Consider the following 144179-nt stretch of genomic DNA (forward strand, 5'->3'; position numbering starts at 1 on the left):
TCTTTCCTTTTCTTCCTTTCTTTTTTTTTTTTTTTTTTTTTTTGGAACTCTTTATCTAAGATGTCAGCCCCTGCCTTCCCCACCAGCTTTTATCTCCATCTAACATTCCATACATTTTACTTACTGTCTTATCTTATTTTCTATTTTCCCCAGTGGACGTCCAGTCAGGCAGGAATTCCCCGAGGGCAGGGATTATTGTCTGTTTGGGTTTTTTGTTTTTGTTTTTGTTTTTGTTTTTTACTGTTGAATTCCCAGAGTTTAAAACATTGTATCATGCACCAGTAGGAACCTGTATTCGTCAAGGTTCTCCAGAGAAATTGAATATATAGAATCTACATATTTATGGGGCACCTGGGTGGCTCAGTCGGTTAGGCGTCTGCCTTCGGCTCAGGTCATGATCTCAGGGTCCTGGGATCAAGCCCCGCATCGGGCTCCCTGCTCAGTGGGGAGCCTGCTTCTCCCTCTCCCTCTGCTGCTCTCCCCTACCCATGCTCGCTCTCTCTCTCTCTCTCTCTCTCTGTCTCTCGCAAAAATAAACAAAAATACTTTAAAAAAAGAATCTATATATTCGCACCTATATCCATATCCAAACCTATACCTTTATCTGCATCTGTATCTTAGTCCATTGAGGCTGCTGCTAAAACAGACTACTTAGACTGGGTGTCTTATAAACAACAGAAATTCATTTCTCACAGTTCTAGAGGCTGAGAAGTCCAAGATCAACGTGCTGGCAGATTCAGTGTCTGGTGAGAGCCCCCTTCCTGGTTCATAGGCAGCTGTCTTCTTACTGTGTCCCAATATGGCACAAGGGGCAAGAGAGCTTCCTAGGGCTCTCTTTTATAAGGACACTAATCTTGGGGCACCTGGGTGGCTCAGTCAGCTAGGCGTCTGCCTTCAGCTCAGGTCGTGATCCCAGGGTCCTGAGATCGAGCCCCGCATTGGGCTCCCTGCTCAGCAGGGAGTCTGCTGCTTCTCCCTCTGCCTGCTTCTTCCCCTGCTTGTGTGCTCTCTCTCTGACAAATAAATAAATAAAATAAAATAAAATAAAATAAAATAAAATAAAAAATTTATTAAAAAGAATACACTAATCCTATTTGCAAAGCTTCTACCCTCATGACCTACTCAACTCCTTATCTCCTAAAACCATCATTTTGAGGGTTAGGATTTCAGCATATGACTTTTAGGGGGATGCAAAGATTCAGTCCATAAAGAGATTTATCATAAGAAATTGGCTCATGTGATTATGGAGGCTGAGACATCCTAAGATCTGCAGTTGGCAAACCAGAGACAAGAGAGCTAATGGTATAGTTCTGGTCTGAAACCAAAGGCCTGAACACCAGGAGATCCAATCGTATAAGTTCCAGTCCAAGTAGGAGTCCAAAAGCAGGAGAAGACAAATGTCCCTGCTCAAATACAATTAGGCAGATAGAACAAATTCTCCTTACTCACCTTTTTGTTCTATTCAGGTCTTCCAAAGACTGCATGAGGCCCACCCTCATGAAGACTTTCCTCAGTCCCCCAACACAAATATTAGTCCCATCCTAAGCATCCTCACAGACACACTCAGAATAATGTTTAACTAAATATGGGGGCATCCCGTGACTCAGTCAAGTTGACATAAAACTAACCATTACAGTGCCCAAGAAATATTTGCTTATTAAATGGATAAACTCCCATCTTCAGGTTCTTCTGCAGATTCCTAATTTGGGCAGCCAGGATCAAGATGTTGGTCTCCCCTTCTTGCAAACCCAACCATTTTCTTTAACTGATTACCTTGGAGCCTCCCCAGTTATTTGATTGAAGGAGAAATGAAAGGCAACCTTAATTCACTCCACTCCTCACTAAACCAGTTACCTCCAACACCACTCCCTAATATTCTCCCATGTAGATCAAGAAGTGGGGGAGAAGTGAAGAGGTGGGAGTGTGGCTGACAGGAGCCTGAGAAGGAAGCATCCAGCCCCCCAGGTTGGAAGACCTCTTTAGAATGTGAGGTGTTTGTGTTTGTTGTTGTCAACAGTGCAACCTAGTGCTCCCAGGGAAGCAACGTGGAAAGTCCCTCTTAATATCTCATTGCACAAGAGTTTCACGTATGGCAGGTTGTGAAAAATGGCCACAAATTCCTCCAATCCATGCATTGCCTTCTCCTTCCCAGTGTGGCTTTTCATCTCTTCCCATCAAGGGGTAGAAACGATTTCTCTACCCCTTTGAATTTGGACAGACCTTCTAAGTTGCAGGAATGACATCGTGGGGGAGTTCTGAGCAATATTTCAAGGACCCTTGCAGCTCTGTTCACACCTGCTTGGAGCCCTGAGGGTGCCAGGTAAAGTAGCCCAGGCTCGCATCCTTGAGCGTGAGAGATCATGTGGACAGAGTGGTTCAGTGGACAGCTGGCACCAACCACCAGACAGGCAGATGGGGCTTTCAGGTCCCCCAGACCCAGTCATGCCTGATTGCAGCAACATGGGTGACTCTATTGGCTTTCTATTGCTGTATAACAAATCACCACAATCTTAGCAGCTTAAACAGCACAGGTTTACCATCTCACAGTTCTCTGTATCCAATACGGGTTCGCCAGGCTAACATCAAGCTGTCAGCAGGGCTGTGTTCCTTTCTGGAGGCTCTCGGAGAAAATCTGTTTCTTTGCTCATTCAGATGGCAGGTGGTGTTCAGTCCCTTGCGGTTGTAGGGATGAAGGTCCTATCCCCGTGTTGGCTGTTAGTGAGGGCTATTCCCTGCTTCTGGAGATCTCCTGCATTCTCAGACTCATGGCCCCTTTCCTCTAGATTCAAAGCCAGCAGTGATGAGCCAAGTTTCTTTCATATTCAAATTTCTCATGTCTCTCTTCCATAGCATCTCTTTGCCCTACTCTTCTGCCTTCCTTTTCCACTTTTAAGGGCCCATGTGACTCCTCAGACAATCCAGGATACTATCCTTATCCAGAAGGACCTTATCCAAAGGTCCATAAATTTAATCCCATCTACAATGCCCCTTTTACTGTATAATGTAACATACACAGCCCTAATGCCAGGGATTAGGGCATAGACATCTTTGGAGGAGGACGTTATTTTATTTGCCATAGTGACCCCAGATGAGAGCATCAGAAGAACCACCCAGCTGAGCCAAATTCAAAAGCTGACCTACAGAATTATCAGCAAATAAAATGGGTAGTTTGTTTATGCAGCAATAATGAACTGATACATCCTACATACAATAACATCCGATCACTAAAAGCAAAAAAAAAAAAAAAAAGTGCCTTTGGAATAGACACCCAAAATTCTTGTGCTCTTGGATTCCAAAGGGGTTCCTCAAGCCTTGAAAACCCTCAAAGTTCTTCAGGCTCAGAGTCCTAACCCAATCTTATTGCTGCTAAACCCTCCTTGAAAATGGGAAATGGGTGATAAATCTTGAGAACCCAATGGATTCTTGAAGTATGCTATCAGTAAAATGTAGAAGTTGGACCCCAAGTGATCATGAAATATCTACCCATGCTCCATGCTCTTCTGGTTAAGTCACTTCCGGCTGCATGCTGAAAATCAGCTGTGGTGCCAGATGGGTCCCTTCAGGGCCGCCACTTGTCCTGCAAAGAGTTGGGCACATTTCACTACTTTGTACAGCATCAGTTGAAGAGAAGGCTTTACTGTGCAAAGGCAAAAATCCACAAGTCCAGGGTGAGCAAGACAGACTCACACATAGTCTTCAATTTCACATTAAATCAAAGAGTGATCTGCCAGAGTCAGATTGCTACTGGATCCAACTTTGGTTCATTTCAGTGAAGGGACAGTACCCAAACTTGTGACCTGTTGGACTGGGATGTTTGGCTATTTGGCTAGCAGGGCAAATGCAACAGCTCTTGGACTGCAAGGCCCCCAAATGTCCCAGATGCAAAGCACTTGGCATCCCCAGACAATTTCACTCAACAGCTGACATCCCACATCCAGACCACTTGGCACCAATCTATGCCATAGGAGGGAGGCGAGTTTCTTCACTTGAATAGAACCTATGGCATGTCCACAAATGCCCTGGACCTGGCATTCCTTCCTTGAGACATGAAAGGAGGTAGGACTGCCTGCCTTTTTGTTTGCTAGTTTTTCCTTTCCCTAATAAGGCAGATTCCTTAACCCATTCTGTATGACATTGTAGAATTGGTTCCTACCCTTGTATGACAGATGTCAACCCTGCAGGATCCCACCCTGGCATGAGAGTAGCTTTGTAAAAATAGACAGACACTGGTATCACCCGAGATCAACTAAATTGGCCCACACACTAGAATTTTTTATATGCCATGGACCTTTTCGCATTAGGGGAAACATATGGACTCCTTCTCAGAATAGCATTTTTATAAAGCATAAAATGAAAAGCACACATTTACAAAGTAACTCTTTTATAGTGGAAGAGAGAAATCAAAATACTAAGAAAACAAGTTTTATAGTGGAAGAGAGAAATCAAAATACTAAGAAAACAAGTTTCTTGATTCTGAAAACTGATAAGGAAGATCTGCAGAGATAGGGCCTTTATGTAGGATGGCTACAAGTATACAAAGGGTTTGGGATCTTAGGTGCTACTCAGGGACCTTGGCAAAGAGCCCCCACCCAAATGAAGAGAGGGGCTCAGTTGGTTAAGCGACTGCCTTCAGCTCAGGTCATGATCCTGGAGTCCTGGGATCAAGTCCTGGGATTGAATCCCACATCAGGCTCCCTGCTCAGCAGGGAGTCTGCTTCTCCCTCTGACCCTCCCCCACTCTCATGCTCTCTCTCTCAAATAAATAAATAAAATCTTAAAAAAAAAAAGAAAACAAGTTTGTAACATATTTGCTTCCATGTTAACACATTCAACAAGATGTAGTGATGGATCTAATAACCACAGTAATTCCAAAAGAGTAACAAGAGTAAATCCTTTCCTCCAGATTTTGCTCTCTACCAGTTCTCACCTTTATGATCTCTAATGGTTTTCCCAGAAAAAAATCCGTTTACATGGTTTCCCATGTTCAAAAAGAGTCTGTCTTCTCTAGTACGGGCAATAATTCATTTTCCCATTTCTGGAATGCAAATAGTTTAAGAACCATTGTTATGGCCTTTAGGAAGTCACTGAATCCCAAGGGCCTTATACGGGAATGACTATATGAGCAAATACTAGCTAAGATGTTAGGTGGTAGCACCTTAAATTATATTCTTCTCAGAGGCATTGACATTGCAATTAGTTATTTCTATGTATATTTAGAATGGAGATTTATTTTTAAATTTTATTTAATACATGCCCATTAGAATAGCTAAGATTACAAAGGCTGACAAAACCAATTTTTGGCAGGGATGTAAAGCAATTGGAACTCTCATACATTGCTGGTAGGAATGCAAAATGGAACAGCCACTTTAGAAAATAGTTGGGCAGCTTTTTATACAGTTGAATGAAAACTTACCATGGTGAACCATACTTACACTATGATTTATATTCCTATTCCTAAGTGACAACTCAAGAGAAAGAAAGACATGTGTTCACACAAAAACCTACGTGGGAATGTTTCTAGCAGCACAGTTCATAAGAGCTAAAAACTAGAAACAACCCAAATGTCAATGAACTAGTGAATGGGTAGGATGGTATATCCTTATTATGGAGCAATATTGAGCAATATAAAGGAATGAACTGCTAATACAACACAGATGAATCTCATAAGCATTATGCTAAATGAATAAACCCAGACATAAAAGAGCATACACAGTATGAGTCCATTTATTAGAAATTCTAGAAAAGGCAAAACTGTAGAGACAGAAAGCTAACTGGTGGTCGATGAAGGGCTGTGGTCAGGGAAGGGGAAATGTCAGAATGTTTTGGGGAGTGGAAATGTTTTTGTAGTGGAAATGTTCTATATCTTGATTGTGGTGGCAGGTAAACTCTTTGTCTGATGGGGCGCCTGGGTGGCTCAGTCAGTTAAGTGTCTGACTCTTGATTTCAGCTCAGGTCATGATCTCGGGGTTGTGAGATGGAGCCCCAGGTTCGGCTCCACATTCAGCAGACAGTCTGTTTGGGATTCTCTCTCTCTCCCTCTGCCCCTTGCTACCATGGGCTCTCTCTCTTTCTCTCTCTCTCAAATAAATAAATAAATCTTTAAATTAAAAAAAAAACTCTTTGTTAGAGAGTTGAACTACATTGCACAAGGATGAGGGGTAGGGTCGGAGTGGAGATGTTGATTCTGAAAACTGATAAGGAAGATCTGCAGAGATAGGGCCTTTATGTAGGATGGCTACAAGTATACAAAGGGTTTGGGATCCTAGGTGCTACTCAGGGACCTTGGCAAAGAGCCCCCACCCAAATGAAGAGAGGGGACAATAGAGGGATTAAGTGGAACTCCATTTCTTCCAACACATCAGATGGCAAGATATCTGTTCTGAGTAAACCCTGGGTGTTGTTACAATCCTAAGGGAGTGGGGAGGGAACTGTTCACCAAAAGTCTGGGGCTGGGTTTCTCCACTGCTAAAGCCAATAAAGGTTGAGTCCGATTTAGTTTCACTTAGGAGTGTAAAGGAAGGTGACAGTTCATGAGTTTGATTCTCATGGAACAAATTCATACAGATTCATACATATGACCATAAAATCATATTAATAGAGGGCTATTAGGGAAAATGGAATATCCAAAGAAAAGGACAACTAAAGGTGGTTTTGGCACTGAGAGAGGTGGTAGGAAAACGCTTGGCAGCAACAGTGCTCCTAGCTCCCCTGGGATCTTACTAGAGGCTGGTGTTTCTCACCCTGCTTTCTTAAAAAGACTCGTTTACTTGGGCTTAGAGACTTTTCAGGGAAGCATACTTGGGTGGTCTGCCATGTAAGGAAATGGAAAGTCATCTTGAGCATCATGTCTAAACTTGCAAAGACCATCATTTGCCAGACAATTTGTTTGGAAGAGTTGCCTTGTCTATGAAAGGCAGCCAGCAGAAGTTAACACTGTATTACATCAATATAAATAAAGGCTCTCCTCTTATAAATACATGCCCCAAATACTAGGGGCAGCTCGCTCAACCTTGGGAGTTAGCAATTGCATGCTAACGGGATGATCAAGAGTTTTCAATTAGGAAAGAACCCTACCAACCAAAGGTGTCTTTTCAAGGTAAACCAGAGAGATAGATGGTTATGTTAACATCAGCTTATTGTACATATTTATGACTTCAGGAGAACCATCTCCTTACATAATAGCTTGGCTTCATGACAGTCGAGAAAGGCACTTGCATAGATAAATATGGAACTGTGAGTATAATGAGAGTATAACGTTGAGGATCTTTAATGATTGATTAAGATAGTGGATTAAGAGTTTTTGAAATGTCTAAGGTTTGTCCCAGCCCAGGACAATCTATGTGGATGGAGGGGGACTTGGAAGAACATCTTAGTCCGCTTGGGCTGCCATAACAAAAGACCATAGACTGGGTGGCTTCCACAACAGAAGTATGTTTTCTCACAGTTCTTGAGTCTGGAAGTCTGAGATCAGGACACCAACATGGTCAGGTTCTGGTGAGAGGTCTCCTCCTGTCTTGCAGATGGCTGCCTTCTCGCTGGGTCCTGCCAGTGCCTTTCCTTGCATGTGGACAGAGAGTCATCCCTCTCTTTCTTCCTCTTCTTATAATTCTATCACATCAGGACAAATTCTATGAGCTCAGAAACCCCCCCCCCTTATGACCTCATTTAAATTTAATTACCTCCTAACACCCCATCTCTAAATACAGTCATAATAGGAGTTAGGACTTCAACTTCTGCATTTGTGGGAGACACAATTCACTCATAGCAAAGAATACACAGTCTATCCCTCCCCTCAGCTTGGATTTTCAACTTAACCACCATAGAACCTGTAATGCGTGAAGCAGTGGTAACTGGTAAGGAGGGTGGGCTCTACAGCTCAGAAAGAGGAGGGCTAGAGTACTCCAAATAGACTTTCTAAAGCTGGGACTCTCTTGGGACCATCAAGCCTAACTAACAGCAGATTTCCTAAACCCCCGAATCCAATCTGGCACTTCCTTAGTCAATGGCTTCCAACTGCTCTGAAGAAAATGTCCAGAAAGCAGACCCCTCATTGCACTTCCAAGCCTCTTCTCTTGCCACACTGTGATGCAGTCCTCTTGAACTCCTTTTCAGGAGATTTCTCCTTCACCTTCAAGGCTGTGCCCATGCAGTTCCCTCTACCTGAAAGATTTACCGATCTAATACCTCATTCTCATCCCCTTACCTTCAGTTTCTGCCTGCTAGCTCCTCCCTTCCTTGAGATCTCAGTTTAGAAGACACTTCCTCCAGAAAACCTCAGATTACCCTCCCCTGGGCTGGTTATGTGGTTTTCATGTTTACTGTACACCATGGTAGAGAGAACAATACCATGAACTCCCTCTCAGCCATCACTCAACCTCATTGGATGATGGAATATCATCAAATATTCCCTCAGTGTTCAAATTCCCTCATAAATAATTTAAATCGTTTGTTTGAATCAAGATCCTGAGTTCACACTTTGCAAGATAATACTTAATTTTTTTCACTGAATTAAGATCTATAATATATATGCATTGAGTGCTCATCCCTTATGACATTGGTTGAACCACACAGTATTGTCTGTGCTTGCATACACCCTGGGCCACACACCTGAGATGCAAACTCACGGTTCACATTCATATTTGCAGAGCTAACCCCAACCACAAACTACTGCTGACTTTGTCCCCTCAAAACAACTCACCCAAATGCACTGACAGACAGCCCGGATGTACCACCAATATGGTCACGGTCAGCACAAATTGACCTCATCACAGGGCTCTTCAAGAGTTAGAAAACAATGTGCTTTTTTTTTTTAAAAGATTTCATTTATTTATTTGACAGAGAGATAGAGAGAGAACACAAGTAGGCAGAGCAGCAGACAGGGGGAGAGGGAAAAGCAGGCTCCCCGGTGAGCAGGGAGCCCAATGCGGGGCTCGATCCCAGGACCCTGGGACCATGACCTGAGCCGAAGGCAGACGCTTAACCAACTGAGCCACCCAGGTGCCCCAACAGCGTGCTTTAAAGGAAAAGAAGGGAAAGACTGTGTGATGCTGCATTGGGCAGCTCCAGGCTCACCTGGCACATCCTTCAAGGGCATGTCAGGCAGTTCATAATAAACCGGATGAAATGTACAAGTGCTCCCTGTGAGACATACCGTACCATAGGCTGGAGCTAAGTTTAGGTGGATCCCAAGATCTTCCCCCTCCTAAGATCCTCTAAAAATAGCTTCTCTGTTATTTAGGAAATCTGTCTTGCTCCTGAGCACAAATATGCTTTGATTTGATTCCAACAGAAAAAGGCATTACTGCCTGAGAGAAAAAAACACACACACACACACAAACAGGCTCTTAGTGAGGGACATGGATGGGTAATGTACTATCTAGAATTACTTTCCTTGCCTTTTAGAATACATGTAATGCTCCGCTACCCCCATTTCTGTGTTCCGTGCTGAAAACACAGAGCATGGGGGCTTTCACCATTGCCAATTGGTGCGTGTTGGGAGGAGAGAGACACAGGCCGTGTTCCCAGTGCTCTTTGTAACACAGAACGTGCCCCAGAGAGAAATGCTGGGAAACAGAGAGGAAATAGGGGAGGATTTATATTTCCATGTTGGCAGTTGATCACATTCAGTCTTATTTAGCGAGGCTGCCTCAGTGCCTGTTGCCATGGGAACGAGACATGATTAAGTAGTTTATTGAATGCAGTTTCCATGGACCAACATTCTAAAGCTGGGTCAGGTTTTCATCCTCACGCCAGGTGTTGTAAAGCTACCAGGCTGTTTTCTTCTGATTGGTGTGTTTTTAATTTCACTGCCCATGAACACCCAAAACATTTGAAATAAAATGGCCAAGCACGAGGGGCGCCTGGGTGGCTCAGTCGTTAAGCATCTGCCTTCAGCTCAGGTCATGATCCCAGGGTCCTGGGATCGAGCCCCACATCGGGCTCCCTGCTCCGCGGGAAGCCTGCTTCTCCCTCTCCCACTCCCTCTGCTTGTGTTCCCTCTCTCGCTGTGTCTCTCTCTGTCAAAAATAGATAAAATCTTTAAAAAAATAAAATAAAATAAAATGGCCAAGTGCACGAACCTAATATTTGTAGCGTTTTGATGAGCTTGTCAGGAATGACATGACTTGGCACATTTGCCAGGAGACGGCTGTCATCGTAAAATTTTAGATGCGTCCACGCTGCATTTTTGCATCCCAATGTAAAGAACTCTGCGAGATCACCAAAGCCATCCCTGACTCGCAGTCTTCTCTTCCCTGACTCGCGGTCTTCTCTTCCCTGACTCGCAGTCTTCTCTTCCCTGACTTCGCTGCTTCAGAAAAACATTCATTATTGTAGTGGCTTCTTTGTAACCTTTCCAAATGCTTCACATTCCTCATTTGTTCAAACCGGACAGTTCTCTGGTGCAAGTCTGGCCAGACATCTTGTCTCCCTAACCACCCAATGAGGTGTAGCAACCCTGGTTTCCTCCTCACATCCTGCCCTCTTAGTTACTCATATGACACACGTGGATAGGCAGCTGACACTTAGATACTGTGTATCTGGGATTCTTTCCAGAAACACTCTGCAGCAGGTCCGTGTGTAGAAATCAGCACACAGCGGACAGTCAGCAACAAGGTGAGAGCGGGGGCAAGGCCACCTCAAAGGCCTGCGTGCAAATCTAGGCCTTGCTTCTAGAAGTTGGGTGACTTGCTTCCTTTCCCACAACTGCTTCATGATTACTGGAATGCACTGCCCGGATTCCTTTTTGGGCCGGAAGGATTTATTCTCCCAGCTTCTGGAAGTGTTGTCAGCTGACAGCAGAATCTCTCTCCAGGAATTGCCTTCTCCTAAAAAGAGCCGGCTCCCACAGGGCCCTGCTTCCTTCCTGGACATCCCACAAAAAATATCTGGTTTACAGGGGGTGAAGGTGGGGGTGGTATGAGGGCCCGGCCCCCTCATTGCCACTCACCTTACTCCGACTCAAGATCCCTCTGAAGGGTCATCCCAGCAACAGAGCCCCCTGCAGAGCTGGCTGAAGTCCTTGTTGGGATGTCTTTGCAGTCCAGCTTTTCCCTCTGCTCAACCCTACCTCTTTCCCTTCCCATCGAAGAGTACTGCTCACAAGGAGACACCCTCATAAATGGGTACATGAATGTCCATCTCAGAATCTGCTTCTGGGATAAAAATCTGCAACAAACCTAAACTTCCTTTGAGAAGTTCCCTCTCTTACTTTTGCAGTGCAGGTTTGGAGTGATTTGCTCCATACTCAGCTTTGGGTTTAAGGCATTTGGAAAAGCCCATCTGTTCCTCCATTCCGAGGCCACAACAATGTCTGAATTAGGGTAATGAAACCATGAGAAGAAGTCTGATGAGGACTCCTGAAAACAAAGCTTTCCTAATTTTCCGGTCTACCAGAGGACATGTTCTCTGTCATTGGATGTGAACAAGGCAGCATGTGGCCTTCGGAGTTGCTGACAGGCATCTAAAGATGATGAGGGACCCTTGCTGAGATTACAGCCAACACGGGAAAGTGGAGGTGAGAATTAATCACAAGATTCAAACCACTGGCTCAAACCATATCTCCACCAGTCACATCTGAAGTCAGCCTACCTGTGCATTTCTCAACCTGTGAACCAATTAGTTCACTCTATTGTCTAAGTCAGTTTCAACTTCCCCAACTGTAAAATGGCACTGATGACTCTAGAACCTTCCTCATGTGGAGGTTTTGGAGAATAAATTATCAATGGACCCAGTACATCGGAAGTATCCCATGGGTGTTAGTGATTCCTGTGGATTTCAAAACCCATAGCTGATCTGCCTAATGGAAGCATGGGTTCCTCAAAGGTACAAAATTGCTCTTTACTGAACAATGTCTGGGCTTCCCTTCAACCTGTAGTTCAAAGCTTAATCCAGAGCTAAGATTTTCAATTTTTACATAGTGGCATTTTTAAAAACTGAAATCTCATGTGGAAACCATAGATACATATATATGTGATAATCTCCAAAATGTGAGGGCATTTGCTGTGTGCCAGGTTCCATGCCCAGCACCTTACTTTTAGGTCATATGTGTGTACTTGTATTATGTGTGAATTCACTGACCCCTCCCAACAACCCTATTATTGTTGCTTGTACTTCCTGGAAAACTTCTTGAATGCCTTCACAATAGTACAGAGAATGGTGGAATTTGATGAGTATTACTATTTACTCTGAATAATGGACACTGTGAATGCAGTTTTGGGGTCACAAGACTTTTTTTTTTAAAAGCAGGAAACAGAATATATGTAGCAGAAATAGCCTAAAGTAATAGCTACATGTCCGTGCGCGCGCACACACACACACACACACACACACACACTTATTTCAGAGCTTTAACTGGGTCTCTGTGGGCCTGAGAGCAGTTGTTGAGAAAAGTAGCAGCTCAGTCACGGACCTCTTTCATATTCCAAACAGGCCTGAGAAAACAATCTGAAAGGGGGAAGGAGAAAGGAAGGCAGATTAAGGATAGGAAGGAATATAACCTTATACAGAAATGTGAAATTTTATATTCACTGGGGAGAGGAAATATGCCAGTTATAGGGTATGTGGGAAATACTTCATTTCCTCCTTTTGGGTTTAGACTAAGAATTTATGTCTGTCATTGGGAGACTGTGTGTGTTGGTGCGTGTATGAGCCTTCAGCTCCCTGTTGGGCAATTAGGGAATAAAGTGTTTTATCTGCAACTACACTGGTAGGGAGATTTAGAGTTCAGGGTTAGGATTTAAGGACCCCTGTCCCTGCTGGACCCTTGGAAGGGACTGGGAATACCAATACCTTTAAGAAATATCCTGACAAACTGGAGGGTGTTATGCTGAGCGAAATAAGTCAATCAGAGAAAGACATGTATCATGTGACCTCACTGATATGAGGAATTCTTAATCTCAGGAAACAAACTGAGGGTTGCTGGAGTGGGGGGTGGGGTGGGAGTGATGGGGTGGCTGGGTGATGGACATTGGGGAGGGTATGTGCTATGGTGAGCACTGTGAATTGTGCAAGACTGTTGAATCACAGACCTGTACCTCTGAAACAAATAATGCAATATATGTTAAGAAAAAAAAAAAAAAAGAAGATAGCAGGAGGGAAAGAATGAAGGGGGGGAATCAGAGGGGGAGACGAACCATGAGAGACAATGGACTTTGAAAAACAAACTGAGGATTCTAGAGGGGAGGGGGTGGGGGGATGGGCTAGCCAAGTGATGGGTATTAAAGAGGGCACGTTCTGCATCAGCACTGGGTGTTATCTGCAAACAATGAATCATGGAACACTACATCAAAAACTAATGATGTAATGTATGGTGATTAACATAACAATAAAAACATTTTAAAAAAAGAACTATCCTGACACCCATGCCCCCAAGGTGTTGACCCAGACCAAATAAATCAGCCTCGGGGTGTATGGTGATTAACATAACATAATAAAAAAAAATCAGCCTCGGGGCCATGAACTGCTCAAGGGGGACAGACTAAGTCAGGTTTGAATGAGCAGAAGAGCTAGAGAGCCTTTCACAGAGTGGAAGATGAGTTGGGGGCAGATTTCAGAACTGTGGTGTGCCAACAAGAAGTCTCAGTGAACAACTGAACTGTTGGGAAAGTTTTCCCTTAAACTAGAGGAAAATTCTTACAAAGCCTCATCTGAAACCACATCTTTCCTATCATATGTGATCTGAGTTTTCCTCAACAGTATGGTGAAATTTGACACCCCCTCATAGGTTGTGAGCCGTGGCAATCAGGGGCCATGGGACCCGGGGAGACCTGTACAAAGGCGTTCATCTCCATCCAAAGCAGAGAAAGGAGGGAAGGGCCCCTCAAGACTGGGGGGTGAGTGGGGTCCATGATGGATGTCAGGAACCTTTTGTGTCCTACAAGAATGTGCAGTTTCTTAAGGGCCCAGAAAACTGACTCTTGAGTTACAAGTGGGGTCAAATAAGCTTTTTTCCTTAGCAGAGAGTAATCACAATCCATTCCAAACATTTCTCTAAAGAATTGAAAATATTTGTTCAATATTTCCTGTGGTGGAAATGTGCGATCATGTTAATGATTGATCAAAGAAGTTGTGGGGACTGTGCATTTCTTAAAGAGAGGAATTCAGTACCAGCGGACCTCAGATCACTCTCTGTGGAGGATTCCTTATGCGAGGGCCCCAGGTCCACGAAATACAGGCACGTTTTCTGGTAGATGGTGCTGCACGGCCGGACATCTGGGTAGCAAGAAAAGAGAGTGGCATGGGATGGGAAGCCAAGATCTCCAGCTAGCCGCTAGCCAGCAAGGTGACCTCTGGCCCATCTCGTTGGCCTCTTAGAGCCTCAGATTTCTCTTCCTTAAAATGAGAGTTTGCAAATTCCACAATTAGAGATTCATTCCTTTGACCTCAAGTGTTTCCTCCTGCTAAAATACACATACGCCTATGAGTGTTGTGGGAAACCATAACCAGGTATTTATGCTAACGTGGATTTATTCAAGAACAGGCTTTGACGGACAAGAAGGGAGTATTGGAGGAGGTCACTGAGTTGAAGAAAGAGAGCCAAAAGGGGAGGCCAGAGAGGCCAGCAGACAGTTTTGATGAGAGCTAAGAGAAGAAAAATGAAGTTTGGATAGTGTCACCTTGTCAAAGTGGGAGGGAGGTAGACTGTCTACACATGTCACCACAGTAAGAGTTGGGTTTTACGAAATATTTGTTCCACTGCTAACCAGCTCTGGCTATGCTGGTTAAAACCCCTAAGTGCCAAATCATCATCCTTGGGTTTCTTCTGAGATTGTGGTATGACTACCAGGTAGCTATCCTTCGGAGTAAGAGAATGAATTCCTTTCTTTCAGTTTCCCCTATAAATGTACGTCTGGTGATCATTTTCTAATGAAATCATTTATTGAGAGTGTAAGAAACTTCTCTGTTTTATTGACTCCCAAATAAAAGATTAATCAATGATTTAAAAAAAAAAAAAGGTGGCGTCAGAGGAGGTAAATTTCCCTTCGGTTCCTGCCGTCTCTGAAATATTTTGGTTGTGTGTCTTTCCTTGCATCCAGAAAGTGGAGGTATTTGAAAGAGACCCATCCCCACAGGAACCAATAAAGGAGAAGGAATGCACCGTGCTCAGGGCTGACCAATTTGGCTGACTCATTGAGAGCAGAAAATGCACTCTGTCAGTATTTGTTGAGCAATAAAAGGAGAGCTGTAAAATAAATAAACAAATGCATAAATAAAAATAAATTTAAAAAAGAGCTGTGTCTTGTGGCTTCTCATAATTTCTTCCAGAAGAAGTTTAGCAGACACTGTGAAGTAGAGATGAAACTGTGATTTTCTACAGACAAGTTCAGCTGGTCAGCTCAGTGCAGGGCTCAGTATAAACAGCTCCCTTTAGAAGCAGCCAAGAAAATGGTCTTAACAAATACAGCATGCTTGGATAGTTTAGGACAATCTCTTCATCCGATCGTCTGATCCTTACAGTTCAGACAACAAAACAAAAATGCTTCTTTTGATATCACTGAATATTTCTAATTGGGTCTTGGGGTGCCTGGGTGGCTCTGTCAGTTAAGCATCTGACTCTTGATTTCAGCTCAGGTCATGATCTCGGCATCGTGGACTCGAGCCCCCCATCGGGCTCCGTGCTCAGCACAGAGTCTGCTTGAGATTCTCTCTCTCCCTCTCCCTCTGCCCCTCCCCCTCCCTGTGCTCACACTTGCGTGCTTGTGCTCTCTCTCTCTCAAATAAATAAATAAATAAATCTTTAAAAAAAATCTTTTTTTAAAATTGGGTCCTGAATAATATAGGGACTGTAATAAAGTGGCAGGAGAAAATACAAAAGTGACGTTTTTGTCCTGAAATAAGCTTTCTTCCTCAAAGAAACAAATATGAACTGGGCATATTTCCTCCTCAGGGTTTCCTCAAGGACAGATGGATCTGGGACCTTTGACCCTTGTGTGTCTCGTGACTCACTCTCTCTGTATGTAAAAAACTTTTTAGTTGTCAGAAGAAGATTAGACAATACAGCCCTATTCTCTGCAAAATAGATTTCTTCCCAGAGAATTCTATCCATCCACTCACTTTTCTATGATTTATTTTGAAGCACTTGAAACATTTTTTGGTTCCTTGGGGAGATGATCTGAATCACTTAACAGAGTATAGGCTAGATTTTCCAAATCTGTAACTTGACAAAGGGGATTTATGGCTTTTACGAATGCTGGAAAGTAAGAGCTTCCGTGGGTTAAATTCCACTGATAACTTGCTGGTGATTTGTAGCCAACATTTAGTGATTTATTAACAAAACAGAAGAGGAGCTGTTTAAAGTATTAGAACAGAATTCAAATCCTGAGTCAGTTGTAGCCAAGTGAATGACAATTCCCAGTTGCATAATTATTAGGAGACCTGATGTCAGCCCAGTGCATGTAACACAAAGTTTTGCCCATAGACATCAAAGTGAGACGTTATGCTCTAGAAAGGGTCTATTTCCTTAACATCAGTGTTTTCTACAAATGTAAGAATGTTTAAGTACCAGAAGTTCACCTGGAGTTTCACTCATGCTCTCATCCAGAAGAGTTTAAGCTGGGCTGAAACCTTCTTCTCGTACCCCATCTCACAAAACCTGGGTCTCAGAGGAGGAGAAAAGAGAACAGCAAACTCCAACAAGAAACACAGGAAATGAGATGTGTGAGAAAATTCTCCCAGTCTCTGCATGTTAAGCTGAATGCAGCTGTGTCAGAGGGCCAAGACCACAGCAAAACAGGAACTGCTTGGCTAAACACTTTCCACTCAAGTGGTCTCAAGAATGTCCTTATTTTTGGTTTCAGATTGATTCACGTTATCAGTTTTAGATATGGATTCTATTGGGTGTGACTGGCCACATCTAGCAGGATCCCCAGTTAGGACAGAAGTAGTTCATTGTTTATGTTGCTTTTGATTTGTTTCAAATCTAACAAGGCTCCGGGGTGCCTGGGTGGCTTAGTCTGCCTGTGGCTCAGGTCATAATCCCCCGGTCCTGAGATCAAGCCCCCTCCTGCCCTTCCCCGCCCCCCGCCACCCAGTGGGGAGTCTGCTTCTCCCTCTGTCCCTCCCCCCACTTGTGCTCTCTCTCTCCCAAATAAATAAATAAAATCTTTAAAAAAAAAATCTAACAGTTTTCCTTAAAAGTTTTCCCAATGTTGTCATTTGTGGAAAAATTGACAGTATAACCATGGGAATAACTGTGATGATGGGGGTGTGGGGGACGGAGCTAAGAAGGAGAATAAGAGGAACAAAGAGGTTTATTTCATTTAGGATGGTTGGGGAGGCTTCTCTGAGTGGACAATAATTAAGCTAAGATCCAAAGGAAGAAAAGAAAGAGCCAGCATAAGAAACGTATGGGAAGAGCTTGCTGAAGAAGGAACAGCATGTGCAAAGGCACTGAGGCTGGACAGGGTCAGTGTAATGAACCCAAGGGAGAGTGGTATGAAATGAGTTTGGGGAGGTGGGTAGGTACTATAGCAGCTTAGAGGGCCCAACAAGTTTATATTTAATACTAAGTGTGGTAGAAATCTATTGAAGGATGTTAAATAGATCATGGTATAATCTGCTTTGTAAAATCAACCTATTTTCTATGTAGAGAATGGGTTGGATAAGGCAAGGAGATTTGGGTGGCAAGGGAGGTGGAGAGGTTTGAAATGGGCTTTGGAGATAAAATCAACAGCCCTTCTGATGAATTGGATACAGAGAGGGAGGGAAAGGATGAATCAAGATATATTGAAGTTTCTCACCGGGGAGACTAAAGCAGGGTGGTACCATTTACAAAACAGGTAAGACTTGGTGGGGCAACAGGTTTGGGAGGTGAGGAACCAAGAGCTGCAGGAGACACATTGTGATATCTGTGAAATTCTCTAGTGGGTATATCAAGAAGGCAGTTGGATAAAGGAGTCTTGAGTTCCAGGAAGAGATCAAGGCTGGAGGTATTAAAATTGACATTGTTGGCATCCACATCATATCAGAGCCATGGGATTGGATAGTTATATGGAAAGACAAGAGAGAAAATTACCACATTTAGAGGTTGGGTGGTGGAAAAAGAACTTGCATAGATGGCAAACAAGGAGAAATCAATCTCCCAGGGACCAGGAGGAGAGTACTTCCAGAAACAGTGGGGTGGTCAACTGGGTCAGTGATGCTTAGAGATCGGTGAATACAAAAACAGAAAAATGTCCATCAGATTGGGCAACAAGGAGGTTGTTGTTAACCATGATGAAAGCAGGTTCAATGAAATGATGGGGGCAAAAGCCAGGCCAGAGGGAATAGGGGAGGGGAAGAGGTTGAGACCGCATGTGGAGGGCATTCTTCCAAGAAATTTGGCTCTGATGAAAGTAGTTAAAAAGATCTTTGCTTCCATACATGTTGTGCAAAAACAAAGCTCTAAGATTCTTTTCATATTAGTCTGGTTTTCCCTTCCTGTTTTGATTGCAAAGCCCTCTTTGCTTCAATTTTCAATTAGCACTAACTGGAAAATCACCTCTTTTCATCCCAGCACGAAACCTGGACATTATTGTCCTGTAAAGTAACTACTAATTACATTGGCAAAAGTAAACTTCCTGAAAGACTGTGTCCTTGCCGAATAAAGATATCATTTAGGCAGCCCTGATTTCTTGTTAGAAGCTGAAAATATTTATCTTCATAGAACCAAATAATTATTCAGGAGAAATAATCCCCTTTATAGTTTAGCCAAGAAATTGAAAATGACCTTTAAGGGCAGGGACAGCTTGTCTCCTATTGTTAGTGCAATAATAACTTTGGAAGAGGAGAAATTGGTCTGTCGTGCTCACTTCTATTTCACCTCTTTTTTTTGGCAAGATGTGTCAGGGACTACCAGCCCTCAAGACTCTCTACCCCTTTCCCAGCTCCTGAACAAAAATTTTTGCTTGCGTTTTCCTTAAAATGCTCCTGGCTTCAACATTACATACATCCTTTGGTCTTCTTTTCTTCTCTCAACTATCTTTTCCTTAGTTTAACTGAGCTCAGTTTCTAAGATGGCTCCCAATGATGCTGCCTCCTAATATTCATGCCCTTATGTAGTCCCCTCTCTCACTGAAAAGGGCTGGTGTCTGATGTAGGAAAAGACGTTAGGGTTTGAAGCCAATGGCCAAGAAAGAATTCTTGAGACGTCTTTGGTGCAAAAACTTGGTTTTATTAAAGCACAAAGACAGGACCCGTGGGCAGAAAGAGCTGCACGTGGGGTTGTGAGGAGCAATTGATTATATACTACGTGGTTTCAGGGAGGTAAGGAGAAAGGGAGGTGTCCAAAAGGACTTTCATCTGCTAAAGAAGACCCTCAGGATACTGGAGCCCTACTATTATCAAGCTATGTTTGTTTTTCCCTCTAGCAAAGCATTAATATTAAGATAGTTAGAAGTCTCCTGCAAGAATGTCACACACAGCCCACCCAGGGGTCGGTGAGTTGTGGGGTGTCAGCACAAGCTGTCCGCAGCTTGCCTTCTGCTTCCTCATCAATGTCTGTGACCAATAAGATAGTACAGAAATGACAGAGGACGACTTCTGAGGCTAGGTCACAAAAAATATTATGGCCTCCACCTTGCTCTCTCTTGGACTGCTTACCCTGGGAAAAGGCAGCCACCGGGTCATGAGAACAGTAAAGCAATTCACTGAGAGGTCCTCATGGAGAGGATCTGAAGGTTCCTGTCTATAACCAGGGCTATGTAAGTGTGCCATCTTGGAAATGGATCTTCTAGCCCAAGTCAAGCCTTCAGGTGACTACAGCCCCAGCCAACACCTTGCTCCTGTAAGAGTCTAGAGCTAGAAACACTCAGCTAAGCTGCTACTGAATCCCTGACCCATGGAAACTATCATATAAAATGCTTATTGTTTTACAACACTAAATTTGGGCATTATAGAACAATAGATAACAGTACATCACTGAGATTGATATTGGGAACAGCTCTATGGCTTTCCACAAGAGTTTACCTATTCTAAAGAAGATTGTTTTAAACTCAAATCTGGAACTGATAAATTTCAGAAAACAGAAAAAATGCAGTGAAAGATTCAAGGCAGGGATAAGGAGACGAGGTCATTTTTCTGTACATATGTGTATTTTAGAAAGTAGGGGAGGGCAGAAGATGCTAATATACAGTTAAGTAGGTCCTACATAACCCGTCTTCAGATCAAACCTCTTCGTGTCAGAGCTTCTTTAAAAAAAATATTCACTGAAGCAGACTATCATGTTAGATTAAAAATAGCCATTTCTCGGGGGACCCAGCTAGACCATAGACCACAAGGCGGGGAGGAAGCCCAAGCTAGCCATCTGGAGAGGTACTGGAAAAGAGAGAGATGGCTGACCAGTCCCTAGCTGATCCAGCCATCCCAGCTGCAGTGCTGGACATGCAAGTAGAGAAGCCATTTTGGACATCTGGTCCAGTCAGTCTTTCAGCCAAATCCAGCCCCAGCTGCCATCTCACTGCAACTATATAAGAAACCTGAGCAAGATCCTCCCAGCTGAGCTCAGCCAGCCAACACAACAAAGAAAGATAATAAAATGGTTGTTCTAAGCCACTAAGTCATGGAATGGTTTGTTCTGCAGCAAAATAATTGGAACAATGAAAGAAGGAATTGATCAGAGAACACTAGGTTGTGTTAATGCAGGTGATCATTAGTTTGCAATGGAACCATTGTCTGGTGGTGTGACTTTCTCCAGCTCAGCTTCTCAGGTTCAGGAGGAGGGGAATAAATAGTAGGGCTGGGAAAGATTATTATTTTGCCACATGGCATGAAGAGACAGCAAACCAAGGGGTGATAAATGGGCATGTAATGAAACTGAATTTGATTTAAAAAGGAGGAAAGGAATCCAGAAAATGGAGATATGGCTCCCAAAGTTTTGTTGTCTAGGGCCAGTGTTGCCCCTAAAATTAAGCTGTTAAAAAACCCCAAAGCTAATGGTTGACCATTAGCATTTTCTCTTGTGAACTCTTGGCCACCTCATTTCATCCACACTTTTCTGTCTTCCACTGTAATAACTTAGGCACTGAGTTATTCCCAGCTATAACATGGTGACATTTCATAGGGCAATGGCCATCTTGTTCTTTTGAACATCCTGGTAGCCCCCTGCCTTATGCTTCAAACAGGCCTTCAATGAAAGTTTGCAGTGCTGCTAGTTAGTTGTTTGTTTGTTTGTTTTTTAAGATTTTGTTTATTTATTTGACAGAGAGAGACACAGTGAGAGAGGGAACACAAGCAGGGGGAGTGGGAGAGGGAGCAGCAGGCTTCCCACCGAGCAGGGAGCCCAATGTGGGCTCGACCCCAGGACCCTGGGATCAGGACCTGAGCCGAAGGCAGACGCTTAACGACTGAGCCACCCAAGTGCCCCTAGTTATTTAGTTTTTAAGAAGAAACATCAACATCCTCTTATTGTTAACATTTTTCTTGATCATGAAGCAGAGTGCTGGAAGCTTATGGTACTGGCACCAAAACGGACACATAGATCAATGGAACAGAATAGAGAGCCCAGAAATGGACCCTCAACTCTGTGGTCAACTCATCTTCGACAAAGTAGGAAAGAATATCCAATGGAAAAAGGACAGTCTCTTCAACAACTGGTGCTGGAAAAATTGGACAGCCACATATAGAAGAATGAAACTGGACCATTTTCTTACACCACACACAAAGATAAACTCAAAATGGACGAAAGACCTGAATGTGAGACAGGAGTCCATCAAAATCCTAAAGGAGAACACAGGCAGCAACCTCTTCGACCTCAGCCGCAGCAACTTCTTCCTAGAAACATCGCCAAAGGCAAGGGAAGCAAGGGCAAAAAGGAACTAATTGGACTTCATCAAGATAAAAAGCTTCTGCACAGTAAAGGAAACAGTCAACAAAACTAAAAGGCAACTGACAGAATGGGAGAAGATATTTGCAAATGACATATCAGATAAAGGGCTAGTATCCAAGATCTATAAAGAACTTATCAAACTCAACACCCAAAAAACAAATAATCCAGTCAAGGAATGGGCAGAAGATATGAACAGACATTTCTCCAAAGAAGACGTACAAATAGCCAACACACATGAAAAAATGCTCCACATCGCTTGGCATCAGGGAAATACAAATCAAAACCACAATGAGATACCACCTCATACCAGTCAGAATGGCTACAATTAACAAGTCAGGAAACGACAGATGTTGGCAAGGATGCGGAGAAAGGGGAACCCTCTTACACTGTTGGTGGGAATGCAAGCTGGTACAGCCACTCTGGAAAACAGTATGGAGGTTCCTGAAGAAGTTAAAAATAGAGCTACCCTACAACCCAGCAATTGCACTACTAGGTATTTACCCCCAAAGATATAAATGTAATGATCCGAAGAGGCACCAGCACCCCAATGTTTATAGCAGCGATGTCCACAATAGCCAAACTATGGAAAGAGCAGAGATGTCCATTGACAGATAAATGGATAAATATATATACAATGGAATATTATGCAGCCATCAGAAAGGATGAATACCTACCATTTACATAGACATGGATGGAACTGGAAGGTATTATGCTTAGCTAAATAAATCAATCAGATAAACAATTATCATATGGTTTCACTCATATGTGGAATATAAGAAATGGCACAGAGGATCATAGGGGAAGGGGGGGAAACGGAAAGAAATCAGAGAGGGAGACAAACCATGAGAGACTCTTAACTATAGGAAACAAACTGAGGGTTGCTGGAGGGGAGGTGGGGGGGATGGGGTAATTGGGTGATGGGCATTAAGGAGGGCACGTGATGTGATGAAGACTGGGTGTTATATGCAACTGATGAATTATTGAACTTGACATCTGAAACTAATGATGTACTATATGCTGGCTAATTGAATTTAAAATAAAAAAAACCCACTAGAAGGGAGCCTGGGTGGCTCAGTCGGTGGAGCCCGTGACTCTTGATCTCAGGGTTGTGAGTTTGAACCCCATGTTGGGCGTGGAGTCTACTTAAAAGAAACAAACAAACAAAACACTGAAAATATACTTCCTATCACTGTCTTTGGTCACTTTGATAACTTCTCTTGGTCAGGTCAACCTCCCCATTCTTGGGTAGCTCTTGACTTTGGTGAGGCTTCCAACAGAAAATACTTCAGACTCAGATATTAGGTACTGACCATTTAATAATGAAAATGCTTATTCTTCAGGGAGGTAGGATAAGAGATGTTTGTTTTTGTTTTCTTTTTTTTTTCTTTCTTTCCAATATGAGCCTTTGGCAGGGCAACAAAATCATATTTGAGACATTAGAGAAAAGACTTAGGAACTGAGTGTTCCTAGGCTTATCAAGTGGATGGTTTGTAGTAGACAGTCAAGAAAGAAGGATTTATTTTCAGAAAGGAAGTACATGCTATTAAGACAGTTAATGGAAAAAAAGTTTATTCTCTTGCCTTGTACCACCTGCTATTCCGAGGCTATTCTACTTGAAGAACGTATTGTGAGAATCATTGTCTGCAGTTTCCATAGAAGCAGTCTCAGTGTTTGCTGATAAGTTACAACAACCACTCCCAAACCATTAAAACGGGTCTGAACCCATCCTGTTTGGTAAGTAGCTGATATTTCACAAAACAAAAGTGAGAAAAGTAAATGCAAATGGAGCCCAAGATTTCAACCCATGACTGTGTTGACTGGGCATAGAATAGGAAATACAGGGGCACCTGAGTGGCTCAGTCAGTTAAGCGTCTGCCTTCAGCTCAGGTCATGATTCCAGGGTCCTGGGATCAAGCCCGCATCAAGTTCCCTGCTCAGCGGGGAGTCTGCTTCTCCTTCGGCTCCTCTCCCCCTATTTGTGCTCTCTCTCTCTCGCTCTATCTCAAATAAAATCTTAAAAAAAAAAAAAAAAAGAACAGGAAATACACCGGTGTCTACAGAGTTGGGTTTTTAATCTCAATATCCAGAAACGCTCAAAATCTTTTGAGTGGAGAAAATCAAATGTGAATACACCCTACTCTGTCTACCAAAGCCCAAGAATTCAGGGATAAGAAACACTGGCTTTCATTTCCCTAAAAAGGTAAAAGACAAAGGTTATTTACTATATACCTTGAAAAAATTTTTAGATGACTTAATATTTTGACAACCAAAGCAGCTATAATTCTATAATCTCACTGTATCAAATAAATATGTAGGATATTTTATGAATTTATCATTTAACTTAGAAGGCTTTTTTTTTTTTTTTGGCATTTAAAGAACACTTTAGGGGGCGCCTGGGTGGCTCAGGTAGTTAAGCGTCTGCCTTCGGCTCAGGTCATGATCTCCAGGTCCTGGGATCGAGCCCCTCATCAGGCTCCCAGCTCAGCAAGGAGTCTGCCTTTCCCTCTCCCTCTGCCTCTCGCCCTGCTTGTGCTCTCTCTTTCTCTTAAATGAATAAATAAAAAATCTTTAAAAAAAAAGAGGAGGAGGGGGGAAAGATGGCGGAGGAGTAGGGGACCCTATTTCAACTGGTGCCCGGAATTGAGCTGGATAACTACCAGACCACTCTGAGCACCCACGAAACCAGCCTGAGATGTAAGAAGATCTGGATCTCTACAAACAGAATATCGCAGGCGGTTGGTTTTGAGGTACGAAGTGGAGAGCCGTGATCCTGCGGGCAGATATCGGAGGATAAACGGCGGCGGGAGGGTGCCTGGACGTGGGGATCCTACACCGCCGGTGAGCGACAGCCTCGCGCGCTGCAGACGGGGCACAGACTCGCAGACCAGTAGTGTAGGGAAAGGACTTTGGGGCAGCCCCCGGGGTGGAAAACCAGACAGGCGGGGTCGCGTACACGCGAACCGCAGCCCCCCGGGACAGAAACCGGAGCAACGGTCGCGCGCACGCAAACTGCAGCCTCCGAGACGGAAACCCGGTGCGCTGGGGTCGCGCTGGTGAACTGCAACCCCCGGGGTGGAAACCCGGAGCGGCGGAGTCGCGTGCACGCGAACTGCAGTCCCCGGGACAGAACCCCAAGCGGCAGAGTCGCGCGCGCGCGCAAACTGGGAGCGGCTGGCGGTTTTAGAAGCACAAAGGGCAGAGCCGCACCCCGACCTGGAGGCAGGACTGGGAGCGCTGCAGAGGGGCGCACAACCCAGGCCGCTGCAGTTTATAGCAGCACGGACAGAAACGGAGACGGTGTGGCCTGGAGAGCTCACTGAAGAACAGACTGCGGTCTCTCTGCTCTGAGGCAGAGGGTTGGAAACGGTCTCTTCTGCTCTGACTCGCGGAAGAGGCGCGGAAAGCTGCCAGGGAAAGGCGCCAGAGAACAAAAGCCCCAAAGACTGATTCCCGCTGAGCCCATCCCCCGCCACAGGGGCGCAGGGCAACTCCGCCCAAACAGGGTTGCCTGAGTAACAGCGCGGCAGGCCCCTCCCCCAGAAGACAGGCTGGGAAAACAAGAGGCCAGGAACCCTAAGGTCCCAAGAAAACAGGTGCATCTTGCTTGGGTTCTGGTCAATAATTTGGACTCTATACATTCCCTCAAACACCCATCAACAGAATGACTAGGAGGAGGAGCCCCCAAAACAGAAAAGACTCAGAGATTATGACTTCTGCTGCAGATTTACAAATGGATGCAGATATAACCAAGATGTCGGAGATGGAATTCAGGCTAGCAATTGAGAAGACAATGGCTAGAATGGAGAAATCAATTAATGGCAACATAGAGTCTCTAAGGGCAGAAATGAAAGGTGAATTGGCAGAACTTAAAAATGCTATCAATGAGATCTAATCCAATCTAGATAATCTAACAGCTAGGGTAACTGAGACAGAAGAGAGAATAAGCGATCTGGAAGACAGTATAATAGATAAAAAGGGAAAAGAGGAGGCCAGGGAAAAACAACTCAGAATCCATGAAAACAGAATCAGAGAAATAAGTGACACCATGAGGCATTCCAATGTCAGAATAATTGGAATCCCGGAGGGAGTGGAGAGAGAGAGAGGGCTAGAAGATGTATTTGAGCAAATCGTAGCTGAGAACTTCCCTAATCTGGGGAATGAAACAAACATTCATGTCCTAGAAGCAGAGAGGACCCCTCCCAAGATCAAGGAAAACAAGCCAACAACCCCGGCATGTAACAGTAAAACTTGCAAATCTTAGAACCAAGGAAACCATCTTAAGGGCAGTTAGGGGGAAGAGATTCCTTACGTATAGAGGGAGGAATATCAGAATAACGTCGGACCTATCCACAGAGACCTGGCAAGCCAGAAAGGCCTGGCAAGACATATTCAGGGTACTAAATGAGAAGAACATGCAGCCAAGAATACTTTATCCGGCAAGGCTTTCATTTAGAATGGATGGAGAGATGCAGAGCTTCCACGACCGGCAGAAGCTGAAAGAATATGTGACCACTAAGCCGGCCCTGCAAGAAATATTAAGGGGGGTTCTATAAAAGGAGAAAGACCCCAAGAGTGATCTGCAACAGAAATTTACAGGGACAATCTATAAAAACAACGTCTTCACAGGCAACATGATGACAATTCATTCATATCTTTCAATAATCACTCTCAACGTGAATGGCCTAAATGCTCCCGTAAAACGGCACAGGGTTGCAGATTGGATAAAAAGACAGGACCCATCCATATGCTGTCTACAAGAGACTCATTTTGAACCTAAAGATACATCCAGACTGAAAGTGAAGGGATGAACATCCATCTTCCATGCCAGCGGACCTCAAAAGAAAGCTGGGGTAGCAATTCTTATATCAGACAAATTAGATTTTAAACTAAAGTCTGTAATAAGAGACACAGAAGGACACTATATCATTCTTAAAGGGTCTATCCAACAAGAAGATCTAACAATTGTAAATATCTATGCCCCCAACATGGGAGCAGCCATCTACATAAGCCAACTGTTAACCAAAATAAAGAGTCATATTGATAACAATACGTTAATTGTAGGAGACCTCAATACTCCACTCTCAGCAATGGACAGATCATCTAAGCAGAAAATCAACAAGGAAACAAGAGCTTTGAATGATACATTGGACCAGATGGACCTCATAGATATATACAGAACATTCCACCCTAAAACAACAGAATACTCATTCTTCTCGAGCGCACATGGAACTTTCTCCAGAATAGACCATATACTGGGTCACAAATCAGGTCTCAACCGATACCAAAAGATTGAGATTATTCCCTGCATATTCTCAGACCACAATGCTCTAAAACTGGAACTCAATCACAAGAAAAAATTTGGCAGAAATTCAAACACTTGGAAGCTAAAGACCACTCTGCTCAAGAATGTTTGGGTCAACCAAAAAATCAAAGAAGAACTTAAACAATTCATGGAAATCAATGAGAACAAAAACACATCAGTCCAAAACCTATGGGATACTGCAAAGGCGGTCCTAAGGGGGAAATACATAGCCATCCAAGCCTCACTCAAAAAAATAGAAAAATCCCGAATTCACCAACTAACTCTACACTGTAAAGAACTAGAGAAAAAGCAACAAACGACGCCTAAGCCACGAATTAGAAGAGAAATAATTAAAATTAGAGCAGAAATCAATGAATTAGAAACCAGAAACACAGTAGATCAGATCAATGAAACTAGAAGTTGGTTCTTTGAAAGAATTAATAAGATTGATAAACCACTGGCCAGACTTATCCAAAAGAAGAGAGAAAGGACCCAAATTAATAAAATTATGAATGAAAGGGGAGAGATCACGACTAACACCAAGGAAATAGAAACAATTATTAGAAATTATTATCAACAACTATATGCCAATAAACTGAGCAATCTGGATGAAATGGAGGCCTTCCTGGAAACCTATAAGCTGCCAAGACTGAAACAGGAAGAAATTGACAACCTGAATAGGCCAATAACCAGTAACGAGATTGAAGCAGTGATCCAAAACCTCCCAAAAAACAAGAGTCCAGGGCCTGATGGATTCCCTGGGGAATTCTACCAAACATTCAAAGAAGAAATAATACCTATTCTACTGAAGCTGTTTCAAAAAATAGAAACAGAAGGAAAACTTCCAAACTCATTCTATAGGGCCAGCATTACCTTAATCCCCAAACCAGGCAAAGACCCCATCAAAAAGGAGAATTTCAGACCGATATCCTTGATGAATATGGATTCCAAAATCCTCAACAAAATCCTAGCTAATAGGATCCAACAATACATTAAAAGGATCATCCACCACGACCAAGTGGGATTTATCCCCGGGATGCAAGGGTGGTTCAACATTCGCAAATCAATCAATGTGATAGAACACATTAATAAGAGGAGGGAGAAGAACCATATGGTCCTCTCAATTGATGCAGAAAAAGCATTTGACAAAATACAACATCCTTTCCTGATTAAAACTCTCCAGAGTATAGGGATAGAGGGAACATTTCTCAAGCTCATAAAATGCATCTATGAAAAACCCACAGCGAATATCACCCTCAATGGGGAAAAGCTGAGAGCCTTTCCCTTAAGATCAGGAACACGTCAAGGGTGCCCACTCTCACCACTGTTGTTCAACATAGTACTAGAAGTCCTAGCAACAGCAATCAGACAACAAAAAGAAATAAAAGGTATTCAAATTGGCAAAGAAGAAGTCAAACTCTCTCTTTTTGCAGACAACATGATACTTTATGTGGAAAACCCAAAAGACTCCACCCCCAAATTACTAGAACTCATCCAGTAATTCAGTAATGTGGCAGGATACAAAATCAATGCACAGAAATCAGTTGCTTTCTTATACACTAACAACGCAACTGTAGAAAGAGAAATTAAAGAAACGATTCCATTTACAATAGCACCAAAAACCATAAGATACCTCGGAATAAACCTAACCAAAGAGGTAAAGGATCTATACTCTAGGAACTACAAAACACTCATGAAAGAAATTGAAGAAGGCACAAAAAGATGGAAAAATATTCCATGCTCATGGATCGGAAGAATAAACATTGTTAAAATGTATGTGCTACCCAGAGCAATCTATACCTTCAATGCCATCCCGATCAAAATTCCAATGACATTTTTCAAAGTGCTGGAACAAACAATCCTAAAATTTGTATGGAATCAGAAAAGACCCCGAATCGCCAAGGAGATGTTGAAAAAGAAAAACAAAGCTGGGGCACCACGTTGCCCGATTTCAAGCTATATTACAAAGCTGTGATCACCAAGACAGCATGGTACTGGCACAAAAACAGACATACAGACCAATGGAACAGAATAGAGAACCCAGATATGGACCCTCAACTCTATGGTCAAATAATCTTTGACAAAGCAGGAAAAAACATGCAATGGAAAAAAGACAGTCTCTTCAATAAATGGTGCTGGGAAAATTGGACAGCCACATGCAGAAGAATGAAACTCGACCATTCTCTAACACCATTCACAAAGATAAACTCAAAGTGGATGAAAGACCTCAGTGTGAGACAGGAATCCATCAAAATCCTAGAGGAGAACATAGGCAGTAACCTCTTTGACATCACCCACAGCAACTTCTTTCAAGATACATCTCCAAAAGCTAGCGAAACAAAAGCAAAAATGAACTTTTGGGACTTCATCAAGATAAAAAGCTTCTGCACAGCAAAGGAAACAGTCAACAAAACAAAGAGGCAACCCACAGAATGGGAGAAGATATTTGCAAATGACACTACAGATAAAGGGCTGACATCCAAGATCTATAAAGAACTTCTCAAACTCAACACCCAAAAAACAAATAATCAAGTCAAAAAGTGGGCAGAAGATATGAAAAGACACTTCTCTGAAGAAGACATACAAATGGCTAATAGACACATGAAAAAATGTTCATCATCATTAGCCATCAGGGAAATCCAAATCAAAACCACACTGAGATACCACCTTACACCAGTTAGAATGGCAAAAATGGACAGGGAAAGAAACAACAAGTGTTGGAGAGGTTGTGGAGAAAGGGGAACCCTGTTACACTTGGTGGGAATGCAAGTTGGTACAGTCACTTTGGAAAACAGTGTGGAGGTTCCTCAAAAATTTAAAAATAGAGCTACCCTATGACCCAGCAATTGCACTACTGGGTATTTACCCCAAAGACACAGATGTAGTGAAAAGAAGGGCCATATGCACCCCAATGTTCATAGCAGCAATGTCCGCAATAGCCAAACTGTGGAAAGAGCCAAGATGCCCTTCAACAGATGAATGGATAAAGAAGATGTGGTCCATATATACAATGGAATATTACTCAGCCATCAGAAAAGATGAACACCCAACTTTTACATCAACATGGATGGGACTGGAGGAGATTATACTAAGTGAAATAAGTCAAGCAGAGAAAGTCAATTATCATATGGTTTCACTTATTTGTGGAGCATAAGGAATAGCATGGAGGACATTAGGAGAAGGAAGGGAAAAATGGGGGAGGGGAAATTGGAGGGAGAGATGAACCATGAGAGACTATGGACCTGAGAAACAAACAGGGTTTTAGAGGGGAGGGGGGAGGGGGGATTGGTTAGCCCGGTGATGGGTATTAAGGAGGGCACGTACTGCATGAAGCACTGGGTGCTATATGAAAACAATGGATCGTGGATCACTACATCAAAAACTAATGATGTAATGTATGGTGACTAACATAACATAATAAAATTTAAAAAATAAATAAAATAAAATAAAATTTGTTAATCATAAAAAAAATAAAAATAAAAATGAAGAACACTTTAGGGGTGGTTGGTTGGCTCAGTGGGTAGAGCATGAAACGCTTGATCATGAAGTCGTGAGTTCAAGCCCCACATTGGGCATGGAGCCTACTTAAGAAAGAAAGAAAGAAAAAAGAAAGAAAGAAAGAAAGAAAGAAAGAAAGAACGAACGAACACCTTAAAGAGGGACCATATATCTCTTCCATATTCATCTCGTGAATAGCTTTTAATCCTTTTGTTATGGAAAAAAGTGGCATTGTGAAATTAAAATGGGTAGTTTTTATAGCAATAAACACAATACAGATAAATGTCTTTGGAAGGTAAAAATCTTTATTAAGTTAAATGAATTTTAAAAGTTATGAATTAAGTGTAGCGGCACCTGCATGTCTCAGTCAGTTGAGCATCCGACTCTTGATTTCAGCTTAGGTCTTGATCTCAGGGTCATGAGTTCAAGCCCTGTATTGGGCTCCACACTGGGCATGGAGACAACTCAAAAAAAAAAGTTATGGACTAAGTGTTCAAATAAACTTTTACCTAATTATCTTTCCATTTATCTGATCGATAGCATTTTTTTAAAGATTTTATTTATTTGTCATAGAGAGAGAGAGAGAGAGCACAAGCAGGGGTAGCGGCAGGCAGAGGGAGAAGCGTGCTCCCCACTGAGCAAGGAGCCCGATGCAGGACTCAATCCCAGGATCCCGGGATCATGACCTGAGCGGAAGGCAGATACTTAACCGACCGAGCCACCCAGGTGTTCCTCAATAGCATTTTTAGTACATCATGTTGCCATTGTTTAAATTCTAAGCTATGATTCACGTTTAATACAAATAGCTCTCCTTCAAGCAGCTGAGACTGGAAATGGAAGGACATTTTCCCCAAACAATCAAGTCGTATAGAATCTTTAAGCCCAAAAGAAAGATTTCTGTAGGTGAAAAGGGCATGGTATCATTTAGTTCAGCATAACTTCTACTTGACTTGGGAAATTTATAGAGTTTATCTCTGTATTTGTGATTTCTGCATCCAGCTTTTACAGAAAAAAAAATTTTTTTTTTTTTTAGAAAGATCACCAAACCCACGTTTTCACAACATCCCTGGTGCGTTGTAAATATTACTGTCACTGCTTACTAGCTGTGGAAATAGCCTAAGAAGTTCAGGGATTTATCAAAGGTCTTGGCAAATGTGTTGTGGGAAAAGGTAAATGAAATTGGAACCAAAGATAATGGATATAGTCTTGATGTTCGTTATTTACCTTCTATGTAAATATTTTCCCCACTTGTGGTTTGCTTTCGTGAGTCATTATGTAAAAGCAACCACACAAGGGCCGGGTATGGATTATCAGCTGGTCTCTTGTGGGTGGGGGCTGTGGGACGACCAGATTGGGAGGGGGAGACCAGTGGTACAGCTGTGAAAGAATTCACCCAAAGCAGAACAAAGGAGAAAAGATAGAAGTTTATTGAATACACTGCAAGGGGGGGCGGGGCAGGACAGCCAAGGAGAGCCCAGAAGGCGGGGTGGGGGTGGGGGGCTGTAGTTAAGGGTTAAGGTGAGGAGATATGGGAACATATGTAAGTTTCCTTTTTTGGTACCTGTGCCCAGTTGTAAGTAGCCCATTGGTCAGCTAGGGCGTATGGGTGTTTTGAGGTGGGTCGCCTAATGGGCCTGTTGTATTCTGTCTGGTGGCCACTGTGGAACCTTCTACCTCACTCAGGTCTCCATTGCTCAAGCTTGTTGCCTAAAAGTGGCCTCTACAGGGGAAGCAAATTAAACCCAGGATTGCAGCACCAGGTCATATGTTGTGAAGAGTGCTTTTGTTCAAGAGGCAACCCTATGATTTTAGGTGTCCATGTCATGTTTTGATGACTCATATTGGCATCACCTTGAAGCCCCACCAGCTGGAGCTCCTGAAAATACATGATGTAACCCAAGAACATCAGGTGAGAGATGAATCACAGACACGAAAGGCCTACGAAATGACATATTCCTGGAGTATTATTCCACTGTGGCTAGACTGCAGTGAGCCTCACTACTCAAAGCCTTGCAACTCAGAGTACTTGCTTACTCAAAGAGATTGATAGCATCAGCCACCCCCATCCTACCCTCCCAGTTTGTTAGAAATTCAGACAGGCCCCAGACCGCTGAATCAGAATCTGCACTTTAACAAGATCCTTGGTGATTCAAGGGTAAGTTAGAGTTTGAGAGGCACTGATCTAGGTCCTAGATTCTAGGGCATCCCATTATTATATTTGAGTTCCACGAATTATCCAAAAGACCCAAGACACCTCTCTCCCTCTTCCTTCTACCCATTTCTCTTCTGTTCCTTTCTCTCTTCCTCCTCCTTCTCCTTCTTAGCCTCTTTCTCTCTCTCTCCCTCTTCCTCCCTGCCTCCCTCTCTCCTTTTTCTCCTCTCTCCCCCTCTAGAATATATGCTAGGAAAATAGAGACCTTTAACTCACGAATTTTTACGTGTATTTGCAAAGCCAAATAACTCTGCCTACATGGAGCATAAATCTGTAAAGGAGCTGAAAGGGGGGCATGGAAAGGTGGTAGTGATCGTTCTCTCCGCCAAGTTGGAGCAGAGTGAGGAGGAGAGATGCAGGTGAACATGGGAAGGTGTGAGTTTTGCCTCCCTCCTCTGTTAGCCTGAAGTCAGTCACTGAAATCTCATCACTTACTGAAGTTACTGAACAAGGGGCATCAGGACTCTGCCCCTTGCTTTCTTTTGTTACTATTTTATTTTGAAGTAATTTCAAACATAAAGAAGATTGCAAAAATAATGCCACGGACTTCTGTATATCCTTTATCCAGATTTGCCTCTTTTTTTTTTTTAAGTGCTACTCCTCTCCTCAACATGGGGCTTGAACTCACAACCCCAAGATTTAAGAGTCGCATGCTCTACTGACTGAGCCAGCCAGGTACCCCCAGATTCACCATTTTTAACATTTTACAATATTTGCTAGCTCTCTCTCTTTCTCTTTGTACACACACACACACACACCCACATGGATTACTTCGGGAGGCTGTATCTATTATGCCCCTTACCCCCATCCCCCCCCCTTTTTTTGTAGGGTCGGTAAGGATCATACCATATTTTCTCAAACTTGTGATTTGATTATGATTTTGGAGATTATTTATACTGATTGCTTAACAAGAAAAAAGAAATTCGAAGTTCGCAATATTAAAAAGCTTGCCTTGTCCATGGATTCCACTCTTAGAGTTAATTAGGGTTTTGTTTAGTTTTTCCTCTATGCCTGCTTAAATTCTCCACCATCCTTGAGAACAAATAGGCACATTTAAGCTATCTTTCCAATCATTCAAAATCATGTAATTTTTTTTTTTTTTTTTTTTTGATATGTCTATAGGGAGAACTGACAAGGGCTAACCACCTTTTGGGTTTGAGTATGTGTGGAGATTTTTTTTTTCGAGCTTTATTGAGATAACTGACACACAACCTTGTGTACATTTAAGGTGTACAACTTGTTGGTTTGATATATTTCTATATTAAAAAATGATTGTCGCCATAGCATTAGCGATCACATCTCCATCCTATCACGTAATTAACATTTCCGTGGTAAGATCTACTCTCTTAGCCACTTTCAAATACACAATACAGTATTGTTCGCTTTAATCACCTTGCTGTACATTAGGTCCCCATGTACATTAGATCTTATAACTGGAAGTTTGCTCCCTTTGACTAATACCTCCCCATTTCCCACATCCCCCAGCCCCTGGGAACCACCACTCTATTCTGTTTCTCTACTCCTAATACGTTAGTGTATATTTCCTAAAAACAAGAATATTCTCTTATGAAATCACAGAAGTTTAACATTGATAGAATACTATTACCTAATCTACAGTCCATATTCCAGTTTTATCAATTGTCCCCAAATGTCCTGTACAGGAAATTTTTTTCTGAAACAGGATCCAGCCCAGGCACTTGTTATATTTGATGGTCGTATCTCTGTAATTTCCTTTAATTTGGAACATTTCCTCAGCTTTTGTCTGCCAAAGACAAAGAAAGATGAGGTGACATTCTGGAACAGTAGAGACCAATCATGAGACTTTTTCATTATTAGGTTCAGATTATACATTTTAGGCTTGAATACACCACGGGCTATTATGCCCTTCTGCCTGTGGTTTTTTTCTAAACTACAATCGGTGAGTTTCAGCAAGCTCACGCAAGAAATGTTTTTACAGGATTGAGACCAAGGACTTGGTATAAAAATTTCAGATTCTCCATCCCAGTACTCCTTCCCCTGTAGGCTAAAATGTTTTCCATACCCTGGTTGGAACAGCCAAAAAGTTCTGTGCGGTAGTGGAAATAGTCTGCCTTTTAGGTGAGGGCGTGGACTTGGGAAATGCGGGAAACGTGGGGGGCCAGGCTCTCAACAGACATGACTCAGCAGGAGTCATGGCTTGGCACTGGCCTCTTAGGTGGTGTCTTGGGGAAAGGAATATGAAAATTCATCAGAAAGCGTAGGCCCCGGTATTAGGTAATATTCTTGGGGCTACTAATAACAAAAAACTGATTCTCCTTACGTTGTAAGAAAGCGAATATATTGGAATATACTAGTTGGAATATACTAGAGTCTCACTACTCAAAAGTATGGTCCCTGGACCAATAGCATTAGCATCACCCAGGAGCTTGTCAGAACCATGGAGTCTCGGAGCGCCTGGCTGGCTCAGTCGGTAGGGCATGTGACTCTTGATCTCAGGGTTGTGAGTTCAAGCCCCACATTGAGTGTGGAGCCTACTTAAAAAAAAAAATAAATAAATAAAAAGTGCAGAACCTCAAGCCCCACCTTGGAACTATTAAATGGCAGTCTGCAGTTTAACAAGATATCCAGGTGATTCACCTACGTGTTAAAGTGAGAAGCACTGACGTGGAGTGGGGCAGGAAACTCAAGATGCTGGCAATAGGTGCAAAGCAAGCCTTAAGATGCAAGAACCAGGGCAACTCTGGAGCTGTAGGAGCACATGACACTTCCTGTTAGAGTCCTCTGCTAAGAAGACTTAGCGCAAAGTCATGGAGATGAAAAGTACAGCATAGGGAATATAGTCAATAACACTGTAATAGTGTTGTATGGTGACAGATGGGGACTACACTTATTATGGTGAGCAGTAATATATAGAACTGTCAAATCATTATGTTTACACCTGAAACTAATATAACACTCTAGGTCAACTATACTTCAATAATAATTTTTTTAAGATTTTTTTTTATTCATTTGAGAGAGAGAGAGAGAGTGAGCAAGTGCACGAGCAGCGGGGAGGGCCGGACGGAGAGGGAGAAAGAGCAGACTCCCCGCTAAGCAAGGAGCCTGATGCAGGACTCGATCCCGGGACCCTGGGACCATGACCTGAGCTGAAGCAGACGCTTAACCAACTGAGCCACCCAGGTGCCCCAATAATTTTTTTTAATTAAAAAAAATGAAAGAAGATTCAGTACAAGTGCTCCCCACCTCTAGTCTCCGAATTCAAAATTCCCAGTTCCTGGTGAAGTAGTTTCTGTTGGTGCCCTAACCGTGGCCCTCAGCCTGCCCCGAAGATCACGTGTGCACCATTCTCCTATGTGTTTATGGCTTCCCACACCTTCTCTTTGTCCAGAGCTGTTCTCTGGCCACTGTCTCAAGCGAGGCGAGCCAGCAGGTATACAAAGTTCATGCCCCCAGAAGTAGCCCTCGTAGAATAAGAGATGGACTTGGCAGAAACGTGCCTCAGCCTCCTCACCCCTCAGCAGGATAGCGTGGTGTTTACACAGCCTCTCAAGCGTCCCAAGAGGACTGAGACCCGGTTGCCCACAGCGGTCACTCCCTCTTGTGCAGCATGCTGGAGTCCTGTTGTACTGGCCAAGAGCCATTTGTTAAATTTTCAGAACCTGTGCAAGCTCAGAGCCATTATTAAAATAAATTATATTAAAAACAAAGGTAAGTGGCACCTGCATGGCTCAGTCGGTTAAGAGTCTGCCTTCGGCTCAGGTCATGATCTCAGGGTCCTGGGATCGAGCTCTGCCTTGGCTCCCCGCTCAGTGGGGAGTCTGCTTCTCCCTCTCCCTCTGCCCCTTCCCTCACTCATGCTCTCTGTCTCTCTCAAGTGAATAAATAAAATCTTAAAAATAAAAATTATTTAAAACATTAAAAAAAAAACAAAAACAAAGATAATACATACTCAAACTTGCTTCCTAATTGCTCTTAAGGCTATTTACACTTATTATATTTGCATGGTGGAAATGTTGTATAGTGAGGTACAATTGTGCATTTCATCATGGCTCAGCATTTAGTGATGTTATGTTGGTAGCTGAAGCATGGCCATGGTGGGAGTATTGATAACCATGGAAATTGGCAAATGCAATTTTTTTTTTTTCCTGGAGAGTGAATTATTAAACATTTACCATCACACCATGGACTTACACATTCTTTAGTGCCTCTTCTCTGTTCCTTGTCCCCTTCTTCACCTCATAATACTTTCTGAGATCACCATGCAAATAAGTTACTTGCATACATATCTTTGTCTTCGAGTTTGCTTTTGGAGAAATGCATACTAAAACGACAGGAGAGAAAAATCTGATTTTTCCAAGCAGATACTGCTGCTCACTTCTGGATCAATTAGCGACAGCCAGGGAGGTTGGACCTCTTAGCACAAAGCTACCACCACGTATCTACCCTTCGAGAGTGCAGTTTCCAAGCAATGAGGAATTGCTGTGAGCCCTGTAGGCGCTGAAGGGAGGCCTGACAGAACTCTCAGCATGGTGAAAATTTATTTCTAAGGAGACATTAGGGGGAAAAGAAGCTGGTGTGGAATTCATTAGAGAAAGGAATTGAATCTCCTACTTAGAGGAGCTGGTGGGCGTTAGGTGTGTGAAATTCCTGGGTTTCAGCATAGGTCAGTGGTTATCAGACTTTAGAAATTTTAATCCAACAAAGTCAATTTTTTAAAAATTCTGGATCTAGACAAAGGATTGCCAACTTTTAGTATTGACAAATAGAACATACAAAACATATAAAATATATATAAAAACATACAAAATATCTGCCATTTACTAGCCGTGTGAACTTGACCTCGCTATGCCTCAGTTTCCACAGTACTAAATGGTAGTAACAATCTACCTGTGGTATAAGAAAAAGAAAACTATTATAAAACAAAACAAGCAACGGTCATTTCAATTTTAATGGCTATTTTTAACCTTTAAAAAGTAGAATAAATAGTATTTATTACAGGATATCTTTTTGTGTGATAAATTTGGCCTCATGGAGAATTTATGACATTTCCTTTGTATATCTCATTTCTCTTCTGGCTAGTGAACGTGTCTCCAAGGAATCATTACTCGTCCACACTGATTTTGGGGAAATCACTCTTCTGGGCAGAGCTCTAATGGTTTTACAGTATACAAAGAGATAGTCTCTGAAGTGAACAAAAATAAAGAAAGAAATGAGTGTTTTCATGGCAGGGATGCAGTGGAAATCACACCATCCATCTTTCAGAGACTCTTCTTTCTGCTTCCCTCTGTACATCTATTCTGCCTCTCTCTTCCTCTTCCTACTGCCTTCCCCTGTTGACTCATCTTGGACTTGCCCTGATTATTTACAACCTCCTGGCCTAAATACATGGCACTTACGGAGGACTTCCTTCTCAGTGTCTGTTATGGGATGAACTGTGACCCACAGAAAGACAAGCTCAAGTCCAACCCCCATCTCTGTGAATGTGACCTTACTTGGAAATAAGAGTCTTTGCAGACATAATCAAGTTAGGATGAGGTCATTAAGGTTGGCATGAATCCAATATGACTGGTGTCCTTAGAAAAAGAGAAGAAGAAACACAGAGACAGACACACAGAGGAAAGATGACATGAAGACAGACACACAAGGAGAATGCCGTGTGAGGATGGAGGCAGAGACTGGAGTGAGCGATCCATCTACAAGTCAAGGAATGTTGAGGATTGCTGGCAACACCAGAAGCTAAGAGAAAAACATGGAACAGATTCTCCTAGTGCCTTCAGAGACAGCAGGTTTCTGCTGGCACCTTGATTTTGCTCTTCTGGCATTCAGAACTGTGACAATAAGTCTCTGATGCTTTTAGCCACTGACATTGTGGTACTTTGTTACAGGAGTCCTAGGAAACTATCACAGTATCTCAGCTAAAGTTGCTGAGAGAAGCTGCTCGGGGTGTCTAACCCTGGTCCAATCAGAGGCCAGCTTTGCTTCCCAGCCTGAGCAACGACGAGTGGGGCAGTTTGACCTACATGTCTCATATAGGAAGGCTGGCAGTCTAGGACCCACTTGGAGAAAGGCCGCTGAGTGGGGCCAGTGGCTTGAAGACACAGACGGGGAAGCAGGACTCTTTTTTTTTTTTTTTTTAAAGATTTTATTTATTTATTTGAGACAGACAGAATGAGAGAGAGAGAGCACATGAGAGGGGGGAGGGTCAGAGGGAGAAGCAGGCTCCCCGCTGAGCAGGGAGCCCGATGTGGGACTCGATCCAGGGACTCCAGGATCATGACCTGAGCCGAAGGCAGTCGCTTAACCAACTGAGCCACCCAGGCGCCCGAAGCAGGGCTCTTACTCTCTGTCCCCATTGGCTTGTAACTTGGCTTTTAGGAGGGGAAAATGAACCCCAAAGTTTCTCGTGTCTGCAGCCATACTGAGAAACTCTCCATCTTTTATCATGGAGGAAACGGAAGCTTTCCAGGGTTTGAATACCAATCGCTAAAATAATGTTGACCAATACTGCCTTATTTTGATAAAATATCTTAATTTCTCCATGCCAGGCATTCTTGCAAGCTATGGTTCCATGGGAGAAGAAACGTGGTCTGATTAATGAACTTACTTATTCCAAGGCACAAGTATGACAAACAAAATGGGCTATTCATAAAAATATTAATCTGGGCCCTTTACGGGAGCAACAAGCAGGAGAGAGATTCCAAAGAAAAAAAAAAAGCCCACATCAGCACCCAAAGATACTGTATGTGGTGTATTGTTTCTCTAATCAGATTGAAATAGCTGAAATGGGAAAAATCTTTTTCTGAGGCTTTTTTACCATTCTTGAAATTCCTTCGACATTGCACTGGGAAAATAGACCTCACGACATGCAGAGCCAAGTGATGAATCATTCTCCCTAAATAAAGAAATAAAACCTGAATTTGAGCCAAACCAGTAAATCTATTATCTTCCAATCTAGGAGTTGTGATGTGCTGGTAAATATCCAACAACCAGCTCTCCGGAGGGAAAGGCTCTGATTTGCAGTGCTTTCTGGTTTCTGACTCCCACCCTGGCTAATTTCAAGTCACCAACCTAAAGAGAGTGAACTTGAGGTTGGGAAGAGGTGTGCACAACCCATTCACGAGCTAGCTCCTCCCTGCTATTGCTTGGGAGTTTGTTTTAATAGGTTGTACTTGACATCTGTAGAGAAATTTTAAAAAGATGTTTTCTTTAGACTGTTTCACATAAGAACTCCTTCACAGCCAACGTTCTTTTTTAATCTTTACACTTGATGAGGTTGAAGCAATCTTAGGTTTATAGGCTGTAAAATTGAGGGCCTAAAAGGATGAGGTGTTTGTGTAAAGCCAGGTAGCGGAGCTGAACTCAGCAAGTTATTTCAACTCGACGGACTTCATTTCCTTTGCTGCAGAATGGGTTAATAAAAGTATCCTAAGATGGTTGGGAGGGTTTAATAAAATAGCGCATGTAAAATTCTTAGCACGTTGTCTGATATGCAGTTCTTCCCTATTTCAAATGCAATAAATACTCATTGTAGAACATTAGAAAGTACCAAAAGGCAAAAAAAGAAGAAAATGTATTATTATTTTTTTTTTAAGATTTTTATTTATTTATTTGACAGAGAGAGAGACAGCGAGAGAGGGAACACAAGCAGGGGGGAGTGGGAGAAGGAGAGCAGGCTTCCCGCTGAGCAGGGAGCCCGATGTGGGGCTCGATCCCAAGACTCTGAGATCATGACCTGAGGGGAAGGCAGATGCTTAATGACTGAGCCACCCAGGCGCCCCGAAAGAAGAAAACTTAAAATATTAACTGCTAACAATGTTGGTGCAAAATTCTGGTTCTGGCTTAGTATGACTTAGTAAGGGCAGGCTGAGCATATGAAAAACTTTTTCAGTGATGAAGCATTTGAACAATTGTTGAGTTCAATTCTGTTTGGATCATGATGGGAGCTTAGGTTGCATACTGATGTATGCAAATGACTTTTTAAAAAAATTAGAGCAGGAATAATAATGTCATTGTCACTCGATGGGGCTATGATGTTCTCTCTGGAGTGGGAGTCTTAAGAAAGGAGATGTAGCCAAGGCCCAGGGTCGGGACGCCCATGGGGACACATGGTGGCTGTAAACTATACCCCCCATGAATGTTGCAAGAGAGATGGGGAGAGAAAGGAGTCAGACAAATTCATAGTTAGGGAAAGCTAATGTGTTTCTTCCAAGGCCCATCATTGGTAAGTGTTCCCTACGCTGTATGCTGTGTTGCAAAGGACAGCAGTGCCTCTCCTCTGAGGGGGACAGCAGGGCTATGTGTGCATCGGGCTTACTACGGTGGACGAGGAGGGGGAGCTGCTGTTGGCATGCCAAGTATATGCTATTTTCTGTAGATGGCATTTCTCTACCTGATTTGACTGAGGATTTTCAGTGGAAACAAGAAGTGATACTTTTCTTTTGTTCCCCAAGTTTTACATTCTCTTGTTTTATTTTTGTTTCCTTTGTTACCATAATTCAGTATGGAGAAGATGCGCTTGTAGTTTAGAGCGCTTGTATATGAAAAATCTTTGCTATCATTCTCAGGCACAATAAAAAAATTAATAGTTATTCACATCAAATCTTTAAAAAACTGAGAAAAATGCAAAAAAGCCACAATATCACATAGCCCCACTACCTTTTTGTGTATTTCTTCACCTTTTAAAAAGTATTATAAAAACATCCATCGCTATAAATATATACATAGATCAACATGTACTTTTTTTTTTTTTTAAGATTTTATTTATTTATTTGAGAGAAAGAGAATGAGAGACAGAGAGCATGAGAGGGAGGAGGGTCAGAGGGAGAAGCAGACTCCCTGCCGAGCAGGGAGCCTGATGCGGGACTCGATCCCGGGACTCCAGGATCATGACCTGAGCCGAAGGCAGTCGCTTAACCAACTGAGCCACCCAGGCGTCCCTACATGTACTTTTTTTAAAAGTGGGATCATATTATGCACTCTACCATTTGCTTTTTTTTTTTTAACTTAAAAATAGACTGTGAACATCTTTCCAAGTGGGTACATGAGGAGTATTCACATTTTCAGTGGCTGTGTATTTCATATGTAAATAAATGAGCATCACTTACGTATCTGTTGCCACACTTCCCATTGTGGGGTGTTTACCTTGCTTTACTTTTTACTTCTGTTTTTGTTTGTTTGTTTGTTTCTGTTTTTTGGGGGGGATTGTTTTAGGCAATTTCAAGCTACGCTACATGAATATTCTTGGTATATATTTATGTGCCTGTATTAGTATTTCTGTAAATATACATTTCCAGAGGTATAATTTCCGGGTTGAAAGCTATGCACACTTAAATTTTTCATGGCTGCGATTCAAATATTCTCCAAAAAAGTGTTATCAATGAATTCAATAAGGATTAACATGCCAGAGTACTCATTTCCTCATATCCTTCCAACAATGGGTGCTACAAAACCCTTATCACAGAAACAGATTATGTTTCCATGATTGCCTCCTTATCAAGGATTCTTGGAAACTGAAGTGGTTGAAGACCACAGAACTAGAGATGGGGTGTAATTGTTCCATGGGCTGCTAGGAGAAGTTTTTGGACCCAGAGTCAAAGGGGACTATCTTGGGGCCTGGGAGGAAGAGAGTGGTGTTTGCCCTCAAGCCTCAAAGACCAAAGTACCACACACAGTGTAAGCCTCTGATGGCAATAGGGTGGCATAGTAAGATGACAGATCCCTTCATTTTGGCTCAGGGCATCTCTTGTACGGGAAACAGGATGGGGAGCTAATTTGTACCAGAAACAGGATGGAGAATAGTTTAGTGCTCAACCCTGTGCCAAATTTAAATAGTCCTGTGAGATTCAAGATTTGTGATTCTGAAATCCCTTTAAACTCTACTAAGGATTAGATGATCTTTTAAGTGTCTGAGTCTAATTACAAGATATGGTGGGCTTTAAAAGTCAATCCTTTATTTCCTCAGGCAACAGAATTCAACAAGGCCATCTTAATAGGCATTGTTCTTGGCACTGGGACTTCAAAATAGAAATAAGATAAGGTTCATGACTTCAAGGAGTTTACAGTCTCGTTGGGGAGGGCAGAGGAGATTGAAAACCAGAAACCAATACCTTTCATAGAGTTCAATCTGGGTGAGGGACATTTGCTTATACAAATTTACCCACAGAAAGTTTTGTCACACCCACGAAGGAAGAACTAAGAAGAAGGGAGGAGGTTGTTTACAAGGAAATGCTTCCTGGATGAGCGGCAGATCACTTGATTGCTTCTTGGAGCTAATTTTACATTGGTTCAAGTGAGTGGGTTGGTGCACGGCCAGTGAAGAAGGGTCTTCTAAGAGATCTTCTCAAACTTTGTGCTCGTGTGAATCCCCAGAGTTCTTGTTAAAATGCAGGTTTTGAATCATCAGGTCTGGGGTAAGGCCCGAGATTCAGCATTTCTAACAAGCTCCCAGGGAATGTCAGTGCTGCTGGCTCAAGAACCACACCTTGAACCTTGAATGCCAAAGTTCTAGATTGAAGAGACCCTGAATCCTTTAGAATGACTGGGAAGGAAAGAAGTGGCTTGGGTCAGAAATAAAGCTTGAAAGGTAGGTGGGAGCTAGCTAAAGAATAACTATCTAATGGTGGAGAGCCATTGGGATAATAAAAAGAGGAGGGATAAATTGGGGGAGGTGGTGGAATCTAATTCAGAGAAGCAGACTATGGAGAATAAATCTCCTACCTCCTCCCTTTCTCCTTCTTAGTCATTTTCTTTTCTTTTTTTTTTTATTAGTCATTTTCTTCTAAGAATTCTTCTTCCTCTCCTTGTCCTCTTTCTCCTCCTCCTCCTTACCATCATCATCATCATCATCATCATCATCTTACATTTAGGCCATATAACTAGAGAATTACTTGACGCAAGCAAAGGGAAAGACTTCTTTTTTTTTTTTTTTTAAGATTTTATTTATTTATTTGACAGAGAGAGACACAGGGAGAGAGGGAACACAAGCAGGGGGAGTGGGAGAGGGAGAAGCAGGCTTCCCGCTGAGCAGGGAGCCCAATGTGGGGCTCGATCCCAGGACCCTGGGATCATGACCTGAGCCAAAGGCAGACGCTTAACGACTGAGTCACCCAGGCGCCCCAAAGGGGAAGACTTCGAAAACTATAGATTCATAATAATAAAGTTTATGACACAAACTTGGCCTATAGGACACAGACAACATATGCCAACAATATTTAAATAGAGGTGAATAGATATCCTGGAGGAAATCTTGGTTTGGCTGAGTTTGGCACACAGTGAAATTAGCACTATTTTGAGGACAAAAAGAGATTTTTGACTATTACAGGATTCTTAGGTCTCTGAATTCCTTAATATTTCCGAGATGAGTTTTTATCTACAAAACAATTTTGGGTCATTTGCTTTACACAATGGGTGCCTGCTTTGGCCATAATTCTCTGATTTGAATGGTGAATGGGTGGTTTGGCAGGGGCTTCTCTGGACTGCGATCTGATACCTAAGGAAATAACCACTGATTTTAATGACAAGTTTTCTCAGGCTCAGAGGCCATTTTCCTACAGAACTTTTCTGTCATAAACTCCCTACTGGGAACTTCTCTCCCCAGACTCAGTAAAATAAACATTTCTAAAGCCAAACAGTTGAATTTATCAATGCTCATTTCTGTTGTTAGCTGGGTAAGAAAATAATTCCGGAGACAATTTCCATTTCTGATGGACTTTGGTTGACTACACACACTAGAATTTAGTCCTCTAATCATGAATCATAGATATAATGTCTGTATTAAATGAAGGAAGGCCACTTAATCAGATTTTAAAAACCCAGCCTAGTAGTTAGTTAGATCTTCAGAAAAAAAGATGCCCCCAAAATTCTAACTGCCATCACTTTTCATAGGTCCTTGGTGTTTTCTTCCTCTTCTTTAGGAAACTATTTTGATTATTTTAATTTTTGATGGCTTAGCATTTTTACGTATAGTCACATTAATTGATTGCATGGTAAGGTGGATGAATCCCAAGCGGTTTGGATGATACTCACCCTCTCTCCATACTCTTTGGGTTGGGACTTACAATTGCTTTTTTAGGAGGAAAATGTAATAAGGAACATAGCCACAGCATACATTTATTTTCATGAAAGGAAGACGAGGTTCTCTTTAGCCTGGCTGGACTAGGATAATCAGTTTGTTCTGTTGCCTTGGAATCCAAACTCAGAGGCCTATCTGGGCCAGGTAGGACTTGTGAAATGTACGATTAGGACAATGGATGAGTAACAGGGAGTGGTGGGGTCTTTGTTGGATTAGGGTGTGTATTCAAAATTAAATTTAAAACATCACCACTACGTGAGCCATATGTCCATGGCTGTGGGTCAGAATGTCATCTAACTCAATGTCAGTGTTGATAGCCACAGCACTACTCTTGTAAGATGAGGTGATGTGAGTGCAAGGGGAGGCCATACAATGGAACCCATAGCAGCTGAATCCCTGCTTCTCCAGGGGGTAGACACAACATGGCTTAGTATTTAATGTTAACATCTAGAATTGACAAACTTGCTTTAATACTTTTTCCTGAAATTTTCAATGATTTCTATAAGCATGTTTATATCCGCTCTGTGCCAAGCACTGTGCTGGGATGTGAAGATCAATAATACGTAGTCCTTGCCCTTGAGAGCCCAATTACAGGAGGGCAAAGTAGAGATCTAACAGATAAAAGCAATCAAGTGTTAGTTCTCACTCTCATTTTTGTTTTATAGGAAAAATAACAATGGTATAGTGTAAGCCAACAAGTTGGGAGTACAACAAAGAGCAGAATCATTGCCTCTATCTCCCCCATCTAAATCATTCACATAATAAATGCACCACTATTGCCAAGAACCTCTGCCTTCCTGACTTCAATCCGGGCTCTCTGGCGTGCTGCCAGCCAGGAGAGAGCAGCTGGGATTTTGAGGCTGCTGTGTGGTAGTGGAGCTGTTAGAGTCCTTTTGTTCAGAGGAAGGATATGCCCAGAAAACAACAGCTCCTTCTGTGGACAGTCATCAATATTTTCACTAAAATGATAAAATGGTAGCCAGTCAACTGTTGAACAATTTGAGCAGTAAAGGGAATTCCCTTGGGGAATCCATTTTAACGCAGAATGCACGAGACTGAGAGGCATTTGGAAAGACAAAAAATAATAAGTGGAAAAGGCTAACAACAAAATGGCTTAGCTCAGCATTTTCTGATATAACTTGTACTTCTTAATTTTATTTTTTTTAAATTTTTTTTATATGTTTTTTGAGTTTATTTTTATTTTTATTTATTTTTTTTTTTTAAAGATTTTATTTATTTATTTGACAGAGAGAGAGAGACAGCGAGAGCAGGAACACAAGCAGGGGGAGTGGGAGAGGGAGAAGCAGGCTTCCCGCCGAGCAGGGAGCCCGATGTGGGACTCGATCCCAGGACCCTGGGATCATGACCTGAGCCGAAGGCAGACGCTTAACAACTGAGCCACCCAGGCGCCCTGTACTTCTTAATTTTACAACGTCTTGATTCCTAGAGTCCATAAGGCAGATGCCTTCCAGAGTTGTAATTATGTTTACGTTACACATGGTAATTTTTCTTTAGAGACTGTTTCCTGATATCCAGTTTTACCAATGTATTGGTCATTTACAGATGGTATCCTACTACCCTAAATATGAAAATTTGAGCTAACACCCATATGGGGCTGGCTAGTGACCCACAATGGAGCCCACAGATGACTTATAGATGAAAAGTTACTTTAGTCAAAATCAAATTGAAGATGTCCCCAGTTACAAAAAATGGTTATTTATACTCAAAATGTCAGAGATGGTGAAGGGTGGGATTGAAGTCTAGGTCTGGCCCCTAAATCTAGAGCTTTTCCATCAATATCATTACTGTAACCAAGCCAGGGTTTGTTCCTTGGTGGGTCACAGAAATTACACCAGGTGAGTTGCTGCACAAAGAAAAAAAACTTTATTTGCAGCAAATAAGGAGATGATACAGGACAGCTTCCAAAGTCATGACTCCCTGAGGATGGGTGAATACGTACCTTACTTTTAGGGTTAGGATGAATATTTAGATAGGGAAGACTTGTCAGCGTGTATAGGGGCAGACATAAGGTAGCGAATGCGCTTTAAAGAAACATGCCTATACGTACATTGTATGTCCTGTAAATGAGGCTGAGACTCCTCCTTGGGCAGAGATTTTAGTATTATAATGAGGTAAAAGTAATGGAAGGTCATTCCAGAGGTCACTCCATGGCCCCTCTGCACAAGCTAAAGCAGGGGTTTAGCTCAAAGGGTCTGGATAGTCTGGGCCAGGAGGTCTTGTTAAGGCAGTTGCTATCACCTGAGGGGTGGTTTCAGGTTTCATTTGCCTGAGTTAAGAGGAAACTACAGTGAGTACAAGCAGGTAGGCAGTAAACGTCAGATCTTGGAGCCCGGCTGGTGATATTACCACCTTTAAAAAAATTAAGGTATAAAGTGAGATCATGCAGTGTTGATTTTAGACAAATGAGATAACATATTTCATTATGTAATCAAATAAGATGTTAATCTTTTGTAAAATTCAATACATATGGAGTCCTGGAAATGAGTAAATTAACCTCATTAACCATGTTTTTGAAAAATTATAACATTCCACAGAAGTGGCGGGAGGAAAGAATATGTTCTCTATATTCTATTTCAATATCTCAATCAGAATGGGAAATATATGATGTAATCTTAAATATATTGCACTATTAAAGAATTTCTAAGGAAGGTTTTGTAAAATGGCATCTCTAGGAGTACCTTCTTTCCCTGTGTGGGTCCAAGTTTCTCTGTTCTTATTATTCTTCCAATCATCTAAGGCTACTAGTTTGTTTTAGATCTTGAAGAAGTGCCTCAACTTCCAGCCCACTGATGGCATCTTTGAAATATGTATAATTCTTCTATAATTTCAATAGGACTTAGGGAAGGAACATGGATTGGGTCCATCAACTCGAACTATGAACATCAGACAAATAAAGCTTGACTAAGTGGTGATCACAGGAAAATAAAGATCTATTATAAATATTTAAAGGAAGCAAACTTGAAGGGAAGAAATCCATCACTCAAGTATGACTAACAACAGAGAAATGAAACTCCAAGCTATTAGGAAATGTACAACAGCAGACTTGAGCAGATAATGGTACATAATTGGGAGGAAATTTTAATTCTTTAAGAAATTTGGTATTAAAAGTGCCATCAAAAAACCATTGCATTCTGTGCCTAACACAAAGCATGCACTTAATAATTGTTTGGTAACTGAATGGGTGACATTGTCAGAAATGCCCTGGGGTTAAATCCAAGCTGAAATATCAAGTGTGGTTGTGAGCACTTTGATTTATAAAACTAGAAACTCTTTCTAAAGCTAGAGTTTATCTAATACAAATGCTTTTTTTAGTAGGCCCATTCCAACCAATTTGCAACACTGAGCTATCTCTTACTGCAAGAGTTCTTCAACACCCACTAAAAAGGTGGTTCTTTAATTTTCAGTATCTCACTTGATTTAAATGAAATACTGATAATGTAACTTTATATTAGAGGTTAACCAGAAGTTAACTTTGACGCTGGGAAGGTAAAAATTTAAGTTAGGTAAGTAGCAAATGCTGATTAATTTTTCTGTGACCTTCAAAAGAGAGAAAACTTTGCTTTTTTTGTTTTTGGTAGGGCTGATTTTTCACAAAATAAGAAATTTGCAGAGAGGGTCTGTCTTGCTTTGGGAAAAGTTCCTTCAAACTTTAATTTGCATACAAATAACCTGGGGATCTTGTTAAACGCAAATTAGATTAGGCAGATCCGAAAAGGTCCAGGGAGTGCAATTTTGACAGCTCCCAGGTGATGCTGCTGGCCTTGTAAGATTTTGTGTAGCAAAGGTATAAACGCTCAAACATCTTAGGTCACTCAATTCTCGTTTTCAACTTTAAAGATTTGGTCCAAATGTGCTTGCTGTTTTGTAACGAAAGAGTTTCCAGAAAACACTAGGCCTGCTAATTTCCTTCACTTTTGAATGGCAAAAAATGCATTTCAGAACTGCAGCTCCGGCCTCCACGACTGGTCGTCCTAAGGCGGCTTTGGGGAGCAAGGAATGCGTCTAAGACCCCAGTCCGGATGTCGGCGCTGCACCTAGCTGGGTTCCGAGTCTGCGGAAAACACGCACGGGATAGGGGGACCCCGGGGATGCCCCGACGCCCCCGGTCGCCGACGCTAGCCCTTTCCAGGAACGCGCGGGCCCGCCCCCCGCGCGCGGCCGCCGATTGGCCAGGACGGCGCCGGCGTGACGTCAAGTCCCGCCCCATCGCCCCTCAGGCCCCGCCCCGCGGGGTGGCCTGGCGGTTTGGTCTGGAGCAGCTGAAACCGGTTTGAGCGGAGCCGCTTCCTGCCGCTCGGCGCCGCCGCGGGCTGCCTGGGGGAGCGCTGGCGAGGCGCTGACGGCGGGCGCCCGGCTTCTCGGCCCGCGGCCCTCGCTCTCGAGCGCAGCGGCGGCGACGGCGGTGACGGCGCGGACCCGCGGAGCAGGCAGGTGAGAAGGGCCGCCAGGCCTGGCCCGGCGCTCGGTGCGGGGAGGCCGCGGCGGCAGCTCACGTGGCAACCGAGCTGTCAGGGCGGCCCGGCTGGGGATGCGGCGGGGCGAGGGGTGGGCAGGGTGCCCCGGCCCCGGCCCTGCGGGCACTGTCCCCTGGGGAACACTGGCCTGGACGTTCGCGCCGGTACGTCGGTGGGCACCCTCTGTCTATTTCGACTTTTATTGTTTGCTGCCACGATTCCGCTGGGCTGCCTGGTGCTTAGTTCCTCTCTGAAAAATTTGTACAGTATTTTCCCTGCCAGAATTCATAGAGCCTAAGACCACCACGAGTATACGAACTTAAGGAACGAAGAAACAAAAATTGCCGCTGAAATCCGTTTGTGCACCCCTAACCCGCAGCATGGCCCTCGCTCACCACTACTCGATCCGTCTATGCGTAATTCTTAGTGTTTTGGCAACTGCTTATTTTCTGAAATTGCCTAACCACATAGTCGAAGGCATGCTTGTATAATCCAGTTATTCCAAAAAACCGAAGTGCCTTCTTATCCTAAGGAGAGGTCCCAGGAATAGACATCTTTGCTCTCCATGCAATTTTGGGAAAGCTGCACCTTCTCTCCAAAACTGCTCTTGGCCCAAAGCTCTTCAGATTGCCTTGATGCCCTCTGGGGGAACTCCTCGATCAGTTAGGGGCTTCATCAGCCCCCTCTCACCCCACTGCCCCGTCATAAAGGAAATCGCTCATGAATTCAGTCATGAATTGCAGAGAATTCTTTTATTTTGAGGCAGCTGTGGAGTCCGATACAGTGCCGACATAGAAAAAGATTGAACCGAGCAGGATGTTTAGACCTGATGATGTTTTCTTCATACTCTTCTGTGGCCCTCTCTGTTCGCGCCTAGTAACTACCCCCTTCTCTACCCCTTCATGTTTCTCCCTCTTGCTACATTTCTGACAGTTGTGACTTAGCTAAGAAGTAAATACAAGCTATCTGTCCTTTTTTCAACTCCTGATGGTCTGGATACAAATGATTCAGGATAAAGCAAACAGGTAAAACTGCACATGGCCTAATCTGTTCTGGACTTAAGAACTAGGGAGAACCAATATTCTACACAAAATAAGACTTAGGAAAGTTCTGTTCGGAAAAATAATGACCACAAAAGAAATCTCACAGTGGCAGAGTAAAATTTGATACCTACAAAAAGTAGGTTGATGAATCAAATCCTTGTATGTAATCTAACCAGGGAAAGCATATGGACTATACATGACATAATATCAAGACAAAGTGAAATGGAAAACATTTGGAAAACTTTTACTGCGTTGCTTAGAAAGTTGAACCAGGAATAAACCTGGCTTAGTGAAATCTCCAGAAATGCTTTCTTTATGAAAATCCATTCATGTCTGCATGGCTCAAGTATACTGGGGTCAGAATAGTGGGGTCATAATGATCCTCCAAAAGGATTAACAGAAATTAACTTAGGAAAACATAGGTATTTCATATATTCTTTATAGCCAGTTATGAGGACCAAAGCTGCTGGAGTCTAGGAAAGAGTAAGACTTGGAAATGGCTTTTTTCTTTGAAAAAATTTGAAGGAAGACAGAGATGTTCTTTTCGGCCAGAAAAACACATTTTAACTAAAAATATCTGTGATCTCAATATAGCTGTAAACTAAATGTTCCTGTACCTTGGTTTGCTTAAATATCCCTTTTGGAGTGCGTGGGTGGCTCAGTTGGTTAAGCGACTGCCTTCAGCTCAGGTCATGGTCCCGGAATCCTGGGATCGAGTCCCACATCGGGCTCCTGGCTCAGCGGGGAGCCTGCTTCTCCCACTGACCCTCTCCCCTCTCATGCTATTTCTCTTTCTCTCTCTCTCTCTCTCTCTCAAATAAATAAATAAATAAAATCTTTGAAAAAAAAAAAAAATAAATACCCCTTTTGTTCCCCAAGCTGGTAGACCAGTAAGGTCATGTGTTGGGATAGTTTCTTTGACCAAAAAAATAGAGTAAAATTTATTTTGGCAGGTAGTGTAAACTCTGAAATATTTCTTGAATGTAAATTACAATGTCATACTTTACTAATTGCTTAAGTCTTTAAAAAAGTGTTAAAATACTGTTAGATGCTACTCAAAATCTCAGATGAGAATACTGTTTGATATTTATCTTCAAAAAGCACAAAATGGAAGTTTTATATAAAACAAATTGCGTTGGTTAAATTATATTTACAGTCAGCTCATGTACATGAAAATGACTAGATTTTTTCACCTTACTCTTGTTTTGTGTATGTCTGGAAGACCTCCCCTGTCCAAGTTGGGATTTTTTTTTTTTTCTTTTTGCTTGTTTGGAAGAGGAAGTGTTGGTGGGTGTGTAAATTTTGCATTCTGCAACAGTACAGTATTTTACTTTGTCACTACTGTTTTGGTGGTAGCTGGGTGCCAAAATTGTGCACGCCAATCCTGCACCAGAATTTTGGCCTCTGTCCACCATCAAGTAAACTGATGTAGGAGCAGCTCCCCAGGCTTTTATTTGGTATGGTATTAAATTGTGGAGGGGGAAGAGAGGAAATTAAACCACACTATAGGACTTTTGGCAATCCAAACGAAAAATGATGCTTTGTTGACATCCAGGGAGGTTTTGGGGGTGGGGGTATTTTTGTGCTTGTGTATGTGGTTTTGTACAGTACATTTACTGCAGCTATTACAATAGCTGTTACCAAGTTACTATAGGCACTTTTACAAGCAACCTTAAGAATGAAAGTCAATTTTAATAATCAATTGAATTTATGTAAGTTTCCCATTTAATGCAGTAGAAATTTAGAGGTAATTTTGTGCCAGTTGTTGATTTTAATACATGGGAATAATTACATTTGATTTCCCTAAAATTGGCTAAAATAGATATTTAAAATTGATCAGAAAATAGTTGAGTAGCAACTATGTAATTATGTAGATGAGATTATGTAGTCCTTTGTTGAAAACTGACAGTAAATACTGGGTGAAAGTAGAAGTTGCAGGTTGCGATTAAGGTTGGTTATGCACCAGTTTTGCTGGATGATGGGGCTTTTTGCTGTGTCTCAAAATTCAGTTACGTAAAAGCCAAGCTCTTTTGCTAGTCTTGAGGTTTCTTTATATGACATAAATTAAAGGTAAGAGTGTGGTGTTTAAGTGAACTATTTAATTATTAGAAAAGGAGATATTAACTATTCTTAGAGTTAGTACTCCGATTCCTATCAGATGTCATATTAAAGGAGAGCTAATAAGATACTTGGATAATGATTGTTTAATGAGGGGGTTAACAGTCTACAGCTATTTTTAGTTTTAGAACATTCTTTGGCAGTGCTAGAACTGAATGTATATGCTTTAAATAGATTGTGTTTGTTCTTAGACACAAATTATTTTGATCAAGGACAGGATTTTCTCTAGTGCACGGTCTTGGGTTTTCTAACTGAAATGGTAGAGTTATCAAATAGGGAATTCTGTATGAAGGTGATATGAAACCACATTGACTGGTGGTCTTGCTTAATACGAATATTCAGTATTTACATTTTATCATTGATGTAAGTGGGATGATAAATAGTTTGTAGCTAACAGTGAGTCTGGAATTTTGACCCTCATAGCAGCCCCCTGTGGATCAGGTTTCTCAGCCTCAGCCCTATTGTTATTTGGAGGTGGACAGTTATTTGTGGAGAGCTATTCTGTGCATTGCATGGTGTTTAACAGCACTTTGGCCTCTATCCACTGGATGCCAGCAGTATCACTCCCAGTTGCGACAACCAAAAATGTCTCCTGACATTGCCAAATACCCCTTGGAGGGCAGAATTGTCCCCAGTGAGAACTGCTTGCTATAGATCTGCCTTGGCTTGGAAGTGTAGTTACTTGAGCAGCAGTGTTCATTGAATGGTCATTGCAGAGTTGGGTATACGTTCATGGGGTGGGAAAAGGAGCAAAGGGGAAATAGAAGAATGAATAGCTATGAAAATTACTTTATGATTTTTAAAATAATGTATAAATACAAATAACCTTTAAGCTGGTAAACTAATGAAATGATGCAGAGTAAAGACATTGGAATTATTTTAGGAATACTGGTGAATTGGGGCACAAAATTTTGGGGAGGGTTTGGAGAAGTTATGTAGAATGATCTGCCCTTGTGTAGAGTGTGTGTTCTTTCTATATATGTTATATAGCCTCCTTTAGAATTGATACTGTATATATTTTTAAAAATCTGTTATCTTTCCTCAGGTACTTAAATTAGGGGGTGGTAAACAGATTGGTTTGGCTGGGAAAAACAACCAAGAAATGAAAAATCAGCTAGAGAGAAAATGTGGATAGGACATCAAGGATTAGGGGTTTAGATTTCTGTAAGTAATCGAAGTAATTCCTAGTCAGGGACATGAGGAAGAATATTTTAACTGACATAAATGTATTATTGGGAAGACAGAATCCAAAGACAAATCCAAAAAATGTATTATTGGGGAGACAGAATCCAAGAATGCAGAATCCAATCCAGGTTAGAATGCTTAGGATTTTGAATGAAGTTCAGACCGTAGAAAGAAAGGCATATATGTAGGATCAATTAGAATCAACAGGGTTTGGTAATAGATCACAGAGTTGAGACTTTAAATTTGAGTCTACAGAACTAGAGTAATAACAGTCCAGAGAAAATCTGAAAAGAGTGGTTTATGGGGGAGGGTTGTGTTTTTTTTTTTAAGTTATTAGTTACATTACTTAGAAGCAGAATCTGCATCTTGTTGCAGAACATAACTAGTTTGTTTCAGTGAATGGTACTTAAGTTCTTCAGTTGTTTCCTTGTTATTAAAGTTGAAACCTTATTGAAGTAGAAATTCTCTCTTGAGCCAAGTTTTTTTCTATCTGTAGTTGTGTTTTGTTTTTGTTTTGCTTTTTTTCCTCCATCATAACATGAGCCTGGTCGGGAAAGATAGATTGAGTTCAGAACAGCTGCTTATCAGAAGAGAAAGTTTGTAACAGAATCTTGAATCCTTAAAAAAAAAAAAAGTTTGGACACTTGTTTTGCAATTTTTCTGGTCCCTACACACAGAATAGGTTTTAACATTATGCCTAAAAAATTGCTGGGTACTTCCTAAATCATTCAGCCTTTATATATAAGTTTTCTGGAATCTTTTGTTCACAGTTTTGATTTATTTATTTTTGGTTTTTGTTTTGTTTTTTAATTTGTTTCTTGGTGGTAGCTATTTAGAGCTAAGATTTTTATATATTTTAAATGACATCTTCTCTTTTTCTCCCTAGCTCAACATTGTAAAATAAATCCATCAGAATGACACCTTCTCAGGTTACTTTTGAAATAAGAGGAACTCTTTTACCAGGTATTGTAAAATTTTACTTTAAAACAAAATTTTACATGAGTATTTTTTTTATCTTGATTATCTTAAATATGCAGTTTGTTATTACAATAGGACTAATTTTTAGATGAAACTATCTTTAGAACTTAGCTTATTTTTCAGAAATGTGCTTGGAGTATAGTATACTTAAGGGGGTGCGGGGGTGGCTCAGTCGTTAAGCGTCTGCCTTCGGCTCAGGCCCTGATCCCAGGGTCCTGGGATCGAGCCCCGCATCGGGCTCCCTGCTTGGTGGGAGGCCTGCTTCTCCCTCTCCCACTCCCCCCTGCTTGTGTTCCCTCTCTCACTGTCTCTCTCTCTCTGTCAAATAAATAAAATCTTAAAAAAAAAAAAAAGAAAAGAAAAGAAACCATACTTCCCCAAATAGTAAATGTCTTAGTCTCATATTTTCCAAGAAAGCTGTGAATTTATTTAATTTTGCATAGGACGAAGATAGTTGGACTAACCATGAAAATGAGGGAAATTTTGCTAGTGCAAGAAGTTGGTGAACTATTTGGTTAAGATAACTTTGTTCCCTATTTGTAAATTTTTTGGCTTATTGTATGTTTTGCTGTCTACTAAAGCAGTGTGAAATAATTTTAGGGTAAATAGCATATCAAAATAGTATCACGCCTGGGGTATGTATCTCCTTATTTAATATACTCACTATAATACTGGCCAGTTCCTCAAATCTGTTACATTCTTTCCCTCTTTTGGGCCTTTCTCAAATTGTTTCCTCTGTCTAGATCTGTGGCCTCCCTTCTCCCCTTTAACTCTCCTTAATGCCAACCCCACATTTAGCTAGGTTAGGATCCCTGTGAAATTCAGGGTTCCAGGACTTTTCGTAGTACCTTACAGATTTTATGGAATTATTTGAGTAATTTTGTTTATGGATAGATTGTAAGCTCTGTGAAAATGTGACTTTGTCTTGTCATGCTGAGTGCATGCATCTAACACAGTGCCTGGCTCAGAATAGGGGTAAATATGTGTTCAAAATATGAATAAATGATTCACTCTGTATATTCAGCATCTTTGGTCTAGCAGCCATCAGAGTGATGTAGGAAAGACGTCATTAGGGTTCAAAGCCGATGGCCAAGAAGGAATTCTTGAGACGTCTTTAGTGCAAAAAGGTGGTTTTATTAAAGCACAGGGACAGGACCCTTCGGCAGAAAGAGCTGCATCGGGGTCATGAGGAGTGGCCCATTATATACTTTCAAGTTGGGAGGGGGTTAGGGATAGCATAAGTCTCTAAGGAATTTTGGAAGCAAGGTTTCCAGGACTTTGAGGGGGCTAGCTATTGTTGGGAAAAGGTAATTTATTACTGCCTAATAAAACTTTAGTCATGAGACCCTTCAGATGTATATCGGTGTGCCATATGCTTGGGGGATGATTACCAACACGTATCTTGGGGGGGTTTAGAGATAAAGGAAGTTTCCAAAGGAATTTTTATATGTTAAAGTAGACTTACAGGATGGGGGGGGTGGTCAGACTAGAATTGTCTTTTGCCCTTAGCAAAGTATTAACATTGAGGCAGTTGAGTCCCTAGAGGAATGTCACTCTGCCTCTTTCAAGGACTTGTCAGTGGGCTGTACGTAGTAGGAAATTTAATAATTTTTCTTCTGCCTTTGTTTCCCACATCAAGAGCAGTTGACAGAGTGTATGTTTGTCCAAGTTAAATTCTTCGCCAAGATGATCTGGTAGAGAGCTCCCATCTCTGGGCAGGATTCTGCAGATTGAAGATTGCCAGCAGCTGATAGGTTGGCTCACTTGGGTCAAGAGCTCACCTTAGTCCAGTGTATAGCCTTCTCTGTGGAGAGAAAACTGCAGAGCGGTATCATATCCTTTCAGAGAATTGTACACAGGCACTTAAGTTAGAAGGAGCTGGCCATGTCAGGCATAGGGACCAACCACAGAATTGTCCCTAGAAGGGTGAGCTTGATGAGGGTCTTATTCTCAAGGACTAGAGGGAAGATAGTGGTGGATGTGAATGTAAGAGAGGACCATGTACACAGCAACATGTATGACTTTGGGAATGAATATTTATATTTAGCAACAGCATTTATCTTTTTAATCAGAGAAGGTGGTGATAACCTAAGTTAATTACAAAACAAAATCTGGTTACTCTAAAGAATTGGTGAATATTTTGATATGAAATCTCTATATGTAACCACTCTATGCTTGACAAAAATGTATTTAGAACCCCAAAAACTCCTGAGTGATTATCGCACTTGAAATTTTAGTTAAGTTTTAGACAGTCCAAGCTTATAGAATGCTCACGCAGGTGGTTAAAGCCAACTACAGTTCTGGCTTTACTAGAGTAGTGCTTAAAAGCCACTCAGAATGTGGAGGAGTTTGTCTTGAACTTTGTTCTCTTGGCCTCAGTTCATTATCTTTTTCTTTATGATTTTAATTATAGTAATTCAGAATGTATTGCTATGTAAGTCAAAGTCTTCTCCACTTATATCCAATAATTTTTTTAAAGATTTATTCATTTTAGAGAGAACATGTGCAAGCAGGAGTGGCAGGGGTGCCAGAGGGAGAGGGCGAGAGAGAATCTCAAGCAGACTCCCCGCTCAGTGTGGAGCCCAACACAGGGCTTGATCCCACGACCCAAGATCATGACCCAAGCTGAAACCAAGAGTCGGACGCTCAACTGACTAAACCACCCAGGCACCTTGAAGTTGTAGACTTTTACTGAATGTATGTAATTCAGCAAATATAGATGACAGCTATATTTTGGTTTGTCTGTTGATGAGAAGTGTTCAGGTAAAACAATAGTCATTATTTTAGTAAGGAAAACTAGATTTTTCACTATGTAAGTCTTTGTTTTGAGGATTTTTTGTTATTGTTGTTGTCCCCATTGATAATTTTCTTAATCTTTAGCTTGTTAATAGCCACTGTTTGAGTTCCTAGAAAATAATGGTTACTGTTTCTCTAGAATACTTATGTGCATTTAGTGTGTGCCTTTTTAAATCGGAAGCTGCCTTGGGGCACCTGGGTGGCTCAGTCGTTAAGCGTCTGCCTTCGGCTCGTGTCATGGTCCCAGGGTCCTGGGATCGAGCCCTACATCGGGCTCCCTGCTCCGCGGGAGGCCTGCTTCTCTCTCTCCCACCCCCCCTGCTTGTGTTCCCTCTCTCACTGTGTCTTTAAAAAAAACATTAAAAAAAATAAATAAATAAATCGGAAGCTGCCTTGAAGGCAGGAACTGTGGCATGAGCACTTTGTCTTCTTGGTGCTTGTTTATTGGCTCAGTTAAGTGGTTGAACAAATGAAGAATAGTTCACCTCTATACATCCCTCCTTTTCTTTGGTTTTGGTTCTGTAGAGGTAGGTCAAGTTAAGAATGCAGGTGTTAGTGCAGTGCCTGGGTCTGACGCATGTCTCCAGGGAGGCTCCTCCATCTCTGCTAAAGGTGACTCTGCATCCAGGTTCTAGTGGAACTGACTGCTCTTTTCGTGCTTCCTAGAACTAAAATTTGAAACTTTCTTGCTTAGCCCACTATAACTGCTTGTTCTGTTTCTTTAGGAGAAATTTTTGCCATATGTGGAAGCTGTGATGCTTTGGGAAACTGGAGTCCTCAGAATGCTGTGGCTCTTCTTCCAGAAAATGAGACAGGTGGTGAAAGGTAAGAAGAGAAATAACAGGTTACAGAATAATTGTGACATCCAGATTAGAAACTTGGGGGGTTTCTAAGATACCTTCATATAGTTTTCCTCTTTTATTTTTATGACCGTTCTTGCATGTGCATAGAGTGAAGTAGTTGTACAAGGTTGGTTGTAAAAAAAAAAGTTTCTGTTTCTCAATTTCCCACTTCAACCATTTTCAACTTTCGGCTGGTTCTTTTGGTAGTTACCACCATATTTCTAAATAACAGGCTTATATTGCTATTTCTTATTTTTTTTTTTTAAGATTTTATTTATTTATTTGACAGAGAGAGAGCTAGAGAGGGAACACAAGCAGGGGGAGCAGGAGAGGGAGAAGCAGGCTTCCTGCCGAGCAGGGAGCCTGATGTGGGGCTTGATCGCAGGACCCTGGGATCATGACCTGAGCCGAAGGCAGACGCTTAAGGACTGAGCCACCCAGGCGCCCCTCTATTTCTTATTTTTTTAAGCTTTTTTAAGGTATTATGTTTTGGCTCTCAGTATATATTCTTTTTTTTTTTTTTTAAGATTTTATTTATTTATTTGACACAGAGAGAGAGCACAGTAGGAAGAGCAGCAGGCAGAGGGAGAGGGAGAAGCAGGCTTCCCGCTGAGCAGGGAGCCTGATGTGGGGCTCTGTCCCAGGACCCTGGGATCATGACCTGAGCCGAAGGCAGTCGCTTAACCAACTGAGCCACCCAGGTGCCCCTATATTCTTTTTTTTTTTAAGATTTTATTTATTTATTTGAGAGAGAGATCAAGAGAGAGAGCACACCAGTGGTGGTGGGGGAGGGGCAAAGGGAGAAGGAGGAGCAGACTCCCCGCTGAATAGGGAGCCCGATGTGGGGCTCAATCTCAGGACCCCAGGATCATGACCTGAGCCGAAAGCAGATGCTTAATCAACTGAACCCCTCTCAGTACATATTCTTGATAAAAGATCTGATTTTTGCTTTGGCCTATAAAATAATTTTCTGTAGCAGAGAAGTGGAACAGGTATTTTAGTTAATGTACTGAAATGAGTTTGCAGCCGACATTAAATACAGCACTAAAGTTAGCATGGGTGTACTGGTGCATTGCAGTGGGGAAAGAAGGGCCTGGGTGCTGGTTTCAGTTCTGCAGTTAACTGCAATCTTGGGCAGATCTAATTTTTCTAGGCCTGGGTTACCTCATCTGCATGGTAAAAGGGTTAGGACAGAATCAGTGAATATTGACAAAGATGGTACTTCTTCACTTGGGGATATTTGGAAGCGTTATGGGTTGTAAAGATGTATGTGTGGGAGGTAAGTAGAGTGGAGATCTTAAACAGAATACAAACACATGCAGTGGCCCTAGGGAGAAACACCAGATTACATGATTATTAAGCTCAAATTGTTTTCCATGTAGAGCAGTGCTACTGAAAATGTGGCCTGTGGGCCAGTGCTAGAGAAAAAAAAACTTTAGTTTTTCTAATAATCAGTGCATTATGTGAGAAATATAGAAATTAAGAGCAATCATTTAGAAATGTTTATAGCACTTTGACATTGCTGGGACATTCATGCATGTCCTTGTGGACTCATCTCTGTTGCACTGGATACATAGAATTATTGGTTACAGGACAGACAAACAAAAACTGGTCCTTCACAACAGATAGTTTGAGGAGCACTGATGGCAAAGCAAAAGAAAGTAACAATACAGTACCATAATGCAAATTAAGGAAAAGAAAAACAGGGGCGCCTGGGTGGCTCAGTCAGTTAAGCGCCTGCCTTTTGTGCAGGTCATGATCCCAGGGTCCTGGGATCCAGTCCCCCATGGGGCTCCTTGCTCAGCGGGGAGCCTGTTTCTCCCTCTGCCTGCGCTCCCCCTGCTTGTGCACTCGCACTTTCTCTGACAATATAAATGAATAAAATCTTTAAAAAAATCTATAAAACACCCTTTTCCTATTTGTCATTAGTGTGACACTTTTTCTCAGCCAATTCTCAGCTGTTTTTATAAGTAAAGTTTTATTGGTAAATAATATTGGAAGCACAGAGGAACGAAATGTTTATTCCCTTCAAGTGGCTATTTTTTCTTCCATTTTCAGATCAGTCTGAAGTAAAACCGTATATCTTTCTGAACTTGTTCCTAAAACACACCTTGCCCTGAACGCTTGAGCTGCCCTGTCACATGTCTTAAGTCCATTTCAGCCAACCTGGTCAAAGTTAAGTGAACAGATGAGATAATACTTAACTACGTAACTTGAAGGGAACAGCCACTTTACCTTGCTGATGCACATTGAAATGTAATTGATTCATATATGGCAGATAAACAGTGTTTCACATGGAGAAAGGAAGTAGATGATACAAGAGGATACAAAAAGCATTTGCCTTGAACACCATTCTTGTGTTTTAGAATTGTGTTTATTTGGATTTCAGTGTTGCGCATCTAAGCCATTTGTACAAAGCTCTTTTTCAGAGCCTCTCAAGCTTCTCCATAGCTATAGGCTTGTAGTGACAAGAGCGCTGTTAGGATTTTTTTTTTCAACTTACAGATAATTTGAAAGTCATAGTATTGTTTCCTAATAATGCAGAAAATGTGGGTCACTTGTGGTTTTATTTGCTCTTGTAGATTTTATGGTATTTGGGGGGAGGATATGAGGTCATTCAGAATCAGGCAGGTGCACTGAGCCTCATTGCCCCTCTTTCCTGACTTCTTGAATTTCAGCAGATTATGTTCATTTTTTATGTCACTGAACAGTTCCGGTTCATTTTTTTTTTTTTTTAAAGATTTTATTTATTTGACACAGAGAGACAGCGAGAGAGGGAACACAAGCAGGGGGAGTGGGAGAGGGAGAAGCAGGCTTCCCGCTGAGCAGCGAGCCAGATCTGGGGCTCGATCCCAGGACCTTGGGATCATGACCTGAGCCGAAGACAGCCGCTTAACGTACTGAGCCACCCAGGCACCTCAGTTCCAGTTCATTTTTAATTTTGCAACATTTACTTAGGGAAATGGAATAAAAAAACTCATTGCTTTGCTCTCTCCATCGCTTTTCATTCAGCAGTTCTTAACCAGGGGCGCACGTTAGACTCACTTGTGAGGGCTTTAAAAAATACACATGTCTAGATCCTACCCCTGGGGAATGAGGAAGTAGGCATGAGAGAGGGGCCCCAGCACGTTTTTCAGAGCTTCCCGCTAATTCTACTGTACACGTCTGGCGCTGGCTTCACATACTCTGACTGATTGATTTATGAATGAAATAGTGCTAGAAATTTGCCATTTTTTTGTAGCAGAGATGGGAAATAATTGCACCTCAGAGTTGGTAGATACGTCTGCCTGGAATGCTGTGTTGAAAAGGATTCTGAGGCTTATCAGGGAAAAGTAGTGCGGGTGCATGTGCCGAGCATTTGCCGTTCTTGTTTTATAGCAGTGGCCCTCAACTAGCCTTCTATCTTCACCTACCCTGTGAAGTTTTATCAAACTCCACATGACCGGGCTCCACCCAGACCTCTGAAATCAGAGTCTCTCAGGGTGGAGCCAGGGCATATGTATTTTATTACTACCAGATTAATCTGATTGTTGACCATGGGTGACAGGTGGTTGTGGATATTTTGTTAGGAACCCAGGACTGAGTCCGAGTGAGGATAATGCCCTAAAGCCAGGTGCGAAGCAGTGCTAGCCATCTGGTATCGGGGAAGAACATTTGGAGCTGCTGTTTATTCACTAAACTATTCATGCTGAATTAATGTTTGGGTAATGGTCTATGACAGTGCCTCTCAAACTGAAGTGTTCATCATCAGAGTCACCTGGAGGCTTGTTAAATTACAGATTGCTGGACTCTCCCCCCCAGAGTTTCTAATTCAGGAGGTCTAGGTGTGGCCTGAAAATTTGGATTTCTAACACACTCCAGGGTGATATTGATGGTCCTTGGATCACACTTTGGATAGCACTGGTCTATGATTGGAAGGTAATAAAAATCATTTATAATCATGAGTTGTAGTGACTGCTTTCACTGTTGAGTCAAAGCCTTAGAGTAGTAGTAGACTGTGTTGGCATAGCATAGGTCAGAGGAAGACACTGAGTTGAAACAAGTAAGATACAGATCCCAATTGCTTGGCGAGGGGAATAGCCAGAGGCTGGGCAGGTCAGTCAGGATAAGGGACAGTTGGGAACATGAGTATAGCTCATCTGCCTCAGCCCCAAAGCCTCTTAGCAGCCCTATAACATCTCTAAGTGGGAAGTCAGAGAAGATTCTGACTGTCGCTTCCACCTTTGTGCTACTTTTTCTGTTTGGAATACTTCTTGTCTTTATATGGCTGGTTCCTTCTCATTGTGTAGGACTACTCGCAGACTGTTCTTCCTCATTGAGGCCTCTCCTCCAAAACTTCCTGTCACATACATAGCCCTTGCTATGTATGTTTGGTGATTTGTTTGTCTACCCTCACAAGAAAGCAATCTGCTTAAAGATAGGGCTCTTTCTGCCTTATTCATCACTGTGTTCCCAGTGCCTGGTGCAGGGTAGGCCTGGAGTATAATTTTGTGTAGGAATAAATAAGTGGTATTGGTCACAGACCTAGCTGGAGGGGTTTTATGAATTATGAATTCTTTATGCATTTTAATTTGATATTAATGCTTCTGCTCTTTTTCTTCACAGCATGTTATGGAAAGCAACCATTGTACTCACTAGAGGAGTATCAGTTCAGTATCGCTACTTCAAAGGGTGCTTTTTAGAACCAAAGGTATGTTTTTTTTATCTAGTTTCCAGTTTCTTTAACAAACTTACTTCTTTTAAAAAGCAACTAATTTCAGTTTGGAAACATTGAAAGTAATAAGAGTTTGTTTTGATCAAATAAGGAAAACAGAACTCTAGATTAATAATATTTTAGTGCTAAAAAGCAAGCAAGTAGCCACTTCAGAGGCAGACGATGTCTGCAGTGGAATTTTTAAAAGACTAATAGTAAGTATACTCTGCAGTATTCTTGTTATGAAATTGGTTTTAATGATAAATGAGTGTTCTCAGTAGCTGTACTTTTTCTGTAACTTTTGTAAACCTGTTAGTAACCAGTTTTAAAAGCGTTTTCTTTTTGTTTCATTTTTTAATCCTTATGTGGTATAAATACATTTGAAGGAGTATATAGCCAGCTTTGAGTAATTATTTTAAAAAATTATTTCACAACAGCCATCTCTTAGTGGCTGCATTTGTTTTAACTCCTATCAAAACTGAAAGTCATTCCTCTTAGATTTTTTTCAACCATGGTGTTGATAGATTAGGATCTTTTCTGAAAGCCTTTGGAGTATCTGTAAAATCTAATCTGCTTGCTCACAATGATTTATTATTTTGGGATTGTTTTCATATTTAGAAAAGAAAAAAAGTTGATTCTTTCCCTCTTATTTTAAAGATGCTTATTTCCTGAAAGGATTCTTTTCCTTCAGATTTTTATCTTTGAGCACACTTAGGCTGCATGTGAGCAGGGGTTTAGGCAGGAGTCTAGGAAGCAGAACATGCATTAAACCGTTTTAAAATTTTATTTCCCTTTGGGATCATTGAATACTTGTTACATGTGAAAAATGCAAGCAGCCGCTGTTACCTCATTCTCTTAGCCACCATTATAGAAAAGAAAAAACTGACAAAGCCACTTCAGCTGTCTTTTGCACCTATTACGTTTCTTATTCCAAGAATATATTGTAAATACTCAGTAATTAAAATTACATTATGGTTGATCGTCGTGTTGGCTTATCTTGACAATAGTCTCATTTTAATGACTTAAGATCATTTATTTGGCATAAGGGTTATGCATTGTGGCAGAGTTTTTCAGTTTAAATTGAACAGTTGTGCAGTGATAAGTAGGTCATAGCACTCGACATTGAAAGTTTATTTGAAGGATCCTGGTATGTGAAATTTGTAATATGTGAAATCAACAGATTTTACTTAAAGGGGCATTTGGACAAGAAAAATCAAAATGAGTCCTTTGGGCATAGTTTTCTAAAGTAAGACTATTGTCAACATAGATCAAATTAAGCCAACCTACAGTATTTTCCCTCTTCATTGAAAATGTAACCAAAAGCAGCAAATCAGTCCAAACTGCCTTTCTGAAAAAATTGGCAAGAAGTCTGCTTACAGTAAAAAAACAAGTTTTTCCCCTTGTAATACTTGCAAAAGTTTACAGTATGTGTTGGTGAGTGTGTTTCTTTAAGTAGGTGCTCTGTATCGTGTACACATGTACCGTGTGATGCAGGGGCTGCCATGGTAAGTATGTTTTTCATGGACTAGAGTAAATAGCTACATAAAATCCCATGCATATAGCTAGAGGTTTTTTTTTTTCCACATGCCAGCTTAAAATGACACTTCTTTTCTTTTAAAAGTTGGTGGCGCTCTTTAAATGAAACATAATTTTAAATAGAAATAATTATGAAACTTTGTCTCAGTTGTGCATTGTCAAATGATAAAACTAATGTGCAGAGAATCTTAAATTGTAAAATGTAAATTATTGGAATATATATTTTATGAATATAAAGAATGATGGGAAAGCAAAGTAATTATGAAACACTGAAAAGCTGAAATGAGTAATAAGATTAATTTTGCTGAGGTAGTCTACCCAAGCATTTGTAGAGCCTAAGCTAAAAATCCTTGTGGTCTTGTCACTTGAGCTTCATATTTCAGTTTTCTTATCTATAAAATGAAGGGCTTGGACCATAGATTTCTTAGGTCCCTTCCATTGCTAAAATTTTATTGCAAATAAATAAAATTTTACCATTCATATTTTCTCCTCCGTTTTTGCTCTTTCTGGCATATTCTTTTTAGCTTAGAAGAGTCTTGAAGTCCCTTTTCTCTCAACTTTTCATAGCTACCTATTGTCTTCTACTTTGTAGAATTAGAATGAGGTGTTAATATGTTGAATTTTAAAATAATTTTACAGGTGACAAATCAAAATACTATCTTGAACATAGCGAACAAAGGTTGTAGGTATTCTTGGAATGAAAACACAGGTGGGAGTCTGCAGATGGTCCATTTAATTTCACATCTTCACCAGAAATAATTTTTCAGTGAACATCAATTAAAACTTCTTTTTTAAAGATTTTATTTATTTATTTGACAGAGAGAGACACAGTGAGAGAGGGAACACAACAGGGGGAGTGGGAGAGGGAGAAGCAGGCTTCCAGCGGAGCAGGGAACCTGATGCGGGGCTCGATCCCAGGACCCTGGGTTCATGACCTGAGCAGAAGGCAGACGCTTAACGACTGAGCCACCCAGGCGCCCCCAATTAAAACTTTTTTTTAATCCATTTCCATCCTTCTATACTTGTGGCCAGAATTGATGATGTAACCTGATACTGAAATGTTAGCCAATTTGTAATAATGTTGTCTGTGATTTCCCCTTCATTTCAATGGAAATAGCTTTTTATTTTCCGGTAACTTACTCTGTTTCTTATTTTTATAGGTGTTCACATTCACTCATAATTAGATTTGTTATAAACCCTTACTTTGTTCTTAATCTCCCTTGATTTTTGCTTTAAATCCTTTAACAAAAGAATCAATCATCTGTGATAGGCGCACATCATTGTTTATTTTCAGAATAGCCCAGGTATCTTACTTTGTGTAGCAGTTTTCTTAATAAAATTCTTCTGGATGCTAAATACCCTCAGCTGTTAATCTCAAACTTGAACCATCTCACAAATGTCTGTCTGCCTAGCTTTCTTCACCTCATACTTATTCATAAGTGACCATTTTTCTTATTAGTCTTATTAAAAATCATGATTTTTAAATGACTGTTGGTCTGGCCTTGCCATCACAGATAAAAATTCCTCAGAGCCCCTGTTACATGTACCTTTTTTTTTTTCCCCCAAAATGGGGAAAGACAACAGTAAAATTTTAGAAATTACATTTTTCATGATATTTGAAAGCAGTAATACTACATGACTAGTTGATAATTTTGCTACGTTGTTTGTTCAAAACAAAACAGACCAAAAACCTCAGTCTACATATTGTTTCAGTGCTTGATGTAGCTGAGTAATGTCGGTCATTGTTTAAGAAAGCAGTCATTATGCTTTTCTTTCTTTGCAGAAATAGATTATTTTGTATTTTTATTAATATGCTTGTTTCGAAACATTTCAACAATCATCTGATTTAATATATGTTAAATTGTGAAACAACTCTCTCAATACTATTAATGGAATAATGTCTTGGACTGATGATGTTACTTTTTTCTTCAAAGATCCACCTTGCACTTGACTCCAGAGTGCTTAAAATTATGGCAGCCTTTTATAGAATGGAACTGTTCTTTTTTCTAAGATCTTGAAGAATGAATGAGTTTATTACATTTAGCATATTAAAAAGGATTGCATGTTTTGGAGTCATTACTGAGATTTTTAATTTCCTAGTGCTCAGGGCTTAAATTTAAGATGTTCAGTAAGCTAAAATTGAAGATTACCTTCTAAAGTTTAATAAAGTAGTATAATTTTGAAAGTTCGCTGTATTTTAAAACTTGGTAGATTTTTTTTCTATATTATAACTCTTTGTTGTACCAACAAACATGGATTTGTAGTGTGAACGCTTGTATACCCAATTAGAAGTCACCCTTGGAATCAGCTCTTTGGATTGCTCCTCAAACGCTCCATTCTGTTCAAGCCTAGGTTATTTTATGCTGTGAGTAGTGGGTTTGCTACTAAAGCAGATGAGGGTGGAGTTATTAAAATATTATTAAAATATGTTTTCTACCAAATATTTTATCCACAAGGCTATTCTGACATGATTAGATGTAGATATTGTAGTCAACACTTTGTAAAGTTCCCCTGACACTGAATTGATACGAAAACAGAAACAAACTCTCCTTTCTTCTATCTACTTCTTATCCCTGCTGATATTTAATAGTATGTTCCTGGCACCCTTTGAAGTCACCTTTGGTTAGTAACTTCTATAAGAATGTAGATCTATACCATCTTTGTAGCAAAGAGGAAATTTTTTGGGGAAGGCGGGTGTGCAAGGGACATGAGAGGAATGGGGGAAGGGTATAGGTTAGATCTTTCTGGCTACTCTGTTGCTAAGAAACATTGTTCCTTTCTTAATGTATTTATTTGCATCTTTTGAGGATCAGAAAGTTTGATGTTTAAGAAACAAATTTAAAAAAAAAGTGACGGGAAAGTCATAGTAAAAAACATCTAGCAGATGTAGGATTAAATGTATCTCCCTTTTTTTTAGTGTAAAGGAAATGAAATTCACTATATTTAAGATGAGCGGTTTCACAGTAAAAAAAATTTTTTAAAAACATCTGCCCAGTCTGCCAACTCATAAGTTGAACCCTTAAAACAAGGAGGTATTCAGCTAGAGAAAAGAGGATTTGCTATCTTATCCCATTTGCTATATGATTTGAATGAATATCTAATGCTATTTTAGTTTTCAAAGTTCAAAGTTCGCAAGTTTTAAAAAAGATTTCAACCTCTGGTTATTTTTAAGTAGCGGAATATCTCTTGCATTTAATTACTTAATGTGCCTAATTTGTCTCATACTTGTTTATTATCATTTGGCACATTTATTATTAATCAATATTGAAACCTGTAAAATGATACAGAAGAGTATTTAATACCATCTAAAGGTGTACACAATATATAGAGAGAAGCTTATATGTTCTATGCTTTTTAAGAGTATGTAATATATGCCTAGAAAAGGGCTTTTGAAGATTATGTATGAAAATATCAATAGTGATTATCCCTAAGTGGTGTGATAATGAATGATTTTTGTGTTTTCTTTTTGCTTTTTTGTATTTTATTAAAATGTCTTCTGAAGATGTGAAGAGAAATGTAAAATACCTTGTAAGGTTACCGTTGAAATTTTGCTTCTAAAATGTCTATTTAACGGTTTTGTTTGGGCACATAAGTTTAGTCAATTTTTTTTTTTAATAATTAAAAGAAAATTAGGAAGCATTTAGTTAGTAGTTAGTCCTTTAGGTGTACATAGGGAATCTTAGTTGATAGTTTGTTTTTGTTTTTAAATTGCTGTAGATGTTAACATAGAAAGCTTTATTTTCCCTTTTAGTAAGAGAACTTGATAACAGAAGACAATATTAGAAGTTTTCACACTGTATGAGTTTATGAACTGTATGTTAACACATAAAGCTTTATTTTCCCTTTTAGTAAGAGAACTTGATAACAGAAGGCTATTAGAAGTATGTATGAGTTTATGAACTGTAAGACTAGATGGTAGTTCCCTTTTTGTCAGACTTATTCTTCAAATTTACTCATGCACATGTACTTTCTTTTAGGGTTTTCCTGTGCTTTTTAGAAACACTGGTTACTATGATACAAGAAATCTGATGTTCTTCCTGTTATTTACTTACTATAATAAAGAACTTTGTTATGCCCTCTAGTTCCTTGTGATCATTGATCTTGAAGTACTTGTACCTACTATTCCTACTATCATAGAGTATAGGCTTTTCCCAAACACTTGGAGAGTTATTTGAGATGACTTTATTCAGTTATAATACCTCATTGACCGCTGACAACCAAGCATAAAGTATATTTGGTGTTAATTTATGGGAACAGAACATCAGCTAAATATGAAAATTTCTTTAAAACAATTTGGAGTATTGTAGGCAGATTTAAGAAAGGGTTTAAGATGGTTTTATGTGCCAGTTTCATCTCCTTTTTCTCTGTTTACTGCCTCACTGTCCTTTTCTTCCAGCACTCATAATGTTTTGTGAGATGGTACATTCCTGATTTTTGACATATAATATTGATAAATAACAAGATGAATCTTTTGGTTTCATATTTAGTATAAGATTTAGGCCACAAACATCTAATGGAGTCATGGGTAGAAAATAAGATATAAGAAATTATTGCAGACGTTTAACTTTTAAATTGCAGACTATCGGTGGTCCATGCCAAGTCATAGTTCACAAGTGGGAGACTCATCTACAACCACGATCAATAACCCCTTTAGGTATGGGCATTAACTGCATCTGTTTGAGGCATATGCATAAAGTTACTAATATGCTGCACAATGGCTTAGTGGGATTTAATAAATTTTTATTCTAAAGTTTAAGGTCAATGCATTGTCAGTACTGCAAATTTCACTTAGCATATCATGGATCTTTTAAAACTAAACAGTTCTTAATTGCCTTTCTTCATAAACTTTGTTAGAAATGCTTGCCAAGTTATTTTTATTTGGGGGGATTAGATTAATTTATTGTGGAATATTTATTTTCATTTGGAGTAGTTAACAAAGTTTGTAAAATATTATTCTTGACTGAGCATCCACAGCTTTATTTGATTACTTGCTCAGAGAGCTTAGAGAACATTTGAGGAAAAAATTAATCCAAAACAAAGATTCTTAAATTTTTAACTTTGAATAGTAAGAGCAATAGAATAAGTTAACCTATTTATTCTGTGTGGTTTTTTTTTAACTAGTAAATACTTGATTAAACTTGTATGAATGCATTCAAATTTCTTGGTTGTAGCATACATATTTTCTTCCTGATTTACTTAAATACCTGCTGGCTGTGTTAAAATTGATACTCAGATAGTTGGTTTTATTTTGTTCTTGTTTTTGTTTTTTTTTTTCCCCTAAAACATCATTCAGTTTTCTTGTGCCAAAAAATGGCATTTCTCTTCATACAAGTATTTTTAAATGTCCTTTTCCATACGGAGATTAAAATTTGAAGTTCATTTCATATACATAAATTACCCACTTGGACTCATCTGTAAATTCACTCGTGCTGAGAACTGTATCTTTTAGTTTCTAGAGAAAATTAGAATTTAAAAATATTAAATGGCTTGCTAGTAGCTATCTTAGATTAGAAAGTAGTGTGAGATCCTGCTTTACCCTGTGGCAAGGACACGTCTTGTTTAAACAGATATTTCATTCCATCCTCTTTATTGGATTTTCTTTTTATGTTTTAATACATTTTTGATAGTATATTTAGAATTTTCATGAGTAGTGTACTTTAGAATTACAATAGTCCCATACTGAGGTTGGAAATTATTAGGTATTAAACATTTAAAAAATAATTTGCGTTTGGAAGCATCTTGCAGTTAAATATATTTTCTTATTGTGAGAAGTGGGATGTTTGTTTCTGGTCTTTTAAAAATTAATTTTATGCTTTTGGGAAACATAACCTTTAAACTTAAGAGCTGCGTGAAATCTACCAAGAATCTTTATTGGGAACTATCACACCTATTTTGACAAATATTTCAGACTTATATTTAAAGTTAAACTGGGAAAGGAAGTAGCAGGGAAGATCATTAGTGTTTTACTGAAGAGGGTGGGGCTTACCAGCTTTTCTTATTTAGCTGAAATTTCTGTTAGAAGGGAATGTGCTAGCACTTATTCTTTTTGTAGTTCTTCACAGCTCTGTATATGCAGGTAAGTTTGTGCTGTTTCTAAAGCTTGTAGCTGGCTATAGAGAATAGTTGGGATTCGAGGAGAATTACGTTTTAGATAAGTTCAGAATATGCACTACATAAGAATAAGCATTTTAATTGTGCCAAGACCTTTGGTTTAAAAAATCAACCAGGAGATATTGTTGTCCAGCAGCCTGTCTCATAAATTGGTGGGTGTAGAGGTTTGTTCCAGGGCCTCTAGAGCACCTCTCTGAGGAATCTTCTTTCCCTTCCTTGTAACACCACGAATCATCACCAAGTTTGTAAGAACTTTTACTGTTTGATTACCTCCTTAAAAGGGAATTCTTGATTGAGGGCTACAATAAATATGCTTATTCACTTTGGGCTGCTTTTAAACTTTAGATTTCATATTTTAAAAATCCTTAATGTGGGTAATTTTTCAGTTGTTCATTCTGTATACATCATGAATTTTAATTGGTTTTTTTATTTTCCTTCAATTCTAGAAAGTGAAATTATTATTGACGATGGACAATTTGGAATCCACAGTAAGTGAGACTTAGTTTTGACAATTTTTACTGATATGATTGAGATGTTCCCTTATATTTCATTAGAAACAGCACAGGGAAATATGACTGTATGACACTGAAAATAGAGACTAGATCCAAGAAACAAGTACATTCTGTTAAATAATAGTTTCCAGTATAATCCTTAAGCTTTAAAAAATTTTATCCTTTTGGTTTTTGACTGGTGACTTCAGGTGTATGAATTAATATACTTAATTTAAGAATATACTTAACTGTTAACATATCATCACTTTTTAACCCTTATGTTTAGTATTAATGTTTCTAAACATTCTAAACTCTTTTAAGCTAGGTTTGTGCATTCTGTGTGTATATGCATTTACAGTAAAATCCAGATTGAACAAAATGTTCCAGTAATTCTCCTGAGACTTTAACAATTAATTTAGAGTAGAATAGACAATCCTTTTACTTCTGAGTATGTTGAAAATGTCATGCATTCATTTATTTTTCTGCTTCACTAAATACTTTATCCTGAGGATTCACGTTGTCTTCGGTGACTGGAATTCTCACAGTAGAATAGTGTTATCATGCTAGAGCTGCATTTTTATTTTAGATCATATACTATAGAAGTCAAAGATACAAAGGGGGTGAGCAGAATGTGTGCTTGCCCTGACTGTGAACCAGAGATAAATTGCTGATACTAGGTGCCTATGTTTATGCACCTGAGAAATGTACATGCTTTGGCAATATTTGGATAGGAATTAAACTTTTTTTCCTTAATTTTATTTGGGATTATTTATATAACATTATAAGGTAGTCTAAAATACTTGCATAGCTTTAGTTTTAGTGCTTTAGAGTCTTGTTCTGTTTATTTACAAAAGATGGTATTTATGCTACATGTTTTAGAGAGCTTGTTGGATGGAGAAGTAGCTTTCTCATGTCCTTAACTGTAAGGCATGGCATCATATCCCTCTATTGTATGTTAATATCTATGCAGTTATAAATGCAGGCATTTCTTTCCTCTTTTGTAGTTCTCTTAAACTCAGCTTTAGTTAGCTGTCAGGATGGAAAACCGTCTCTCCAACTTTGTCCATTTCTGAGAACAGTTTAAAATTAAGAGAGGATGGTGGTTTCTCTTTATTTTTAAAATTTGATAATTATTGAAACTTTTAAAGTTATACCTAAAGAGAAAAACTTCTGTTTTTTTTTAAGTCCTGTTGATAAAAAAGTTAGGTCCAAAACAGTTGACAGCTTTCTGGTATTTATGAACATTTTATGACATATGTTAGCAGGAAACTTCAAGTTAAATAATGCTAACACAGTGTTATCACAATCCTGCCATTTATGTCAGAACTTATAAAGGCGAGAATAAAAAACTGGCTCACAGTTTTGTTCTTAACCTTCTCATGTCTCAAGCTCCAGCTTTAGTGGTAGAACTAATTTCAGCTGAATAGCTCATATGACGCTTTGGAAGTGTGACAGTGGCCCTCCGTGGAACAACCGCTAGGTTAGAGCCAGTGAGGAATGTGGTATTCTTTCAGAAATTGATGCTATTACTTCAATAATGGACTCAGTATGAAATTTTAATTTCCTTAAGTTGTTAAATGTGGCTGCTTGTTAACATTGCTTTTTTCCCCCCTACTTCATATAAAAGTTTTTGAGTGATAAATTTAAGACTACCTGTGTGTTTGCTTTGGAGAGAAGTTCCAGTGATACATAAACTGCGTGTATTAAAATGTGAACATGAACTAGATTGTTTCAAAAAAGTATGTATAATAATTACTGTTCTTCATATTTACTCTGCCAGATGGTGTTGAAACTCTGGATTCTGGATGGCTGACATGTCAGACTGAAATAAGATTACGTTTGCATTATTCTGAAAAACCTCCGGTCTCAATAACAAAGAAAAAATTAAAAAAATCTAGATTTAGGTATGACCATGTGTATTTGTTACTTAGGCTACTTATTTTTACTAATGCTGTAGATTTCTCACCCATTTGTTTTTAGCCTTTAAGTGTATAAACTAAGAACATAACACACTTATAGATGTTACATTTTCTTATTGAAGGGTCTTGTGAGAGTGAACTGCTTCCCTGACTCAGATTGTTCCAGTTAAACTGGAATTCTCTTAGTATTAATTGCTAAATTTGAAACCAGAAAATTTTCTTTCTATGTAGATAAGTGATTTCCAAGTGTATGTATCTTTGTGGTTTCTACCATTCAAAATTTCTTTTTTTTTTTTTTTTTAGGATTTTGTGTTTATTTGAGAGAGAGCGAGTGAGAGAGAGAGAGAGAGAGAGAAAGGAAGGATGTATGTGAGCTGGGGGAGGAGCAGAGGGAGAGGGACAAGCACATTCCGTGCCGAGATCCCATGATCCTGAGATCATGACCTTAGCCGAAACCAAGAGTTGGACACTTAACCTGCTGAGCCACCTAGGTGCCCCCATTTAAAATTTCTTAGTGTAGCAATAGTTCGTTTTAAAATTGATATGACAGAAATGAATTTGTGCCAAATGAGGGGATAATGGTATAAACAGAGAAAAATGATTATTGGAAATATACTTCGGTGTTCTAAAGTGTTCCTGTGGCTTGAAAATGAAAATTTCATGAAGAAAGGTAGCAGTGATCATGGCAGTTCCAGATTAGTTTCTTCTTACTCCTATATTAAGAATAGATTTCAAGCTTTGTGTAAATAGCTACATAGTGAGTAACTTTATTTTTCTGTAACGTCATCATACATACCTTTAAGTGAGCTGACTTCTCAATGACCCAGGCAGCCCTATCATTTGAGTTTTTATAACTTACAGACTGGGAGTTGTAAGTCTTGGTATGTAAGGCATCCTTTTCTGACAAAATGTCAGGGCTGGGTTGAAAGGGCCATTTTCAGAAACTGAAGTAATTAATAATACAATACTTAGTGTCTTTGTAATAAAACTTACAAGATACTACAGGTAATAACCCATACATGTTTTGTAATAATTGCTTAAATACTGTAGTACTTATCCCAGTCATAAAATTAAAAAGGGAAAGGGTGAGTAACACTTCACAGTCCTTTGCATTGGTGGTTCTGAGAGGAAGTGGAAGGTTTTGGGTGTACCTTACCTTTGTGCATAGCGTATCTAGGCCTTTTTCATACATAATTGAATCCTTTTTTCTTCTAAACTTTAAGTTTATTTATTTATTTATTTATTTGAGAGAGAGAGAGCACCCACATGAGCCCTCCCGCCCCCCCCAGCTGGGGGGCGGGGGAGGGGCAGACTGGGTGGCTCAGTCAGTTAAGCCTCTTGAGTTTGGCTCATGTATTGATCTCATGGTGGTGAGATTTGGCTCTGCGCTTGGGGTGGAGTGTGTTTAACATAATTGAATCTTATTTACATGTGAAAAGAAACAAATTGTGTTACAGCTATAAAGTGTCTTCTTAGAATAAGAACTTGAGGGGTGCCTGGGTGGCTCAGATGGTTGGGCGTGTGCCTTCCACTTGGGTTGTGGTCCCTGCTCAGCGGGGAGCCTGCTTCTCCCTCTCCCTCTGCTGATCCCCCTGCTTGTGCGCTCTCTCTCTGTCAAATAAATAAAATCTTAAAAAAAAAAAAAGAAAAAGAGTAAGACCTTGAAATAAGGATGGCTGTAGAAGATAAAGATAAACCAGATGGTTGGTTAGGCTTATGAGGATTTTTTTCTTTCTTGACTTTAGTTAAGAAATTAATAGATAATTAATGGTTGGGTTCTGCTTGCAAATTTCTGATTGCAAATGCATACTGAGTCCTATACCATTCTTGTTTATATGGAAGTTATTTTGAGTGTTAGTATATATTATTCTGTTAATCAGGCTTAAATTGGAATATTTTTGTATAACCAAACTTTGGTGGGCTCTACAATAAGTAACTGATTGCTATTGAAATAATTGTGTATGGGGTACCTGGCTGGCTCAGTCTGAAGAGTATGTGACTCTTGATCTCAGGGTCGTGAATTTGAGCCCAATGTTGGGTGTAGAGATTATTAAAAAAAAAATATAATAGAAATATAAACTATTAAAAAATTGTGTATAACTAGAAATTTGTGTTCTGACCACCTTTTCCCCCCAAATTCGTATTTAGTGATAAACTAAACCTCCATGGGGTAGGAAATAAATTGATCTGCAAGAATATCAGGACTTTAAAAACTTAGCAACAGCTTATGCATTTTATTTATTTTTTAAAGATTTTATTTATTTTTTTGGCAGAGAGAGAGAGAGACAGCGAGAGAGGGAATATAAGCAAGGGGGAGTGGGAGAGGGAGAAGCAGGCTTCCTGCTGAGCAGGGAGCCCGATGCAGGGCTCGATCCCAGGACCCTGGGATCATGACCTGAGCCGAAGGCAGATGCTTAACAACTGAGCCACCCAGGTGCCCCAGCTTATGCATTTAAATAAAATATTAAACATGCTGTTCTTTCTAATGAGAAAGAACCAGCAAGTTTGTTGTTTTTTTTTAATTATCACCAAGTTTTAAGCAAGTTTCTCCTTCAGTTGACTCTATCAATAAGTGGAAAGACAGATTATAACCACTATAGAGCTATTTGAAGAAAACCTTTAACATAAATGACTAAAATTTGTTCATAAATCCCTTTAAACTTGAATTTTTTTTTTTTTTTTTGGTAAATGCACATTGCTGTTAGCAGAATAGTTATTTTTATCTTTGTGCCTTTCTTGCTTATTTATTACTGTCCAAATGTGATCTCTCTTCATATATCCTGGTAGAGAATGTTCCTTCAGATTCACTAATAGAATCAGTTATCCAGAACTATTCTTTTTTTTTTAATTTCTTTTATTTTTTAAAGATTTTATTTATTTCTTTGAGAGAGAGAGCAAGAAAGAGAGAGAGCACGAGCCGGGTGGAGGGGCAGGGAGCCCCATGTGGGGCTCGAAACCAGGACCCTGACATCATGACGTGAACTGAAGGTAGACGCTTAACTGACTAAGCCACCCAGGCGCCCTGTTTGTTTCATTTAAAAAGTACTTCTATGTAAATACATACACACATGTAAAAAGTGTGCATGCATACAAATAAACATTTAATGCAGTATATCTTTTTTTAATAATGTACTTTTCACAGAATACCTGGACTCACTGTGGTAAGGTAGAAGAAAGGTGAAAATTTTTAATTTACAGCCTCCAACTCTATAGTCTTTTTATGTACACTAACAGAATATGATTCAGTTTGGTGCTTGTTTTATACATATATTCTTTTGTGAGACTTTTCAAAAGAAGTTGAGATAGCCAGTTACAAATGAGATAATAGTAATGGTTCTATAGAAAAAGAGTTACTGAAAACAACCTTAGGCATAATGAGCATTTATCTTGTTTTAATTCTTTGCAGAAGTATATGTAGATAAAAACATCAGTATATTATAAAACACACTAATGCCTTAACCAGTAGTATGTGTAGTCTTGTATAATACCGTATTTTTGTTACTTGAAGGATTAGCATATTCAGGGAGCACTTTTTAAAGTTGGCGTTTAGGTAACACTTGTATAAGTTTTCCTTTTCCATTTTCTTGCATTTCATTATTTTTTCCATTTGTGTAGGGTAAAGCTGACACTAGAGGGCTTGGAAGAAGATGATGATGATAGGGTATCTCCCACCGTTCTTCACAAAATGTCCAACAGCCTAGAGATATCCTTAATAAGCGACAATGAGTTCAAGTGCAGGCATTCACAGCCAGAGTGTGGGTATGGCTTGCAGCCCGATCGTTGGACAGAATACAGCATACAGACAATGGAACCAGATAACCTGGAACTAATATTTGATTTTTTTGAGGTGAGTAATTATTTCACAGTGGGAGTTGAGAAAGAGTGCAGGCATGGGTTTATTTTTATATGTTTTGATTTTTATTTTAGTCTGAGTGTAAACCCATGATTCATACATCCTTTCAGATGTTTGTCTATACATTTTAGCAGGCTTAAAAAACTTGGAGTTGATAGACTCAAGTACTATAAAAAAAAATTCAGCTGAATTGATGTTTTACATCAAGACCAGATGTCTTAATATCTGTGCCTGTTCTTTTTTTTTTTTTTTTTTTAAACCAACGTGGGGCTTGTACTCACAACCTCGAGATCAAGAGTTGCATGATCGACTGAGCCAGCCAGGTGTCCCTGTGTCTATTCTAAATATAAATGAATAATATCCAAAGGAGCCTCCAAGAATAGAGGGACGAGTGGACTGTATGACTCTTGATGGGCCGCCCAGTGTAACTAACATGACTGAGTCCTCCTCATGACTGAAGTCTGTGGTTTATTGAGGCATTTTTATAATAAGAATTCAGAACAGCGGACTCATTTTTACAACTTTGCATGATAGTATAAATATGTAGCCAAAAAGAGTTGCTATGAAGATTGTGCCAGGTTGTTCAGAATCTGCTACCAGCTTTCCAGAGCTCCTCGCGACTCAACATGAGAGCCCTCTGGCTTGGGGCGTTCAGGGGTTCTCGTCTTCATAAGTCAGGCTGGGTCCTTGGCTAAGGTCCTCGCTTTACTGTGCCCAGGTAGTGGTTCTGTGTACTGCTTTCCTTAGGCTCTGGCTCTTTGGCACTTCCACTCCCATTTCCATTAGACGAGAGACCTAGCCACAGTTCTGTGAAAATAGCAGAGTACAGGATGGATTTAAACCCACAAGTAACATTTGTTACACTTGTTAAAATCATTATAGTCTTTGAATTATTTAATTTGATGATGCCTTTATGCATCGCCTTTGCAACTGGCTTTTTGTATGAAAAAGCTTTTTGCATTGTATGAAATTTAAAGTGTTTCCTTTCAAAAAGCTATAATAAAGAATTTTATTTTTAAAAAACCTGTAATTCGATCTTACCCAAGTAATAAGATCTGTGAGACTTTATTGTAAAAATGTGAGGTTTTGGTTGAATGTTTCCTTATTTCTTAAGGACCCATCTTTTAATACTCTCTTTAAACGTCCTAACTTGCTTTTCATTTGTTTAGCAGTTTTGGAAATACTGTTTTATTCGTAGACTAGGCTGATAAAATATCCAATGTAATCTCCAAATGAGTATTCAGTTTCCTAGAGAGTTAATTATCCCTTTATGTTCTCTGTGGTAATTCATTTTTAGAGAATATAATACACATTAACAGCTCACTACAGGTGTATTTTAGTCTTTGAATATGAAGAGACTTAGAAACTTTGTCAGTGTTTTAAATTCATCTGATACATGTTAAAGGATCAGAAGTGCCAATCAACAGAATTATGACTAATAAAGTACCATATAAAATCTTTTTTTTTTATTGTTATGTTAATCCCCATACATTACATCATTAGTTTTAGATATAGTGTTCCATGATTCATTGTTTGTGCGTAACACCCAGTGCTCCATGCAGAACGTGCCCTCCTCAATACCCATCACCAGGCTAACCCATCCTCCCAACCCCCTCCCCTCTAGAACCCTCAGTTTGTTTTCAGAGTCCATCGTCTCTCATGGTTCTTCTCCCCCTCTGATTTCCCCCCCTTCATTCTTCCCCTCCTGCTACATTCTTCTTCTTTTTTTCTTTCTTAACATATATTGCATTATTTGTTTCAGAGGTACAGATCTGAGATTCAACAGTCTTGCACAGTTCACAGCGCTTACCAGAACACATACCCTCCCCAGTGTCCATCACCCAGTCACCCCATCCCTCCCACCCCACCCCCCACTCCAGCAACCCTCAGTTTGTTTCCTGAGATTAAGAATTCCTCATATCAGTGAGGTCATATGATACATGTCTTTCTCTGTTTGACTTATTTCGCTCAGCATAATACCCTCCAGTTCCATCCACGTCGTTGCAAATGGCAAGATCTTATTCCTTTTGATGGCTGCATAATATTCCATTGTATACATATACCACATCTTCTTTATCCATTCATCTGTTGATGGACATCTTGGCTCTTTCCACAGTTTGGCTATTGTGGACATTGCTGCTATAAACATCGGGGTGCACGTAGCCTTTCGGGTCCCTACTTTTGTATCTTTGGGGTAAATACCCAGTAGTGCAATTGCTGGATCATATGGTAGCTCTATTTTCAACTTTTTGAGGAACCTCCATACTGTTTTCCAGAGTGGCTGCACCAGCTTGCATTCCCACCAACAGTGGAGGAGGGTTCCCCTTTCTCCGCATCCCCGCCAACATCTGTCATTTCCTGACTTGTTAATTTTAGCCATTCTGACTGGTGTGAGGTGGTATCTCATTGAGGTTTTGATTTGGATTTCCCTGATGCCGAGCGATATTGAACACTTTTTCATGTGTCTGTTGGCCATTTGGATGTCTTCTTTGGAAAAATGTCTGTTCATGTCTTCTGCCCATTTCTTGATTGGATTCTTTGTTCTTTTGGTGTTGAGTTTGATGAGTTCTTTATAGATTTTGGATACTAGCCCTTTATCTGATATGTCATTTGCAAATATCTTCTCCCATTCTGTCAGTTGTCTTTTGGTTTTGTTGACTGTTTCCTTGGCTTTGCAAAAGCTTTTGATCTTGATGAAGTCCCAATAGTTCATTTTTGCCCTTGCTTCCCTTGCCTTTGGCGATGTTTCTAGGAAGAAGTTGCTGCGGCTGAGGTCGAAGAGGTTGCTGCCTGTGTTCTCCTTTAGGATTTTGATGGACTCCTGTCTCACATTGAGGTCTTTCAACCATTTGGAGTCTATTTTTGTGTGTGGTGTAAGGAAATGGTCCAGTTTCATTCTTCTGCATGTGGCTGTCCAATTTTCCCAACACCATTTGTTGAAGAGACTGTCTTTTTTCCATTGGACATTCTTTCCTGCTTTGTCAAAGATGAGTTGACCATAGAGTTGAGGGTCCATTTCTGGGCTCTCTATTCTGTTCCATTGATCTATGTGTCTGTTTTTGTGCCAGTACCATACTGTCTTGATGATGACAGCTTTGTAGTAGAGCTGGAAGTCTGGAATTGTGATGCCGCCAGCTTTGCTTTTCTTTTTCAACATTCCTCTGGCTATGCGGGGTCTTTTCTGGTTCCATACAAATTTTAGGATTATTTGTTCCATTTCTTTGAAGAAAGTGGATGGTATTTTGATGGGGATTGCATTGAATGTGTAGATTGCTCTAGGTAGGATTGACATCTTCACAATATTTGTTCTTCCAATCCATGAGCATGGAACGTTTTTCCATTTCTTTGTGTCTTCCTCAATTTCTTTCATGAGTATTTTATAGTTTTCTGAGTACAGATCCTTTGCCTCTTTGGTTAGATTTATTCCTAGGTATCTTATGGTTTTGGGTGCAATTGTAAATGGGATCGACTCCTTAATTTCTCTTTCTTCTGACTTGTTGTTGGTGTATAGGAATGCCACTGACTTCTGTGCATTGATTTTATATCCTGCCACTTGACTGAATTCCTGTATGAGTTCTAGCAGTTTTGGGGTGGAGTCTTTGGGATTTTCCACATAAAGTATCATATCATCTGCAAAGAGTGAGAGTTTGACTTCTTCTTTGCCAATTTGGATGCCTTTGATTTCTTTTTGTTGTCTGATTGCTGTGGCTAGGACTTCCAATACTATGTTGAATAGCAGTGGTGATAGTGGACATCCCTGCCGCGTTCCTGACCTTAGGGGGAAAGCTCTCAGTTTTTCCCCATTGAGAATGATATTCGCTGTAGGTTTTTCATAGATGGCTTTTATGATATTGAGGTATGTACCCTCTATCCCTACACTCTGAAGAGTTTTGATCAAGAAAGGATGCTGTACTTTGTCAAATGCTTTTTCTGCATCTATTGAGAGGATCATGTGATTCTTGTTTTTTCTTTTGTTAATGTATTGTATCACGTTGATTGATTTGCGGATGTTGAACCAACCTTGCAGCCCAGGGATAAATCCCACTTGGTCGTGGTGAATAATCCTTTTAATGTACTGTTGGATCCTATTGGCTAGTATTTTGGTGAGAATTTTTGCATCCATGTTCATCAGGGATATTGGTCTGTAATTCTCCTTTTTGATGGGGTCTTTGTCTGGTTTTGGGATCAAGGTAATGCTGGCCTCATAAAATGAGTTTGGAAGTTTTCCTTCCATTTCTATTTTTTGGAACAGTTTCAGAAGGATAGGTATTAATTCTTCTTGAAATGTTTGGTAGAATTCCCCTGGGAAGCCATCTGGCCCTGGGCTTTTGTGTTTTGGGAGATTTTTGATGACTGCTTCTATTTCCTTAGTGGTTATAGGTCTGTTCAGGTGTTCTATTTCTTCCTGGTTCAGTTTTGGTAGTTGATACATCTCTAGGAATGCATCCATTACTTCCAGGTTATCTAATTTGCTGGCATAGAGTTGCTCATAATATGTTCTTATAATTGTTTGTATTTCTTTGGTGTTGGTTGTGATCTCTCCTCTTTCATTCATGATTTTGTTGATTTGGGTCATTTCTCTTTTCTTTTTGATAAGTCTGGCCAGGGGCTTATCAATCTTGTTAATTCTTTCAAAGAACCAGCTCCTAGTTTCGTTGATCTGTTCTACTGTTCTTTTGGTTTCTATTTCATTGATTTCTGCTCTGATCTTTATTATTTCTCTTCTCCTGCTGGGTTTAGGCTTTATTTGCTGTTCTTTCTCCAGCTCCTTTAGGTGTAGGGTTAGGTTGTGTACTTGAGACCTTTCTTGTTTCTTGAGAAAGGCTTGTATTGCTATATACTTTCCTCTTAGGACTGCCTTTGCTGTATCCCAAAGATTTTGAATAGTTGTGTTTTCATTTTCATTGGTTTCCATGAATTTTTTTAATTCTTCTTTAATTTCCTGGTTGACCCATTCATTCTTCAGTAGGATGCTCTTTAGCCTCCATGTATTTGAGTTCTTTCTGACTTTCCTCTTGTGATTGAGTTCTAGTTTCAAAGCATTGTGGTCTGAAAATAGGCAGGGGATGATCCCAATCTTCTGGTACCGGTTGAGACCTGATTTATGACCTAGGATGTGATCTATTCTGGAGAATGTTCCATGGGCACTAGAGAAGAATGTGTATTCCGTTGCTTTGGGATGGAATGTTCTGAATATGTCTGTGAAGTCCATTTGGTCCAGTGTGTCATTTAAAGTCTTTATTTCCTTGTTGATCTTTTGCTTAGACGATCTGTCCATTTCAGTGAGGGGGGTGTTAAAGTCCCCCACTATTATTGTATTGTTGTCGATGTGTTTCTTTGCTTTTGTTATTAATTGCCTTATATAATTGGCTGCTCCCATGTTAGGGGCATAGATATTTACAATTGTTAGATCTTCTTGTTGGATAGACCCTTTAAGTATGATATAGTGTCCTTCCTCATCTCTTATTACAGTCTTTGGTTTAAAATCTAATTTGTCTGATATAAGGATTGCCACCCCAGCTTTCTTTTGGTGTCCATTAGCATGGTAAATAGTTTTCCACCCCCTCACTTTCAATCTGGGGGTGTCTTTGGGTCTAAAATGAGTCTCTTGCAGACAGCATATCGATGGGTCTTGTTTTTTAATCCAATCTGATAGCCTGTGTCTTTTGATTGGGGCATTTAGCCCATTTACATTCAGGGTAACTATTGAAAGATAGGAGTTCAGTGCCATTGTATTGCCTGTAAAGTGACTGTTACTGTATATTGTTTGTGTTCCTTTCTGGTCTATGTTGCTTTTAGGCTCTCTCTTTGCTTAGAGGACCCCTTTCAATATTTGTTGTAGGGCTGGTTTCGTGTTTGCAAATTCCTTTAGTTTTTGTTTGTCCTGGAAGCTTTTTATCTCTCCTTCAATTTTCAATGACAGCCTAGCTGGATATAGTATTCTTGGCTGCATATTTTTCTCATTTAGTGCTCTGAATATGTCCTGCCAGTCCTTTCTGGCCTGCCAGGTCTCTGTGGATAAGTCTGTTGCCAATCTAATGTTTCTACCATTGTAGGTTACATATCTCTTCTCCCGAGCTGCTTTCAGGATTTTCTCTTTGTCTCTGAGACTCGTAAGTTTTACTATTAGATGTCGGGGTGTTGACCTATTTTTATTGATTTTGAGAGGGGTTCTCTGTGCTTCCTGGATTTTGATGCCTGTTTCCTTCCCCAAATTAGGGAAGTTCTCTGCTATAATTTGCTCCATTATACCTTCTGCACCTCTCTCTCTTTCTTCTTCTTCTGGGATCCCAATTATTCTAATGTTGTTTCGTCTTATGGTATCGTTTATCTCTCGAATTCTGCCCTCGTGATCCAGTAGTTGTTTATCTCTCTTTTTCTCAGCTTCTTTATTTTCCATCATTTGGTCTTCTATCTCACTGATTCTTTCTTCTGCCTCATTTATCCTAGCAGTTAGCGCCCCCATATTTGATTGCACCTCATTAATAGCCTTTTTGATTTCTACTTGGTTCGATTTTAGTTCTTTTACTTCTCCAGAAAGGGTTTCTCTAATAACTTCCATGTTTTTTTCAAGCCCAGCTAGTATCTTTAAAGTGATGATTCTGAACTCTAGATCTGACATCGTACTAATGTCCGTATTGAGTAGGTCCCTGGCAGTCGGTACTACCTCTTGTTCTTTTTGTTGAGGTGATTTTTTCCGTCTTGTCATTTTGTGCAGAGGAGAATAGATTAATGAGAGAACAAAATGCTAGCAGGGTAACAACGTCCCCAGAAAATATACTCTAAACAAATCAGAAAAGACCTGAAGCAGTGGGAAAAGAAAGGGAAAGAGAGAAAAAAGAAAAGGAAAGAAAAAAAGAAAAAAGAAAAAGATAAAGATAAAAACAAACAAAAGCAGAACAAAACAAAACAAAACAAAAACAGAATGTGATCAAATATGATCAGGCTGGATTATAGATCAGTGCCACACACTAGATTTTGGGTGTATTTTGGTCTGTTAAAAGAAAGTCCCTCCCAAAATTTTAAAGAAAGAAAAACTTATATATGTACAAAAATAAGGGTTGATATGATGAAGGGATGGAATATGACTGTAAAGATGGAAGTTATAAAAAATTTTAAAAAAGGATTTGATAAGTTGTTTGAAAAAAGAAAGAAGAGGATTAAAAAAAAAAAAAAGAAAGAAAAAAGGGAGAGAATGTGATCAGGCAGGGGAGTAGAAAAAAACCATACACTAGAGATTTAGAGTATATTTTGATCTGTTAGAAGAAACTATCTCAAGATTTTAAAGAGAGAACAACTTATATATATATGCCAAAAATACGGGTAACTACTATGAAGGGATAGAATATGACTTTAAAAATGAAAAATAAAAATGTTTTTTTTTAAAAAAGGGATTGATAAGATGTTGGTTGAAAAAGGGAAAAAGAAAAATTCAAAAAAAAAAAAAAGGAAAAAAGAAAAAACAGTTAAAAAAAATAATTAACTTTGAAAGACTAAAGAATCATGGTAAAAAAGCCATGAATTCTATGTGCAGTGTTCCCCTAGCGCTGGAGTTCTGCCGTTCTCATTGATCGGTAAACTTGGTCTTGGCTGGCTGTTCTCGCTGATCTTCTGGGGGAGGGGCCTGTTGCCGTGGTTCCCAAATGTCTTTGCCGGAGGCAAAATTGCCCCGCCCTTGCCGGTCCGGGCTAAGTAATCTGCTCGGGTTTGCTCTCCGGAGCTTTTGTTCCCTGCAAACTCTCCGTACAGCTTTGGAGGCGGAGAGTGAAAATGGTGGCCTCCCAGTCTCCGCCCCGGCGGAGCCGAGAACTCGGGGTCCTGCTCCTCAGCGAGCCCCCAGAGAAAAGCCGTCAGTCACTCCCGTCTCCCCGGTCCCCCGCCGCACTCCGCGCTCACCCGGCCTGTGACCGCGCCTTTCTATCTGGCACCCGACCCCGGGTGGAGTCTCCAAGCCCAGCAGATCCCCGCGGTGCGCTCCTGCACCTCTCCTCCCGGGGGAAGAAGGTGAGTCTCCCCGGATCTGCCGCTTGTTGGGTCCCTGCTGGAGGAGCAGTGGCCCGACTGTGCCGCGGATCACGGTTTATAGCAACCCCGAGCTGAGAGCCCGCGCCTGGGCTCCGTCTCTGCAGCCGGCTTCCCTGCTCCGATCCCTGGGAGCTCTGCCGCACTCAGGCACCCCCGGTCTTTCTGTGACCCCGAGGGTCCTGAGACCACACTGTCCCGCGAGGGTTCCACCCCCCACTTCGCCACCAGAGTGCCGTCCCTCAGCGGAGCAGACTTCTAAAAGTTCCGACTTTGTGCTCCGTGGCTCTATCACTTGCCAGAAGCGGCCGTCGGAGGCCCCTCCCCCTCCGTCTATCCTCCCGAATATCGCCTCGGATTCACTTCTCCGCACGTCCTACTTTCCAGAAAGTGGTCGCTTTTCTGTTCAGAGAGTTGTTGCTCTTCTTTTCTTTGATCTCCTGTTGAGTTTGTAGGTGTTCAGAATGGTTTGATCCCTATCCAGCTGAATTCTTGAGAGGAGACGAAATCCAGGTCTCCTACTCCTCCGCCATCTTGCTCCGCCCCCAAAGTACCATATAAAATCTTAAAATATTATATACTAAAAGAAAATGTATCATTTATTTTACAAAGAATCTTATCTAAATTACCTGAATATAAATTTGATTCCTATTTATTATTGATCTTCCTCAATAGATTCTGAATTAATTTTAAGGGAGTTTTTTGATCTTTAAATGGGAAATACTGAAGTGTAAGAATGTGGATTATTTTAAACCTCATTTTTTTATTTCAGGAAGATCTCAGTGAACATGTAGTTCAGGGTGATGCCCTTCCTGGACATGTAGGGACAGCGTGCCTCTTATCATCCACCATTGCCGAGAGTGGGAAGAGTGCTGGAATTCTTACTCTTCCCATCATGAGCAGAAATTCCAGAAAAACAATAGGCAAAGTGAGAGGTAAGCTGGGAGAAACAGAGGGGCCCTTTATAAATAAGCAAAGTTTAGGTTCGAATTTTAGTTAGCTTCAAATTGAGTTTTTGAGAATGGCGTTAAGTTAATAATTTGTTTTTGGAATATTAACTACTACAATAGCAATAAGGGACATCTGTGAAATTTTCTGGAAGCTTTACTCTGAATCAGTTTTGACTTGTTTTCTATTTGATAGAGATTGATAAAGTTGATTCGAGGGATATTTAAACGTAAATACCATTTAAATGCTCATCGTGGCCTCTTTAATCAGCTTTATCTTTATTTCTGCCCCCTTTTTTTCTATGGAAGTTGACTATATAATTATTAAGCCATTACCAGGATACAGTTGTGACATGAAATCTTCGTTTTCCAAGTATTGGAAGCCAAGAACACCATTGGATGTTGGACATCGAGGTGCAGGGAATTCTACAACAACTGCTCAGTAGGTTGAATATTTGAGCGGTATTTAGCATTTGGTAGCTTGCGCATGGTAAGGTTCCATTGGTTTGGCCCACTAAAGGTCAAAGGATCCCTTTATTACCTGGGATAGAGACTAACTCACTCGTAAGACTCTGTCTGGTCAGTGTCTCTAATATCTACCGAACTCTGATGCCAAGAGGGACATTAAAAAGAGAAAGCCGAGGAAAAGCTTGATGCAGGGAGCAGCCTGAATCTCAGTGTGTGTTGTGGTCCCAACCTTTGGCATGCTTCCCTCTCTGGGTCTCAGTTTCCTCACCCGTTCTTGGTATCATTTCCATACTGCCGACCTGCTGGGTGTCAGCCTTTTCCCATTCCCCCGGTCGGCCAGGATTAAGTGCTCTGAGGCACCATTGCAAGGGGCAAGTCTCTGTGTCTCTTCTACTTTATGCCACTGCAAAAGATTGTTTTCCTTGAGTGGTCACCTCACTTGGGGAGGTATGTGTGGGTGTGGGATAAGTTTATATTCAGCTTATAAGTACCTGCAGTCATTAGAGCTTGCATTTATGGAATAAATGCATATACCCACCAAGTGATGGTCACAGTCTTAATTTGGGGATGGCAGAAGGAGCTTCAGCATAGAGAATATTGAACTGTTTCCATTGTTAAAGATATAGTTGGCTTTTTTTTTTTTTTTTAAGATTTTATTTATTTATTTGAGAGGGAGAGGGACAAGCAGACTCCCCCCATGCACAGAGCCTGATGTCAGCAGGGCTCCATCCCAGGACCCTGAGATCCTGACCTGAACCTAAGTCAGACGCTTAACGACTGAGCCATCCAGGCACCCCAGTTGGCTTCTTTATTACACTTGTTTTCTTTATCCTGTCTATAGTGGATGATAACTGTATTTCTATATATTTCTTCTCTTTCAGGCTTGCTAAAGTTCAAGAAAATACTATTGCTTCTTTAAGAAATGCTGCTAGTCATGTAAGTGACCTTCTCTTTTTTTGAACAACTTGGGACCGTTGGTCCAAAGATAGCAAAGTAGAGAAATGTGGGCTTGGGGAATCTCTTCCATTAATAGCTTAAAAAGGTTAAGTAGGTTAAAAATGCATGCTTCTTCTGAATATGATTCTAAGCGAAGATAAAGTATCTCTGAGCATTTGTTTTTAGATTCTTGGTGAAGATTGTGATGAAAACTATAGAATCATTAGCATGTTTGAGATTACAGGTTTTTTTGTTTGTTTGTTTTAAAAGAGCCAGAGAGCATAAGCAGGGGGAGGGGCAGAGGGAGACTCCGGGAGAAGCAGACTCCCCACTTAGCAGGGAGCCCAACGTGGGGCTCAATCCCAGGACCCTGGGATCATGACCTCAGGCAAAGGCAGATGTTCAACTGACAGAGCCACCCAGGAGCCCCTGAGATTACAAGTTTTGAGTGATTGGAACAAGAAAAACAATCCCCATTAAGCACTGGTTTTCATTAACTGAGTATTGTGCTCACTCAGATACTTTGAAAATAATGCTTACAGAAGGATTTGATGGTGGTTTTAGGTAACGCTTAAGTCTGTCAATTTATGTCCTGCATACCAACTTGATTATGTTAAATTTCTTAATTCCTTTTATCCATTTATAAAAGGTTAGAGTCCATTTTTTAGCTTTCAATTTTTTTCAGCAACTACAACTTGACATTTTTAATCAAGAACCTGAGATTCCCCTGTCTCCCCCTGCTGCCTTGTACTTGACTGAAAAACCTCATGCTCTAAAGTTAAACTAGGGGGGAAAGGGAGGAGAACAGCTCATTCTTTTATTTTCATTTTCTCCAGAGTGTTCTCCGCGTGCCTTACACTTTGCCTTTTTAAATAGTTCAGCAAGTAAACTTGATTAGTGTGATGTTTAATTTTATTACTTATATGAGCAAACATCTATTCTAAGACATGCTTTTTTCATATTTGAGCATCTCTACAATTGGTTAGGGTTTTACAACTTTCTTAGCCTTGCATCCTGGTGTCATGGGCAGCATTTTTTCCCCTTTTAGTGGTATATGAAGCATATTATAATTCATGACATTTTATTTTAGTGTTTAAAAATATTAATAGTGGATTCTTCTGTCTTTTGTTGAAAGGATGATATTAAATCTATGAGTGTTGGGGGCTCTAGTTCATTATTTGGAACCAGTTTCAGTTCATTGTAGCTAACTAGTCTAAACATTGGTTTATTAGCTGTAAACACATGAAGATCCTGTTAAGGAACTTTAGTGTCTACATGTCCTTTTTTTTTTTTTTTTTAAAGAGAGGGAGGTGGGAAGAGGCAGCGGTAGAGGGAGGAGAGAATCTTAAGCGGCTAGCACAGAGTCCGACACAGGGCTCGATCTCACAACCCTGAGATCATGACCCGAGCCAAAATCAAGAGTCAGTTACTTAACTGACTGAGCCACCCAGGCATCCCTCCGTGCCTTTTGAGAGAAAATTTCATTAAGCTTTTTTTCTTCCATGTTCTGTTGAGATCCTTTGTAAGTCATAAGGATCACATTTTAGAATGCCATATGCTAGTTATTAATGACTTGTTTATTTTAATGTTAAAAACATATCCTTGAAGGGGTTCTGATATGTTATTGGCTTATTTCTTAAAGCTCACACATGGATTTTGGGATCAGGTCTTCTCTTGCAGTAAAATTATCTTCCAAAGGGTGGTGATCCTGTAAAGTTAAACATTTAAACTACAGAGCTATAATTTGTTTAATCAATATAACTATTTAAGGATGCTAGGGTTTGTTCTCTTCGGTAGAAACGCTTTTTTTGTTATTGTCTTGTTTTATAGCACTAGAAGGAGCTAAACTTATTTCCTGTTTCAGAAGTCATCAAGGAAATAGGCTTCGATTCTAGTCTGTGATTCACATGTGCTCACAAGTTGGACACCCCTCTGTGACCTAAAGCTTGGGGAGGGGTGGAAGCATGTCATCTGTCCTTACACAAGCACTTCTCTGGGCTGCAGGAACATAGAATGCTCACACCTTGTTTCCTTTGATCCCAGCCAGTTCTCTTTCAGTGAATGCACACCTTTGTGGGTCAGTTTATGTTCTCAGCTGTATTTGGATTAATTCCTATGTCAGAATGGGTCCGACTTGGAAAAATGCAGCCTTAACTCATCCTCGTCATCCTCCCTCTTTTTGAGGCTCTGTCAGGAGATTGGGCTTGTGCAGGGCTGTTCTTGACCCCCTTGCAGCTTTCTGTCTTTTCAGCAGCACCTGTTATTTCCTCTTGACTCTGCTTTTGGGGTTTTTCCAGGAAAGGCTGGAAGGTGTTCCGCTCAAGTGCACCAGGGTGCAGAGCGGAGACATTGCGGCTTTTTCCTTTCCCTCCTCAGCTTTGAGGGTCAGCTGTCTGGCCACGGAACTTCGGGGCAGTATGGCACAAGCTGGTCCCGCTGCCGGTTTCTGGCAGGCTCCATTTCTGCTAAGGGCAGCAGCAGAGGTGACAGGCTGGCCACTGCCACAGAGCGGCCCTGGGGTGTGTTCAGGTGGATCAGTGTGCCCATGTTTTTGCCGGGAAAAAATTGCTTGTGCTGTCATAACGAAGAACAATAAAAAAATTGTAAGAGAAGAAATTACTTTTTAGCGAAAGCTTGAAGCATAACATTAATTCATGAGGAAGTTTTTTTGTTTTGTGTACAGGTCTATGAGTTTATAGTGAACAGTGAATTTCTTATATCCTTGTAGTTTTCGATGTATTGTGGGCCAGATAATGTTTTTCAAGTACCTGTTTCCTTTATTTCTGTTAGGGTGCAGCCTTTGTAGAATTTGATGTACATCTTTCAAAAGATTTTGTGCCTGTGGTGTATCATGATCTTACCTGTTGTTTGACAATGAAAAAGGTATGTTGAAATTCCTTCCATTTTATTTTATTTATTTTTTAAGGGGGGGGAGGGGAGAGAGAATCTTAAGCAGACTCCGTGCCCAACGCAGAGCCTGACACGGGGCTCCATCTCACAACCCTGAGATCATGACCTGAGCCGAAATCAAGAGTTGGTCGCTTAACGGACTTAGCCACCCTAGTGCCCCAAAATTCCTTCATTTTAAACTCTTACAGTTAGATAGGTTTAAACGCTAGGAAGTTTGTTTTACATATATGTGTAGAGTTATTTATTAGGGTTGATCAATTCATTTTTTTGGTCAATTACTACCAATTCTTTCCTCTGTCAAGCTCCCACAACATCGAGAGAGTAAGGAGATGGGAATAATAATTGCCTAGAGTGGGATCTCTGTATTGCTGATTTGCTTTCTTCTACTATCTAACAAAGGGACCTTCCCAGTGGCTTCTGTATTAGTCTGCCACTGTTCTGTATTGAAGCAAGAGAGGAAGCTGTCAGAGTGTCTGTTTTCTAGGCTCCCTTCTATTTCTGCTTCAAGCTTTTCCTCAGATTAATAGGTTAGTATGATTTGGCCAAAAAGAGAAGAGCCACAGTGGAAAAGCACTTTGGAGCCAGATAGTGGAGGGCCTCAGGAAGGGGGTGTAGATTTAGGAGCTAGGAAGATGTGACAGACTTTTGAGTCAAGAAGGGAAATGTTCAGAACTAAACCTCTAGATGTAAGTACCTGATGTAAGGGGAATTTAAGAGGACAGAGACTAGAGACAGGGGGAGTGGTAATGTGGCCAAAGATACAGTAAGCCTGGACCAGTGTGGAGATAGAATGGAGAATGGCACAATGGAGGAGAAAGTCCAGAAGGAGATTTGAAAATATATATTGTTTCTTAAAAATTGTAATCGTTGTGTGAACATAATTGTGATAATTGCATAGTGCTTAAACTTTAGTGTACAAATTAACCAAGTGATTTCTTAACTTAAACTAGGAGGGGGCGCCTGGGTGGCTCAGTCGTTAAGCGTCTGCCTTCGGCTCAGGTCATGATCCCAGGATCCTGGGATCGAGCCCTGCATCGGACTCCCTGCCAGGCGGGAAGCCTGCTTCTCCCTCTCCCTCTCCCACTCCCCCTGCTTGGGTTCCCTCTCTCTCTGTCAAATAAATAAATAAAATCTTCCAAAAAAAAAAAAAAGAATCTGGCAAATATACAACTCTTAAAAAAAAAAAAAAAACTTAAATTAGGAGGGTTCATTTGGCATTTGCTATAAAACTATTGGGTATCATTTTCCACTGAGGTGATTTAAAGTTAAGGCTAGTGTGCTAACATATAGGACACTCTACCAGACACAGTTGTTGTAGTATATATGGCAAGGTGCCTGGCTCTGCCTGCTCGTGGATTTGAATCCGTCATGGGGGTTTGGATTACTATGATGTATGGAAAAGCACGCTTCCACTTCTAGAAGTGGACCCCACTGTTTTTGCATATGTGAAGGGGCTAGGCTGTAAGTCTTTGTTGGTAGACCATAGGGGCTGACTGTTCTCGTCCATAGTCTTAGGAGAGAGAGGGAAGGAGATGCACCTACTTAGATAATAGAGGTATTAAAATAACTTAGTAGAAAAGCAGCAGATTGTTTTGCTCTGGGGAAAAAAATCAATGCAAAAGTGGAACAGGAAGAAATGGAGCAGTAAAGATCTTCGTAACCAAGATTGAGGTCAATCAAGCTGTAATTTCAAAAAATCTATGAGTTAATTGAAAAGTATCACTGATCCGGTTTTCACCAGACTTTGTCTTGCTCTTAAGTTGAACCTGGATGAGTTAGAGAATGAAAGTAACAAATTGTATGTATTTTTAGTTTTAATTTTTAAGCTGGTATTTTCCTTAACAAAATCAATTCATGTTCATTGTAAAACTGCAGAAGATTATGACGTGAAAAAGAAATCTTCCTTTCCCCTTTCTCCTTGGTCACACTTCCTTACTCTTAACAGTTTCTTGTGTGTCCTCTAGAAGAGCCTTATGCACAGGTTTACACCATATGTATGTGAATGAATATAATGGATTTTAGCATATTTGTTGATTGATGATTCATTGGTGGTCCATTAATTCATTTCCTTAAGATGGGGTGCCTAAATAGTGTGACGTTTGATATGGTAGTAAAATCTAATAAAACAGATTTGTTCATGGGGAAAACATTTGTAATAGATTAGAGTTCCTGTTAAGATTAGAGTTCCTGTTAAATATTACTGCTTAAAACTAATCAGACATTTTTTTCCCGTGACCATTGATTTCTATGGCTATTTTTAACCAAACTTAAGTTTAAAAGGCTTAGAAACTTATTGACAGAAATTAATCCTTGTATAGTCCTTGTACATGTTGATTGCCTAGTCATGTAGCATGGATATATATATGTCAAATAAAATGTCAACAGCATGACAGGAAGTAGGGAAAATGACTGATTTCTGGCTTTCCTCTCAGTATGTCTTCAGGGCCCCATCCTCCTCCCAGCTGTTTTTTTCTTCCAGGCACTCCCACCTACATCAAAAACGAAAACCAGAATTTAAGATCTGGAAGGTGGTGTTTAAAAAAGAGGGGCTCCCCTGCATGGGCTTGCTGCGGGCTCTGAACAGTTGTTATCATTCACCAAGTTGGGATGTTAGGCCTGTCTAGGGTTAAACATTCAGTAATAATTTGAAGCCCATTTTTCTCTTCATTTTCTTTTTAGAAATTTGATGCTGATCCAGTTGAATTATTTGAAATTCCAGTAAAGGAATTAACATTTGACCAACTCCAGTTGTTAAAGGTAGTAATGATAACATAAAATGTAAATGATCTTTTAGTTTTAGAATGATTTATACTTTGTTTATGTTTTCTGTGTGCATGGAGATGACTATATATTTAGCATGAGGAGAGTGTATGCTTTGGTTCTCTGTACTATTAGGAAGAATGGCTTTGCGCTAATCCATCTGTCTTCTCTAACAGTTTCCATGGACCCTACTGTTTTTGCATATGTGAAGGGGCTAGGTTATAAGTGTGTTAGTGGACCATAGGGGCTGACCCTTCTCATTCATAGTCTTAGGATGCCTTTGGTCTGCATTAGCCCTTCTTTATATAACTATTTTACAGTTGGCCTTTTATGCTGCCCTTGGTTTTTATACTTCTGTCACTAAGATCTTTGTATATTTTTTATACCATGTAATTTTACATGATCACTCTTCCTGTTCTCACTAGATACCTATATAAATGGTTGATTGAGTATAAACAGTTTCTTAAGAATTTTTATATTCTTCTTCCCTACTTGGGTATTTGATCATGATCTTATGTGTATGTATGCACATATAAAATATATATAGCGGTTAGTGATTATTCTTACTAAACTGATAATTCTACATTTTATGGTTTTCTTTAACTTGCTAGATTTTCAAGTTACAGTTCTGTTAACGATATCTTCATAAATTAAGGCTTTTTTTCTGATTGCATTTTGTGTGTGTGTGTGTGTGTGTTTTCTAGCTCGCTCATGTGACTGCTCTAAAATCTAAAGATCTGAAAGGTATGTACCAATATGGAAGCACTATTTTCATTTCCCTTTTTTTTTTTTTAACATACCCTTGGTCATTTTAATGAATATAATATTGGGCTATCTAAATAATTTTATAGACATGAAGTCTTTACATTTATTAATTTTCAAATACATTTATGTCATGTGTATAGTAATTATGAGTTTTTACTTTTATGAGTTTTCTTAGCTTGGTGATCAAAGTTTTTTGTAACTTTGTACCTGTATTTTTTCCAAACATTCTTAACCAAAGAAGAAAGTGGAGGATATATCAAGTATGAAAGCTGGCTCTAGAGCCAGGAGTTTGAATACAACTCTAACATTCACCAGCTGTGACCTTGGGCGGGTTACTTTACTTTAACCACTTTGTCCCTCAGTTTCCCTAAAACTTGTCCTGCCTACAAAATCCCTTTGTAATTGTACTTGGCACTCTCATAGAACTTCGTAGTTTGTGCCATTCATTTGAGGTTTAATGGCTCCTTTTTTTAACCCTTTATTCTGTAGATGTTCTATCTCTTCAACTAGAATGTAAATCTCTCTAGGGTGGAAAACATGTTTTTGTATTCCCCAAGACACTTACAATGCTCTGTATGTAGTGGGTGCTCATTAGATATTTATCTGCAGTTTTGATAACAGGATGGTTGGAATGACTTTACGAAGATATTGTAAAGTGTTAAAGATTCCAAAGATTATCCCCAGAGCATTGATATGACTTTGTAGGCTTTATAGCTATTTCATGACTGTTAATAATAAAATGAATTTTATTTATTTATTATTTTTATTATTATTTATTTAGCCGGAAATTTTTATATGACTTTATATGACTTTAGTCTTCGTAGTACACAGGGTTTTTTGTTTGTTTAAATCTTTTTTTTTAAGATTTTATTTATTTGAGAGAGAATGAGAGAGGGAGCATGAGAGGGGGGAGGGTCAGAGGGAGAAGCAGACGCCCTGCTGAGCAGGGAGCCCGATGCGGGACTCGATCCTGGGACTCCAGGATCATGACCTGAGCCGAAGGCAGTCGCTTAACCGACTGAGCCACCCAGGTACCCAACAGGGTTTGTTTGTTTTTTTAAGAAAAGTTTGGTGTGCCTGGGTGGCTCAGTTGGTTAAGCGGCTGCCTTCGGCTCAGGTCATGATCCTGGGGTCCTGGGATCGATGCCCCACGTCCGGCTCCCTGCTCGGTGGAGAGCCTGCTTCTCCCTCTCCCTCTGCCTACTTGTGCTCTCTATTGCTCTGTCAAATAAATAAATAAAATCTTTAATAAAAAAAAAAGGAAAGTTTGATATTTAGTTTGATACCAAATTTTTTTCCCTCTTGGAAAAAAATTCTATGTGTCTTGAGATATAATCTATTTTAAATTGAATGGTAGTGGTAACAAAACCACAATTTTAATTTCTCTTTAAATTCTCTTAACTTCTAACTTCAGAGCTGATTTTGATATTTCAAATAGAAGCCTTAGCAAGAGGACACAGCTCTTAATTCCATTGAGAAATAACAAATCACTGCTGGTGACTACTTTGTAAAAAGTAGTATTATAGTGTTTATAAGAAAATACTCACTGTTGGTGCCTCAAACTTGGTGTTTCTGTGAAATGTTGCAAACTAGTTTTCATATTTCAAAATATGAAAACTATGTTAAGTATTAATTCAAAAAGGAGGTCTTAATGGTTAAACATAACATAAGAACCTTCAAAAATACTGCATATGAAAGGATCTCATAATTACCTCTATCTGCGTCTTTTTTTTTTTTTTTGTCTTAAGAGTTTAGGGTAAGATCTTAGTGATAAAATGGTATTTTATCTACTGAGTTTTTGTAATTTAAATTTTCAGAATCTGTGGTTGAGGAAGAAAATTCTTTTTCTGAAAATCAGCCGTTTCCTTCTCTTAAGATGGTAAGTTCCTTAGGGAAACTAGGACAAGGCTATCTCATTAATTCTGTTATAACTAAATAAGTTATTTTGGTCTCTTAGATGGGCACTAAAAAGGCTGTGTCAAAGACAGCATTTATATAAACTTGTCATTGATTCTTTTTAGAGAAGATATATTTTTGTATGGTGTACCTATGCTACTTTTTAAGAGTAACCTATCTGCTCAAATGAATAAAAATCCCCACCTCAATGGGTTAATTTGGTAAGAACAGGAAATTCACATATTTCTGTATATAAACAAGAAATAGAGGGCACAGAAAAAGGGGCGGGAGGGACATGTGATGGTGGAAGAGCGTTTTTACAATATTTAAAACTGTTCCGGGGCGCCTGGCTGGCTCAGTCAGAAGAGCATGCGACTCTTGATCTTGGGGTCGTGAGTTCTAGCCCCATTTGGGTGTAGAGATAACGTAAATAAAAACCTGAAAAAAAAAAACTATTCCTTAGCTTTTAGAGAGAAATGAGATTCTCCAACCAAAGAAAATAAGTACCCTCATTACTCAAAATGAGACACAAATTTCAAGAATTCACTTGAAAAAGTATAACAAATACTAGCATGAAGATTTTAAAACTAGACACAATTCATACAGGAATCTCTTTACCGTACCAGGCAAGCCCCTGTGGATGCCGGGCACTCCTCGCTCATGCTGGGTCTGCTTTTTTTCCCTACTGGCTCCATTTCCTAACTTCTGTTCTTCTCCATTGTCTTTTTCTGATGTCAGGTACAGTAGATGTCTTAGGCAACAGTTTATCATGATTATTCACACAACAGAAAAGAACCTACAAGAGAGCTCCTAAAACATGATTGGAATAATTTTCCAGATATTTGTGAAGCCCAGCCAAGTAACGTCATTCCTTCTGGTTCAAAAATCTGAAATCGTTTGGTTCTGAGAAATCTCATTCCTAGACTTGTGATTAAAAACAACTTTTAAAAAAATTGTGTATTAATGGTTTAACATTTACTTAGCCAAATAAGTTAAACACACTTTTATTCGCGTACTTTGCCACTGTCACTGTAATTTAATCACAGAAATTTTAAAACCAAAAAGGCCAAATAAAATCTGTTTATTTTATTTTATTTTTTTTTGTGATTTTTGGTTTTTTTTTTATTATTGTTATGTTAATCCCCATACATTACATCATTAGTTTTAGATATAGTGTTCCATGATTCATTGTTTGTGCATAACACCCAGTGCTCCGTGCAGAACGTGCCCTCCTCAATACCCATCACCAGGCTAACCCATCCTCCCAACCCCCTCCCCTCTAGAACCCTCAGTTTGTTTTTCAGAGTCCATTGTCTCTCATGGTTCTTCTCCCCCTAAAATCTGTTTATTTTTAAGAAAGGGAAAGAGAGAGCTCACGTGGAGGTGCTGGGGGGGGAGGGGCAAAGGGAGAGGGGGAGAGAGAGTCTTAAGCAGGCTCAGGCTCAGTGCAGAGCCCTACGCCGGGCTCGATTTCGTGACACTGAGATCTTGACCTGAGCTGAAATCAAGAGTGGGATGCTTAACAAACTGAGCCACCCAGGTGCCCCTAAAATCTCAATGTAAAGGAGACTCTTCGTAAATATGATGTTTAGCAGTCTCAATACTAATATACACTATTGTCCTTATTTTTCTAATTTTGTATTAGTCTGGTAAAAACATGATAGGTACACTAATACACTAAATAAAATAAGCCTAAAAGTATCAGAGAAGAAAGTCAAAAAGCCCCACATGAAATTGAGTACACAGTTTTAGGTACTGTACTTTCCATGCAGCTGGTTAGTGTAGACCCAAGACCTATGATGGTGAAAGGATTTGAGGTTAAAGATGCATCTTTGTGGTAGTTCTGCCATCACAGATGTTGCCTAAGACTACTGCTTTTGCTGTTTAATTTCTTTTGACTTCCTTATTTAACTTAATCATCAACCAGGTTGTTAGTTTGGGTATGAGAAAAGATAGTGCTGAAGGCACAAAACATTTTATTCTTACTTAGTGATATGTTTTACTATAGGTTTCTTTTTGTAATAATTCTCTTCTTTTTTTCTTCTCTTATTCTGCCATTCATCTCACCAAAATCAAAACAAACACCTCCAACAAACAAAACTCTAGGTTTTAGAGTCTTTGCCAGAAGATGTAGGGTTTAACATAGAAATAAAATGGATCTGCCAACAGAGGGTAAGTAATCCTTGACGGAACACCTTCTTCCTCTCTCTCCCCCTCATTTCTTTAAATGCGTTTGTTCCCATCTCCTTATTTTAATGGAAAAGTGAAGCTGAAATCTTACTGTGGCTTCTTCCAACATTATTGGACCTTTTTAATAAAGCATACTTTATCGTTATACTATATGTGAGTACTTGAAAGTAGTGATGAATGTATTGTATAAATGTCAATTTACATGTGTCTCGTGCACATTAATATGGATGGTTTCTGGATATACTTATAAAATTAACAGTGAAAACTGGACAGTTAACTTTATAACTGATTAGTTTTTATTTTCTTATTCTCCATCTAAACATGTATTTTAAATAATTCCCTAAGCAGTTTTCTGTTAAGTGGCAGTAGTAGCTAGTAATAGTTAACCAAGAAAAGAAATTTCTGCAGGTGTGTTTTAAATCATTCCCAGATTTAGTCATTTTTTTGTTCAACAGTTTATATTGAAAAGCTGCTGTGGGTGAGGCATTTTGTGGGTGCTGGGTTCAAGTAGTGAACAAACAGAATAAACATTGCCTTCTTGGAACTTATAGTCTAGTTGAGGAAAACAATTAACTATTGAATATATCAGATGGGGATATGTATAAATGGTTGGGGTGCATGGTAAGAGGGTTGTTGGGCCCTGAAAGGGGCTAATTCAGGTATGATTGGGCAATCAGAGCAATATCCTGGAATTTGTTTTGATCAGAATAATCTATAACTGCCCTCAAATCTTGCCTTCTAAGTACTGTTTATGATAAGCTAGTCCCAGTTAACATAGTAAGTGATTTTTCTTAATAAGTGATTTTTAGTTTTCTGAGCTTTTAGGATTTAACAACTAATATATAAAACATCTAATACTTGAATGTCAACAGGGCTCTTAGTGTCTTAGCTATATTTAGAGAATGTTATTTGAGGGTACTTGATATGTCTTAAGAGTCAAAGAATGAGGTTTTTAATTAGTAATTAATAATTACCTGGGTTTTTTTGTTGTGGGGGGGATACCTGGGTGGCTCAGTTGGTTGAGCATCCAACTCTTGGTCTCAACTCAGGTCTTGATCTCCGGGTCATTACTTACTTAAAGCCCCTCATTAGACTCCACATTGGGCATGGAGCCTACTTTAAAAAAAGGGGGGTGGGCGGCGCCTGGGTGGCTCAGTTTTTAAACATCTGCCTTCGGCTCAGGTCATGGTCCCGGGGTCCTGGGATCGAGCCCCACATCGGGCTCCCTGCTCGGCAGGAAGCCTGCTTCTCCCTCTCCTACATCCCCTGTTTGTGTTCCCGCTCACTGTCTCTCTCTCTCTCTGTCAAATAAATAAATAAAATCTTTAAAAACAAAAAAATTACCTGGGTTTTTTGTAATGAATTAGCAAATGAAGTCCTTTTGTCTTACAGTTCATGAAGATTATAGAAATATTTTATTTTTTTAAAAGATGTTATTTATTTGAGAGAGAGTATGAGCGTGGGAGGGGAGAGGAAGAGGGAGAAGCAGACTCCCCGCTGAGCGAGGAGCCTGATGCGGGGCTCGATCCCAGGACCCTGAGATCATGACCTGAGCCGAAGTCAGACGTTTAATCGACTGAGCCACCCAGGTGCCCCTATATAAAAATATTTTAACTTCAGTAGAGTGCAGATTTCCAGTGTTTTAGCTTTTTATGTTGTTAACTTTATTAAAGGAAAAGTTTACTGATAGTATAACTGCTTTGTGTCTAAGTGTCTCTACCTGAATTTTGACAGCTGCACTATCACTAAGTAGCTGTGTGGTCTTGGGCAAGTTAATCTTTTTAGGCTTTTGCTTTCCAAATGTAAAATAAGAGTTGGATTAGATGTTCCCAAGATTTCTTTTCTGGCACTGATTCTAGGGTATCTAATGACTTTTGTTTTCCTGTTTATTTCTTCCACATAGGATGGAATGTGGGATGGTAACTTATCAACATATTTTGACATGAATATGTTTTTGGATATAATTTTAAAAACTGTCTTAGAAAATTCTGGGAAGAGGAGAATAGTATTTTCTTCATTTGATGCAGATATTTGCACAATGTGAGTAATACTCAGTTTTTTTCACCTATACTCTTCGACAGTAGCCGGTACTTAGGGTACAAAGATAGTGGTTGGAGGTAGGGAGGTTGCCCAGATTTCACCCTTGACTTGACCTTTCAGTCAGGTTATATATATCTTCACATCCCTTTAGGACCACCTGCAGGATGCCCTCCCACCTCCTCCAGTGAACTCCACACCCACTGGATCCTAGTACCTCACACCCTGTGTTTCGTTTTATAGGCCTGTAACCTCCTCTTTACCAAATTGTAAGCCCTCAAGGGCTTTCTTGTTGCCCGTTTCTGAGAATATTTTAGCTCTTATATAGAATGATTTAAAATTTTTCTTTTTGATTGAAAGGTGCAATACATGTTAATGGTGATTATGCTCTTTGGGGGGAGGTGGTTTCTTTATATTTTTAGAGTTTCCTAAAATTCTAAAACAGTATATTAGAATTATCTCCCTGATGAAAAGTATTTTTAAATTGTCTTTTTTAGGGTTCGGCAGAAGCAGAACAAGTACCCCATATTATTTTTGACTCAAGGAAAATCTGATATTTACCCTGAACTCATGGACCTCAGATCTCGGACAACCCCCATTGCAATGAGCTTTGCACAGTTTGAAAACCTACTGGTAAGTTATGCTTGATTTTTTTTTTTTATTACTATTTTAATTTTTTAAGAAATGTCTTAGAGCAGTAGTAAATAAGTTTTCATGTTATTTTACACCTCTGATTGGTTAGTTTTGACACATTTATAACAAGCTGATAGTTCTACTTAAATAAGGATATTAGATCTCAGAATGAAAAGCAGTTAAATGAATGACAAAATATTTTCTTGCGGGCCTAGGTTAAGTAAGTTTCTGAGTGGATTTTATGAATCATCTGAAATGGCTTGACTGTAAATTTGTTTGATAAAATAAATTAGAAGAAAAAGTTCTGACATTTTTTTCTCTGCCCAGTCTGCTTTGGGGAACACTGATGGAGATTATAATCATTTAGCATTTGCAGTTAATAAGTTACTTTTTCATGAGTAACTTATTTTTCTTCTTTCAGGGGATAAATGCACATACTGAAGACCTGCTCAGAAACCCATCCTATATTCAGGAGGCAAAAGCTAAGGGACTAGTCATATTCTGCTGGGGCGATGATACCAACGATCCCGAAAACAGAAAGAAACTGAAGGAACTTGGAGTTAATGGTCTAATTTATGATAGGTATTTGTTTTTCATGAAAAGTTTTCATGGATTGTTAGAAAAAAAAATAGTTGTTTTATAAAATTAAAAATAATATTAAACTTAGTTAAGTTAAAATTTTGTAGTTCAGCCTGAGGTTTATCTTAACATTTGTCAGTGGAATTTTTCAAACTCTGGAGTATAGCACAACCATGTGGGAAGCTTATTAAACATTTGGACGACTGGGCTCTACACCAGATGTGCTGTCATCTTGGGGGTTGGGGGGCTGTCTCCCCCAGACCTCTCTGTCTGCACCAACTTTCTTGGGGATCTCATCCAGTTCTGTGGTTTTTCATACCTTTATTCTCCAATTTTTGTATCTCCAACCTTTGTCTCTTTCCCCTGACCACTTACATTTTTATATCCAGCTATCAACACCTATCCTTTCTCTAGACTTCTGATTTCAATATACATGGCAACTCTGTCTTTCTGGTTTCTCAGTCCAAATCCTTGGAGTCTTTTGTGGCTCTATTCTTAAACTCATACTCTAAAACCAGTCAAACAGAATCTTGTTGATTCTGTCTTCAGAATATATCCTGAATGTATCCACTCACCATATTTACTATTGTCACTCTCTGCTAAGACAGCCTCATTTCTCATGTGGCTTATTGAAGTCCATCTGCTTACTGTCCACTCCTTTAGCTACACCTCCTTGCTATCTGTTCTCAGCACAGCAGCCAGAGGGGAGCCTGTTCTAACTGAAGTCAGATCGTGTTACTGCTTAAAACTCTCCCATGGGTCTCTTTGTCATCTAGAGTAAAATCCAAGATCCTTCCAAGGCCCCACATGAGCTGATGCCCATCTTTCTTCCTCCAGCTCTCACCCCAACACACCCACACAAACATAAGCTCCATGAGGACAGGCTCTTTGCCTGTTTTTGTTCACTCCTGTGTCTCCAAAAGTTAGAACAATGTGTGACACACAGTAGGGGTTCAAATATTTGTTGAACAAAAGTTTTTTCCTTTTTTTTATAAGCTCCCTAGGTGTGTTTATGATATGTTTGAGAGCCACTAATCGGAGAGACGAAAAGATTGCTTAATATAAAGAAATTTGGGATTAGAAGGGATGTCATTTAGTCTGCTGAGGGGTTAGCAGGCTTGCTAATACTTGAGCAACATCCTATAAAGAGTAAGTGATGAAATTCTTACAAGGCCTGCTTTAAAAAAATTCTTTCCTTGGATGTAGTTCACTTTACTGTTTGTCCTATATAGTTAATATCACTTACACACTTCCAACTAATTAAAGGAAGATAAAATTTTTTACAGTAACCATTTGAAAGAAGTGCTGGCTTTAGCAAAATTTTTTTTTTTTTTAAGATTTTATTTATTTATTCATTAGAGACAGAGAGAGGCAGAGGGAGAAGCAGGCTCCCAAGGAGCAGGGAGCCCGATGCGGGACTCAATCCCAGGACCCTGAGATCATGACCCGAGCCGAAGGCAGACGCTTAACCATCTGAGCCACCCAGGCGCCCTTTAGCAAAAATTTTTGAAGAATATTTCTTTGAGGAGGAGGAAGGAATGATTGCAAATATTTTCAGGCAAGAAAATGTAATCTGAGACATACTCTGTATGACTTTGTAGGGTGTACAGATTTTAGGCAGATCCTTTGAAGGGCCTTACTTGGTTGGAGCCAAATTGTGACATGTAATGGACAATAGGAAGATACTTTGTGATATAAAAGGCCCTGAAGAAAGTGAGTAATCTTCCTGGCCAAGGGTCAATAAGAATAATTTTAAAGAGGAAGCATTGAGTTGGTTTTTGGGAGTGGCTAAGTTTGCTTTGACAGGATTTGAGTTTTAGGCAGAAGCAATAGCGTGACTCAGGGCAGGACTGTGTTGAAGGTGTGGAAGACATTGAGGAGACAGCCCAGGACGGGGCTCCTGCTAGGGTCTGTTAAAGTTGTGTTTACCCTTGAAAGTTGTTGGGTTTTTTTGTTTTGTTTTTTAATGTTTTAATCAAAGAAGTGTGTGTGTAAGGTTTACAGTAAAAACCAGCAGTTCCCTATGCCTATCCCTTTCATTGTTTTTAGCTGAGTTCCTGTGGCCAAATGTTTTTTATTTTTTTAAGAGAGAGCGAGCGGGTAGGGGGGGCAGAGGGAGAGAGAATCTTAAGCAAGCTCCATTCCCAGTGTGTGGAGCCTGACTCCAGGCTCAGTCTCTTGACCCTGAGATCATGACCTAAGCCAAAATCACGCTTAACCAATTGAGCCACCCAGGTGCCCCACCCTAAAGTTTCTTTAGCTGTTTCTTCTGGTATGTAATTTGCTTATGCTCTTATTTTTTTTATTATCAAATCTAGACATAATAGAGAAGGTTTTGAACGATTAGTGATTTTGGAGCCTTTGATCTGTTTTATGTTGGGGAGAATTGTTGATGAGAGTGGGTGTTTTAGTTGATCAAAACTGATTTCTTCTTTTCTCTCACAAAGGCAATAACACATTGTAGATTTTACATTTAATCATGGTTTTTTGGTACATTATCTCATATAAAGAGCTATGTTTGATTTGCTGATATTTGGGATTTTTGCATTTGTGATAATGAGTAAGATGACCTTTAATTTACCTTTCTCAACTGGTTGTTGTCTCATTTTGGTATGGGGAAAATACTGGCCTCATAAAGTAATTAGGCAGTGTTTCCTCTTTTTATAAAAAAAATTACTGTGTCTGCTCAAATGATTAAAAAATAAATCCAGTAACAGACACCCATGTTTAAAGAACATTATCATTAGATTTGAAGTCTCCCATATGCCTCTCCCTAATTCAATTCCCTTATCTCCTCCCTTAGATATAACTGCTTATCAAATTATTATTCTCTTTGTAAAAATTTTAAATTCTTATTTCTATCACTAAATAATCTACCATTCTTTAAACTTTATTTGTACCTTTTTCCCATTTGTTATAATGTTCTTAAAATTAATCTATTTGTTGTATATAGCTATAATTTATTCATCTTTGTGGCTATATAATTTCATGGCTATGTCTCCATCACAATTTATTTTATATGAGAACATTTAGGTAGTTGCCAAGTTTTTGCTTTTGCAGTGTTTGCTGTAAACATTGTTGAACCAGGCCTTCTAGAATACATGTGTGAAGTTTCTCTAGGGCAGTGACTTTCAAACCATTTTGACCCAACCCAGTTAGAAATGCATTCTTCATTGTGACCAAGTACACACATTGATATGTATATCTACAAGTATGTACCTGAAACAGAATTTTAAAAATAATGGCCCTTGGATATTTTCTATTTGTATGTGTACTTTTGAAATGCTAGTCCATTTTGCCACTGGCCTTCACCTTTTTAAATGCTAGTCTTAACTTTCCAAACTTGTTTGGCAACCCATTGTAAGGCATCTGTCTATGGGTCAGGTGTTGGAAGTACATCAGGAATATGGTCCTGTGAAGTGGGTGGTTCTGTATTCCTTGGTTCTGCACCCATTGTAGCCTGCTACCAGTTCTCAGGAGTGGGCCAGTGCATAACTGTCAGTTTATCATCAGCAGCACATGGTTAAGACAAGCCACATGTAAGTAAGATTCTGATTCAGGCTTGCTAGGGCACTCTGTCCTTAGGGTACAATGCTGGTCGAGTGGCAGTGGCCCTCTTGGAGTGATGAGAGTCCCTCACACACCTTCCTTTTCACTCAGACTGCTCCAGTGTAGACTCACTGACTTCTTTGGACACCGCTGTCATCCTGAGTGAAAATTGCTCCCTGACCGTCCCTGTGTCAGAGCTCCCATCTCCTGTAGTCCAGATCTTTTTTGCTTTCCTGTCATTTTTATGGAACACATCCTTCAGCATCTTCTTGAGAAAGGAGGACATGGAAAATAAATGTTTGGTCTTGCATGCCTGGAAGTATTGTGGCTGGGCATAAAATTTCGTGTTAGGAAATCATTTTCTTTTAGAATTTTAAAAACACTTCTCCGTCACATTCACAGTTTCAGTGTTACTGCTGAGGAGTGTGAAGCCATGTTGATTCTTGTTCCCGCACATGTGATTTCTTTGTTTCCTATCTGGAAGCTTGCAGAGTCTTCTTGTCACCAGAGTTGTCAAATTTCATAGAAATGGATCTTGGTGTGGGTCTGATTTCATCCCTTGTGCTGGGCACACAGCAGCCCATTTAATCTGTTGATACATGTCCTTGAAGATGCAGAGATTCTGTGAATTATTCTTTGATTTTTGTCTCTTCCGTTTCTCTGCCCTCCCCCCCCGCCCCCATAGAAATCCTTTAGTTTACATACTATTCAGTCTTGGACCAGCCTTGTAATTTTTATGTTTTCTCCTATTTTCTATCTTTGTCTTTTTGCTCTACTTTGAAAGATTTCTCCAACTTCATCATCCACTGTTCTATTGAGTTCTATTTTCTGTCTTTAATTTTAAGAACTGTCTTTTTTCTTTGAATGCTCTATTTTCTTCTATATATAACATCCTGTTTTAGATCAATGAACTATTTCTGTGAAGGCATCAGGGCTTTTTTTTTTTTTTTTTTTTTTAGTCTTTGGAATTTTCTTCTCTTTGACTCACTATCTTACATGTTAGAAGCTTTCCTCAGTTATTTAGAAATCCTTGGCTGCTTCTCATGGTAAGAAATTGGGATCTAAAAAGCTTGTTGAAGGCTCTGAGTGTGTGAATGGGGCTCGTTAACTTGGATTTCACTGTGGGGTGATCTGGGTGGCCTGTTTGGTCATACTTCTGATGTCAGTAGATTTAGAACTTTACTTTTTGGCTGACCAGATTCCTCACAGAAGAATCTATATAAACTACCTAGAGGATCCAGATCTGGCTCCCAGGGTTCTTGGGATTCAGGTAAGGGAAGAGAGCTGGGGAAGGGAGGGCATGTCTCTGAATTTTGCATGTGTTATATGTATGGACTGTCTCTAATTCCCCTGGTGCTGGTGGCTTTTGTAAAATGCCCAAACCCTCACCTGGTCTTCTAGTCCTCCATTCCAAGAGCTTTCCCGTTAAGTTCTCAAAATCAACCTAAGTGGGGGAGTGGGATGCTGGGCAGCCTCCATGGCAGGAAGTTAGAAGGAAGGGAGATGCTTACTGCTGCTCAGAGCCTTCACTCATCTTCCCTGTTTTAGCTGCCCCCCCTCCCCCCTTCCCCAGTTCTAGGGGAATCTGGTGCTGCTTTTAACTCAGCCTTTTCATGTTTTCCACTATACTGGCTTGTGATTTGGCCTTTTCCGTTCTGCTAACTGAAACACTTTGTTATTACTTATGCATCTGTTTTCCAGCTTCCAAAATTTTGTTGCTGTGTCTCTTTGTTTTTTTCCCCATACGCATGGATTCTTTTTTAATCCCTTTATTTTCTTTTTAACGGGATGTACAAAGGAAGTATAGTTGCTTCTGTTTTTGGTCTGATATCTTGACCCGGAGGTCACTTCTCATTCTCTTAGAAATTCTTTCCTACTATGATGTCACAACGACCTCGGTTGTAGCACCTCGCATGAGTTGCCTGGCCCTCACATTTAGGCCCGGAAGGCCATCCTGTCTCTGCTGATGGGCAGTGTGGTGCTGCCATTGTCACATGGGGCTTTTTCTGGCCTCTCAACTATGGGTACCTTGGCCTAGGCTGCACAACTTTAGGACAGTTCTCACAGTGCAGATCTTCAGGGCTTTGAAGTCACAACTGGGTATGAATTCCAACTCTGCCTCTTAGTAGCTTCCCATCTGTAAAATACGGCATTGCCAGTTGATTGGCTTGGAGAGAAGATACCTGAAGAATCAATCCCTAGGAAACTACAGGTTTATTTTGTTTTCTGATTCAGTTGCTTTGTAATTCGTTCTTTTTCATTATGGGCACATAAGGACATGCTGCTGTTCTGTGTTGTTGGAAAGATGGAGAAGAAGTATTTTTAAATTGAACTGATACTTACATCTTTTAAAAAGGGAAGGGGGCTGTTGTACGATGGATGTTCCAGTCATTCTGTAATCAGATTGCCCGGAAAAGGTTAAGTCAGACAGGTCTTAAGTAAACCATAAAATTACACTATTTTATGTGTTTTGTGTTTGTTTCATCATAGGATATATGATTGGATGCCTGAACAGCCAAATATATTCCAAGTGGAGCAGTTGGAACGCCTGAAGCAAGAATTGCCAGAGCTTAAGAGCTGTTTGTGTCCCACTGTTAGCCGCTTTGTTCCCTCGTCTTTGTGTGGGGAGCCTGGTATCCATGTGGATGCCAACGGCATTGATAACGTGGAGAGCGCTTAGTTTGTATTGGGCAGAGGCCATTTTGGGGCATGCACCGCTGTTCTGGGTATTGACTTTTCATCATCGAGCATCGTTTATCTATGCCTTCTAGGTTTCTCAGTCCAATGAAGCAATAATGAAGTATTTTACTCTTTCACTACAATTCTTGCTAGAATTTCACGTATGCTATTTAAATCACTTGGCCAGGTATAATTACCAGTCAGTCTCTTTACAATGAGAAAATTTGTTGGTTGACAAACCTATTAAACTAAATATATAAACATATAATGTTAAACAGATGTTCATTAAAAGCATAGTGCTTTGAAATTAACTATATAAATATATTTATAGTTCTTACAGCTTTCATTTGATCAGGTCTGAAACATTTAGCACTTGGGGAACATGACTATGCATAATTATACCTGACCATGGAAAAAATAAGTACCTCAAATGCATGCATTTGCACTGGTGATTCCAACTGCACAAATCTTTGTGCCATCTCTGTATATATGTATTTTTTACATGGACTGACATGCACAGACACCATTTTCATCCAGTCTGAACCTTGAGGCTGCCGCCTTCTCCCACTGAACCAAACCAGTGCCTGTGGGAACAGCCTGCAGGTGATCCTTGAGAGCTTGTTTCATAGGTCTTTCAGAAGTTGTTTTGCATAAATGTTAAAGTTTCCAAAAATGCTGCAGGGTAATTTAATGTATAAAATATTAGAAGTATGTACTGCATACTTAATAGAGTAGATCATAATGTATAAATTCTATTCAGTGCATGCTTTAGGTTTTAAGCATGAGATTGTACACGTTTACTGTAAGTCCTTGCATCTGTGGTGCTAGGTGAGTGTGAGAAGGTGTCAAGGACTGAAAATACTTTGTTGCCTAAAAAAAAAAAAAAAAAAAAAGCCTGTTTGTAGGCGTTTTCAATATGCTTATTTTAAGTGTCTCTCACTACCTATTACACACCGTTGCTTTGTGGGTTTGTTTTGTGTGTGTGTGTTGTACAGTAGTTAAATCTCCATGCAGAAAAATAAATGTCCTGAATTCTCATATTGGTATTCTTTATTGGTTAATATGTATCAGGCATGTAATTTATTTAGAAAATAGAAGATCCTTCTAAATGTATATGCGTGTTTTTAGGATTATACTAAGGTTTCTTTCATTAGATGCTGATTGTTTTGGCATAACTGTAACTTAAAAACGAATGTTAAATAAAATATACAGATTTATTTTCTTCCTTATAAAACAAAATTTCAAGAAGGTATTACTTTTATAGACTTGATTCTATAATATTATTATGAGAAATTGGAATTTAGGAATTGGAATCCTACCCTAAAGTGATGAGTTTATTTGCATCTGCCTTTTGCTGCATGTTCTTCACTAGGCAATTTATTCATGCATTGAGATGTTTTAGTACTAGCTGAGAACCTAAGACTTGGAATTACACATTGTATCTTTTTTTTTTTTAAGCCAAACAATGCAATTGTGTGATTCAATATCAATGAATTATGAGATTTAATATCAATTGTGTGAAGGCAGGCTTTGAACGCCCGTGGTGTTGTGCTATAACAGTGATATTTAATGGAAAAGAGTTTAGGAAATGCAGTCTTCTGCAAGGGTTCTATATACTTTTCCCACATTGAATGAGATTTTCCAACGCTTTGGTGTGACTTAGGCAGTTTTAGAAAACTCCTAAAAAGGAATTTCATTTTCTTTGTCTACAGACCTTGGTACAATACAGTGACCGTTACCTTATGGTAAGTTGATTAGCCATAGGTGTGCGTTTCCGGTCTTGTTCGTTTGCTCTCCTCCCCTATGCCTTTCCAGTCCAGTGGCAATGCAGCTCCATGTTGGAGACTCACAGATCATTAAGGGAAAAGAGAGGTGATGGGGGGGGGGGGGAGTTTCCCAAACAGTGTAATTTGCTGCAGAGAGCTTACACAAGGGCTGCTTATGCCCCAGACAGAACCTCACTGCTCCCTTTCTTTCCTGTCCCTTCCCGACCTTGCAAACCAGGGTTAGCAGACAGTTAAGGCATAGCAAGCAGTAGCTCCCCATTGCCATAGGACTGAGTCCAGGCTTCCCTATCACTAGCTGTTGCCCTGCACGCTCTGCTCTGGCCACACTGTAGCCGTGGGAGGCCCTGGCCACGCCACGCTCCTGCACGATTCCCTGTCTGTAGCCATGTGCCCTCTGCCTGGAAGCCCTCTCCTCCCCACAGACTCTCTCCCTGCCAGACTCCTTTCTCCTGAGCCAACAACCTCTCTGAGTTCTTGCTGAAACTTCTGCAGAAGGGTGTGAATCCATCTTTTACTCCATAGCCGTATGTTCATACCTTGGTCATGCCATGCGTCCTAGTACATTCTAGGTAGGCATAGTTGTTTGTCTCACCTACCAGGCTGCGGGCTCTTTCAAGGGCAGGGAACTTGTCGTACTCTTTTTATTTCCACAGTGCATGGAACATGGTAGAAAATAAATGTTGGAATTGTCGGGATAATATAATTTGTATCAAATGTCCTTTTGAATTAAGAGATTTAATTATGTTTACTAAGAAAGTAAACTTTGGTTTACATTTTGACAGTTGGAACAGTTTGTTGATACCAATTTTAAATGTAGAGGTATAATGTTAAGATCATTTTATATTTTCTGGAAATTGAGTGCAATGTTTGATAAAATGCCGCCATTGTTCTCTGGTGTTTTCTACTCTCTGGAATTATGTACTGTAACTGACTGGATGTAAATGTGGGGAATACAGTTCATTCCTGTGTTGGTAGTGCCGAAGGGCTGCCACAGCCACCCATTACCTCACTCCCGTTGTCGCTCGTGTCTTCTCCCCTCCAGACCGCACGCTTACGCCTACCTCAGTACCGCTTTCCTTGTCTGAAATGCCTTCTCTGTCTTCCTTCAGTGTCCAGCTCAGGTGCCACCTCCATAAACCTTGGCTCAGCTTTTGATCGAAATCATGATGCAAACAGATGCTTACAGCCTCTAAATCTCACTACTTCATTTTGCAGCTGGGCTACTAAACCCAGAGAAGTTAACTGACTTACCAGGTTGGGACTAAACTGGGTTTTGTGATTCCTAATTCTGTGTTCTTAATCTACGCTGCCTTCCGAATTCTTGTGGCATTTGTTAGCATGTGCTTTCTTACCGTTTTTTTTTAATGTGCCTGTTCTACTTCCCTAAGATTGTAAGCCCCTTAAGGGCAGGGACTTCTTCGCATTCCTAGCGCTGCTATAGTGTTCCCTCCTTAGTTACGAACTAGACAAATAAATGGCGGTGGCAACGATCCTAGTTTCCTAATCAGATTGTTTCACAGTCTACATACGGTTCTGTATGGCCTGCTTGGCTATGTTGTCTGGAGTGTGTGTGCTCGTGTGCATGCGTGTGCATGTGTGTCTGCATGTATACTCGGGGGGTTCTCGCTCTGCCCCCGTGGTTCGGGGTCACAGACGGGTTACCGTAAGCCGAGTTTCTGCTCCGTGCCGAATGAGGACAATTATGGGACTCATTGGAAGACGAGGTCCAGCGTTTCCCCCAGGCCTGGCTGGCCCTTCCTGGACTGACACCCCTAAATCCCGCAGCCGCTGGTCTGGGTGGGCGGGATGTGCTGCCCTGGATAGGACTCGGGTGACCCGTGGGCAGACTGTCTCACTAGCCCTGGTGGAGCGTCACTGCCCTTTGTGCCTGGGCTCTTTCTCTTCATAGCTGGCCTCATTCTGTTTCCCATGTTGACTGGTTTGGTACTCTAGGCTGGCAGTGGAGTCCTGTTAATTCAGATTTGGATATGACTCCTTTGCATTTTAAATTTGGGTTGTGTATTTTGGGGGTAGGAAGCAAAGTGTACATATGAGGAACATTGCATTATTTTGTTGTTCCTGAGTAGAAATTTATTCAAATATAATCTCTTAGTTTATATAGTTTGAGAAATGGATTTGAAATGTTTAACATGCAAGAGAGCATATGATTAAGACCATGCAAGTGTGTGTTGGAGATAAGAGGAAGAGATAATAGGTTGAAGCGCTTGAGCCCTTGCAGAATGGGGTAGATAGAGATCAGGGTAGCCGTGAAGCCACAGTGGGGCACAGTGGGGCACAGCCTTCGTAAATCAGAAGCCAGGGTAGGGTGGTATTTGTGGTGTGTTCAGAGAGAATGAAGGAACCATCCTGATAATGGAGAGGATATTTTTTTTACAGATTTTAAAGGGAAATGAAAGAAATGTATTTTAAAATAATGAGGAAAGTAGTATTAGTACAGGAATAATAAAAGAAGTGCAGAAATTAATTTGTCTAATCCTCCACTAAACTGGTCCAAGCATACATCTTACCTGCTCAGACCAAAAACAAAAATGCAGATGGGATAAGTGAGCTTCTGAAACTTACTTGCATATGTGCAAAGCTAAACTATGTAATGTCACAGGAAGAAAACAAAGTTTAGTAAAAGTCCGTCCCACAGTTTCAAGTGTGTCTCTCTGCAGCCCACATTTCTCCCGTAAGCCCAGATTTGCACATCCAGCTGTCTGTTCGCGCCTCCACTTAGAGGTGTAATGGCCACCTCACATGTAATGTGCCTCCAAAAAACTCTTTTTCCTTCTGGTAAAATTGTTCCTATCCCACCTGCTCCAGTGATCTATGTCACAGTAAGTGACACCCAGGAGTATTACACTAATCACAAGTTACCAGGAAGAGAGAAATCATGGAACTTTATATTATGATACGTGATAGGTCAGTTGCCCGTTTGTTTCTTTTCAATTAAAAAAAAATCTTCCACGTATTCTTTTGGTTAATAGCATAGAATCATCTTACCAAGTGCCAGAAAAGTCCCCTTGGGATTTTGAACAGTGTTGGATTGCTTTTCTAGATTAATGTGTGGGAAGGATTAATGTTTTAAAAATAGGAAGTCTTTCTATCCAGAATACAGAGCGTATCTCCATTTTTTCAGAAGTTTTACATCTTCCAGTAAAACGAGTTTTTTCATTTACATACTGTATATTTTTTAAGGTTTATTCTTACATTTAAAAAACTACTTAAGAGGTTTTTTTATTATTCCTGTTTTCCTTACATAACTTCTTCAGTAATAAGCAGTTAATTTTTGTTTATTGATCTCATCTGTAGCTACTGTGCTGAATTCAGTTGGTCAAAATATTTTGTTATTTTAAGTGTTCGGGATTTTCTAGTTGATCATATCTGCAAGTGCATTTTTCTAATTTTTAATAACAGCTTTTTCTTTATCTTGTCTTATTTCAGTAACTAATAACAATTGTAGGCATCCTTGTTTCTTTATGACTGTAATGGGAAATCGTATGATGGCTGCTGGGGATTCCAGTAGATGACCCTTATCAAATTAAGGAAGTTTCTTTTTCTTCTTGATTTGCTAAAAGATCTCTTCCCCAACCAGCTCCACTCCAGCCTCAAGGGATAGGTGTGGGATTTATTCAGTGACTTTTTGAGGAGTTAGAAAACAATCATAGTTTTTCACTTATCTGTTAATTTTAATGGACTGAACGATGCTGATATATTTTCTAATGTTGAATTACCTTTCAATAATTGGTATAAAACCTATTAGTGTTCTTTTGATAGTGATTGGCTGATTCATTTAAGATTTATTATGTATATTCATAAATCAGATTGACTTAGTTTTCTTTAGTTATGTCTAGTTTTAGAGACCATTAGGATAGCCTTATAAAGTCAGTTGAGTTAGCCTTTCAGGTTTTTCTATCATGTGGAACAGTGTTTATAATGTTAGTATCCTCTGTTTGTTGACGGTTTGATAAGCACTCTTATAAAACTGTGTGCATATTTTCAAGTGGGTTTTTTTTTTTCTCCTGCCCTTACAGTTTCTTCTTTAGTTATAGCCTGTTTGTGTTCTCTACTTTTTTATTAAATTTATATTTTGGGGGGAAACCAGCCAGTTTTCCTAGATTTAAAAAAAATTACTTGTCTGTCCAGCTATGTGTTGTATTTAGTATTAGTGTGTGTATATGTTATATAATATGTAATATATATACACAAATACTAAATACTGGATATCATATATATGTAAAATCTCCTGAGATGTGACCACTTTTCCGTCTTAATATTTTCTTTGGCATGAAGCAGAGAGTTATCCTTGATTAGATTGCCAAAGGTCTATCTTTTTTTTTTTTTTTTAACTAGGCTTTAGTAGTATTTTTTTTTTTTTTTAAAGATTTTATTTATTTATTTGAGAGAGAGAGAATGAGAGACAGAGAGCATGAGAGGGAGGAGGGTCAGAGGGAGAAGCAGACTCCCTGCCAAGCAGGGAGCCCGATGCGGGACTCGATCCCGGGACTCCAGGGTCATGACCTGAGCCGAAGGCAGTCGCTTAACCAACTGAGCCACCCAGGCGCCCTAGGCTTTAGTAGTATTGAGCAGTGTTTTTACTATTTCATTAATTACTGCTCTTAAATTTAGTGTGTAAAATTCTACCTAATTTGGATTTATTTTTACCTTTTCTTCTTGAGTTGAATCTACTTCAATACTAAAAACAGTTCTGGTTCTATAACAACAGAATGGAGTTGACCTTGGAAAAATACTGTTTTACTAGAAGGGAACAAGAACTTTACTTTCTGAAAAAAGAAAAAAAGTCTATATAAGGAGCTGTTGTTTCTATAATAATGGAAGTATGCACCATATAAAGTATGAACCTTATTTTAGTTTTTAGCTAGTCTGATTGAAGTGAATTCCCTTATATTGTAATTCATTAAGGCATAACCATGATCAAATATTCGTCAAAGGCTTGGTTAGGAGAATAAAGGCAGCTTCTGTCTTCAGCGTGCTTATTTAGTTTGAGGTATTTATATGTTTTTAAAAATGCAAGATTGGGGGTGCCTGGGTGGCTCAGTCGGTTAAGCGGCTGCCTTCAGCTCAGGTCATGATCCCAGGGTCCTGGGATCGAGCCCCACATCGGGTTCCTTGCTCAGCAGGGAGACTGCCTCTCTCTCTGCCTGCCACTCTCCCTGCTTGTGCTTTCTCTCTCTGTCAAATAAATAAGTAAAATCTTAAAAAAAAAAAAAAAGCAAGATTGTATAGCGGTTGTCTAAGAGAGCAACAGAAGGAAAGTCACTAAACTTTAACCTGATATTAGCTCATTTAATGACAGATAAGTCCTCCCACTTCCCCTTCAGCCAAAGTGGCTCTGCTCTGACCTGTTTTGGTTCTCCGAATTGAGATGTGATTGGAAGGTAGGGCTCCTCGGCTAAGAACTCTTGAGATGCCTGTCAGACGTGTATGTGAGCGGGGAGGAGAGGACATGATTGATTTCCGCAGTGTTGTCTTCCAATTCACTTGTTTACTTTCACTGTATCTAGCTTACTCTTTTTATTGAATTTTAAATATTACATACTTTGTAGTTTTTTTTTTTTAATGGAAGTATAACGTCCATTTATCTCTTTAAACATTCTCAAGCTATTTCATTTTATCCTATACTTTCCAGGCTTTTGTGGAATGAATTCTTGTTCTGATTTTGTTGGCTATCTTTCTTAGCATTGAGTTTCCTTGTGTGTTTTGGAGTTTTGGTATGCAAGTTCATGGGGTTTTTTTCTTTGTTTGTTTGTTTCCCTCTTCCATCCTCTCTGGTGATCTGCTGGTTGCCTCCCTTAGGAGCTCCAGGATCTCAGTCTAAATCCAGGTATATGATCGCACCTGGTAATTAATACCAAGGGGGAGTGGGAACATTTGTACCCCGTCCCAGAGTCACCTGGTAGCATCATTTTGATTTCTGGTCCAAGGAGGTTTTGCTATTTTGTTTATTTTTATTTGTTTTCTCTTTTTGTAGTTTGCCCATTTTTCCTGTGTATTTGGAACAAAGGTTTGTTTGGTGTTTTGTTTTGTTTTTTGGCACAAACTCACCACATCATCATACAGTGTTAAAAATGCCCACCATCCCAGAGGATTGTGGTATAGGTCCCTCCTCCCCAGAGGGCACCAGAGTTAATGTGTGCAGTGAGTGTGCTGGAGGTTTACGGTTGTCTAGCTGCCCAGTGCACAACTCCTACTTTTGGGAGCAGTATTTTGGTGGGGGTGAGGGATGTTCTCTCTCCCCTGTTGGGTACAGTCCTTGGGGACCTGTGAAATAAAGCGTCCTCCTTTCCCCCAGCCAAGGACTAGGTGCATGAACAGAGCCAGGCCAACTGGACCCTGGACTCTCTCCTGGATCACTGTAGATTAATCAGAACAACCAAAGGATAGAATAAATGCTTAGACTGTTTCCCTTCTAGAGCCACTTCACTTCCCACAGTGAAGCCCATAGGATCTTGCTGCTTGCTCCTTTGGACCTGTGCCCAGGCCTTCCCTTCAATTCTGTGAGATCACCTACATCCCTCTAGTAAATTCCTTTCTTCTAATATTAGAGGCAAATTTTGTTGCTTAACACCCAAGAAAGCTTGACTGATGGACCATGTACCCTTACAGATGTGTATGTAAGTGCTCTGATAGAATTTTTACATACTATGCTTTCCAGTATGGCAGTTTGCATTTTCTTCACACACGTCAGACACTTTGTCACTTGGTACGGGGATAAATGAACCACGGGGTAGGCCCTATCTCAGGTAACCAGGCAAGTGTCTTGGTGGATCAGGACCCCAGCCTGTGCTGTTGCTGCGCTGTGAACAGTGTGGCTAGAGGGACTTCTGTCTAAGCTCCCCTGTCGCCTCCCAGCCTTGTCTCTGGCCATCCTGAACCCAAGCCCGCGTCTCCAGCCACACCTCTCTACTCACTGTCTCAGAAGGCATGACGCTCTCTTCGTGGTGTCTACTTTTACTGTTGGTTATTATTTCACTTCTTCCTTCCTGCAAGACCAGCTCAATGGCCTGACGCCTTTTCTGACTACCCTCGTCTATAGGGCAGTGCTCCCCCCACCCCACCTGAATTTCCAGAGTAGCTGATAGCTGTTCACTTGACAGTTGTTTGCCTTTTTACTTGTGTGTCTGAGTCCAGGATATAAAGAACACTCTGACGTTGCTTTGACGGCATGTCAGAGAGGCTTCTCGCCCTGCTTGATACACATACATTTGCCTTCTGTCTTATCATGGCGTTATATTCACACTGTTTCATCCAGTAAGTGAGCAGATCTCATACTCATGCAGGAAATTTATTTCATTACCCAACACCAAAGGTAAAGAAGAAACCAGCTGCTCAAAAAATGATTTGACTTCCACTTTTGCCTCAAAAAAACCTTCTGAAGCCATTTTTTTTCCCCCTGGCTGGTTCTAGTTCTTAAGGAGCTGTCAGAAACTTTCTTATGAGTTGTGAATTGGAGGGACCAAGGTCCTGCACATCCACAAGGACTGCATCCTGGACCTCTGGTTACAGATCTGGCCCTACGGGTAGCCCGTGGGAATGCCTTGCTTATAGCGTACATGAGGAACTTTCTTCATTAGTAAATTTCTTGTTTCGGTAGCAGGGAGACTCAGGTACTTGAATTTCTGAGAACTAAGAAAAGCCAAAATCAGCCTAACATCAATCAGAGGTGGTAATAGTCTCTTGAAAATTTCTCAAATGGCCAGGGGCCCAGCAATATAGTAATATTTAAATATTTAATATTTTTCTAACCGGTGAAATCATTTTGTACTAATGTCAGTTAATATCCATAGGAAATGAACTGAGCTGAATATATTAAGTCTCTGAGAAAAATTACTAATATTCTGATGACGAGAATGGTAAACGGCTGCTTTCTGCCAAAGACAACCAAGAAGAAAAGATGTAAAGAATTGGAACAGGGTTTATATTGTCAGGAAGGAAGGAAGGGTTTCCTGTTGTAAGTTATTAAACATGAACAGATAGCACTTTGTTGATTAGTGGGCTACTCTGGGCTGTAGCATTAAAATCTCGTATGACATGTAAAACAAGAGAGTGAGCAATGACTGGATTTTCCTATGACCTTATGTTCAAGCCATTTTCATGGTTTCTTTGATATACACTTACCATACAGCCAGCCATTCCCTCCTAATTGTTTATCACAAGAAGTGAAAGTCTGGGTCCACGTAAAGCCTTGAATGTATATAGCAGCATATCTGTGAGAGTCCCAAACTGGAAACAACCTATGTGTCCATTAACAAGTGAATGGATATAAAAATTGTGGTATATCCATACAATAGAATGCTTTCCATCAGTACAAAAGAACAAACTATTACTACAACATTATAGATGAATCTCAAAAATAATTTTACTGAGTATAAGAAGCCAGACAAAAGTTCATGCCATATAAATCCACTTACATAAAATTCTAGAATATGAAAACTAACAGCAAATCGGTGATTGCAGAGGAATGGGGGTGAAGTGGGGAGGGAGGAATGGGTTATACAAAGGCTTGGGGAAATTTGGGGCAGTGATAGATACGTTCAGTATATGGATTGAAAGTGCTCGTCTTTAAAAAAAAAATTATTCTTTGTACCCTAGCTCCATCTAAATAAAACTAGTGTTTGGAAGATAAGCTGGATCTCCCAGAAAGGCTGTTAGATTCCAGATCACAGTGTTGCTTTAAGGTGGCAAAGTATCTACTTTGACTCTCAAGAGTATCCATCGTGTTCATACAGGGAGGTGGGGTTGCTCATGTTTGTCTGGGTTGGCCAGTGGCTTACAAGCTGGCGGTGGCTATCACAGAGGGCCTTTGCCCAAGATACCAGCCTTTTTCCCCTCTGGCTTCCTTGATTCCCTTGGGCAGAAAACCCAGAGGACCCGTTCCTGGAAAGTAGGGACCAGGATGCGGCTCTGCAAAGCATCAGCTTATTTGGGAGTTTAAAAAAAGCATACTAGGGTGCTTGGGTGGCTCGGTTGGTTAAGCAACTGCCTTCGGCTCAGGTCATGATCCTGGAGTCCCAGGATCAAGTCCCGCATCGGGCTTCCTGCTCAGCAGGGAGTCTGCTTCTCCCTCTGACCCTCCCCCCTCTCATGCTCTCTCTATCTCATTCTCTCAAATAAATAAATAAAATCTTTAAAAAAAAAAACATACTAAAGTAAGGATCCAAATACTATTTGGCTTTCAGGTGTTTGGAACCCATGCTTACATAGCAAAAGTGAACATAACCTGGCGGTTTCACATGAAGGGAAGACACTAGTTGAAATCAACTTGTAGGAAAACAATTTTTTTTAAATTTCCAAAGCGATTTATTATTTAAAAATGGAAAATAGAAGTAAACAAACACAAATATTATCCACAAGTCTACTACCCGAATATTACATTATAATTTGGTATACGATATATTTCTAGTCCTTTTTCTATGCAAATAGTACATTTTATTTTTAGTAAAATTGTGGATCTTTTTTCTCAATTTTTTGACTTAGTATATAATGAAAAATTGGAGTCCTTCCAGAAAGATGGACTAGACAGACTTCCCATATTCTTGCTGCTAGTACAACTAAAAATCCTGAACATTCTATGTAAAACAAACATAAGACCCAAAGGCAGAGAGAAGGCAGGTTGGTTAGGGACCTAAGGACTCAAGGAACTCCATGGTGGTGGGTTCCTCGGGTTTTCCTTTTGCCTCATCTATCCCAGGTAATACCAGAGAAGCTGGCAACCAGGAAACACCAACAGGTACAGAAAAAAGAAAAAAACAACAAACCGAAACAAGAGCAAAGCCTACTCTCCAGCCCAAGAACCGTGAAAAGGGCAGGCTAGCAAGACAAATCTTTCAGGCAGTAACTGCGCTGTTCCAATCAAATGCCATGGGAAGGGCTGCAGCGCCATCCTCCCCCCGCCCCCCAACCAGTAAAGACCGAGTGGAGAGCCTAGCTTTCACCCCTGCCGGGCTGAAACCGGCACCCCGCCCCGCTGCCAGGATGGTGTCCGAGAAGGCCTAGCGGGGAACCTGCCGTCCAGCCCCACTTGCAGCAACGAGACACCGCTCTCCTGCCCTTCTGGGATGGAGGCAGAAGAGAGCCAGGAGAATGGGGGTTTTCAGCACCGCACAGCAGTAATGAGAGTACTCTGTCACAGTGGAGAACTGCACAGGGAAATATATATATGATGATATATAAAGTGCCACACTGTTCATAGGGTCCTCTTCTTGAAAATGCAGCATGAGTGGGAAAGGATAAAAATTTAGGACTGCCTCCTTCCACCCTGGAATGCATTCTTTTTCAGTCTTTGCTGATGTCAGTTACAAAACACCAGTAATTCTAAAATAAGGAAGAAAATGTCCGTCTCTGTCCCTCTCCTGTCTCTTAGTACTTGACCTCCTCCTTATTCATGGAATTAGTGGCAAATGTCATGGTAGCTGATCAGCTGTCATGGAGTCACACCTGCTTCTTTTGGAGGGACCCAGATCTCTGAGCTGAGGTGGTCTCCACTGCCCACCGCCCAGCCCAGAGTGGCAATGCTGTCGCCACCCCCCAAGCCTCCGGCTGACCTTGGCTGTCTGTTCAGAAGCCGATTCCAGAGAAGGGGGATTCTGCCCAGCTTAGCAGCTACCATTGTCTTCTTCGGGGAAGGGAAGAGCTGATTGCGTCTCATCAGAGCCCCAGAAACGTTTACCCTGCAGGTGCCACACCAGACCCTGTGCCAGGCTGAGGATAAGCGGCGGACCTGAGCCAGCCCCGCTCAGGACACACTCTGGGTTGTGCGCAGCACCGGCTCCTTAAACAGCCGGAGTGTGGACTGCTCTGAGCCCAGTGCCCAGCCTTGGAATGAATGACGTGGTCTGGTCTGATGTCAGAGATGCCTGAGGCCGCAAGTGTCCCTTCCCGCAGCCTTGAAAAATCATTGCTTTCGTTTGTTTGAGGAAAACCAGGTTCACCCACACAAAATAATAATTAAAAAACCATAAATCACTCCGGGCCAAAAGAAGTAAGTGTGTATTAATTTGCCAGAAGTACGTAAGTAGGCTTAATATATAGAAATTTTCTATAGAATATGAAATTATACTGAATTCTAAAGTTTGTGTTTTACCTGAATTTTCTTTTTTCTGTTTGTTTTTTGTTTTTTTTTGAAAAAGCAATATTCACATACCACAGAAAACTCAAGTGTACAAAATTTGTAATAGGAGAAGAGTTTGCAATTATAAAGCTAGGTATTTTTCTTTGCCTCACAAATCATCTTAGGCAAGGGGGTGAGAAGGCAGAGGGGGGAGAAGGGGCGTTCCCTTCCCAGCAAGAAAGGGAAAGAAGAGAAAGCACCGCCAAGCCAGCCAAGAGGGGGGAAAAGGGAGAGGGAGTGTGAGCAGGTGAGATGCCAGGATCCTTGTGTCCCATTTCCTCCCCTTGAGGCAGAGTGGGGAGGGCTACTGAACAAGCCCCCAGAGAAGTAGGGAGATTGTACGACACTGGAGACCCATTGCTGCACGGAAATGGGGTTGGGGGCAGGTTGCCCATCTCCAGTCCGGGGGCCTTGGCTGGTGAGCGGACAGTGCGACCCTGGGAGCCGCAGAAGCCTGGCCTCTAGAAGGTGGCCAGTGCTGGAGGGGACCTCGTCAACAGGCTGTCACACGGAAGCCATTCCCTCCCCAGAGGCCGAGCAGAGCACCCGCGCAAGCGTACCTAGGACCAATTCCTAGCAATGGGATTCTAAGTCAAAAGCCACGTGAATACCGGGGCTGTGTCTAAAAAGTCCTTGCCTATTAGGTAACAATGTCATTATAGGTAAAATGATATTCTGCCGTGGATGTGCTTTAAAATAATAGTCCGGCCAAAAATAAAAAGTGGATTTGGGATCGTGGTGACATGAGGCAAGAATGGCAGAATGTTCCTCATTGTTGAAGTTGACGGATAGGTGCTGTATTGGTTTGCTAGCGCCATCCCAGCGAAGCCCCACGGACCAGGGGCCTTAAACAACAGATTTATTTTTTCTGTTCTGGTGGCTGGAAGTCCAAGATCAAGGTTTGGTTTGGTTTGGTTTGGTTTGGTTAATTGATTGATTTCTCAGAGGAAAATGTCCATTTCCAGCAATGTGGCAAATTAGATGTATTGAAACAGTTTCTCACCACAAAGCAAATATTTATTTAAAATAATAGGCAAACTCTTGAGAAAACAAGAAAAATCCACGAAACACAAAACCAAAATTGAGGCCACAGCTACCCTGAAGAGTTTGCTATTCCAGAAAACTAGAGACTGGATTTCAAAGGCCATTTAGGGGGACAGAAGGTCGTGTCCGTGGCCCATGCAAGGTGAGGGAATGGAACGGAGACCCTCCAAATGGCCAGGAGCGCTGAAAGACTGCAGTTTGAGTGGAAGGGTGATCTAGAAAAAATGTTTGCTACCAGCAAATGACTATCAGTGTTTCTCAGACCTCTGCTCGGATCATAGGTCCATCCTCACACAGGTTCCAGGTTTGAATTTCCACTAGCACAGGATCAGAAAAAACCCAGACCCAGAAATGATTCTCAAATTCTTCCTGTTGGTTGTACCTGGAGCCCCTGAAGAAGCAAATGCAAATTCAGTTTGGAAGGAGCCACTCATCCAGCCCCTGAGAAGTCCTGTAAATGAAGGTAAGCCAAATATTAGCCCACAATAAAAAGTCACCTAACATACAAACAAGCCACTGTAAGTCAACAGAGATGTCAACGAGCAGATGTGGACTCCAGACAATAGATTTACTCTTTCAGTTGGACGTGGAGTAGGTCAGACTGACGAATCAGAGACTGGCCTGGGGCTGGAAGGTCAGAAGCTGACCCCCTTGCTTGTCGGAGGATGTGTGGGCAACGGTGGGTGGGCTTCTGCATGCAAGACTGAGCTGCTGACTGTTTGATGGCTGTGACCCCTTAGGTCCCCACCTCTCCTCTGTGAACTCCTTGCCAAGCCCCTTGGATTGAATCGGCCACTTCCTTCCTCCCTTGTATGTCCGTCCCACAGTCCTCACACGTACCTCTGCCTCAGCACCCGGGATACTCGCCCCCGTTACTTTTCATTAGACCATCGACCCTTTGAGTGCCCAGGAAACATCTACTCCAACTGTGGCGTGAGCACCAAGCAGTGCTCTGTAAATGATGACGCACGCACCCAAGAAACATTACCAAATGGGTGGCTATTTAGTCGAGGAGAGAGGAGATCGTTGCTTCGTGTTTGTAAGCTTTTATTCTTCATAACCACCCAGCAAGACAGGTACGGTTATTACTGCCATTGTCCAGAGAAGATGAGACTGCTGGTTAGTCCAGAGGGAGGTCGTGCAGCCCTTGACCTTGTCACCAGCATGGCAGGAGGGATGTGGGGCAGGTGGGAAGCCTTGGAGTGGCAGGATCTGCCGGACTCCGTGTGGGGGCACTGCAGGGGGGAAGGGTGGTGACTCCGACTCCGAGGTTTCTAGCTCAGGCAGCTGGCTGGATGCCGCGGCCTTGGGCTGCTGGGACGGCATGGAGTGACTTCCCCTTCGGGCCTGGCTGGTCTGAAGTGTCTGGGAACACCCCAGGGGAAAGTCCCATCGGCTGCCAGGTGTATTGGTCTGGAACTGAGCAGGATGACCAGGAAAAGATCAGAGTCATTACCATGGAGATCTGCCCGCCACACGGTGTCCCTGCTACACACACACACACACGTGAGCGCGCAAGCCAGGAAAGTTCCTTTGTATTTTGTTACAGTCAAAAATTCCAACACATAGCGGTTTAATAGAGTCATAGGCCTATTTCAAAAATGCAAAAACTTCAGGTCAAGTTCTCCAAAGTGTGTATGATGGCATTCTGGAGCCAAGGTAGGATGTTGGAGAAGTTGTGCAGGCTCTGCAAGTGGAAGCTTAGGGAGGCATTCCTACCCCCCGCCTGCAGAAATTCTGGTCAGCAGCATTTCAGAAATTCTGGGGAATCAGTAATCCAGAAGTCAGTAATCAAGGAATAAATAATAAAGGAACAAAGGAATCAGGAATACAGAAATAGAGTTAACTTAAAAAAACATTTCTTGTATAGTCCTTTTCTTGGAAACACAGCTATAGGAGGATTTGCATCCAATCAGTCCTGTGCCTGAGTGTGGGTCAATTTCCGGTTGCAGGTGCTGGGGGAGTTCTCATCAGCGAGGAGGGCAGGCAGAGTGTTTTGGAGCACAGGATATTTGGGCCCTGTCCTGCCTTCCAGAATACAGGTGTACAAGACGGCGTGGGGGACAAGAGCCCAGGGAAACAGATAAAGGGTGTAGAGGAGGGTGTGAGAGCCTGTCAAAGAGACAAGAAATGAATTGACAGCATTTTGCCTGGTATGGCCTCTTGTCCTCTTCTCTCTTCTTGTCCCGTGACGAGAAACTCAGACTAACAGTATGTGTACCGTGGTTCAGCCCACTCATCTGAACCCCAGGTGAGCTAGCCTGGGACTCTCCACTGGCTTGGACCCGTTGCACAATGGGTAAATAGAATCCAAGTTTCTAAGAACCAACTCATAAGCAATCTTCAGCAACACAGTTCCTTGTGTCAAGTGTCTCTATTCAAGATGGAACTGGGGGTCTGTCTCCATTGGCTTTCAGCAAGGCTGTTCTAAGAGGGATGGGCCAAAGTTTGGGGAGGGAACGTGATGAAGGTATTCCAGGCTTGGTGCTGGGAGGAGGTGGGGGTGGAGAGAGAGGAGTCCAGGCTCCAGGCATGTTTTAAGGGCTCTGTTGGAAGTACAGGATTTGTTTACTGTGACTCAACCCTCTCCTGTCTTGGGGCATCAGCAAGGACTCACTTACCCGTTTCAGGGAGGAGTCAGCTGAGCAGGGTGATCACCATCTTCCCCTCTGAAGGCATTTCATGGTTGTCTCAAAAGTGTTTGGAGTCTGCACCCAACAACTCTATCAACGTACCGACTAGGTTTGGGGGACGATGCCTTTGGCTCAAGAGGAGTCCCCAAAGTGTTTGCACATCTCGCAAGTATTTTTAAGTTTGGGAAACACTAAGAAATAAGGAAGCCGGAGGCTGGTGATGCCAAAACTGCAGAAGCAGTGACCCCCCTGTGTGGTGCTTGTGATGCATCCCGTGGTGGAGTAAGTCAAGTATGGGCAGGGCTGAATGTCCCAGCTCCCAGTGTCAAGTCCTCAGTTTCCCTGTGGGGTACTCTTTGAGGTGTGGGGAGTGCTCATGATTTCATATAATCCAGAGACACCCACAGGATCTCTTTTACCAAGTCAATGCTGGCACTATGCCAGGCACGGGAGCCTCAGCAGTGAGCACCAGTCACCCCCTCATGAGGCTCAACATCTACAACATCGAATGCACTGGAATCCTGGTTCCATCTGTGTGAATCTGTCTGAGCCCCAGTCTTCTTATCTGAAAAATGGGGTAATAGTCCCAAGCTGGCGGAGTAGGGTGGGGGTTAGAGATATGCGTGTTGCACCTCGCCCAGTGCGAGACAGGTGCCTGGTTGTTAGAAATCATTGTGTTATCTGCTGAAGGCTCCTGGGGATTCCTGGGGATGTCCCACCAGAGAGAACCCCAAGGGTGAGCATCAGGCCATGTTGCTACTCAGACTCCATCCCTGCTGGAGCAGACCATACCTGGGGCCAGCATGCCCTGGGAAAAAGGGCTGGGGGGCGGGAGGCGTGTCCCTTCTTCACCCTGTAAGAACAATCGCCTTGAATTATTCTCATCCCTATTTAACCCAGACCAGTCCCCTTAAGCTAAACCAACCTCTTTGTCCAGCCTCATCGTGCATATGCCGCCCACAGTGTAGTTGGTGCCAAGAACGATCAAAGCCCTGCATACACAAGCTCCTTCCCCATTCCACTCTGTATCTACACCCCGTTTCTGGGCATCTCCCCTGCACCTTCAGGACCCAGAGCGGCCTGCAGATGAGGAGGGGCTTATCCAGAACTTTCTAGGCTTTATTACCCCACCCATGGCACTTAGCACATGGATTTGTACTTTTTTGATTTATGTGCCCTTTGTCTTACTCTGCTTGGGCAGCTGTAACAACACACCACAGGCTGGGTGGTGGTTTAAGCAATACAAACTGATGTCTCACAGTTCTGGAGACTGGAAGTCCAAGATCAAGGGATCAGCACGGTCTGTTCCTGGTGAAGGCTGCCTGGCTGTGTCCTCAGCCTTTTCCTCGGTGGACACACTTGGAAAGAGAGCAATCTTTCTTTCTTCCTTTTCTGATAAAGGTACTAATCCCATCATAAGGGTCCCACCCTCATGAGCTAATCTAAACCTAACTACCTCGCGACAGTCCCATCTGCAAACACCATCACACTGGGGGTTACGGCTTCCCCAGGTGAATTTTGAAAGGATGCAATTTAGTCCCAACAGATACTTGGACAAATAAAAATGGCCGAAGTATAGCACTTCAGGTCTGTCCCCTGAAGACGGGGTCATACCAGGTCCCCCATGTCCCCGAATGCCTAGAGCGGGTCCCAGAAAACCTGGATCAGCCTTGGATCAGGGCTTCTTTCCAGACTCCCAGAAAAATACTTCCAAGCATATACCCTGGGATGGATGCGGTACAGTCTCACGTTCTTTCTCCTAAAAATATCTTTCAATTTGCAACTTTACTACTTTAAGGAAATTTAGAAGATAGATAAGCAAAAATCTAAAAAAGAGAGAGAATAATAATGTGGGAAGGCTAGTGCAGACCCTGCTCTAAACGTAAGTGTGTGTGTGCTCGCGTGGTATATGTTGCTTAAATTCTGCTTTTCCCCACTGTATTGTCCATCTTGGGAAGAATTCAACATCTTGGGTGGCCTTTTCAGCATCATTTAAAAAGGCGGCTTAGCATGTGGTCTTTGTTGCTTCAGGGAGGCAGCTTCTCACAAGGGCCAGCTGAGGACACGGACTCAGATTGGGGGTGAGGATGTTGCCCTTGGGGAGCGGACCATTGTTGGGGGGGCAGGCCACCACGCTGCGAGAAGTGAAGAGCAAGAAGAGGGGAGCTGGGTGATGTTGCCCCGGTTGCCTTCTGCTCTGAGGGAGGCCCAGAGTCAGCCTGGGACCCCCTAGGCCACTCCAGGCTCTGGAACCGGGAAGGATAGGCTTCCCCTCCCAGGAACAGAGAGGATGGCTCTCGGCATCAGGACAGATCTCCACTGGAGTGGTGACGTCACCCCAGGGCATGAAGGCCAGGAGCAAGCTCTGGGGAGGGCAACAAGGGAAGGAGGGGACAGCCCATTTCTCTGTGTCTCTTTTGTCCAAACCCCTGAGACTAAGTTTCAGGTACTTGGAAGCCATGTGGGTGGGAGAAGCAGTACTGTTTGGGCTTTCCTAAAACCCAGAAGGGGTGATGGGGAGATGTATCCAGGGACACTGTCCTGACACACAAGGAGGACTGTCGCCAGTAACTGCTTCTACCAAGAAAAGACATTGTTCCTCCATTCATTCAGTTATTCTACAAACCTTTATTGACTTCCTACAGTGTGACAGGCACCACAGAATAAACGCATTCCATCCGTATTTTTTTTAAAGATTTATTTATTTATTTGACAGAGAGAGAGAGAGCACAAGCAGGGGGAGCAGCAAAGGGAGAGGGAGAAGCAGGCTCCCTGGAGCCCAACATGGGGCTTGATGCCAGGACCCTGGGACCATGACCTGAGCTGAAGGCAGACACTTAACCAACTGAACCGCCCATGTGCCCCTGCATTTCATCTGTATTTTAAGAGGCCTTCACTATCAGAACAGTTTAAAGTTGAGCTGCGTTAGGGGTAGTGAGGGCCCCCTTGCTCATCATGAGATAGGATGGTCGCCAAGGACCTTCCTCAATGAGATGAATTTTAAAGCTAATATTAAAATTTAATGAATGTTTTTTGCAAACACTAATTGGCTTGTTCTGACCCCATCATCTAGCCAATTCACCCATGGCGTCACAAGTTCTGGGCTTCCCTCCAAAGCTGGGTGAGGGCTATTGGAAGGCAGTGGGAGGGAGTGAGAAAGGAACTTATCAGTCTGGGACCAGATGCTTTCTAGAGGGCCTGATGGCAACACGCACATCTCCACTGCGGGCCTCACCGATAATCCACACCTGGGCTGACTCACAACTGGAATGCCCCAGTCCTGGCCTCTGGGCAGTCAGAGGCCACAGCGGCACACCCTCTGCCTAACTCCGAGCTCTACCCATCCTTCCATGCTGAGCCTGCCATCCCTCCATGGGGAGCTGGTCACGGCATCCTCAGTTACACTGAACGGGGCAGGTGATGCTCTGATCCCATTTGGAAGTACGGATATTTTGATATGCAAATGACAAAGGATATAATCATCATCCTGAGTAATCTCAGGACAAAACTGTTTTACGACCTCTTTGTCATGCTAAATAAACAAAGCATTGGACTTGCAGCTTGTTCAACTGGACTTTTAGCCGGTATGCGGGCACTGGGTAATTTTACTCCACCAGCAGGCCTCAGCCTGCCCTCTGTGGCCTCCCCTCTCTTCCTCATCCTCCCTGATCCCCCCACATCCCTGAGTCTCACCTCCAGCTCTGAGCTTCAGTCTTCTCCTGCTCCTACTTCTGCTCTCTGTCCTTTATCTCTGATCCTCAGAAATGAAGAGTCAGAAGCGGACAACAGTAGGTGGCAATTTGTTCTTTGCTTGTTGGATGTCAAAATGGCCATTCCAGAACCTGCCTCAACTGAGCTTATCCGCCCTGGGCCAAGGGCACTGGTGTTTGGAGAGGAAGGGATAAAGGAATGCCTGAATTGAAACTGGATTCTTCCAAGGGCTGACCTGAACCTCCAGAATGTTCTGATTTCTTCCCCCTCCTCTCTGTTTCTGCCTATGTGGTTATGAAGCAGCCATGTTAAAACCAAAAGCAAAACAAAAAGCGAAGCAAAGCATGAGATCTGGGCATACAAAGGGCTTCCAAAGCTTAAAAAGAAATGAGCCATACAAAGTCAGAGAGCATAACTCTCAAGGTATCTTGCCAAGCGCAGAGGTGTCTAAGACCAGCATCTAATGACCATGACTGTTAGCCAGAGGAAAGGCCAGCCCAGCCCAAAGGAATAGGGGCTATCAAGAGAGGCAGTGGAATGTCACACAGGTCCCTCTAGACCAGCAGAAAATGATGTTAACAGGTCTAGGGCAGGGCATGGAGGAGACATGCATGGGCATCTCACTATGCCAAAAGCAAGGAAGGTGACAAAGGCTAATGGAATGAAGTCAAAGGAACACAGAGCCAATCTGAAGGGACTTTCACTTGTCTAAGACTGAACAGTTCTAGCACAAAAATGGATAATGTCTACAATGGACTGAAACATCATAATGATATGAGAACAAAATGAAACAACAGAGAATCATGCATTTGTCAGCGTTAGAAGTTTCAAGAGCACAACCCAGTTCTCTGACAATTGATAAATAAATGGACAGAATCAAGCATTTATCCTACCTTTACTAGATCGGCTGTATTTCAGGAAAACCTATTAGTTGCTAAGGAAGTCTTCCTTTACAGAAGAATTCCAACTAATAGAAGCAAAAAGAATGATAGAATCAGAAAACTCAACAACCTCAAGCACCATGAAACAATGAATGCAGACAGTGATCATCATGAGATGCTGGAATCACAGTGTGTAAGTTGATGGGGAGCTTTATCATGGAGGAATCAGGCCAGTGCCCCCTGCACCTGCTGAATGGTCTTAGCACCACCAGAGGTAACCAGGAGCTATAATATGGCTCTTGATGGGTAGCCACAGCATTCTCAATTTACCTCCTCTCGATTTTTCTTGCCTCAAAAGCTGAATCTGAATTTGAGCCAGCATTTACACCTGACTTCCAGTGTACAGGAAATACAGGGGACGGAGATCACCATAGGACATGGATGACACCACAGGAAATTAAAAAACCAAACCCAGAACACAGAACATTCTAGAAGACCATTGATTCACGCTCTCTAAGAAATCAGTGGCATTAAAACCAAAAGAGAGAGCAGACTGTTGTAGACCAAAAGAGACATAAGAGACATACAACCAAATGCAACATGTGGACCTTTTTAATCCTGATTCAAACAACCCAACTATTAAGACACCTCTGAGATAAGTGGGGAAATGAATATGGACAGGTATTAGATGGTATTAAAGGAATCATCATTAATTTTATTGAAGGTTTAATGGCATAGGGTTTTAAAATTTTTTGTAAAGATTTTATTTATTTATTTATTTGAGAGAGAGCATGAGCCAGGGGAGGGGCAAGGGACAGGGAGAGAATCTCACTAAAGGCAGAGCCCAATGCAGGGCTTGAGCCCATGACCCTGAGATCATGACCCCACCCAAAATCAAGAGTCAGTCACTCAACCAACTGAGCTACCCAGGTGCCCAGGTTTTAATTTTTTTTTTTAATATTCTTATATGAGTTCAAGAAGCATGCTAAAATGTACAAGAGAAAAGATGTATCTTGGATTTGCTTTGAGATAATCCAGTACAAATAGAAAGGGATTTGCTTTGAAATAATCCAGTACAAATAGAAATAATCCAGTACAAATCCAGTACAAATAGATAAAACAACACTGACTAAATGCTGATAACTCTAGCTGAGTGATGAGTATCCATGAGTTCATTATACTATTCTTTTTTTAATTTGTTAGAGAGAGAGAGGGAGAGCATGGGGGGGGGGCAAAGGGAGGGGCTGAGCAAGGAGCCAGATGTGGGGCTGATCCCAGGACCCTGGGATCATGACCTGAGTCGAAGGCAGATGTTAACCGACTGAGCCACCCAGGCGTCCCTTATTATACTATTCTGTTTTGTATACACTTGAAATTTTCTGTAACAAAAAGTTAAGAGAAGGCAGAAACCCACCAGTTCTTTTTTTAATTTAAATTAAATTAACATAGAGTGTATTATTAGTTTCAGAGGTAGAGTTCAGTGATGCATCAGTCTTATATAATACCCGGTGCTCATCACATCACGTGCCCTCCTTAATATCCATCACCCAGTTACCCCATCCTCCCACCCTCTTCCCCTCCAGCAACCCTCAGTTTGTTTCCTATGATTAAGAGTCTCTTATGGTTTGTCTCCCTCTCTAATTTCATCTTCTTTTATTTTTCCCTCCCTTCCCCTATGCTCCTCTGTTTTGAGAAACCGACCAATTCTAAACTTGAGCAAGTCAGTTCACCTTTCTGGCTTCCTTATCAGTGAAATCAGTTCATTAAAATAACCAGCTTCCAGCTCCTGACTTCTGGGGTTCTTTATCCTCCCTTTGGTTTGGGAACCACTTTTAAATGCCTTCCCGGTTATGTCCAAATCAAGAGGCATCTGTAGTGTTGGTTGCATGGGACATGTGGGGGCTCTGAGGGAAGGAAGGGGAATGCAGAACCAACTCAGGGTTAGATGGTGATAAACAAGAGTTGATTGGTGTTTTGTTTTAGGTAACCAAGGAACTGCAAAAGGGAAGACAGATTTATCTGCGGCAACTTCCTTGTTTCTAAATTTTGTTTTTGTTTTTCAGTGTATGCTGTTGGTTAATTTCTGCATGGGAACCTCTATGCTGAGGGTCTGGACAGAAGGATTGCTTGTTTATCAGTTGGCCTAACACGGAGGGAATGGCTTTCTTCAGTTAAGGTGATGTGGCTGGTTCAACCCAAAAAATTCTTACACCATATTCTATTTTTTGTAGCAAAATTCCAAGTGTGTAGGGAAATGTTTGCAAGGAGGCAGGAGCAACTTGTAAGCAGGACAAGCAGAGGGTAGAAATTTCTTGATGAGAAGCTATAGATTCTCTATATTATAAAATGTAGAAATACTAATCTGGCTTCTGGACCTTGTACTTTCTATCAGCTGGTCTGTGTTTGGGGTAATATTGGACTGGGCCAAATGTCAATGGAAGTTACATCTGTAAAAAAAAAAAAGCCACCCTTCAAAATGAATTGGGAGTTATTTATATCATGGTTATTCAGCAAGCTATAGGGAGATGACTGGATTGATCTAGAATTCTTTGATCTCAGGATTCACATCCCAGAGCTTTAACTACAATCTAGGTGCAAAGACCATCGGATTTATATCTCTAGCTTCATCTCTCCTGTGAACTGCAGACCCCTATAGCCAATTACCCCTTCAAGATTTCTACTTGGAGGTCCAACAGGGTCCTCAAACCTCACATACCCCCATGAAGTCATGATGTCCATCACCACCCCCAACATTCTACTTGCAATCTCCCCTTCTCGATAGAAGGCAACTCCATTCTCTCACTTGCTTAGGCCAAATCTTACATTCACCCTTGACACCTCTTTCACTTCCATGCCCCATATCCAATCCATCAGCAAATCCTGTTGGATGCTTCCTTCAAAATATTTCTGTTTTCCCTGCCTCCTTTGACAGAGTGAATGGGAGTCCCTGACTAGAACTGGATCACCCCCTTACCTCCAAAGTCACGGCCTCACCATCCCTATCTACCATGAGAAAATCAGGCCTTACCTCTTTGTGACCTTGGGGTCTGCTTTCTCCTGGCACCACGAGTATCTCAGGACTCCCTGGAGATCCCTCAGTCCCGAGACACCCGTCCTCATGTGACCTATGCGTTGGCATTTCTGACCCTTTCTGGCAGCCCCTGCCAGCCCCTGCCAACCCCTGAAGCCTTTCCACCATGCCTTCTGGAACGTTTGGTCAGGTGTCAGCTAAGTGCCCTGCGTCTTCCATCTCTTCTGTAGCTGTCCCCTTCATCATCGTTCTCTAAGCCAGCACTGCCCAACAGAAATGTAATGCGAGCCACATATGTAATTCTAAATTTTCTAGTCGTCACATTAAGATAAAAGAAAAAAAGCAGGTAAAACTAATGTAACATTGTGTGTCGATTATACTTCAATCATAAAAAAGCAGGTAAAATTAATTTTAATAATACATTTTATCAGATACAATAGATCTAATGTGCAAAAACATATTTTATGTAGCCCAATATATTCCACCAAGCAAAAAGTATAAAAATATTAATGAGATATTTTACATCTTTTTTTCATACTGTCTGAAATCCGGTGTGCATTTGACACTTAGGGTGTATTTTGATTTGGTTTTTTGATGGTTAAAGTGACATTTAGTCCTACCAAAACATTAAAGTTGTGTTTAACAGAAAAAATAACTTACAGTGCTTCAATTTTTAGCTTAATTGGAATGAAATTCAATTAAATATTCAGTTCCTCATTTCAAAGTGCTCTCTAGCCATGTGGGGCTGGCGGCTGCCATATTGGGCTGTGCAGATCTGAGGGAAAACTCACTTTCCCTGCTGCTCTCTCAAGGTTTGGGTCTTTTCTAGAACTTTTGTGTATCTGTGGGCCCAAAGGTGAATGGGTGTCTTCCTCGACACTCATTGCTGTTTTCCTGGGACATTCTCCCTCCTTCCTACCACAAAGCCTGGGTAGATGCCTCTCTTCCTTGAAGACACCACTTCCTGGCTCCCTGTCACTTTCTTTAACACTCTCCAGTCATGATTCTTGGAAATATCAATATCTCTAAATACTATTTCCAACATAAGGGCTTTCAGCTCCCCACCAATGATCTTACCTGCTCAGCCATTCACTCCCACGGTCAGCCTCCAGACCTGGTCTGCCCACTGTCGACACCCCCTCAGAACAGAAATGTCATGCATCCCTCTCCTATCACTGCTCACCCCCATGCGTGCCCTCCCCTCAACAAGACCATCCGTGCATTGATTCGTCTTCAACTACAGCCCCCCTCCTGTCTCACCCAGCTTTAATTAGATGGTCAGTTGTTGGAGTCCCTTCCTCACCGGAGCCCGCAAGGCCCTGCCCTGGCTTGCTTCATCACACCCTTTTGACTCCATGCCCTTCACCGCCACGTCTGCATCTGCACCCACACAACACAACGTGCTGGAAGAGGGCACGTCTACCTGGCTTCCACCACAGTCACCCCTGGCCAGGGCTGGCCCCAGATCCGACAGCTCTCTCTGCACTTCATCCCTGATTCTCCTAGATGGTATTTTACTCTGCTTCGAAAGACTTCCACTTAGCTAAATTCATTTTTCCCCCACGTAGACCACCGAGGAAAGTTACCTGCTACCACGTTTTCCTGATTTGAAGAAAGAGATAATGTCCAACCTACAGGGTTAACATGAAGGCTTTACGTAACTTATGTAAGTCACATATGCCAAAGGCATGCATATTAAAAATCAGAGACATTAGGGCGCCTGGGTGGCTCAGTTGGTTGAGCGACTGCCTTCGGCTCAGGTCATGATCCTGGAGTCCCTGGATCGGGTCCCGCATCGGGCTCCCTGCTCGGCAGGGAGCCTGCTTCTCCCTCTGACCCTCCCCCCTCTCATGTGCTCTCTCTCTGTCTCAAATAAATAAATAAAATCTTTAAAAAAAAAAAAATCAGAGACATTAGTTCTAGGGGAAACCCCTAGGCCAAATATGTTCTGATAGGATTTGTCATTTTCCTTCTTTTCTTTTTTAAATTGAGATATAATCTATCTAACACTGTGTGAGTTTTAGGTATACAATGTGTTGAATGGATACACTTATATATCCCCAAATGATTACCAGCATAGTGTTAACTACCACTTCCATCATGTCCCATAATTCTATTTCTTTCTTGTGGTGAGAACATAGAAGATCTAGTTTCTTAGCAACATTCAAGTATATAACACAGTACTGTTAACTATAATCCCAATGCTGGGCTTTAGATGGATTTGGCATTTTCAGTAATAATAGTAAAAATACAAGGACTTCTGATTCCCTATTGACTTATCCTGAACTGAATCTTGTTCCCTTCCCCCAACTGTGCCTGGTGCCTGAGTGTCTGAGTCAGGCCGGTGAATATGAACTGCTAGGCTGGAGTGGCCGCAGGGAGGCACGGTTCCCCACGGATGTTCTCTGTGCAGGTGAGTTATGTGTGCATCCAACGGACCTCACCTGTCTCCCTCCTACCTGCCTGCCTGTCTTTTCATCCATTCACCATCCTACGACTTAAGTACTACCTGTTGTCGACGATCTTGATCCCCTGGACCCACGGTCATAAATAGGAATTGAGAAAGGTCAATTTCTCAATTTTCCAGAGTTTAAAGAAAAGGTCTAACCATTCATGTCCAGCCACCTCACCTGCCCTGCCCAGCACCAAAGTAGCCATGCGTCTGGATGTGGGCCACTCAAAATCAGCTGTCCATGCTTACCTGAGATCTGCCACTCCCGTGAGTCTTTTGCCGACTGATGGCACTTCGGGTGTTGTAATTTTAGTCCTACAAGTACTGAAGTAGAAAAGAGAAAAACCTTTCAGGCACCCATGTAATGTTATGAAGCTTTTTTTCCTTTTTAAATAGGCTTCACGCCCAGTGTGGAGCCCAACGTGGGACTTGAACTCATGACTCTAAGACCAAGACCTGAGCTGAGATCATGAGTCAGACACTTAACCAGGCACCCCGTGAAATTTTTTTTGACAATAAGTTGCTAGTTACTATTCTCGTTATTCCAAACTAAGGGTTATCTTCAGGCGGTGTTAGAATGAACATATCAATGATCATATCAATACAAAATATTCTTGATGAAAAGAGAAAACCCGTTCAGTTAGAGTATTGGTATAGGCTTCAGGGATCATCAATCAGTAAAAGCTCAGACATGAGCGCCACCTAGAGGAGGCCTCGTGTACTGGGGAGCGTCGGGAGTCAGGCTGGCTGGGTTCAGAGCGCACCTCAGGCTTTACTAGCTCTGCATCCTAACCAAAGTTCCTAATGGCTCCAGTCCTTTCTTTTCCCGCCTGTAAAACTAGGCTATTAATACTCGCCACTCCAAACGGCTGCGGTAAAGTTTAAAGCATAAGGCATGTAAGGCATTGCCAATATGCCCAGCATGTGGCTAAGTTCTCAACAAATGAGATGCAGGGGAAGTGTCCGGCACAGGCAGTCTCAAGCCATGAACCCAAGCAAGAAACCTGTGCTTAATAAATCCTTTTATAAAATATTGTTAATTTCTGGCTTCAGGTGCAAGATATATATATTCTTTACGAAAAGGTGAAGAAGTCTAACTGCATGAGCTGTGGTCATCCTTTGAATCTATATATCTACCTAAAGAAATTCTTCATGCATTAGCAACACATTGTCATAAAAATATGTTTCATTGTAAACCTTTAAGTGTAGGGTTTTCCAGAGGGTGGGGGTGTTGGGGGACCGTTTAATTGCAAGGTAAGATATGGGTGAAAGAGCTTTAAATGCCGTGTGCATGTGCTGCCATCTTGTGGTACTTAGGGGAACATGTCTCTGACGCATCCTGGAGCTGTTGCTGATTTGGTGAGTTCTAGCCACTCTGAGAAGGATTACGTAACTGCCGAGTACATACACACGTACGTACGTGAATTACGTCGACACCCATAACTCCGCGCACACAAAAAATGGGTTTCACGAAGTGGGTCACTTTGCCCATGAAGTCACTCAAGGTTGTTCTAAATGTAGGAGAACAGATGGTAAGACATTTTATTCGTTTTCCTTTATTTTTGAAATTTCCCCTAAGATTTCCTTTTTGGTGCCTAGATTATTTAGAATGTGTGGTTTAGTTCGCAAGTGTTTTGGAGACCTTCTCATTATCTTCCTGTTATGAATTTCTAGTTTGATTGCTGCGCAACTAGCCTTTTATTCCCTTCTGTGCCCTCCCGGCCAATCCTAGCTCCCCTCCTGGTAGGAAGGTAGGGGCCACCAAGGGACCCTCATGACCTCCCTACCCCCCTTGGAGTTACCTGATTCTGGGAGTTGCCTCTGCTTGCCCCAGCCCAACTCCCAGTCTCAGAGGGGCCCCTCAGCGACTCCTCTTCCCCACTTCTAGCTCCTGGTTCTCTCTCTCCCCACCTCACCCCCGTCTGTCCACAGTGAAGTCAATTATACATCCTAGGTTTGCATGAGAAAAAAAATACCTTGAGGTTCCAGGAGAATAGCTACAGGTTGCTAGCCCAGGTGTGTAGATGCCATGAGCAGGAACACAGAGGAAGAGAGCCTCCAGGTGAGTAGTCAGGCTGTGGGGACTCAGACGAGGACAGGTGAGGTGCTACAGCCTGGGGCTCTGGACCTGGGGATCCGTGTGGCAGCAACAGGAAGCACAAGAAACCGAGTCTCAGCAGCTTAAGTTGGGGAATTTGGGTAGGGGCTTGGCTGAGGAGGCCAAGATATTTCCAGGTCCTTGGCGGCCAGCGGTGGGACCAGCCTGAGGAGGTAGGAGGGGCTCTATTTATGGAAGACCTTGATGTTGGTAGGGTTGTCCAGGAAGGGACCCGGCGCTTTGCCAGCAGAGGCCTGAGACTCCCTCAGGGGACAGGATCTCTGGGTCAGCACTGGTGGATGGCCAAGAAAGGGGCTCTTTTCTATTATTTTCTGGGTTTTTTTTTTTTTAATCAAACTTATTTATTCACAGAGTTCGAACAAATAACTTCAAAGAGGTTTTATTTCAGGAAATCTCCTCGCTGACCTGTCCCCGTTGCCTGCCCCCTCAGAAAGCCATTTTCTCCTCTTTGAGCTGAGCTGCAAAGATCTTCTGTCCCATGCCCTCCCTCTCCCCATGCCCCCTGCTCAGCCAGCTCTAGTTCGAGGCGCCCTGCTGTCTCCCCTTCTGTTCCGGGAGCTGTTAGATCTCACCAGGGCTGCATGGTAATTGGTGGCAACAATCTGGGTCATAGTTGTCTTTGCTCTAACATTCTGGTGCATGTTCTCAGTAGACCTTGCTTTGCCTTTTCTTTTCTTCCCAATTCTTTCATAGTTTGTTGTTGTTGTTGTCCTTCTCTCCGGTTTTTATCTTACATACTCTTGAATGAGGTAAGCTTTTCCCAAATCAGTTTTTAGCAGGAAGTCTGTCCAGAGGAAGATTGAGCACTGTGGCCCAGACTCTCTTAAATTTTACTGAAGCTAAGGTTTCCGTGTGTAGGTCTTTTACGCCATCTTGAAAAATGAAATGCAGTAGCCAAACTGGAAGGAACATATAAATTACATCCGTGAGGCAGAAAGAGAACTAATCACAGAATCTCCCTCGGTGTGACCATCCCTCGGCTCCAGAAACCGGCCCCAGGGCGCTCACCACCAGCCACGTCCTTGGAAACCAATATCCAGAACCGTGGTTCTCAATTGATTGCCTTTCTTTGTAGTTTGATGATAATTCTTTGTATATTTGCAAGGAATGCACTGGAGAGTTTTGCGTGTCTCTTTACACCGTGTTGTTCTTCCCGACTCGGCTGCTCTACCATGTGTATGACTTTCTTGCAAACTAAAGCACAGAGAGCTAGTTTGCACGTTTTTCCTCTGTGGAGTGTTCCACTGCAGGGGCTCTACCACGATTTATTTCTCCATTCTTCTGTTCATGTACATTTGGATTGCTTTTAGCTTCGCTCCTTTGAACAAGAGTTGCCTGTCCTCTGGGACAGGGGTGCAAAGTTTTATCGAGTGGTGGAATTGCAGGGTCAAAATTACATGCTCAACGTCATCGGATGAGGCCGAACTCTCTTCCAAAGTGGTTGTACCGGGGCGCCTGGGTGGCTCAGTCGGTTAAGCATCTGCCTTCGGCTCAGGTCATGATCTCAGGGTCCTGGGATCGAGCCCCAACATCGGGCTCCCTGCTCCACGGGGAGCCTGCTTCTCCATCTCCCACTTCCTCCTGCTTGGGTTCCCTCTCTCGCTGTGTCTCTGTCAAATAAAAAAAAAAATTAAAAACAAACAAAAAACAAAGTGGTTTTATCAAGCCCAGTGTAAATGAGTTCCTCCCTTTCTACTTCCCTGCAAATATATTCATTTTGCGTTCATATTAACCCTTCCCTTTCCACTCAGCTGACAGGGGCAGGTAGATGTAAAACACTAAAACACACACAATCTTAAAATTACATAAACACTTAGGAAGAGGCCCAGAGTCCAAAAGGAATCTGCAGGATTGCCTGGGAAGTGTTGGATTTCTCTCTCTGTCTGGTTATGTTCTCTGTTTAGGAAGTTATTTCTGGCCATTATCCTTCTCTACCCACTTTCCAGTCCCTCTTCCATTCATAGGCAAATTTCTTGAGATGACAGCCACAAATTCTGAATAGTTTCAGCCCAATCCCATCTGATCTCAGGACCCACCACTCCGTCCCAACCCTTCTCCCCACGGTTACTGTGTCTCCCATCCTCCTTTGACCCTTCACCCCTGGACAGGGTGCCCTGGGTCGACCTCTCTGTTCTTCTTGACCCCTTTCTTCCTGAGCCTCAATGGCACCACCTTCCCATAGCTCCATCTTAACATAGTAACTTCCCTGCATTGGCTTCCCCCACCCCCAGCGTCCTGTGCAGGGTCCTAGAAGCAGAGCCTGGGTGCAGGACTTATAAGCACAGGACTTCTTGGGGTCTGCTCCCAGGAGAAACTAAGGGAGGGACCAAGGCTTTTGCCCACTTGTGGGTGCAGTGAAATTGAACCTCCGCCTGATCCTGGCACGCGGTGGAGTGTGAATTGCACTGTGCCGTCTGTCCCATCTCTCGACCAGGGACCCGCACTTTTGTCCCCCGCACCCTGGGCAGGCCTTTGCTGCCGCCCCGCAGCAGGGAGGATTCAAGGGTGATCCTGCGGAGGAGGTGGGTGGGTTGAGAGCCACTAGGCGACGCCCCCGTAGCCCCTGGGACCCGGGGCTTCTGTGTCCAAGCACACCAGGACAGGTGGTCACCGTGGTGGCAGCAGGTGTTTTGATGAGGGAGGTCCCACGTGGTAGTGAGGTACTTGCTAGAAGGGTGAAGGGTTGGAGCAGAGGATTTCAACCTGGGCTGCTCATTGCATTAGTCTGGGGGCGGAGCGCTTTACAACTCCTGACATCCACTCAGCACCGCCAAACAGTTGTCTCAGGGGCTGGGGAGGTGAGGTCCCTGTGGCAAGAACTTGGGGAAGGCTCCCAGGTGGGCTTCCTGGGCAACCAGGATGACAGCATGGTTGCAGCAGGACCCTAACCTTAAATTCCAGCCCAGAGACCCTGAGAGATGCCCCTCCCATCAGTACCAGCAGCCAGCAAGGGGGCGCAGGATTCTCACGTGGGGCCCCCACCCTGCGGCCTTGGGAGGATCTCTGGGGGGCGTGTGGTTTCAGAGGACCTGCTCCTTGGCAGAGTGGATTTCATCAAAATTTAAAATTTAAAATTTTAGGGGCGCCTGGGTGGCTCAGTCGTTAAGCGTCTGCCTTCGGCTCAGGTCATGATCCCAGGGTCCAGGGATCGAGCCCCGCATCAGGCTCCCTGCTCCGCAGGGGCCAGCTTCTCCCTCTCCCACTCCCCCTGCTTGTGTTCCCTCTCTTCCTGTCTCTCTCTCTGTCAAATAATTTTTAAAAATCTTCAAAAAAATAAAAATAAAATTTTGTGCTTCAAAGGACACCATGAAGAGAGTGAAAAGACAAATTATATATTTGATAAGAGACTTTTTAAAAAAAATTTTTTATTATGTTAATCCCCATACATTACATCATTAGTTTTAGATGTAGTGTTCCATGATTCATTGTTTGTGCATAACACCCAGTGCTCCATGCCGAACGTGCCCTCAATACCCATCACCAGGCTAACCCATCCTCCCACCCCCCTCCCCTCTAGAACCCTCAGTTTGTTTTTCAGAGTCCATCGTCTCTCATGGTTCGTCTACCCTTCTGATTTCCCCCCCTTCATTCTTCCCCTCCTGCTATCTTCTTCTTCTTCTTTTTTTTCCTTAACATATATTGCATTATTTGTTTCAGAGGTACAGATCTGAGATTCAACAGTTGATAAGAGACTTTTTTTTCTGATAAAAGACTTTCATCTAGAATACATAAAGGACTCTTACAACTCAACAAAAAGACAAAAAAACAGCTAAAATATGAGCAAAAGATTTGAATAGGTGTTTCTCCAAAGATGATCTACAAAGGCCAATAGCACATGAAAAGCTGTTCAACACCATTAGTCATTAGGGAAATGCAAATCAAAAGCACAATGAGATACCACTTCACTGGGACGAATGAGATACCATCCCACTAGGGGTCTGTCAAAAAGACAGGCGATAGCAAGGGTCAGGTTGGGCAATAAATGGAATCCTCATACACACATTGCTGGTGAGCATCTAAAATGGCGCATGCACTTAAAAAAAAAAAAAGTTTGGTGGCTCCTCAAAGGTTGAATATTTTGACCCAGAAATTCCACTCCTAGGTATATACTCAAGAGAAAGGAAAACCTATATCCATGCAAACACTTAGCACAAATGTTCATAGCAATTTTATTCATAATAGGCAAAAAGTAGAAATAATTCAAATTCTCAGTCATTGATGAATGGGTGAATACCATGTGGTTTCTATATACAATAGAATATTTTTCAGCAATAAAGGAATGAAGTTGTTGTTGAGAGTGTGAGAGTGCAGGCGAGCAGGGAGAAGGGGCAGAGGGAGAGGGAGAGAGAGAATCTCAAGCAGGTGGGTTATTCTTGAACTTGGGGGAGGGGGTATATCTTGATCCAGTCACCTTGGAAAATAGTTTTATCTTACTGAAATTAAATGTGATCTCTCCTGTGAACCAGCAATTCTACTCCTAGATCTCTAGATGTGTCGTTCTCAAATTGCTAATCTCATATAAATGGCAAGCATATGCCAAGATTTTATTCAACTCATTAATAAAGAAAGCAGCATAATGCAAAACTAAGTAAGGACATGAGCGTTTTTATATAATCTATGGGAAAAATGCCAACATAAAATTGCTAAGTTAGATATAAACTGACTGTTGCTCCACACCGTGAAACTACTCTAACTTTTGATGTTACCTCCTTTCCTGACTAATTTTAGAATCAACACACCTAACCAGTCTTCTACAAGTCAACCTTTAACATTAGGGAGTTAGAAAAGATTAACCCCAATCAACTGCAAGAGCAATCAACAAAGTTTCAGTCCATGGGAATCAGGTGACATTGAAATGGACTTAATAAAATGTCACATCATCATCTTTCTACCTTACCTCAAAATTTTGGATAACTATGCTAACTAGTTACATAATCTATGGCAATTTTTACACATCGGCCATGGGACACATTTGCAAGATTGTTCACAATAGTATTATCTTCCTTAGTAAAATCTGGAAACCGCTCAAATGTTCATTATGAGAACAATGGAAAAATAGTCTTTACAATGAAATATGATACATCAATAAAAACACACTACAGCTACATGTTCTAACACAGAACAACTCCACAATATAATTTTGACCCTTGACTTTGGGCTAGACAATAGGTCTTGCTTTGGCCAATGTGATTAGTGGACGTGACATAAACTGAAATCTGAAATGAGCTTGCATGCTTGGTCTTGTTCCCTTGTGCTTCTGTCTTTTGCAGCCCAGAGAGCATGCCTCAGGGAACCAGAGGTTCATACAGTTCAGAGACATGTGGACCAGATCTGGATGCAGCCTAGATCCTGCGCCCAAGCCCAACTGAGTGCCACTGACCCCCAGGCACACAGCTGTGAAATAAATGTCTATTGGGACATCCCACTGGGCTTTGAGGTCATTTGTTATGTAGTATTGTTGAGCGATAGTGACCTAAGACAGACATCCAGACTATAATCACTTATATATAATGTTCTAGGGCATGCAAACAGTTAATGAATTCTGTGAATATACCAAAAACATAGTAAAATTATAAAGAAAAGCAAGTGACTAATAAAATTCAGGATAGTGGTTACGTTGGGTGTGAGAGAGGGAGACACAATGTTTGGGGGCACACAGAGGCCATCAGATAATGGTGGTTTATTTCTCAAGCTGAGAGTTGGACACATAGTTTATTAGTATTCACTATAGCTTACTATATATATTATAAAACCTCGCATAGATACTATGCATTTTGTTCTCCTTCGGATGGGTGAAAACAACTGCACACAAAACCTCGAGACACAATAAAGCGTATTGGCACTTGAGACACAGTCCACACGAAACTTTTACAAAAACAGTACAAGTAAATTCAACTCATTCACATATGAGTTATCTAAAAAGAATGAGCACAAATTGAATCAAAGATGAGAAAAAGGACAGGAAAAGCATCCCCAAAAAATGTTGCCACAGGTAAATGAAAAATATGACCAAACATTTTCAATCACATTAATAAAGCAGTGTATAAGGTTAATAAAGCAGTCATCTCTAAGAGCAAGAGACAAATGTAGGATACAAGAGACTAAGGAAGAAATATCAGGGGTACAGGAGGAGATGAAGAGAGAGATGAAGGAGGTTTTTTAAAAATAGGAAAAGTTCAAATGACAGCACTTCAGCTGAGAGCAGACATTGGGGAGAGGAAGAGGAAGTTCTTTGTGAACCTGGTAGAGAGCTATCTGCCTCTTAAAATGTGAATTCGTCATTTGGATTTTGAAAATGTATACAAAACACCTTTTCCTGCCCCTCCCCCATGTCGGAGTCCCCTTCGCACTGTTCCCTGCTGCAATGTTTAGGCCTCCAGGGCCTGGGAGATCCCACGTCAATCCACATGTCTGCCCTGTTCTCGGACAACCTTCGAGCACCCAGGCTTCGATCCAGCCAGTTCCAGCTCTGTGTGCTGGGACCACATAAACATCATTCACCATGCCTATAATCTTGTTTCCCGGTAGAAACTTGGTCCCCAATCCCCTGTTCCCCTGGGCACTGCTACTTTCCTCCCAAGGTTGGAAGACCCTGAACTCAGAGCCTCCGAGCCTCCACGCCTCCAGACTGCAATGTTGCCACTTCCAGAGTCTGGCCCCTCACCTTCGGGCTCCATTCCCCAATTCTGTTGATAACATTTGGACATTCATCATGGAATAGGATGAGAGGAGACATGGGAGCAGTGGAAGAGGCAACAGGTAAAGTTTATTTATCATCGCCATGGATACTGCAGGCCGGGTGCCCTGGGTGGGGCACTGGTGGTGGTATGCTCCGACAACCCTTCTTGGGCCCCCTGTCTGTCCTATCTCATTGGGACGCTTGGACATCAGGAATCCCTGGGAGGCTGCCCCGTATTACTAAGCCCTGGAATTGAGGTCTTACCTCACTGCCAACTCCATGTGATCTTGTGAAGACCACTCTTTCTGAGCCCATTTTTTTTAACCTCTAAAGCATCGGGGGGACATTTTCTGACTCCATAGGGAACAGTGGACAGAAAGGGTGGAATGGGAGATGGGTGGAGCTGGAAGAAGACAAGGAACATTGTCAGGATGGTTCCCTCTGCAGCATGGACTCGGGGAGCCAGCAGATCCGGAGAGATGTCTGTGCATGAGTCACAGAGGGAGGGAATGGGTAGATGCAAAGGTCTCACTGAGATCCAACTAGAGGAGGAGCTGCTTGTCGGCCAGGTAGTCACTTGTCTCCCTGGGAACAAGGCATAAAGAAGTCTGGGCACACAGAGACTCTGTAGCCCCTGCACTTCTTCCGACACATTTCTTCCTAACACCCTACAAACTCAACTCTTATTGACAAGTCCACCTGATACCACTGGGGCACTGGGACATAGCCAGGGTGGGATGGCTACTTCAAGAAGATGAGATGTCATGGGGGTGAGGAAGGTGGCAGGTCATTGCTCCAAGTAAAGCTCAAGTCAGGTACAGACCCTCTTTAGGGGAGGTTCATGTCTCACTGGCCACTCCTTGGACCTTAGATGACAACTACTTAGTGACACTCCCTAACCAACGAGACACTTAGAAGAAAGGAATTGAAACATGAGTAAGTGAAATAATGAAGTCCTTTACTCAGGGAGATATAGGAAGGACATGAGAAAATGGGTCTTCTAAAGGAAGTGCTTAGGACAGTTCTGACTTGTCTGACCCATTGGAGCCAAAACACTAAGGTGTCACCACAACCTTAGAAGAACTTTCATATCTTAAAGCTACAGATGGAGAGGATAAGATTGGGTTGGTACTGGGGCGCCTGGGTGGCTCAGTCGGTTAAGCGTCTGCCTTCGGCTCAGGTCATGATCCCAGGGTCCTGGGATCGAGTCCCACATCGGGCTCCCTGCTCCACGAGGAGCCTGCTTCTCCCTCTGCCTCTGTCTCTCATGAATAAATAAATAAAATCTTAAAAAAAAAAAAAAAAAAGATTGGGTTGGTACTGGCTACCCCACCCAGGCTTACAGGTTTAGGACAGGTTTTTTTGAAGTTTTGGGGGGGCGGTCCATAATGACCATTATTTTTCTTCTGGTACACTCCATAAACCGACGATATC

The 144179-nt window shown here is 41.3% G+C and overlaps 1 protein-coding gene and 2 long non-coding RNA genes across 8 annotated transcripts; 2 read left to right on the top strand and 1 right to left on the bottom strand.

Annotated features, from left to right (window-relative positions):
* Positions 1-46720: 46720 nt before the first annotated feature.
* LOC118554238 (uncharacterized) lies at positions 46721-49115 on the bottom strand. Its single transcript, XR_004926395.2, has 2 exons — positions 47563-49115; positions 46721-47233 (listed from the first exon to the last, which is right to left on the bottom strand). It is a non-coding gene; the product is annotated as an uncharacterized LOC118554238 (long non-coding RNA).
* Positions 49116-49175: 60 nt separating this feature from the next.
* Positions 49176-110551, top strand: GPCPD1 (glycerophosphocholine phosphodiesterase 1). 5 transcript variants are annotated; one of them, XM_078056970.1, is made up of 21 exons: positions 49176-49315; positions 54571-54647; positions 58184-58283; positions 62906-62990; positions 69108-69183; positions 71087-71128; positions 72912-73035; positions 76666-76897; positions 85698-85860; positions 86182-86314; positions 87222-87276; positions 90067-90159; positions 92866-92943; positions 93651-93690; positions 95529-95590; positions 97714-97779; positions 99701-99837; positions 100332-100467; positions 100889-101049; positions 105794-105865; positions 107086-107223. In XM_078056970.1, exons 2-20 carry the CDS (start codon positions 54599-54601, stop codon positions 105816-105818), a joined length of 1857 nt encoding a protein of 618 aa, XP_077913096.1. In that variant the 5' UTR covers positions 49176-49315; positions 54571-54598; the 3' UTR covers positions 105819-105865; positions 107086-107223. The 5 variants fall into 5 exon arrangements, with proteins under 5 accessions (XP_077913096.1, XP_077913092.1, XP_077913094.1 ...); XM_078056966.1 differs by lacking the exon at positions 105794-105865 and having other exon boundaries at positions 107086-110551; XM_078056967.1 differs by lacking the exons at positions 49176-49315; positions 105794-105865 and adding an exon at positions 51818-51838 and having other exon boundaries at positions 107086-110551.
* A 19213-nt stretch (positions 110552-129764) lies between these two features.
* Positions 129765-141491, top strand: LOC118536477 (uncharacterized). 2 transcript variants are annotated; one of them, XR_013441962.1, is made up of 4 exons: positions 129765-130640; positions 133064-133908; positions 134083-135479; positions 141337-141491. It is a non-coding gene; the product is annotated as an uncharacterized LOC118536477 (long non-coding RNA). The 2 variants fall into 2 exon arrangements; XR_013441961.1 differs by having other exon boundaries at positions 129765-133908.
* Positions 141492-144179: the final 2688 nt, after the last annotated feature.

Source organism: Halichoerus grypus, chromosome 10 (genome assembly GCF_964656455.1).
Source record: "Halichoerus grypus chromosome 10, mHalGry1.hap1.1, whole genome shotgun sequence".
Lineage (NCBI taxonomy): Eukaryota > Metazoa > Chordata > Mammalia > Carnivora > Phocidae > Halichoerus > Halichoerus grypus.

Excerpts from the sequence above, each read along its gene's own strand:
- GPCPD1 (XM_078056966.1), top strand. The coding sequence starts at position 54,599 with ATGACACCTTCTCAGGTTACTTTTGAAATAAGAGGAACTCTTTTACCA. Across the intron at positions 62,991-69,107 it reads GGTGCTTTTTAGAACCAAAG|ACTATCGGTGGTCCATGCCA; the intron begins GTATGTTTTTTT and ends TTTAAATTGCAG. Across the intron at positions 76,898-85,697 it reads TAATATTTGATTTTTTTGAG|GAAGATCTCAGTGAACATGT; the intron begins GTGAGTAATTAT and ends TTTTTATTTCAG.